The sequence below is a fragment of the Girardinichthys multiradiatus genome, chromosome 8 (genome assembly GCF_021462225.1).
Source record: "Girardinichthys multiradiatus isolate DD_20200921_A chromosome 8, DD_fGirMul_XY1, whole genome shotgun sequence".
NCBI lineage: Eukaryota > Metazoa > Chordata > Actinopteri > Cyprinodontiformes > Goodeidae > Girardinichthys > Girardinichthys multiradiatus.
Window position 1 is genome coordinate 31975971 of NC_061801.1, and position 144179 is coordinate 32120149.

At 38.6% G+C, this 144179-nt stretch overlaps 1 protein-coding gene across 1 annotated transcript; it reads left to right on the forward strand.

Annotated features, from left to right (window-relative positions):
• Positions 1-8067: 8067 nt before the first annotated feature.
• On the forward strand, positions 8068-107693 carry LOC124872946 (ephrin type-A receptor 5). The gene is made up of 19 exons (XM_047373389.1): positions 8068-8362; positions 19178-19242; positions 34511-35231; positions 55840-55995; positions 57075-57413; positions 78586-78710; positions 79666-79755; positions 80754-80823; positions 80931-81033; positions 84370-84437; positions 86587-86712; positions 87200-87385; positions 88523-88584; positions 96663-96730; positions 96826-96967; positions 98971-99120; positions 101212-101405; positions 102560-102724; positions 102894-107693. The coding sequence occupies exons 1-19, from the start codon at positions 8263-8265 to the stop codon at positions 103003-103005; spliced, it is 3042 nt and encodes a 1013-aa protein (XP_047229345.1). The 5' UTR covers positions 8068-8262; the 3' UTR covers positions 103006-107693.
• The last annotated feature ends 36486 nt before the right edge of the window (positions 107694-144179 follow it).

Genomic DNA, 144179 nt, shown 5'->3' on the forward strand with positions numbered 1-144179 from the left:
CAGTTCTGGGTTTTTGGCTTGTGTGAAAGATAAAGAGACAGTGGGATGGAAATGCAAACATGCATGTGTGCGGTGTTCACTAAACTGACCCCAAACAACCTTGTTTTTCCATTTCCCTCCCCTACTGGTATGAGTGGGCAGACAGAAAATCACAGCTGACTGTTAAGCCCCCTGAGGAAGCATCACATCAGACTGCACTGAAATGTTGATTTTTGTGAAATACTTTTAATATACTACTATAAAAGAACACTGCAAGCCCAAACTTACATATTTTTAGTGTGATTCTATGTGATAGATAAACATAAAGTAGTAAATAATTGTGAACTGTAAAATATCAAATGGTTTTAAAACGTTTGTAAAGAAAACCCCCAAAAAAAACACTGTCTTATAACTGGGGTGTCCATTTATATTCATTCTCCTTTACACTGATATAAATAAATAAAATCTAGTACAGCGTCAGTATAGCATGTTTTAAAACTTACCAAAACATTACATTGCAACATTAGCAAACAAACACAATCAGGAAGACCAAGGATCCATCATGCAAAAATAGAAAGAGCATGGCGCAACTGCAAACCTACCCTGACATGGCCATATATCTAATCTAGCAGGGCAAGCAAGCAGAGCATTAATCGGAGAAACAGCTAAGTCCATGGTAATGACTGAGCTTCAGAGATCCACGGCTCAGCTAAGAGAACTTGTTAACAGAACAGCTATTAGTTTTCACTCTACAAATCTGGTTTGATGGAAGAGTGGCAAGATGAAAGTTGTCTTAAAAGAAAGCTCTGAGAAGTCCCAGAGTTCACTACAAACCACTGCAAACATGTCAAAGAAGGTACTCTGGTCTGAGCGGACCAAACCTGCAAAAAACTGATACTTGACACTCTCCTGAACCCACCCTCCCCACTGCAAAACATGGGTGTGGCAGCATCATCTTGTGGAGTTGCAACCGAGTTCTCCATGTTTAGTGATCATTAGCTGGCTTTAGTCAAAAATTTGTTTTTACTAAAACTATGTTCTTATTATTACACTTTTTTTCTTGATGAAAAGATTTCATTAAATCTGTTTCAAAATTTGAAACTATTTAATGGTGGAACCTCTGAATATTGTTGTGATATATAAGCAAAAGGATGGTAAAGAAAGTGCTGTTTTTCACAGGACGTGATTAAATGTATCTCTTTTTATATTTTTTAAAGTCTATGTGCATAACAAAATGATGAGATGCAATATTTAATCCAATATCATATATATTTAAAAAGAAAAGCTTGTAGAAGGAACATTAGTTTTATGTTATCCTAAAAAAATAAAATAATAAATAATAGTAACTGCTTATTGTATTATTATTCAAATACTAATCTGCCAGATATAGATGTATGAGGAAGGGTGTATGGAAAAGGATGGCGCAGACTAACAATAACTGAAATACTCTGATATAGTATATAGAATAAAATATTTAAAAAAACTATGAATGCCCCTAAAATGTTTTTTGTAAAACAAACATTTAAGTTTCAGGTAATAATTCTGCTTGATGATATTAGTTTTTGTGACTCTACATGACCCAGTCAGGATATTAACGTTTTTATATAATATTGTGTAGTTCATTAGTTTACCCATATTCTGTTTTCATATGTGACAAAAATGTGTTGTGTTTCTAATTTCCTGCCTTTTCCTGCACTCATGAAGACCCAATACAATCAAACCTCATAACTAACAATCAGATTGTATTTTAAATACATCTCACCTCATTTTGTCATTTACTAAGACCTACAAGGGCAACAAAATTAATTTCCCTCACAACAAAAGGAGAAAATGTATCACTGAATTCTGATGGTAACAGTGCTTTGAAGGCATATTTTTCTTACACTTTTTATAGAATTAAAATAACGCCTCAATGAGACAACTGTTTCTGGCATATCAGAACCACCTCCACACACACTGTCAGTGCTGATCAGACCCTTACACGTCTACAATATACCACCACCTTTATATTACACCTATAGTTATGGCTATGCATGACCCATAAATCTGAGGTCTATATATTGACAGAAAGGATCATACTACATATGTGAGGATGCAGGAACTGTGGGGCAAAATGAGTGGGTGATTTGTACATCTGTTAGGAACAGACATTGGTGACTGAAAAAGGGATGTCGGAGATACAGACGTTTTCCTCTTACATGCTAAAGTGTATAACAACTCAATACATCTATATATAGATGGGTAAGTCTGTGTCAGTGTGAATGCAGAAGGAACGTGGGAGGTGTTGGTAGGGTTAGCCCCAGGAACAGAACCAAAATATGTTCAAATATACTAATTATACTGTGAAACTGTTACAAAATAACAGCAGAGAGTAAACAGGTGTATAAACCAAACAATAACACTAAATTTTAGGTTGTGTGTTTCTATCCCATTCATTCTGTTTGTTGTTTTGTACCGTCCACCAGGCCCTTACTCTCAATTTTTAGATCAGTTTTCAGACCTTTTATCTGATTTAGTGTTAAATACAGATAAAGTTATTTTAGTGGGGGACTTTAACATTCATGTAGACGCTGAAAGTGATAGCCTAAATATAGCGTGTAATGCTATCTTAGACTCAATTGGCTTTGATCAAAACATTAACAAACCTACCCACCTTTGTCTTCATTCTCTGGACCTTGTGCTGACATATGGCATTGAGTGTAAAGACATAACAATATTCTCTCATAACCCTGTCCTGTCTGACCATTTCTTAATAACCTTTGAGTTTAATTTAACCGAGTACTCCACACCTGAAAGAAAATTTCATTATAGTAGATCATTATCAGGCGATGCTGTAACAACCTTTAAAGAATCTGTTCCACTTTTAATTTCCTCATTATCACTGAAAAGCACAGTGGAGGGCAATAATTCTGTTTCTGCCCCTTCGCAAATTGATTCTTTTGTTCATAGTGTTTCTTCATCATTGCGTGATGCATTAGACAATGCAGCCCCCTTGAAAAAGAAGGTAATCATTAATAGGAGGCTAACTCCTTGGTTTAATTCAGAGCTGCGTACTTTAAAGCACAATGTTAGAAAATTGGAGAGAAAATGGCGCTCTACACACCTAGAGGACTCCTTAATCTGGAAAACTAGCCTACTGTTGTATAAAAAGAGACTTCACCAAGCCAGAACAGTTTATTTCTCATCATTAATAGAACAGAGCAAGAATAATCCTAGGTTTCTCTTTAGTACAGTTGCTAAACGTACACAGTCATAGCTCTGTTGAGCCATCCATTCCCTTAGCTCTCAGCAGTCGTGACTTTATGGGATTCTTCTTAAATAAAATTGATTCTATAAAAAAAAAAATCTTTGACATACTCCTGAAGATGATTACTTCATCCTCAGCAAGTGAGACAACATTGGAAATAACTGCAGAACCTGATTTGTGTTTGGACTGTTTTGATCCTGTGAAGCTTCCTGAGTTATCAGAAATTTTAGCTTCATCTAAACCTTCAACTTGTATGGTAGACCCAATCCCAACCAAATTATTTAAGGAAGTGTTCCCTCTGATTACCAGCCCCATTTTAGATATGATTAATCTATCTTTAGTAAATAGATATGTACCACAGGCTTTTAAGTTAGCTGTAATTAAACCTTTACTTAAGAAACCTTCGCTTGATCGAGATGACTTGAAAAATTACAGGCCTATATCCAATCTTCCATTCTTATCTAAAATTCTTGAGAAAATTGTTGCTAATCAAATGTGTGAGCATTTATACAGCAATGACCTGTTTGAAGAGTTTCAGTCAGGTTTCAGAGCTCATCATAGCACTGAAACAGCTCTGTTGAAAGTCACTAATGATATTCTTATGGCCTCAGACAATGGACTTGTGTCTGTTCTGGTTCTGTTAGATCTCAGTGCTGCATTTGATACAGTCGATCACAAAATTATCTTAGAAAGGCTGGAATATGCTGTAGGGATCAGGGGAACAGCGCTAGGCTGGTTTAAATCTTATCTGTCTGACAGATTCCAGTTTGTTCATGTAAATGATAAATCATCTTTAAACTCCAGGGTTAATTGGGGAGTACCACAGGGCTCAGTACTTGGGCCAATTCTCTTTACTATATATATGCTTCCAATAGCTCAAATTATTAGGCAGCATGGGATAAATTTTCACTGTTACGCTGATGATACTCAGCTTTACTTATCCATAAATCCTGATGAGCCCAACCAGTTAGATAGACTACAAGCATGTCTTGAAGATATAAAAACTTGGATGATGTTAAATTTTTTGCTTCTAAATTCAGACAAGACAGAAGTTGTCATCTTTGGACCGGAGTCTTTAAAAAAGAAACTGCTTAGTCAATCACTTAACCTGGATGGCATTAAATTGACCTCTGATAATAAAGTAAAAAACCTTGGTGTTATTTTTGACCAGGACATGTCATTTAAATCCCATATTAAACAGGTTTCTAGGATTTCCTTCTTTCATCTCCGGAACATTGCCAAAATTAGAAATATTCTATTTAGGAGTGACGCTGAAAAACAAGTCCATGCATTTGTTACTTCAAGGCTGGACTATTGTAATTCATTACTATCAGGATGTCCACAAAATGCAGTTAAAAGCCTTCAGCTGATTCAAAATGCTGCAGCAAGAGTTCTGATGAAAATTAAAAAGAGAGATCATATTTCTCATATTTTAGCTTCCCTTCATTGGCTCCGTTAAATCCAGAATAGAATTTAAAATTCTCCTCCTCACATATAAAGCCCTTAATGATCTAGCTCCATCATACATCAGAGATCTGAGTGTTCCATATGTTCCTAACAGAGCACTTCGTTCTCAGACTGCAGGTTTACTGGTGGTTCCTAGAAGTTCTTCTCTAGAAGTAGAATGGGAGGCACATCCTTTAGTTATCAGGCTCCTCTCCTGTGGAACCAGCTCCCAGTTTTAGTCCGTGAGGCAGACACCCTGTCTACTTTTAAGGCTAGGCTTAAAACTTTCCTTTTTGATAAAGCTTATAGTTAGTGGCTTAGTTTATCCTGAGCTATCTTCCTTATTTTTTACCTCCGTCTTCTTCCCTCCCTGTTGGTTGGAGTAAGGGGGAGTCAGGTTTAGCCTAAACCGGCTCAGTTATGGTTGAGGTGCAAACACACCCTCCATTTCTGCTACCTGTATGACCCCTTCTCTTTTCCAATGGTTATAATCAGTCTGACAGAGGGAGGTATCCCAATCATTGTGGTTTTTAGTATAACAATGACCATCAGTGGGACCCTTTGTGATGTGCCTTGAGACGACATTGTTGTAAATAAGCGCCGCTTAACTAAATAATCTGAACTGAAACTATCTGTGTAGTTATGCTGCTATAGGCTTAGGCTGCTGGAGGACATAATGACCACTTTCACCCTCTTCGCTACATTCTCACACTACTCTCCAATTTTGCATTATTTGCTGTTATTTCAGCTTTTAACTTTGTTCTCTCTTTTCTCTTCCTAGAAGCTACACCTGGACTGGCTCTGTGTCTGCCTGTGACACCTTTCTGGAGAGGGGAATCGTCCGAGCTTCTGCTGCCAACAACTTTATGCTCACCCTCTACCGATGATCCACATAGCCCTGTCTTTTAGTGTTTAACCCTTTCTCTCTCCTAGACATGGAAATTGACTGAGCTTTTACTGTGACTAACTTTATGTGCTCTCTTTCAGACTCTAACCTTGAAAACTGGCTCAGAGTTTATTTGTTCTTTCTTTCTAGGTGAAACGACTAAAGGAGCTACATCCATTAGCATTTACTTTTCCTTCCCATAGAAAGTACTTCTGGATCAGTGCTTCTGTGTTCTTTTTGTGTCTCTGCTCTGTTCTCTCAAACCCCACAGTCTGTCGTGGCAGATGGCCGCTCACACTGAGCCTGGTTCTGCTGGAGGTTTCTTCCTGTTAAAAGGGAGTTTTTCCTCTTCACTGTCGCTACATGCATGCTCAGTATGAGGGATTGCTGCAAAGTCAACGCCAGTGACTGTCCACTGTATCTACATGCTCATCCGGGAGGAGGGAATGCTGCAAGTCACTGACTGGATGCAATCTGCTGGGTTTCCTTAGATAGAAAAACTTTTTATCCAATTTGAATAAAAAGCTAACTCCAACTGCACTGTTCAATTGTTAGGATTAATTGGAATGTATGAACCTGACTGTTGTGAAGTGCCTTGAGACAACATTCATTGTGAATTGGCGCTATATAAATAAAACTGAATTGAATTGAATTTTCCAAAATGAATATACAAAAAAATGTTTTGTTTTTTTTCAGCAATAAAGTTGCCACAGATTTTCATTGAAAGGTACATCTTAACGGTCAATATTAATAGAAAAGCCTGTATTACATATCTAACACATACATTTTGCAACTTCTTCAGTAGCCTGAATATAACAAACAGTTAGTATGACTTTAAAAAAATGGGACAGGACCACAGAACACAAAAATAAAATCTGAAATGTGTGGTGTGCATTTGTTTTTATGTTCTCTAATAAATACTTTGAAGTACCATATTTCTCTGCAATTACAGCTTTGGTGTATTTCTGTTCCAGCTTTGGATATCTAGAAACAAACTTTTTGTCCATTCTTCTTCACAAATTAGCACAATAATTGTCAGATTGTACTGCCATTCTAAACAATGACAATGATTTGATCTAAGCCATTTTATTGTAGCTCTGGAGTAGATTTTTTTCTCATGATTAGCCTGTTTTTTTATCCATTCGCCCATGAACTGACAAGTAGACCTGTCTCTAGTGTAGAAAAGCATTACAGCAAGATGGTGCCACCACCATTTTGGAAATGTATTTGAGGGTAATGCGCTTTATTCAGCCACACTTAGGGGTTTTAAATGTAGGCTAAGACTTATATTTTGGATCAAATCTGTTATATCCTCTATATGGTTGGTGGCAGCCTGCAAACCGGGTCTCTTAGGCTTTCTTTCATGAGTGCCAGATTTGTGAAGTGCGTCATTTATAGATTGACGATTGACAAATTCCCTCACCTGAGCTGTGGATCTCAGCAGCTCCTCCAGAGTTACCATGAGCTTTTTGGTTGCTGTGTGGATCAAAGCTCTCCTTATCTGCTCTGGCTGAATATGTCTTGGTAGGTTTGCAGTTATGCAATACTCTTCATTTGAGATGATGAACAGCGCTCTATGGGGAGCTCAAAACTCTTTTAGAACCTCTACCTGCTTTAAACTTCTCCATAGCTATATACCTGACCTTTCTGATGTGTTCTTCTCCTGTTTGCTCACTGATATTTTCTAACAAACCTCTGAGAACCGCTGCTTTTGTACTGAGATTAAAAACAAACAGATTTAGTCTATTTACCAGTGAGGTACATTTTGCAAGCAATATCTTGCATCGGATTTTACTTAAGGTTGTCAGAGTAAATTATTTTAAATACATGCATTCCATTCTTTTCACTTTATTCAAAGTTATGCATTGATTACTGTTGTTCTATAAGATAAAATCTCAATAAATTAGGTTTGTGGTTGTAAGCAAACCATGAAAAAGATCATGGGTATGAGTACTTTTGCAAGGCGCTGTAAATTGCTTTCCATAGTTTTAACTCAGAATAGTTTTGTACACGGCAATTGAGTTAGATTTATTACAAAATTACCGCAAATATGGATTCAGAATCATTCTTCACAGGAGGTTTTGAACACATCTGCAATGTTGCTTCTTAATCGTAATTGCTTATTAGGTGGGCTAATAAACTAAACCGTAAATTATTTCTGATACAATCTGACAATTCTATCATCAGTTTTATCTGATAATAACCCTTATTGTATTGTTTGCTTTTCCAGAAGGACTCAGCAAATTGTAAAGCTTTTCATCAAAAAGCTCCGTGTTGCTCCTATACATACAATCAGAAGGGAAGTCAGAGATACATTAACTTAATGGAACAAGAAAGTAATGGCCGGAGAACTAAAGAAAAGAGTAAGAACCGACAACAGCAGTCCTACGGCAGCGGGATTCACCTGTGGGTGGTCTGTGATTGGAGAGACCTTGCGCTTTTACTCCGCCCTCCGGCGCGCTGCCCGCCTCCCCCAAACCAGAGCGCAATCCACTCCTCATTACCGTCCTCTGGTCGCAGCAGAACATGAGCTCCAATCTCCGCAACCAAATAATGAACAATACAGATGGTTTTCACACGGTTTCCCGTCTGATCCTGACTGACGCTGTTGTTGTTTAGGGAAGACCTGTCACGTTAACCGGTTTTGATTTATATATATAAATATATATTTTATTTATTTTATTTTATTTTTTTTGGATGCGCCATGCAATCTCGCTGGTGGAGTTGTGGGATTCGGCCGGTGGCATGGACGTGGACTTGGAGTCTGGCAGTGATCGGAGCGTGGTGCATCCCCGCAAATGAAGGTAAAGCGGCACGGACACGCTCTGGGGTTACTGACACCAATCCTGATCTTTAATTGGCTCTGAAAAGTCGGATCGGGTTAAAGGTTTACAGCCTCTCTCAAGTGTTCTTAGCCGTCAAGCTCATGTGTTGATATAACTCTCAGGATGCTTGTCAAAAGAATGGGCTTGTCTAGTATCAATGAAGTTGGTACATTTATGACAGTTGTTCCACAAGCCTCTGATTATGTGTTCCGACACGATAAAAGACCTTTGAACAGAACATGTCCCTGTCAGATAACCACCGTACTTGGACATGGTAGCAGAGGCGCATAAAACAGCAGAAATGTCTGGATCAGTCTTTTACATTTTCCTGGAGCATGTCAACTATTTAGATTACTGCATTACAACAGCCCCAGTGCGCTCATTGTCTTTCCAGAATTTACCTCATCATGATATCATTAAGAAAAGTTTTAAAATAACATTGATTTCTCAGTTTTTTTCTTCCCCGCTTCTTACATGCCGACTTGAGGTGTAGCCTTTGTGTGTTTAAAAACAGAGCTTACCCTGGTAAAAAAAAAAAAAAGTTAAGAGTTTAACCAATAAAATTCTTTTAACAATGTGCATGCATTTTATTTGGGTTTGTTTCAGTCAATATTTCTGAGTAGAAATTATGTAAGTTTAAAAACCATATTTTTAATTTGCTTACTAATCAGCAAAAATAGTTACTGACAAAGAACAGGAATGTGCTTGTTGTTAAAGCATAAAACATTACTGATCTAGTAATAGACTTTTGAAATCTCCTCTAACAAGGTTGTGTAGCTCTGCAATATGTTGTATCACAATCACCAGTGCAATTTCATTGTGTTCACTAAGGCAATCAAGCTTGACTGCTTGGATGCAATATGTCGAAGACCATAATAATTTTGGTTCCATGGGATCAAAATGTGCTTGGAAATAATATATCTGACCAGTTGGATGTATTTTACAGTCTTTTTACCCCCACTTCCGATCTAGATCACAGAGATGCTCTAGGAGAGTAGTGGGGTCTTCATGATGTTGGAAAATAAAAAAAAAAGAAAGTGGGTTAGTTTCAATACATGTAATCATAACAAAATTCAACAATAATATCACAATTTGAAGTTTCCCACCTTCCCAGTGGTATCAAAACTAGAGCTGCAGCAATCAGAATCTGCCTTTTTTTTTTTTTTTTTTGTGATTGACAGGTCTGACATTGAAATTTTGGTTTTGTCCTATTCATTAAGTTCCTCTAAAAAAAGACCTCCCTCTACTTTCAACAGCATGTACTATGATATACTGTTTTGAACTAATTAATTGCATAAAGATTAGGGACATATGATTTGATGCAAAAATGAGGATGATCTCATAATGTCTTCATTTTTTGCTGGATTTAAAACTACCATCTCTGTCAGAAATCCTGCAGCGCATTATTTTCTCTCTGCATCTTAAAGTCCTTAGAAAAAAGAATGGGGATCAGTAGGTGATACCTTAAAAAATAACTGGAAATTGGTGTTGGCCAGCAAAACCCTGATTGGTGCGTCTGTAATGTTAGCCTTTTTCCTAACAGCTAAAATGTGTTTTTCATTGGCAATGAAGCATGCCAAAGCTTTGGCACTAGCATTTTCTCTAAACATGTCAAAGCTGTATATAAACTGAAGTTTTTGCTGCTGCGAAGAAGCTTTCTCAACTACAAGTCTTATCAGAGTTCCTAATCCTAAGTTTATATATTTATTGACATTATACAGCCCATATAAACAAATCTGCCTTAGAAGTTGCACATGATGAATGAGATTGACTCATCTTACATCTTCAGTTGAATTTAATGGTTAAGTATGGTCAAAATAAATTAGCTAATTTTATTAGAATTTAATTTATTGCATTTTTTATTTACAGACTCATTTTAATGGCTATTATTTAACAACCTTTAAAACTACTTTATATGGTTTCATATTTTAATTTATCCCCAAAAATGTTGTTTGTAGCTTTCTAACTGCTGCATTCTGAGATGGACCTAAACTGGACTAGATATATTTTACATTATATGTTATGATCTCAGATATTAAAGGTTCAAATGGAGACACTTAAATTTCAACAATGTTATCAGTGTCCAAACAACACAACGACAATGGGGGAGGCTCATCCTCCAGCCAGAATGGCATGTAGTTCAGTACACAGACATATTTTAATCTTATCTTCTACCTGAAGATTTCTTGTCATAAGGAAAATGCCAACCATCTATATAGATTGCAATAAATCATATTCAGTACATCAGATCATTATTCTACTAAATCAAACGTCATCTAAAAACTATTGTTGGGCAAAATTGACAGAAAACAGACCCTGAAAATACTGCAAGATCCAACCTCGACAATATAGTGCATCCATAAGTCACCATTAACCTGATAAAGAGGTGAGATATGCCTACCAAACAGCTTTTAGAACTTCTTTTTTAATAGCTATCAACAAAGACATGGTGGAGTAATTTAAAATATTGGTTAATTCTTTTGAGGATGTTGAAATAAAAACAACTGTTTTTCAATTTAATTCAACTTTTTGTTCAAGTAAGAGTCAAAAAAAGATAGCTAAATATTTTTTAAAATATATTTGTAAAGACAGTCAATAAGATTGAACTCTAAATGCTGAAAAACTTTATAATGAGTATTTCATATGTTGTTAAATAAATTAAAAGAAAACATTTTTAGTGTTTTCTTTTTGTTTTTGATGACAACTGGCTTATTTGTATATAAAATGAGCAGAACATGGAAGTTAACTCTAAATTACATTGAAACAAATACAAATGATATTGGGTCTGATCTTGAGCAAGAAAAGATTTATGAGCTTTTGACATCAAATATTACTCTTTTTTTTAACAGTTATTAACCTCGAAATTGTGACAGAGGAAATACATTCAAGCAACTATTAACGTTCTCCACTCATTAAAAGGCTGTCATAAAAAGACAGAACTTTAAAAAAAGAAAAACACAACACTGATTCAAGCATTCTAATTTGGCAACATAGGAAGAGAAACAGCCTGCTAAATTTGAAGCTACCAATCACATGCTAACTTTAGTTTGAAAGGACAACGTTATCTGTTTGCCAATTAGTGATGCACAATATTCCAAAATCATGCAATGATTTTTACCTTTCCTAATATCTCTATCATATGCAGCTTGATTTTTAAATGTCCTTAATCTGTAAAATTACAAAAGTTTTAGTGAACTTTAATGCACACTTGCATATCTGCGAAGAAACATAGAAATGTGACAATTGTTAGCAGGGTTTTGCTGGTTGAATGAAGCTACAGTGCCTTGCGAAAGTATTCAGCCCTCTTGAACTTTTCAACCTCTTGCCACATTTCAGGCTTCAAACATAAAGATATTAAATTCTAATTTTTTGTGAAGAATCAACAACAAGTGGGACACAATCGTGAAGTGGAATGAAATTTATTAGATGTGTCAAACTTTTTTAACAAATAAAAAACTGAAAAGTGGGGCGTGCAATATTATTCGGCCCCCTTGCGTTAATACTTTGTAGCGCCACCCTTTGCTGCAATTACAGCTCCAAGTCGCTTGGGGTATGTCTATCAGTTTTGCACATCGAGAGACTGAAATTCTTGCCCATTCTTCCTGGCAAAACAGCTTGAGTTCAGTGAGGTTGGATGGAGAGCGTTCGTGAACAGCAGTCTTCAGCTCTTTCCACAGATTCTCGATTGGATTCAGGTCTGGACTTTGACTTGGCCATTCCAACACCTGGATACGTTTATTTGTGAACCATTCCAATTGTAGATTTGGATTTATGTTTTGGATGATTGTCTTGTTGGAAGATAAATCTCCGTCCCAGTCTCAGGTCTCTTGCAGACTCCAACAGGTTTTCTTCCAGAATGGTCCTGTATTTGGCCCCATCCATCTTCCCATCAATTTTGACCATCTTCCCTGTCCCTGCTGATGAAAAGCAGGCCCAAACCATGATGCTGCCACCACCATGTTTGACAGTGGGGATGGTGTGTTCAGGGTGATGAGCTGTGTTGCTTTTACACCAAACATATTGTTTTGCGTTGTGGCCAAACAGTAAAATTTTGGTTTCATCTGACCAGAGCACCTTCTTCCACATGTTTGGTGTGTTTCCCAGGTGGCTTGTGGCAATCTTTAAACTAGACGTTTTATGGATATCTTTGAGAAATGGCTTTCTTCTTGCCACTCTTCCATAAAGGCCAGATTTGTGCAGTGTACGACTGATTGTTGTCCTATGGACAGACTCTCCCACCTCAGCTGTAGATCTCTGCAGTTCATCCAGAGTGATCATGGACCTCTTGGCTGCATCTCTGATCAGTCTTCTCCTTGTTTGAGATGAAAGTTTAGAGGGACGGCCGGGTCTTGGTAGATTTGCAGTGGTCTGATGCTCCTTCCATTTCAATATGATTGCTTGCACAGTGCTCCTTGGGATGTTTAAAGCTTGGGAAATCTTTTTGTATCCAAATCCGGCTTTAAACTTCTCCACAACAGTATCTTGGACCTGCCTTGTGTGTTCCTTGGTCTTCATGATGCTCTCTGCACTTTAAACAGAACCCTGAGACTATCACAGAGGAGGTGCATTTATACAGAGACTTGATTACACACAGGTGGATTCTATTTATCATCATCAGTCATTTGGGACAACATTGGATCATTCAGAGATCCTCACTGAACTTCTGGAGTGAGTTTGCAGCACTGAAAGTAAAGGGGCCGAATAATATTGCAGGTCCCACTTTTCAGGGTTTTATTTGTTTAAAAAGTTTGACACATCCAATAAATTTCATTCCACTTCACCATTGTGTCCCACTTGTTGTTGATTCTTCACAAAGAATTAGAATTGTATATCTTTATGTTTGAAGCCTGAAATGTGGCAAGAGGTTGAAAAGTTCAAGGGGGCCGAATACTTTCGCAAAGCACTCTATAACATTTTTGTTTTTAAATTTTATGTGATACCATGAAACTGTGGTATTGTTCCAGAACTCTGAGAATTTTATAGCTGCCTATGCCTACCTGTGAACTACTTATGGAAAAATATTGCAAAGTTAGGTAAAAGGGGCTAAGTGTATTGTTTGAGGGCTTTTGTTGGCACAGTGAGCAGGATTTTAATAGCGCCAGATGATGGGTATTGTTCGTAGCTGTTAGACAGCATTACTTTATCCTGGAAATGGGGACATTCATCAGTCTGCATGTTCGTTCTATGATCAATCTATTTGGTCAAAGTTTAGAATCACAAAAGTGACTCCCAGTGAGTGGCCTTTTAAACAGCTTGGAAGGGGGTCTGCCGCGCATCTTTCAGAAGTCCTGCGACATTGTGTTGGTTTATGCCTTTGTTTCTGGATCCCAAGGGTTGAAATTGTTGCACCAGGGGTTCAGGAATTACCTTTTTGTACTTAATAGGATGAGACACAGTTTGTCACCATTCGGAATAATATAAAAATAGTCTTACCAAAAGCATACATGCAGGTAATCACTAAAGGGGTTCGGTGTCCTCAATAATATGAGGTTTAGACTTATAGATTAATCAGCATGCAACAGTAAAAAGAGACCAAAATTCTGTGAAACACATTGACATTTGATATTTTCTCATTGTTTTCTTTGTTGTCTCCAATTATGAACCGTCTTTCTATGTCATCATTTTTACAATTTGGTCTCTTAAAATAGTTTTCATTTTTCACAAAATATTGACTATGTAAAGTAAGAGTCAGACATTAAACACAAATTCTAGATTCAATTGGCTAATATTTGGACTGCGATAGATAATCAAAGAATTGCATGCATAATTGCAGGAAGAGCACAGCCCATAATTAAATCAACCTGTTCTCTCATTTAACTAATTTATTGTAACTGAAGAGGGAAAAAACCCATTAGCCTAATGTACAATCACATGATTTATCTTCTTGGAAATCTTTATTTTGCCAATTTACACATCTTACATTTTTGTCCTAATATCAGCATAACTTTGTCCTGGTATGTAAATTAAGGTACTGCAACAAAATGTATCACCTAGTCAAATAGAATATGTCTCATACACAGGTGTTTTGTCAATAAATTAGAGTATAATTTAAAAGTTAATTTATTTCGCTAATGCAATTCAAATACTGAAACATATAGATTTATTACACAAAGATTGATGTTTTTCATATATTTACTTCTGTCAATTTTTATGATTATGGCCTACAGCTCATACTAACTAAAAATTTGGCTCCTCTGAAAATGTTAATTTTACATAAGACAAATAAAGTCAAGTATGATCAAGGTTCCTTTTGCATAAATTGCTGCATTGATGATTGTGGCATGGTGAAAGATGTTGCAGAAGATCAAATTCATCATAGCAGGATTGAGAGAAGTTTAAATCTGCCTGTATGTGTGTTAAAGAAAGAGCAGATGGGGAGTAGACCCCTTAGCCAAAAACAATCAAAGCCAGCAAGTTAATGTCACAATCTAATTGCAGGATGTATAGAAAGGTAGAAACAGTCTAGGAGCAAGTGTTTAGAAAGAAATGACATATAGTGTGTCTTTACACAGATTACACAGGGAAAATGTGTTAAAAATCATTAAGGTGAAATTGGAACTAATGAGCCCATCCTAAGTGCTCTTACTAATATCAAATTTTAATCTAAGTGTAAAGCTTTAGCATATTCAGAACAGAAAATCCCCTCACTCTTCACTATATTTCAAATCTCTGTCCTTGATGTAATGTTGCTTGAAACTTTAAGTCGCTCTGTGCGTTTAGTACTGATGACTTTTAATAACACAGTCTTGCAGTTGCTTGTCATTGCTGAGCTCCGACTGGTCGGGTTTTATACTTGGAGAGCGGGGGAGAGAGTGAAAGAGGTAACGTATCCCTTATGATCTAGTTCAGTATCACTTAGCTGTTCTTTATGGCCTAATTAGATGTCTAATCGCCTCCTAAGGACATCTTTTATTATTCTCAGCAGAGTTGTGGAGACAGCAAGACGCGGGTGAGGGGGAAGTGTACTTCTTTTACAGTGCTAGCCTTGTCCCCGTGCTTTGTTGTGCTCTCAGGTCTGCAGGTGTTTTATGAATAGCTTTCCTTTTGTTTGCATTCAGGGTTGGCTGTTCTTTTTCACAATGCTTATCACACCATTTATGAACTGTAAAGATTATGCATGTAGATTACAAACCTCAGGTGGTTATAACTGGTCGGCTGTTTCTTTTACTAAACCTTATGCAATAGTGATTGCTCTCATTTTTACGCTTTAGGGAGTTTTAAACAGAATTCGTTATTTACATCAGACTCTAGTGTGAAAGTGATTTGTTTTCAACAGGTGGATTGTCTAATTTTTAACTAAGCAGCCCTATAATGTCGAACTATTTCAATACCATAACTTAAACATTACTGTTTATTAGGACTGCAGCTAATTATTACTTAGGACTAGTACACGTTTTACTGCACTGTGTCAAGGTTGCACCCCATTCAATCTCACCCTGATGCCTACACTACCAGATAAATTGGTAAATTAAAAATACTGATACATTTGAAAATACTTTTTTGGCTTATTTGATGAGCTCAAATTCAAACACTGAAATATTTTCTGTATACCATTAAACCTGACCTGGATTATTCTAAATTTACAGTTATTTGATTAACCTTAATTTTCTTATAATATATAATATTTATTTATTGTTTTTAACACACCTAAATATGTTGACAGTCAGACTATGTACTCGTGGAATCAAGTTTAATAAGTTTTTTTTTGACTAAAGATTTTAATAAAAATCAAGAATTAAATTCTATGGCTATCACAAATCCAGAGATGAAATAAAAGTCAGTGTCAGCTAAAACAGATTATTTTAAAAGTTTTTGTTGGCAGTGGTGGCGGAATATGGAATAAACTCATTTAATTTTGGAGAAGTGTGTAAATAAACAGGCTTATTGCTTATTAAGTATTATTGCTTCTTGCTGTTTTGTTGTTTGTAGAGTTACACTGAAGACCAATATAAATAACCGGGATATTGGCTTGCCATGCTTTTTTTTTGAAAAGGCTAAACACCCTAACAACAATAATGGGTGGCGCTGCTTTCCAAGATGGCATCTTGTGAATGAGAGAAATGAGAGTGATGGCTAAACACGTAAGGGCAGGACGAGTGTGAGGCACCTCAGCTCCAAACTCACCAAAACGTTTTATTAAAAGGACTTTAAAGCAGTATGAGGGGAAATTTCAAGTCTTGAAACTATTAAAAGGCCCATGCCTAAGATCAGGCATGGAAGCTGCTGAACAGATGACAAATTTATTTTAACAAAAATTTGTTTTGTCCAAAAGTGGAGCAAACGTTTCACAAATCACAAGTATTTTAGGTGATCAGTGTAGCTCATCCATATAGTCCTATGCTTAACTCTAAGGTGGTTGAAATGCCAAAAAAGCATTTTTAGTGTTTCCTTTGTGCTTTCACAATTCGTAAACAGTAATTGTTTTTAGTACATGTTTCATAAATCTCACACTGTGTTTTAAAGAATTACCATTCAGTGCAGAAATGATTTAATTAATGTATTTTAGATAATCAGACTCTGTCCAGATTGTTTAATCTGGTCATTCAAAAGACACCACATGAAAAGTTATTGTTTGCCAAAATCAAGGCAATAGATGAACTACATTGTTTCTTACTTTAAAATAGAGTCTCAAAGTTTGATACTGAAATTTTCAAGCTTTGAAGTTGAATTTCCTATCTGGATCCCATGATAACACTTGCACCTACTTTACCAGAAGTACTCGCTTACTGACACTGACTGGATAGCATGTCACTTTAACAAGAAGTATCCTGGTGATCATGAGATCTTGTATGATAAGATCTCACTACACTCCTACAGTTTAGTTTTGAAAAATTCAGTCCAATTTTAAGTAATTAAGATTTTGAACAAGAGCTGAACAGAAACAGTTCAGATTCCTTAAAGGAGGCCTTTTTGTTAAAAAGCAAATTGGACTGCAACTTAAGTGTTGTCTTATTTGCTTATTTACCGCTGCTGCTAGCATGTTTGCAAGCAGAACTGAAAGGTACTTGCTATCCCTTGTTGCATGAAAATGCTGAAATTTAATGGTTGGTGTGTTTAATTATTGTAACTCGCTAGCCTGTACAGAGTTGCTCTGCAGAGCTACTGTGGAAGGACAATTCAGCTTTGCACAGTTTGAACTCAACTACCTGACAGACAATGGGGATGAAACTGCCTCTGAAACTTCATGTAGTTAATTGCATTTAAGCAAAAAAAAAAAATATTTCAGTTGCATGCAACATGTGACTAACACAATTTGACCTGGTCAATTTTTTGTATTTAAAGTCATCGATTACATACATACAATTGTTGCAGCCCCACTCTTTATGAGGTTTTACAATCACACTGGATGTATCTTCAAGTTTTAAACATGACAAAAGGCTTTAAAAAAAGAGTAAAGTCTTGAAGTCACAAATTAAGATGCAGACCCTAAGACAGCTTGCTTATTTTTTCTGTTATTGTCAGTCCTTCCCTGCTTCAATTCATTGCAAGTCTAATAAAATGTGCATTTACATGACAGATGATTGCCTTGAATGTTTATTGTTAGATTACACAAATATTATCAAAGAACAGATAAAGCATATCAAACTCCAAAACATGAGTTGCTTTTATGACACTGTAAGCTGCTGCAAATGGAGACAAACTCAGGAGCCGCCAGAAAAGCCATTCATCATATGTTTGTAATTGATGAGGGGCTAGTTAAACTGCTGCTGAGAGTTTGTCCTGACCCAGCCATCTGGAAAAAAGGCTTCAGGCCTTGTCAAAGTCAGTTAAGTCTTTACACCTGCCTGTTTCTCCCACAGCTAGTGTGTTTACAGCAAGAACTGTCTGCTCGTTAACGTGCACTGAACCATACCCACCAGCCAGCAAAGACAAGTTGCAGCTGGATGACATACTCACTTTGATTTTTGAAGTCCAACAAAGTGCATTTAAAACCTCCCACTATGAGGTCATGATCACCACAGTTAGATCCTAGTTTTTGCCAAAACCTTCGTTAATTTTGCTGCAGAAGAAACATGCAGACTGTGCAGTTAGAGGAAATAATTGACTGTACAGTTGCTGCATGGCCAAGTAGTTGCACTCTACAACTTTTTGGTGGAAAAATGTTTAGCTTTGCTTAAAAGAATAGGAATAGCTGCACATGTTGCTTTTTGTTGTGGACTAATGCACTTTTGTTATTAGGGTTATTTTAAATTCCCTTTAAAATTCCACATGAATTGTTGAATTTTTAGTTCTGGATAGAAATGAAGTTTTGATTGTAAAAACTTTGTAAAAGCATTGCTTTGTAATCAGTGTTTAATCTATTATTATGCTTGCATTTACAACTACCAATACCTTTTTCATCATCCCTTCTCAGTGTGAGCTTAAAATGTATATAAGATGTTGGCATCAAGAGCACTTAACATTCATCCAACCAACCAAATATATTATTACCAAGAAGAGCCTTAATGCACAGCACTAAAAATATACATTGTGCAGCTATGAAATCTGCACAACACTCAGGATCTGTGATTCACCAGCAGCAGCCCTCAATCTTTATAAGATGAATACTTGCAAAAATTGTTTATTTCTTGTTGAAAATCATAAAAAAACAAAAGATACACTGCCAAAAAAATAGAACACATCACAATACATGTCTGCATTGGAAATTATATTAATGTTTCATTTAAAGCTGTATTTTTTCAAATAGTATAAAGATTTATGTGTTTTGGTGTTTTGTTAGTTTTGTAAATCATAAATTTTTTTCAGTACATTCATGACTTGAGTTTGTTTCTCTTTTTCTCTTCTTGACATTAGTGAACCTGCTGGATTCTCGCTCTGTGATGGGAGACCTTGGATGGGTGGCTTATCCAAAGAATGGGGTGAGTCTAATTCTTCCAAAGGGGTTAAGCAGTTTTTTTTTTTAAGTCAGATTTAATTAAATTTAACATTGGCCTTTGTATCTTTAGTAGAAATGCAGAAGACATAAATTATTTTAGGTTTTCACTGAGCATACTAATATTTCTGTAAAAATATATGGGTCCATATATCAAAACATACCCCATACTTCCTATTTCATTATAAAGTTTAAGTGCTTCATTTGCTTTATCGAGGTTAAAGGTCATTTTATTTCTAGAAACCCTCAGTTCATTATTGGGTAAATTGAATTCATGAGTAAGATATTAAAAGTCACCGTGGAATAGATTATTCACAAGCCAGAAGTTGAATATCCATCTCCAAGTATTCCCAAAGTGAAGGCCAATTAGAGAACGACTCACTAAAGAATTGTAAAAATCTAATTTTATATTATAATATAATATGGTGTTTTTAAATAAGGAAGAAATCTTGCTTGAAGAAATAATATTTAGCCTAGAGTTTCAATGTTACCTCAATGATGTTGAATGTTGACCGTTGGTAACAACAAAATTTATATTTATCCCATAAATTCTTGGAAAAACAATATACCAAACCACCAAAGATTTGGCAATTCTTTATTTGGTTTAAAGCAAAATTATTTTGCACTTTTGTTTAACACAAATTAAAAATCTGTCATTGTCGTAGCTTTTACCGGTTTAAAGCAGGACAAGCCATCATACTGATGGTGCTGACTGCAGTGTTTTAACTCCTCTGGATATTCAAATCACGGTTCACTTTGAGGCTGTACACTATGTAGATGGGGAAGATAGTGCTGAAAAAGCAGGCATAGGTGTAATCATAATGATCAAGTGATTATGTTGACTGTGTGTGTCTGTGTATGTTTCTAACATCCAAGCTAGGCAGATAACGCAAGGTAGACAATATATATCTTTTAATAAAATCCTCATTACTTCTTCACACTTATTCATACTTTGAGATGGATATTAGGTTGTTTTCTATTTAATTTGTGTTATAAAATAGAAGTATTAACAAAATAAAAAGCAAGTAGTCTCTGTCAATGTATAAATGGTCTGGCTTTTATCAGCTTCTAAAATTATACACCTAACGTTATAAGTATGCCCCAAAAACCCCAGACAATTACAAAACATGTAAAACCCTAAAATTTAAAAGGGTTGTATTTTCTGACACGTCTCACCAACAGAGTAATTATCCCTGTTTGGTGTGTTAAATAGCACATAATTGCAGTTGGCCAGTGCCGTTTATCTTCAGTGTTTGTATCCCATCTGTAGCCTACTCCCCCTCGACACACAAATGTCCATATTCACACTTTCAGTCTTGGCTGAATAAGTTGTCGAGCAGGCACCAAAACTATTTATCACTTGAAAGCTACTTTAGAGAGTCTGGCAGCTTTAAACTCTTCCTCTGCTTTGGTATGATCTTATCACCAGTGTTTTAAAAATATATCTCCATCAGAGCTCTGCACGTGGAACGCCATGCATGGGAAATGGCTGGTTGTCTGACTGATTAGGCTTGCCAAAACCAAAGCAACAAAAATAATAAATATCAAGATGCAAGGAAAAGTAATTAAATTAGACAAATAAGAATATGACGGCACCTTTTTCTAAAGGGTGACATTGGTGATGATAATACAGCACCCTCCGCATTTATTGGCACCTTTAGTAATGATTTGTAACACAAATAAATTATTCTTTTATTTTAGTTGTATGATCTCACTGTGTGTGGTGGCAAGTCTTGCAGCCATTTCCGAAATTCTAAAGATAAGCAAATCCTTACTTGCAGGACATGTTCTCTTATCTTTCCTATTTTAAATAGTGACTAAGATAAAAAATAAGCCTTAGTGTTGTATCATCATATTTATACACCAGGGAAATAGGAAATCATAAATTATTAATTGAAGGTTTATGTACACTATGTTCAACAAAGAATATATAAAAAAAGAATGGTAAATGGCCTGCACTTGAATAGCGCCTTATCAAGTCAGAGGACTCCAAAGAGCTTTACACTACAATCAGTCAGTCATACACAGATTCACACACTGACAATGGAAGGCTACATTGTTGCCACAGCTGCCCTGCGGCAGAATGACAGAAGTGGGGCTGCCATACAATCGCCACTGAGCCCTCTGACCACCATCAGCAGGCAAGACGGCTGAAATGTTCTGCCCAAGGACACAACAACTGAGACAGACAGAGCAGGGTTTTGAACCGGCATACTGTTGGCACAGCCAGAATAATTGTTGCATTTACTTTTAAAGTATTGTTTGAAGTGGACATTTTTAATTGGTGTGCACTCAACAAATGCACACCAATTAAAGTTTTTTTTTTCTCAAATTTTCTCAAACTTCCTCTTATTTATTACCAGATCCAACCAAGGCATCGGTTTTGCCATTATAGCCACTAGAGTGTTAAACAGGGATTTAAAAACTGATCTTTTTATGAGTGTGATCCTTCCCAACGTTCCCGACAGAGCAAAACAATCCCGTCCAGTACTTGGAACTCAAGCAAGAAGGCTAATGTGACCTGTCTCTTTTTTTCAAGATTTCAAGGTGTGCCATTCTCTTCTTAAGCAGTTTTCTTGGCTTGAAACTTAAAATTGTAGTTTTGTCTAAGAAAGTGACACGTTAAATTTTGTTACCTACCATAAATGTAAAGATAGTTCTGCTGAGATATGGTCTGGACTAGAATCAACACTAAAAAGTTTTTCTCAGACCAACCCTGGCAGCTAAATCTTACTGTAGAAGCCATTCATGCATGTTCCAGACAGACTGTTCAATTTCTGCTTGGTCGCTATGCATCTTTCTTGTCATTCAACCCCAAAACGTTTATGTGCTTTCTTCTGTTTTCCTTTTTTCAAATGTTCCATGGGCATAGATGTGGCACACATTCAATATGCTTAGCTTAAAAACAGAAACAAAGATGAGAACAGAAACCTGCATAAAAAAATAATGTTTTAAATCTAAAGTAAATTTGATGGCAGTGGCAGAAAAAAATCAGGGTGTAGCTTGAAATTGAGGAAAGCATTTTCTCATTTATATAGTAAATGTCATTTTTATATAGATAAAATATAAACATGAATGAAGTTTCTCTTTTTCATTGTTTTAGACTGATGAAAGAAGTCTGATAAATCATCACTAACAGGAGCATGATGCAAATAACCTCCCAGACATGTGATATACCAATTTGAGGGCTGATATGAGATGAGCTGAAAGCAGAGAGAATGGCAAATAGATGGAGAGCTGCCAGACTGTAAGAAAGTGACAGACTGTGTCAGTTGAAGTGTGTGAGCTCAAACTTGGGGCAAGAAAAGCTTTCTTTGACTTTAAAAATTTAAGTCCTGTTTTATTGTAGAGAATGTAAAATTTGCTGACATAGGTCCAAGTTAATGATGGGAAATGTGGAAAAAATGAACTTACCTATTAGTTTGTCCTTAAAAAAGTTTTAAAGATTTGTTAATTGAAGCATCCTTATATCCCCATCAAATGTTTGCCAATATACTATACCTTGGTTTCCTATGGTGCTTCACCATACATATGATATTTTAGCATGTTTAATTGATCTTAAACATATCCAAACATATGAAAAGGTTTTGTGCAATGAGTGTAACTGCTTAAGACATGCCATATATAGAGTAGAACACACATGCACATATATTATGCAAATGCTGTTATGACCCGATAAGAATGTTACCTAATTTCATACTATACTATGTAGACTCTACTGATGAAGACTTACTCATCTCAAGATGAAAAGCTTGGAGTGGCTGACCAGATGAACTGGACCTATTGTCACATCAGTTCAGCTACTAGGGTGCTTTTAGACTGTTCATAGTTTCAGCTTAAGATGGCCATTTTGGTTGTAGAAAGAAAAAGGAAATGATGTTGCAGCAAAAAGAAACATACTCAGTCCTGATGCATTACAACATTGTAAATTTAACTACCTTCATCAAATACACAAATAAAAAAATGTAATGGGACAACATTATAAAATTGTTCTTTCCATTCAAATTAATGGCAGGCACCAATTACTAATACTTTCTTCAAAAAGAATGTTTAGTTCATGTGAGATGGGACTTTTGTTTTGTCAACATGTGTTTTGAGCCTACTTCCACTGCTTTTTGTCCCCACATTGCTTTGCTGGAGATCACATGTAGATTGGTAAGGCTTTAGTTGTAGGACACAAGGTGATTGTTTTTTTATTTTCTAGATCTTCAAACACCATGAAGACATACAAATACTAAAAGATATTATGAACAGAAATAGACTTTCACCTTATAGATTAGATTTGTTGTTAGTTTCATTCCATTACAACCCATCAGTCCAGTAAATCCCCAAACCATTTCACTCTATATCCAAACATCAATAGGTGATGGTTGATGGGTTTGTAAAAGCCCTGCAACAAAGCAGAGTCCAAGAATGTAGGATTGACAAAAGAAGGCTGATGAAATGTGCTTTGTAGGCTTACTTCATATCAGCTTTTCTATTAAACCTTCACTAAAAGGATTCAAAAATATGACAGCTTGCTGTCAGGTGATGGGAGTAGACTAGTTTCAAAAAGTTCTATTCAGAATATATTTGATAACTAAAATTGAGATTCATGTTTAGAAAAACAGGTTACCTCAACATTTCTGTTAGGCCATGATGTCATGTAAATGAGGTCATCTTTACACAAATTTGCTTTAGCTAACATTTAATCCTACTATCACAGAATTATAAGAATTTGTTTCCCAACTCTAAATGCTGGAAGGCAAGGTTCAGAGCCTTTAAATTAGCAAGCTGGAAAACATGGTCAGTCACATTTAATGCACACACACACACATTTCACACTGTTCATAAATGTCTACATACTGCTATATTTTCTATTACTCTTTCATCTATCATGTTTGCATGTACTTTAAGCAGTGTCTGAGCTACCTAACTGATGTCATTGTGAGGTAATCAGTGAATTGTTTAGTCCTGCTTTGTCCATCAGTTTAGCTGCGTGAGACAAGAAAAACAGGCAAAAATTGCTCTAAATTTATTTAATTTGTGCTTCACATGACTGAACAGCTAGTCATAAAGGTCTCTTTCATCCAGCGTCTCTACTGATTCAGTGTGCTTAATTGAGCGGAGATGAGGAAGACAAGGCGAGCATCAAACATGCTGAGCACACTGTAGAAACCAGGCAGAGGTTGGGAACATGTGCAAAATGATGCCCAATGTCACCAACACCGCTGTTGCTGTTGAGAAAATGAAGCTGCTTTTTGAGAATGTTAAGGAGTTTTTATTTTTCAGATGCTGTTTTCATATTCAAGCGGTGTAGGGATACATTGAGCTTAGAAGATGAAGACATACAGGGGTTGGACAATGAAACTGAAACACCTGGTTTTAGACCACAATAATTTATTAGTATGGTGTAGGGCCTCCTTTTGCGGCCAATACAGCATCAATTGGTCTTGGGAATGACATATACAAGTCCTGCACAGTGGTCAGAGGGATTTTAAGCCATTCTTCTTGCAGGATAGTGGCCAGGTCACTACGTCATACTGGTGGAGGAAAAGGTTTCCTGACTCGTTCCTCCAAAACACCCCAAAGTGGCTCAATAATATTTAGATCTGGTGACTGTGCAGGCCATGGGAGATGTTCAACTTCACTTTCATGTTCATCAAACCAATCTTTCACCAGTCTTACTGTGTGTATTGGTGTATTGTCATCCTGATACACAGCACCGCTTTCAGGATACAATGTTTGAACCATTGGATGCACATGGTCCTCAAGAATGGTTCGGTAGTCCTTGGCAGTGACGTGCCCATCTAGCACAAGTATTGGGCCAAGGGAATGCCATGATATGACAGCCCAAACTATCACTGATCCACCCCTATGCTTCACTCTGGGCATGCAACAGTCTGGGTGGTACGCTTCTTTGGGGCTTCTCCACACCGTAACTCTCCCGGATGTGGGGAAATCAGTAAAGGTGGACTCATCAGAGAACAATACATGTTTCACATTGTCCACAGCCCAAGATTTGCGCTCCTTGCACCATTGAAACCGACGTTTGGCATTGGCATGAGTGACCAAAGGTTTGGCTATAGCAGCCCCGCCGTGTATATTGACCCTGTGGAGCTCCCGACGGACAGTTCTGGTGGAAACAGGAGAGTTGAGGTGCACATTTAATTCTGCTGTGATTTGGGCAGCCGTGGTTTTATGTTATTTATATACAATCCAGGTTAGCACCCGAACATCCCTTTCAGACAGCTTCCCCTTGCGTTCACAGTTAATCCTGTTGGATGTGGTTCATCCTTCTTGGTGGTATGCTGACATTACTGTGGCATTACTGTGGCTCTTGATACATCACAAAGACTTGCTGTCTTGGTCACAGATGTGGCAGCAAGACGTGCACCAACAATTTGTCCTCTTTTGAACTCTGGTATTTCACCCATAATGTTGTGTGCATTTCAATATTTTGAGCAACACTGTGCTGTTACCCTGCTAATTGAACCTTCACACTCTGCTCTTACTGGTGCAATGTGCAATCAATGAAGACTGGCTACCAGGCTGGTCCAATTTAGCCATGAAACCTCCCACACTAAAATGACAGGTGTTTCAGTTTCATTGTCCAACCCCTGTACATGACAAGAATTCCTTTTTTGTTGTTTTCACAAATCACAAATTTACAAATCACAAACTCTTAGGAGGACATGCCTTGAAAACAATTATGCCTTGGGACCAGTCTGTATTGCAGATGTTATGCCTAATTTTTTTTATGTCTAATTTTAAGGTGGTTCTAATGCCAATAAAACACATTAAAAATACAGTTTTTAAAAGACTAGAAATTAAGGTTTTTGTCTTTGAGAACACTGTGTGGAGTTATAAGAAATAAAACACACAAGAATATTGAATAGCAGAGATGGACAGGAAATGTAACAATAAGTAGTTAGGGGGAAAAGGGAAAAAAATGTAAGGATTGAAAAAAGAGTAGACGAGACTAAACATGTTGGACAACAAGAAGTCTTCGAAGGGTGGAGGTTGTATCTAAAGAAAAAAAACCTTTCAGTAGTGTTTCTAGGTTAGACCTAAGATCTGATAATTAAAATAGAGAATGGAGGGGACACAAAGGGGAACTCATGATAGACGTGGCTCGAATTAAAAAACCTTTGAACTGACACGAGTAGAAGGAAGAATGAAATGTGGACAAAAATAGAAAAAGGTGGCGAGGTGTTGTCTGCTTAAGGATCCAAAGGAACAGTTCTATTACAGTGTCACGTTGGTCAACGGTAATGGGTGGTAATAATAAGTTGCAGACGGCTTTACAGAATTAGAGCTGGGAGAGCACTCAGCCCAGCCACAGGGGGTCTGCTGATGGAAGCGTCACACAGCCAAACATTTTAAACTAAGAAAAACTCAATGCACACACTAATGAGGCTATGCAGGGATGCCTATAGGGACTGTTGTGTTGGAAAAGGGGGGGAGTAGGAAGTGGAAGGGAAGTAATGTGGAAGGTTAATGGTATGTATTTAAAACGTTTATCACTACTGGCACTTATTTTATTGGCTTTTATAACTTGGTTAAATTAAAGCAGAATTTTACCTTTATTGCATACTACAGCTATTCAAAACTATTTATTCAAAAGTAATTACATGTAATTCAGAAAGAGTAAAAATTACACTACCAAATCCCATACTTTCTGAGTAACCAAGCTTTTATTTTAAATTTTAAAGAAAAACTTTTAGCAAAGCCTTATAAATGTGATAAACTTCTAAGATTAACTGGTGTGTAAAGTCTTTTTTTTCCCCATCAGCACAAAGTTAACTCCATGGGTGGTCTTGACATGTTAGTCGTGTCATGCTGTGTACGAGGCTTTGTGTGTGTGACATCTGAAGACCCTAGCCTCCAGTGGCGATGTCAAAAAATAAGTGATCAAATATATACTGTTGTGTGTACATGTCATTGACTAAATATGCGCTCAACTTTTGTTCAGAATCAGCTTCTTATCACTGGTAACGACGCAGCTTTCCTCTCACTCATTCCAGCAGCTTCACAGTGCTTTAAACAGTGAGTTCAATAGCGAAGCACAAATGCTGGGCTTTGTCCCGCCCATTGGACGCTCAGCGTCTCTGGGGGTCTATGGGGCAGTGGGCTGGCCTCGGCTGGCCCGGACGCTCAGCTTCTGCGTGATGAATGGATGATCTGTCTGAGGCTGAATCCCTTTTTGATTGACAGCAAAATGAGCGAATCATCGATCTTGAAATTGAGCTTCCCCTCCTTGAAAGACCAGCATCTGCCACTGCTAGCCTCCCATAGTATGCAGACTGTTCCTAATGACGAGCAAGGACGTGGTGCATTGTTGTTTTTTGACTAATAGAAAATTTTGCTAATTTTCATATAATCTGTCTGTTTCTACTTATTGTAAAGCAAGTGTGTTACTCATCGAGTTTGTTTTGGGGTTTGCTTACTGTTCATTTCAAGTATGAAAATTTTATTGTAAAGTAGAACCAGACATATGTTAGTTATTAAATACTCTATTGAATACTCCTATTGATCAAATAAACATTTGCCATTCCAAACCTGGTTTGTAATTGCAGCCCGCTACGTAAAAGTCTACATTTTGATCACAGGCTCAACTCTCAAACCCGTGGTATCTCCTTCATTTAAAAAGTGGCAAAATTAATGGGATGAATGCATTAATAACAAACTGTAAATTAACCTTAAATTTGTCTTTAAAAGGAGACCAGGCTTGTCTTTTAATAACTAGAAGTGATCCAAAAGTTTGATCTATTTGATGTATTGAACTTATTTGTGTTAACTGTATTTATTTAAAAGTGAAGAGTCACAATCATGACTGCTGGACATTTCAGTGATATGGAATTTACTTATTATTCTTCTGGTATGACAAAAAAACCCAAAAAACTATTTTATTTATTTTATAAGTTTGTCATGGAAAATGTTTTTAATATGGTAGTACCACTATTATTTAATCATTTGTTCATCTAAGAAATAATAATTATTTGTAAATTTTAATTACTGATATTGTTACTACTGTTTTACATAATCTGCAGTGTGTATTGAACAATGTTGCCATAATAAAGCAATGGTTGCTGATAAAGCATTAAACACAAGCTAGTACTGCCACTGCTATTTAAATCTAGAGGCTGTGCCTTCCCTTTCCCTCTCAGAACTGTGCACACTCGCATCCATGCACATACGCACGTGGACAAAATTGTTGGTACCCCTCGGTTAATGAAAGAAAAACCCACAATGGTCACAGAAATGACTTGAATCTGACAAAGGTAATAATAAATAACAATTCTATGAAAATTAACAAATTAAAGTCAAATATTGCTTTTCAAACATGCTTCAACAGAATTATTTCAAAAAATAAACCCATGAAACAGGCTTGGACAAAAATCATGGTACCCTTAACTTAATATTTTGTTGCACAACCTTTTGAGGCAATCACTGCAATCAAACGATTTCTATTACTGTCAATGAGACTTCTGCACCTCTCAGCAGGTATTTTGGCCCACTACTCCTGAGAAAACTGCTCCAGTTGTCTCAGGTTTGAAGGGTGCCTTTTCCAGATGGCATGTTTCAGCTCCTTCCAAAGATGTTCAATAGGATTTGGGTCAGGGCTCATAGAAGGCCACTTCAGAATAGTCCACTGCTTTCCTCTTAGCCATTCTTGGGTGTTTTTAGCTGTGTGTTTTGGGTCATTATCCGGTTGCAAGACCCATGAACTGCGACTGAGACCAAGCTTTCTGAGACTGGGCAGCACATTTCTCTCTAGAATCCCTTGATAGTCTTGAGATTTCATTATACCCTGCACAGATTCAAGACTCCCTGTGCCAGATGCAGCAAAGCAGCCCCAGAGCATAACAGAGCCTCCTCCATGTTTCACAGTAGGGACAGTATTCCTTTCTTCATTTTCTGTCTGAGAACATAGAGCTGATGTGCCCTGCCAAAAAGTTCAAATTTCCATTGGATATTCTCCCAGAAGCTTTGTGGCTTTTCAACATGTAGTTTGACAAATTCCAGTCTGGCTTTTTTATGATTTGTTTTCAACAATGGTGTTCTCCTTGGTCGTCTGCCATTAAGTCCACTTTGCCTCAAACAACGTTGGATGATGCGATCTGACACTGATGTTCCTTGAGCTTGAAGTTCACTTTTAATCTCTTTAGAAGTTTTTCCGGGCTCTTTTGTTACCATTCGTATTATTTGTTTTGTCATCAATGTTCCTCCTGCAGCCACGTCCAGGGAGTTTGGCAATAGTCCCTTGGATCATACATTTCATAATAACGTGCAACTGTAGTCACAGGAACATGAAGCTGCTTGGAAATGGTCTTAAAACCTTTACCTTTAACATGCTTGTCTATAATTTTCTTTCTAATCTCCTGAGACAACTCTTTCCTTTGTTTCCTCTGGTCCATGTTGAGTGTGGTACACACCATGTCATCAAATAGCACAGTGACTACCTGTAGCCCTATATATAGGCCCACTGACTGATTACAAAAATGTAGACACCTGTGATGCTAATTCATGGACACACCCTGATTTAACATGTCCCTTTGGTCACATTATTTTCAGGGGTACCATCATTTTTGTCCAGGCCTCTTTCATGAGTTTATTTTTTGAAATAATTCTGTTGAAACATGTTTGAAAAGCAATGTCTGACTTTCATTTATTCATTTTCATAGAATTTTTATTCATTATTACCTTTGTCTGAATCAAGTTATTTCTGGGACCATTGTGGGTTTTTATTTCATTAACCGAGGGGTACCAACAATTTTGCCCATGTGTGTATCAGTGCACATATCCCAGTCAGTGTGGTAATTTATTATTTCTGTAAACATAACAATGTAAAACTCCAGGACATTTCCTTTTGACAGTCACTGTCGTCTTTAATACCTTTCTCCAGAGTTGAGTTGACAGGATGTCTGCAACACCAAGTTAAAGGATTTTGTTTACTTTTACAATGTTCTGGAGCCTCTAACCAGTATGGAGAAAGAGATTTATCTAAAACTTTGTCATGCCTGAGTTCAACAGCATACCTTTTTATGATCCAAAACTTATTTCTGCATTCTTTTAAAATATTTATTTGACCCCAATTTGACTTGGAGGCAGGCATGCTTCTCATAAATATTCTAATGTACAATTCCACCAAGTAGGGTAGCCATCATAAAAATGTATCAGGATAGTTAAAACTGGATTTAATTTAATCTGCTTGTTGTACCAATAGCAGTGATTATGTCTACGGGTAATGCCATTTTAAGAATCAGAAATGAATGTTATCTTCCTTTAGTGCACCAAATGCAAACAGAAACAAGTTTTGGGACCACAATAATTATCCTTGTAAAACACAGTGACTGCCTAAAAGTATGCTGTCTTAAAAATTAAATCGGAGTCAAAGATTTTGCTTAGAATTTTAAACTGAGGAAATTCAAGTCACGCAATGAATTGTTTCAGTCTATTTTAAAGCAAATAAGTACACTTTATTGGGTAGTGTGGACTTTATATCTCACCTAAAATAATTAAATTAACATGTATCATATCATGTATATATTTATAACCAAATATCTTAGATACAGCTAGAGTGGAGGTTCTGAAGAGTTTCTGTAGTTATAAAAGTCAAGGATATTCATAGATGCTGAACCTATTTGGCTCTAGGCACAAAATGATACAAGGTCATCTGTTCAATACTCTGCTAGGATGCCAATAATAACTGGTAGCTAAGTAACAGTGTGTGTTGTGTATGTTTTTTAAGCTGTGGTACGCTCCAAGATGGCTGGTGGATCTGTGTGATCTAACCAGTAAGAGGCTTATGTCTGCACTGAGAGTGACCCATACATATAGTTTTCTTTAAGCTCATACCCCTTAATGTTTTACACTTAGTGCTTTCCTTGGAGCTCTGAAATTGTCCAAATTGATCTGTTAAACTGCTAAATTCATTTCACCCTTTCTTTCACCCTGAAAAGTTATTTCTTTGCTATAAGATAAAAAGGCTCTGCAGACATTATAAATGCTATCTTGAAAGCATGTGAATTTAGCAACACAGAAATGTCAAAGTAAATCAATGACCCGTAGTCATTTAGAAATGCTTGAGCAGCTGATTAATCGTAAGCTCAAAACAAAAGACTTAACCAGAGCAGTGCAAGCTGAAAATCAGACAGATGGTGAACAAGACGGAGAGAAAAGACAAAGACAGAAGGTTTCAGATCAGCTACAGCAAGGATTGATTAATATAGACTATTAAGCTATAACACCAGATCATAGTTTCATCCCTCTGGCTATATTACTGTGATATGATGAAGCGCCTGTATTAGCCATGGGAGAGTGCTAGTGATGCAGATAATAGCCACATCCCAAGAGACCCTCAGAGGGAATTAATGCTGCTGTCTGAGGCATACCGGTATGGATGCAGATACACGGGCACACAAGTGAATGCTTGCAGAATAATTTACATTTTTGCACAAATAGGCAGGAATTGACAAACACTCACTTTTGGAGGAATGAATAATAAAATTACAGGGGTACCTTTTTTCTCTGCTAAAGTAATTTTCCACCTTCATGGTAAATTCAGATATATCATTCAACACCATCCATGTGTATGTGTGTGTGTCTACAAGTATGCCAAATTTCATACCTTTACAATAAAATAAGGTAAATGAGTATGTATTTTGAGAATGTATTTTGACATTTGTGAATTTTACACAAGTACTGACGCGTGTGCAAAATTTGGTGAGTTGCTGAATATGAGAATGCCTCCAATATGCCAATTCACTTTATGGAAGAATTATAATAAACATCAAAATACAATTGGCCTGAGCAGCGCTGCTTGGGCCTAATTAACTGTGATGCTCCAAAAATCTTCACTTTCTTATATTTCATAAAAAAAATTAACATTTCTCCAATTTGCAAGCTAATACCTCAAATTATGTTGAAATTATATAGTATGTGCAGTGTCAGTGGGCACAATATCAGTGGAGCATATATTAATATAACACTTCTTTCACTGCAATACATGGTATGCCATTTAAAATGCAAGTGTGATGCATTAACACTTCAGTAACCGATTATTATATTAAATTACTCAGATGAGCTGTTACACATGGTAATGTCCACACATGATTTAGATGATGGTGGCTGAGATGCTAATGCACAAAGAGAGTTATTGAAACATTGTTGTGATGAAAGCGAACTCTTTTCATTGCATTGTTGGCTGGTAGTTTCATGCTTTTATCAGTTTGTTTCAAACTTTTTTGGCTCCCTTTTACATTACAACACATCCCTTTAGAGGTAAGAAGGGATAGATGGATGAACGTGACCTTGGGTCAAGTGCCTGTATGACATTTCTGAACATCTTTTCTCTACATCTCTGTTACCGTATAAAACTTAGTAAAGTTTGGATACCTGAATTCAGGCATGAAGGAATGACTCAAACCTTTACTAAACTCATGACATACAAAGTAAAGCTATTGTCTTGGTGTTTCTTAGCTTGCCATATATCCTGATATATATAAAAAAAAATTGTTTTACCTTAGTTTAAATGTAAAGAAACGAGGCGCATTTTTAATGCCACAAATGTGGATCATGTGTATCATTTATGATCCAACATCGCTGTGTATATTGCACGTGTCAATCTGGAAAATGTTTTCAACAAGATACCTGGTTTTTTCTTGTTATTGTAATTTAAAGAATCCTGTTTAAATTGCTTATTTAATTAAATGTTTAAAGAATCAGTTTTTTATACTCTGTTGCCATAATATAGCCAATGTTGCTGATATTTCATTAAACCTAAACTACTCCTAAATTGTATGTCTATTGGGATGAGACATTTAAAATGTAGTGTACTGTGCTGTGACATCACTTTTTGTGATGTCACAATTTCTTTTTCTGTTTTCTCCTTTTTCCATATTTACGTAATGAAGGTAATTTAGTTTACCATAATTTAGTTTCTGACCCTAAGTGGTCAGAAACAAAAAAAATAAATAAATAAATAAATCCAACTCCCTTGTTATGGCAGCCATCTCAGGCATTTATCATCCTGAGGTAAGGGAATCTTGATCAGTGCAGACAGAGGGTATGCGATGCATGAGATTAAGTAATGTTGTTCCTGGTTGGTGACTACAACGTTTTTAACATTCATGAACACATCTGAGCTGTAGCATCCATGTGTATGGTGTCTCTGATTTGTGGCAACAGAATTTTCCTAAATAAAATAAAAAAGAAAATGTGACAGCTTGGCTTTGTCTGGAAGCCAGACAAAGTATGTGGCAAAATCAGATTCCTAGAAAGAAGAGACTGGAGCGTTATTTACTTAAAGTGAACATATTATGCATTTAAATCCTTCCTTTTCACAATTAAATCATTCAGTTGTGGTCTATATAAAGCAGAACTCCAATACTTTGGTCTGAATTGTTATTGTAGTTCCACAGGCCCCTCTTTACCCCTTTTTTAAAGTGTGTCTGAGGGAAACTTGCTTTGGTGGTGTCCCTTTATAAATAGGAATTTCTCTTGATAAATAGGAATGTCCCCACTGATGTGGGTACATTTTCATGAAAAATAAAATTTAACTAGGCACTTTGAAGAGATTGTGATGCTGAAGGCGGTGTAATGCATTGCGTGGGTTAAGACATCCAACAACCGAACCAAACTTGTCCTCTTGCAGCATCAGCAGTGAGGAAAAAAAAAAAGCCCAGGTACACGAAATTGATCAGCCAGAAGTCCATGACCTTATTTAGGTGTTCCACAGCAAATACTGTGACATAACAGTTCAAAAAACGTAATAGATGATAGAGAAAACTGAACGGACCGAAAAATATGGCCTAAACAGAATATTAAGATATTTATACAGCAGGTGGAGAAACCAAGTTCAACTTTTCTGCACTCCAACAGACTCAAAGCATACAACAAAATTTATTTAAGAGCTTAAAAAAATGGATTTTGCATGATATTTCCTCTTTAAAGCCACATATATTCACAGACCGTTGAAATAGAAAGCAGATACGTAATACTATAAAAGTGCATAACCTTTTGTGCTAACAATGCTGGAGTGAGATGTGTTGGAAAGTCACAAAAGTGTACTTGATTTTTGTTTTCACCATAGAAAATTCATAACACATACAATACAAGATGGTCCTAACATGCTGTACAAAAATATGCAGAGGTTATACAAATTCCATGACCCTGAAAAGACTAAAGCTTGGGGCCCCTTGGCAGAAATTTGGTTGGCTGTAAGGAGTTTTCCTTTGTTCCTCCTAAAACATTCCTTTTCTTTTCCTCAGTGGGAAGAGATTGGAGAAGTGGACGAAGACTATGCCCCCATCCACACCTACCAAGTGTGTCGAGTGATGGAGCAGAACCAGAACAACTGGCTCCACACTAACTGGATCCTGACTGAGGGTGCCCAGCGAGTATACATTGAACTCAAGTTCACACTTAGAGACTGCAACAGCCTGCCTGGCGGAGTCGGGACCTGCAAGGAGACGTTTAACATGTACTACTATGAAACAGACGGTGATGAGGACGACATAGAGGATGGAAAGATGAAGGATGGAGTTAGCATAACAGAAGAGGAAGACAGGGCAATGAAAGAGAGCAGATACATCAAAATTGACACCATTGCAGCTGACGAGAGCTTTACCGAGCTGGACCTGGGGGACCGCGTCATGAAGCTCAACACTGAAGTCCGTGATTTAGGTCCTTTGACCCGGAAAGGTTTCTACTTAGCCTTTCAGGATTTGGGGGCCTGCATTGCTTTAGTATCAGTGCGGGTATTTTACAAACGTTGCCCATTCTTGGTGAAGAGTCTGGCGGAATTTCCTGACACCATCCCGGCCTCGGAGGCATCGCAGCTGGTTGAGGTGGTTGGCCACTGCGTCAATAACTCAGTGCCCTTGTATGAGCCACCACGGATGCACTGCAGCACCGAAGGCGAATGGCTGGTGCCCATTGGGAAGTGTGTTTGCAAACCAGGGTTTGAGGAAATCAGCGGAACTTGCCAAGGTAGATAAAAAAAAAATTATTTATTGTCTAAGTGGTCATTTTACTCAATAACGGGACCCTAAGCCCACTATATATGAAACATTTTGAGTCACTTTTAAAGATTTTCATAAAATTTTTGTTTGTTTTCATCACTGTTCTATCTTTCAGTGTTTTCTTCTGTATATTTTCATGGCTGTCTCCATCCTGTTTTATTTTCATATCCACTGTCATGTTTATTTTTAGTGCTATGTGCTCAAGCGTATGTGCAGATCGGCTTGTTCTTTTAGTAAGTGTGTTCATACTTTGTGTGTTTGAGAGTGTGTGGGTTTCTCCTTTGCTTAGTGCAGGGCATTCCCTTGAGCCCTGCAGCACTTTGCTGTTCTCATAAAGCCGCTTTTCTGCCTTGACTCGTGCCCAAACATTCCCTGCTCCAATCTTAACTGCCATTTCCATGGGCTTCCCTGGCCACTGTTACTTTTTTATTCTTCCAACCTCTTCTTCTCTTTCTTTTAAATTACTCAATTCACTGACTTCCAGTCACTTATATTATGTAACCTGTGGAAGCTTTAAATGCCATGGAGAAATTTATATTCCAGAGAAAAGTTACTACAGCAGTTTAAATTTGTTTGAAATAATAATTGTAATGTGTGATTATCTTTGCACAAAGTCTTGCTATTGAAGCATCAGTTTCAAGTGATGAACTGAATGATGGATCTCAGATTTGCAGCTACAAAATACAACTTTTGGGAGATATTTAGATGTATTATTTTTACAGGTTATCTGATCTGTAGTTTCATTTGCAATTGACATGAATGTTGAAAGGTGCTTGTCAATAATTACAACAGACAGACATTTTGCATGTTGCTTTACAGGAAATGAACATTAAGATGGTTTTACATTACCTGGACACTGCACTATGAACCCAGTTCATCATATTCCTGTTTCTGTGTGAGAACAGGTGTACCACTGAAGGTCATGCTGAAGGGGTTTTCGACAGTTAGCAGTTCATTTTGCCAATCCAGTATTGCTAACTTTGCATATGTACACATAGGGGGAGATGAAACAAAATCCAAAAAAACTGGGGAGTGCAGAAATTAATACACTTATCAATATTGCAGCCTTAAACCATGAATCTTTGATGTATGGGCAATCCAGTGTACAAGTGTACTTGATTGCACCTGGAAAAACCCCTCTTGTCACAGCAACTCCTTAACACTGTGCGTTATCATTAGCCAGGAGACCTCTTATACTGATACCATTTTGGTGCCACTTTGTTAAGTTGTACTGCACCATGTAGAATTCCACAATTTGATTCTGCATGCCTACAGGAACAAAACAACCTTGTATTCATCTGTTAAATTTGCTTGCCAAACCAAAAGGTCTATACCAAAAATGTTTGCGACGCATGGTACCGTTGCACCCCCATAGTGCATATGTTTGGTTTTTAAAGGGGACATATCATGGAAAGTCCACTTTACTTAGACCAATACAATTTGTTGGGTACCTGGAGTTTGTAGGAGTGCAGAAAGGTTAAATTTTAGTCTCTCCATAAATATCATTATATTCAGTTTGGGTCATATTCTTCAATCCGTTCACTTTTCTCTGTGCCCTATTAGGTTTTTTGCACTCTTACCTCACAGTATTTGGTGCAGAACTGCTAAACTAGGTCATGGACTTCTGGCTTACCAAATGCACAAATCCACCATTTTTATTTCTCGCTACGATTTTGTAGTCCAAGCTCAAGTATGCCGAAGCTGCAAGTGGATAAGTCTAAATTTTTAGGTGTTAGATGTAATAACCCACACAATTCATCACACTGTCCCCCAGCATCCGAACCTCTTGAAAGTGTAAACTACGCTCCTTAATGTAGTTACTTGGTATGGATGGAAAGGGTGTAAATACAGTAATACCACCATTGAGATGCATTCATTTGATGGCGTAGTTCTGCAGGTTTGTCCTCTTCATTCTCCTCTCGCTCTGGGTCAGACTCTGGCTCGAACATGTTCGGCTGGATGGACAAGTCTTCCATTTTTGACCTCTTGTAATCAATTTGGGAATAAAAAGTTCCTGCTCCGCTAGATAATTTTACCTGTTATCAATCTACAAAAATGTCTGACCGGGCTGGAGTATAACGCCCTTTGACCTGGAGGGCGGTGGGGTGTGAAGTGCCTCAATAGCATTTAAAGAGGCCGCACCAAAATGAGTTGCTCTCAGAAGAGGGGTAAAAAAGGGGAGCTACAACAAAAATGTATTCAGACCAAAGCATTGCAGTTCCCCTGTATATAGACCACAATTGAATGATTTAAGTGTGAAAATGAAGTCATAAAATTTAAGTAGTATAAGGGGTATGAATAATCTTGATTAGGTTGGTTGTTTAAAAAAAAACACACCCTTGTTTGATTCATCACAGGAAGATCATTAAATTAAGTTTCAGTAGGTTGCTGCCTGGAGTCATGCTGCCTCTAACTGCCGTCAGCCAGGCAACCTTTTCAGATGTATGGGTAACGAGGCTAAGGCTAAAACATCCGTCACCAAGCCAGGGTTGTCCACAGTGCGGCCCAAGGTCCATTTGCGGCCCTTGGAATAATTGTGTGTGGCTCCGACCACAGTTCAAGAATGATACTGTCCAGCAAATGGAGCATATGCAGATGGGAAGTTTTTATGATAAGATAAATTGACAAATGTATGCCCTCTTAAATTGAAAATTTTAGGTAAAACACAAACTATCTGCATTTAATTAGCAGATTTTTTGCTTTAAATTTAAAGAAGGCCCACATACATCCAGCAAATTATGGCCCCTGAGTACAACTTGGCAATCTTGGCCCACAGTGCAAAAAGCTTGGACAACACTGATCTAAGTACTGCTGAGATTTCGATTAAATACTTTTCCACACATTTTAAATAGTGGGCACTGTTTATTCCAGACTGCCACTGTTCCTTTGAATGAGTTTAACTACAGGTCCTTCTCAAAATATTAGCATATTGTGATAAAGTTCATTATTTTCCATAATGTAATGATGAAAATTTAACATTCATATATTTTAGATTCATTGCACACTAACTGAAATATTTCAGGTCTTTTATTGTCTTAATACGGATGATTTTGGCATACAGCTCATGAAAATCCAAAATTCCTATCTCACAAAAGTAGCATATTCCATCCGACCAATAAAAGAAAAGTGTTTTTAATACAAAAAACTTCAACCTTCAAATAATCATGTACAGTTATGCACTCAATACTTGGTCGGGAATCCTTTTGCAGAAATGACTGCTTCAATGCGGCGTGGCATGGAGGCAATCAGCCTGTGGCACTGCTGAGGTCTTATGGAGGCCCAGGATGCTTCGATAGCGGCCTTTAGCTCATCCAGAGTGTTGGGTCTTGAGTCTCTCAACGTTCTCTTCACAATATCCCACAGATTCTCTATGGGGTTCAGGTCAGGAGAGTTGGCAGGCCAATTGAGCACAGTGATACCATGGTCAGTAAACCATTTACCAGTGGTTTTGGCACTGTGAGCAGGTGCCAGGTCGTGCTGAAAAATGAAATCTTCATCTCCATAAAGCTTTTCAGCAGATGGAAGCATGAAGTGCGCCAAAATCTCCTGATAGCTAGCTGCATTGACCCTGCCCTTGATAAAACACAGTGGACCAACACCAGCAGCTGACACGGCACCCCAGACCATCACTGACTGTGGGTACTTGACACTGGACTTCTGGCATTTTGGCATTTCCTTCTCCCCAGTCTTCCTCCAGACTCTGGCACCTTGATTTCCGAATGACATGCAGAATTTCCTTTCATCCGAAAAAAGTACTTTGGACCACTGAGCAACAGTCCAGTGCTGCATCTCTGTAGCCCAGGTCAGGCGCTTCTGCCGCTGTTTCTGGTTCAAAAGTGGCTTGACCTGGGGAATGCGGCACCTGTAGCCCATTTCCTGCACACGCCTGTGCACGGTGGCTCTGGATGTTTCTACTCCAGACTCAGTCCACTGCTTCCGCAGGTCCCCCAAGGTCTGGAATCGGCCCTTCTCCACAATCTTCCTCAGGGTCCGGTCACCTCTTCTCGTTGTTCAGCGTTTTCTGCCACACTTTTTCCTTCCCACAGACTTCCCACTGAGGTGCCTTGATACAGCACTCTGGGAACAGCCTATTCGTTCAGAAATTTCTTTCTGTGTCTTACCCTCTTGCTTGAGGGTGTCAATAGTGGCCTTCTGGACAGCAGTCAGGTCGGCAGTCTTACCCATGATTGGGGTTTTGAGTGATGAACCAGGCTGGGAGTTTTAAAGGCCTCAGGAATCTTTTGCAGGTGTTTAGAGTTAACTCGTTGATTCAGATGATTAGTTTCATAGCTGGTTTAGAGACCCTTTTAATGATATGCTAATTTTGTGAGATAGGAATTTTGGGTTTTCATGAGCTGTATGCCAAAATCATCCGTATTAAGACAATAAAAGACCTGAAATATTTCAGTTAGTGTGCAATGAATCTAAAATATATGAATGTTAAATTTTCATCATTACATTATGGAAAATAATGAACTTTATCACAATATGCTAATATTTTGAGAAGGACCTGTATTTGTGTGAACTTAAGTTTGCAGAAGGACATTTTGAATGAAGATGACCTTCTGCCATATGGTTGCACTTTAGGACTTTTATGTTACTATAATGCACAGCTCTCTGTTTGCTTTACCCCTGTGCTTTAGTTTGCAGTTACGCTCATGCTTGTAGTCGGTGTAAATAGACATGCTACAGCTTTTTATGTGATCACCGTGGCTGTAGGGATGCAAAAATAGTTTTTCCCCAAAAAGGGTTGATTAGGTTTTCTATAGATTAAGGAACCATAGACAGGTTTATGGAATAAAATAAAATTTAAACTTGACACTCTGAATGTGTGCATATTGTTAGTTTCAGCAAAAAAAAAAAGATTGTGGATGTTGTGTGGGATCATGTTGAATTTTGTGGTACAGGACCTTTGGTAATGGTGGCAAGAAAGTGTTCTAGACCATTAGGGTAAATGAGAATCCCATGCTATTCATCATTTAATTACCATATGTACTATGTACTATGCATTATGTTGCCATAGCAACATAATGCATAGTACATATGGCGTCCTCTCTGCAGCAAGCCTCAGTAATGTTTATTTCAAACATTTACATTGGATAAAGCGATGACTGTCTGCAACACCTGTCATTCTTGCTAGTGGTAACATATTCAGTATGTTGTATATTGGAAATGCTGCCACTCCCCATAATATTAAAACAGCCTCCGTGTTTTGGCTTTGTGCAGGATGTGGTATTAAGTAGTCAAACTGCAGTGATTCCCTCACACAGATTTTTCTTCAACACAGTAGTTCCCAAATAAACTGACTCAACAAGGATACCGTCAAAGTCAGTATGTCACAACTATGATCTTTAAAGTGAAGTCAACAAGTATTTGGCATTTATTTCTGTTTTTGCTTTTCTACTTCACCTTACTAGTTTAGATATTCAAGTAAATGTTAGTGCCAGACAAATAACATGAGACAGATAACATGAGTAAATACAAAAAAGTTGTTTTCATTATTAAGAGAGAAACAATAATGAAAACACACCTGGCCAGATGTGAAACAATAATTACCACCCTTGCTAAATAAGTATGACATATTTTCTCATGAGTACGAGACCCTGATCTCGTAATTATGAGAAATTATGAGGTAAAAAAAAACAAAACAAAAAAAACGGGACAATGACACAAAATAAGTAAAAATAACACACTGTTCCATACTTTATATATATTATATTAGGTATAACTGTTTTTCTTCCCTCACTAGAGCAATTTGGCTGTCTTGACATTTTTTTGCCAATTAGTTAAAATGCTGATTATTCAACTCAATGTAAAAAATGTTTTTTCACTGTTAAAGACCTTCTAAGATACTATTTAAAATAGCTCATTAAAACAGTTATTCAGGAACATACGAAATTAAACTTGGTATTTATTAAACTTTTTTTTTTAAATAAAACCAGCAGTAAACAACTGACAGTAAAATGGTAAACACTGTGTTTTGAACTTTGAACTGCTATATCATCACAAATGTAAATGTGCTACTAGTGGTTTGATTAATTATTATTGGAATGTTGGAATTTTGACAGATCTTAGTCAGAATTATAAAATATAGGACACCTCTATTTGGTAATATGTTGCTGCAGTATTTGAACGGATAAAAAAGCTGTGCTTAGCTGGTAGTGCTAGGAGTAGCTAGCCTTTTCAACTGACGACAGCAACTACCTATTTGTTTGTGTGGCATGTAACTACAACGTACTTGGGTTAATTTAATCCCCAGATCCATTTTTCGACTTCTGAGAAAAACTACACATAGCATAACGATCAATACAGTTCTGTTCAATTCAGTCAGTTTGAATAGGAATTTATGTAATTGACTTCTGTTGATTCTGAATCTGTATGACTGGATTAAATTAACCATATATATTTGTTGTTCTAATAAATTAGATATGTTTATTTGGAAAGTTCCTTCAGAGGACATTCGCTATAAATGGACTATATAAACAAACTGAGTTAAATTGATAAAATGTATATAAATGCATTACTGAGTTTTATAGCTGCCAGCTGTGAGCATGATCATAAGTAAACACACTGGGGTTTTGATTTGCCACCAGAAAGCTCTCAGCTGGTGACTTATGTCAAGTCCTTTTTGTAAGCTTGTCTTTGCCTCACCAGCCTCCTAGAGAAGCCAAATGCAGCATTTACACTCTCTCACACAGCGCCCCCTAAGGCACATTTCTGAGATATTTTTCTTTCTTTTCTTTAAAATTCCTGAATATAGGATCCTTCTTCTAAATTACTAATATTCTTAAGATGGGTTATTGAGAGAACATTTTAACACTTGTAAACACTTGTGCAACAATGAACACAAAAAATTGTGAATCCTAGCTTTGGTGGCTGGGTTATGCTTGCTGAAACAATGTTGAATGCAGATGATACAATTGTTGGACCCAACTTGCTGTGAATGACATTTTCTGCTGCTTTTCGTCTTCTTTTTCTTTCTATCTTGGTTGTTCTACACAGCCATTTTATTTCTTTTTAACTTCTCTGTTTTGTCATTTTCCAACACTTTAATTATTTATTAGCTATCTTGCTTGCTCTTTTGTTTCATTATCTTTTTGTATTCTTGTCTTTGCCTCACTTTTTTTCTACCGACTGCCCTTTATCCATTCTTTTCTTACTTTATCTGTTTCTTCCATCTACATTTGTGCATTCTGTCGTACACTTGCCAAAGTCTTGTCTTTTCTCCCACCATTTTAAAGATCTGTCTCTTTTTTTTCCACCAACACAGACACCCAACTGCCTTCTTCTACTCTCAACTACTCAAATCCAGATACAGATGAACAGTTTTTCTGTAAAAAAAAGGATCTGTTTATGGAGACAGTTAGTCCAATTTTCTTTACTGAGCTCATATTTATAGTGGCATTAAAAAAATTGTACAGTATATGATCAATTATCTTTACATGGATGTCTCTGACTAAAGATAGATTCACTGTTTTTTCGCAACTTATTACAAAACTATGCTTGTTTAGAGCATGGTTTTGTGGCTATTTCCATAAGTTCTTGATAAACGTTTTTCCGCATACACCTATCATGGGGGTAACCCCCTGTACAGGTCCTTCTCAAAATATTAGCATATTGTGATAAAGTTCATTATTTTCCATAATGTAATGATGAAAATTTAACATTCATATATTTTAGATTCATTGCACACTAACTGAAATATTTCAGGTCTTTTATTGTCTTAATACGGATGATTTTGGCATACAGCTCATGAAAACCCAAAATTCCTATCTCACAAAATTAGCATATCATTAAAAGGGTCTCTAAACGAGCTATGAACCTAATCATCTGAATCAACGAGTTAACTCTAAACACCTGCAAAAGATTCCTGAGGCCTTTAAAACTCCCAGCCTGGTTCATCGCTCAAAACCCCAATCGTGGGTAAGACTGCCGACCTGACTGCTGTCCAGAAGGCCACCCTCAAGCAAGAGGGTAAGACACAGAAAGAAATTTCTGAACGAATAGGCTGTTCCCAGAGTGCTGTATCAAGGCACCTCAGTGGGAAGTCTGTGGGAAGGAAAAAGTGTGGCAGAAAACGCTGCACAACGAGAAGAGGTGACCGGACCCTGAGGAAGATTGTGGAGAAGGGCCGATTCCAGACCTTGGGGGACCTGCGGAAGCGGTGGACTGAGTCTGGAGTAGAAACATCCAGAGCCACCGTGCACAGGCGTGTGCAGGAAATGGGCTACAGGTGCCGCATTCCCCAGGTCAAGCCACTTTTGAACCAGAAACAGCGGCAGAAGTGCCTGACCTGGGCTACAGAGAAGCAGCACTGGACTGTTGCTCAGTGGTCCAAAGTACTTTTTTCGGATGAAAGCAAATTCTGCATGTCATTCGGAAATCAAGGTGCCAGAGTCTGGAGGAAGACTGGGGAGAAGGAAATGCCAAATGCCAGAAGTCCAGTGTCAAGTATCCACAGTCAGTGATGGTCTGGGGTGCCGTGTCAGCTGCTGGTGTTGGTCCACTGTGTTTTATCAAGGGCAGGGTCAATGCAGCTAGCTATCAGGAGATTTTGGAGCACTTCATGCTTCCATCTGCTGAAAAGCTTTATGGAGATGAAGATTTCATTTTTCAGCACGACCTGGCACCTGCTCACAGTGCCAAAACCACTGGTAAATGGTTTACTGACCATGGTATCACTGTGCTCAATTGGCCCGCCAACTCTCCTGACCTGAACCCCATAGAGTATCTGTGGGATATTGTGAAGAGAACGTTGAGAGACTCAAGACCCAACACTCTGGATGAGCTAAAGGCTGCTATCGAACCATCCTGGGCCTCCATAAGACCTCAGCAGTGCGACAGGCTGATTGCCTCCATGCCACGCCGCATTGAAGCAGTCATTTCTGCCAAAGGATTCCCGACCAAGTATTGAGTGCATAACTGTACATGATTATTTGAAGGTTGATGTTTTTTGTATTAAAAACAATTTTCTTTTATTGGTCGGATGAAATATGCTAATTTTGTGAGATAGGAATTTTGGGTTTTCATGAGCTGTATGCCAAAATCATCCGTATTAAGACAATAAAAGACCTGAAATATTTCAGTTAGTGTGCAATGAATCTAAAATATATGAATGTTAAATTTTCATCATGACATTATGGAAAATAATGAACTTTATCACAATATGCTAATATTTTGAGAAGGACCTGTATATCTTGTACAATTTAACTAAAAAACAAGCTAATCTGTGGAAATTGAAAATACAATAACCTTGTTTCACAAGAGTGCACACAGTCAAATTGATATTTGGTTGAAGCACTTTTGATTCAATTTGAAAGGTTCTTTTCAAAGTTATTCAAATTAGCAGCTTTTGTCACCACCCTGCTTTCAGGGAGAGAAAACAAGGAATCTTTCAGGGCTGATTTCTCAGAAAGTAGTCTGGCCAGTGCAGACATTCATGGTCATATCTTCTTCAATTCTTTTTCGATTCCCACAAGTTTGACATTATTGGGAAGCTTAGACTCCACTCTTTCAGGATTTGCATATAGCTTCCTGTTCCTGTTCCTTGTTACCACGGCCACAAGAAATACCTACCTACCTACCTACCTACCTACCTACAGGGGTTGGACAATGAAACTGAAACACCTGTCATTTTAGTGTGGGAGGTTTCATGGCTAAATTGGACCAGCCTGGTAGCCAGTCTTCATTGATTGCACATTGCACCAGTAAGAGCAGAGTGTGAAGGTTCAATTAGCAGCGTAAGAGCACAGTTTTGCTAAAAATATTGAAATGCACACAACATTATGGGTGACATACCAGAGTTCAAAAGAGGACAAATTGTTGGTGCACGTCTTGCTGGCACATCTGTGACCAAGACAGCAAGTCTTTGTGATGTATCAAGAGCCACGGTATCCAGGGTAATGTCAGCATACCACCAAGAAGGACGAACCACATCCAACAGGATTAACTGTGGACGCAAGAGGAAGCTGTCTGAAAGGGATGTTCAGGTGCTAACCCGGATTGTGTCCAAAAAACATAAAACCACGACTGCCCAAATCAGGGCAGAATTAAATGTGCACCTCAATTCTCCTGTAGTCTCCACAAGAGAGACTGTAGGGAGGTCCATCTTTTTCTTGAAAAAATATTGTTGTTTTCTGTTGCTTTTGTCTAATAACATGCTTTACATAATTTCATTTTAAATATGCTATTATTATGATTACTGTGATTATGATGATTTTTTTTAAAGCACCTAATTCTTTTTGGTGCCCCCTAGGGCACTTGGTGCCGATCGCACAGTGTGCGATGGGCTCCACCATAGCACACCATAACTTACCATACCATACCATGCCATGCCGTATACCAACTTAATTTATAAAGCAGCCACAGCTGAAACAATGTGCTGCACATAACTACATACTAAAAACATATATTAAAAGAAAGAAAAACATTTAAAAATGTAACATAAGATTAACAAAAGTTTTACATAGTAAAATCAGTGTGAACAAATAAGGTTAAACTAAATATCGCTGAGGTTTAAAATAAGGAATAACGTATGTAGCAAAGACTAAAATAAATGTAGAGTTAAGTCACATTTTTGTCATAACAAATGTTGGATTAAAAGCTGATCCAATATTTATGGTTGAATAACCCCGGGCCCCAGTTATTCATTGGATAATGGAATGACAGCACATTAGCTAAGTGAAATAGTGTAAAAAGGGATAAATTACACAATGGATAAGTTGAATAGGGCTTTTAAGGAGTTTGCAGGGATTGCAAGGGGGCTGGATTCAGGTTTTAAACATTAAATAAAGGCTGACCAGAATGGACTAACAGAATAAGGGCTGAATGAACTGAATGCTGTACTTTGAAAACAACAAAAGGGCAGAATGGAATTCTAGTATTGACAGCATTGTGATGTTGAAATTTAGGCTGCAATAAATTTCTGTGACAAAAGAGGACAAGACTTTGACAATGTGGGCAACAAAGACAGTGCAGCATGCGTAGGTAGGGTAAGAAAAGCCATTAGTTTGCAGGTTTACTTGATGAGCAGTTGGTATTATCAGTTAACAAAATTGCTCAATAAAATATGTAAAAAAAAGTCAGATGAAATTATAATTATAATAACCAAATTATAATAACCATAGATATGTGTTAAGAGATATCCATTAAATGTGTCATGGGTAGAGCTGGATGGCCCTCAACAACACTTTGTTTCACTGCAAGGGTTCCCCTGGTGTTTAGCTGTGTTTGCCTGCCTGTCAGATGTCACTGCAACATATGTCAAACTCTATCAGGTCACAGTGCCGGTGCTGCTATCAGAAACTGTCTCAGCGGAGTAGTAATCTGAGGAAGCTTTCTTGCCTCTCTCCATGGGGAATTTTAGGAGAGCTAAGAAGCAGTTCACACCAGCAGTGTAAGGTTTGTGGTTGTTGTGGTAACTGCTGTTACAGTAACATTTGTTATATTGGCATCTGTCACTTCCAAAAGGATTTTTTAAGCTTTAAAAATCATATAAATAATTCTTCTGCCTGACAGTTAAGTTTGCCATATTAATTTTTCTACTTTTTTCCCATAATTACTTTTTGCTATATGTTATGGTAATTTTTACCTAAGATAACATTGGAAAATAAGTTGGAATTTTATTTTATTTTTCCCCAAAAAAAGGAACCCTCAATTTGAACATTTTAACATGAAAAGGATCTTCTAACGTAATTTAAATCTCATAGGTTATACCATGTCATTATTATTTGTGAAAACTGAAGTATGCCCTTAAAACCCCAGATGTGTACAAAAGATGCAAAACTCTAAAACGTATATATATTCTTTAATTTGGCTGTATTTAGTAAGATTCCGCATGTTAAATAAAAATGTGCATGTCGGAAACAACTATCTTGTTAAAATTTAATTGATAGGAGTTTTGAAGCTGAGATGCAGTCATCGATTAAACTTTTGTGCAGTTGGAAACTAAAAAACATCCTTTTTCCAATATGCACATGCATTCAAGCCCGTCTATCATCTTTCTCTTAGCCCCCACTCCATCCTCCCATCATCTGAACCCGGTAATGCTTTCATGACAAGTAAAGTGCTGCCTGCCAGCTTGTTGGGTAAACGGGGATCTCTCATTTTACCCTCCCCCCTTGGTAGACATTGACATCTGCACATTTTTTCTTCCAATACTAAAGACAACCTTATGTGAAGTAATCCGCCTTAGTCTCAATAAACATGACAAATATAACTTAAACCTTCCACAAATCTCCAATACCACACCTTAAAACTGAATTCACAAGATAGTAAATCTGTTCAAAAAGATATACTCAAGAGCTCAAACACAGAGAAGCGTTATTCTGAAGTTTATAATTTATTAATAAAATACTTCAGATTATCCAGCTATTTCCATGAAAGCTTGTTTGTCTCCAGAGTCCAGTTCTGTAGTTATGACTAGTTTGAAATTACAAATTCCTCTAGTGCATTAAGATCACACATGAACTTAAAAACCCCTCTTGAGTTAATATGCACAGTCACCTTTTGCTGCAACTATAGCCACAAATATTTTAAGGAATGTCTCAACCAACTTTGCAAATACAGATGGAAGTTTTACACATTTTTTGTCAGTCAGATTGCATGAAGAGATTTTGTGATTGACCTTATTCAAGAATCTGTCCCCAGTGAAGGAATGCATCCCCACAGCATAATGCTACCGTGTTTGACTGTCAGGATGGTGTGTCATTGCTGATATTTTCTGCTATAGCATATTGCAAAAGAGTTGTGTCAAACCTTAAATAAAACGTCCTAGACTCTAATTATGCTGCTAAATTGTTTTAAATTAGAAAATTATTTAAAACTACTTGACCTCTTTGCCTATGCTTAATGCCTGATTGTGAAGATAAATGGGTACTGAACAATGTCCCACTGTGTTACTCCTCTGGCAGGAAAACCCCTTTGACTTGATTGTGTATTATTATGGTATTATCATCTGTCTTTGTTAGTGTTCACACAGGGACTTGCGCAAATATGTGCACACATTGGCAAAAACACACGAACACATGTAGGGGTCTGCACCTAAACAACAACAATAACGTACATAAAGGTATGAAACCCTCATACATGCACAACCTCAAGAAACACCAGCACACACTTTGTTTATGTTTCTTAAACCAGCAGTTTACTGTGGAACAAACACAGGAAGAGGATATTTACTGTTTCCTCTGCTGGTTTATTATTTCACAATCCTATCAGCTAACAATATAAGCATCGTAGTGAAACACAGCCTTGCCATGTCTTTGGTTGTTCTGTTGAAGTTTACTTTCACATCAGTGTTGCTGATCTAAAATGAAGGTTATGATTGGTTTAAATGTGCAGCAAATTAAATTCAAGCCATTTTTCCTTTTATTTTTTATTTAAATTGAGCAGTTTTACATGACTTGCAGTACTGATACATACCCAAAATATAAAGTGCCTTGCAAAAATAATCATAACCATTTTTTAGCATTTTGTCACAATACAAACACAAACTACAATCCCTTTTTGGGGGGCTTTATGTGAGTGGACAACACAAAGTAGTGCATAAATAATGCATTGCAGTAATGTGTAACTGAAGTATAAAGAAATAAGACATGGTTTTCATTGGTTTTTAAAAAAAAAGAAAAATGAGACTTGCATTTATATTTAATCCTTACTAAAATTCATTTTACCAGTTCCCATCAAATGCCTACTAATTTGAAAAAAGAGTTAACATTTGTTGTAATATAATCTCAATTTAAATACAGCTGTTCTGTGAAGGCTTCCAAGGCCTGTTAGAGAACATTAATGAATAAACAATAGCATGTGTACCTAGGAGAAGGTTAAAGCAGGTTTAGGTCACAGAAGATAAGCTTTGAAAATCTCAGCAAACATTCTTCAATCCATCACCTGACAATGGAACAGGTATGGGACATCTGTAAACCTACCCAGTCATGATTGTCTGCCTAAACTGACAAGGGGATTGTTAATAAGAGAGACCGTAAATTCTGGTGGAGCTGCAGATATCCACAGCTCAGGTTGGAGATCCCATTGCCTGGACAGAAACTTTTCATGGCCTTTATAGTAGAAGAGCAAGAATTAGACTAACTCTGAAAGAAAGCTACAAGTCTAATTTGCCGTTTGCCACAAGCCATTTAGGGAACACAGCGGACAGGTGGAAGAAGTTGGTGTGGTAAGATGAGGCCTGAATTAAACAATTTAGCACACATGCCAAATTATGTGTGACAGAAAACAAATGCTATATATCACCTTTAACATGCCACATTGGGAAGATGGATTTTAATCGGCAAAAGACTAATGATAGAGTTTCGCTTTTCAGGAGGACAATGTCCGTTCTCGTGAAGTCAGAACTTCAAGGGAATGGTTTAGATCAAAGCAGAATCATGTGTTGGAATGGCCACGTCAACATCCAAACCTAAATCCAACTGGTTACTATTAAGAAGACTTTGAAATTGATTATAACAGACACACCCTAATCGAGCTGACTGAGCTTGAACTATCCAGCAAATAGAATGAGCAAAACTTTCACTCTTAGTGTTTAAAGCCAATAGAAACATACCCCAAAAAACTGACAGCTGTAATTGTAGCTAAAATAGGTTTTATAAAGTAAGGACTCAGGGAGGCTGTGTGCAAATCCAAAATGCTTTTTAGATTATTTGTAAAATTAAATTTAAACTGATCCATTGTTCTCCTTCCAATGTACAATTCTGCGCTACTTTTTGTTGATCTAAGCCTATCACATAAAATCCCCCCCAAAAAATACATTGAAGTTTGCAGTTGTAAGGTGACAAAAGGTTTAAGAGGTAATCATATCTTTTTAAGTGTAAATGTAATGTAAATAGTGATTTTATACTGTTACAAATAACGGCACCTGATGTTAACTGACTAGATGAATATTGTTCAGTGAAATTGTATAGACGTCCTCTGGTGTTGAATTCTTAACCCGTTACCCTCCAATCATTTTATACTTTAATTTTGCAGTCTTATCCTCTAGATAAGTGGTAAAGAGTTGGCTATAAGTGGCTCTACTTTAACCAGCTTTGTGGCTTTCATATTGCAATGTGTAAACAGCACTAAGCCAATATTTGCATCCTTAGTGTGCCAATGCTGAGACAAATGCTGAGTTCAAATCCAGTGTTGATGCACACTGGGTGGTCTTTACATTTACCTTTTAATTTTCATATCCCACTGCTCATCCCTAATATGTCTTTCTGACTCAACCCTGATCGCTTCCTTCCTAATCCCCTCAAATGACATCCAGGCATAAAAATAAACATGCTTAGTATGAAATGTTTCCAATTAAACAGGTCGTTTGTTAAGAAGCATCCACGGGCACCGCTGGATCCTTAATTGTCTGGGATGCCAGAGTGTGATGCATATTAATTACGTATTAACCTCACATTCTCAAATGGTACACATACACATACAAATCCATACAGACACATTAGTGTGTATTGCATATTAATTACCTATTAACCTTTGCACCATGCATTAAGAGCTGCGTGGCATCAGAAAGACAGCCTGCCCAAGGGCAACATGCAGACACACTCACGCACACACATTAATAAACCGTGACCAAGCCTAACTACACCACGAGAAATGTATTTGTTTTCAGGTATAAATATGCATCTATTTATTTATTTTTAAAGTAGTTGAATGATTTAGGCTGCTCATCCTAACCTAATATATTTGCTGTTCTTGTGTCTAGAAGTATATTATTGCGAGGCATCTAACACTATTTTTTTGTAACATGAAATAGTCTTAGTTACATGAAAATGAAATGGGCTTGAAACATACATTTGTCATGATTTGTTGTTTTAAAGCATGTCTAAGCAAATATATAATTGCGCAAATCAATAAGTATTTTTACGAATAATACTTGCGAGATATAGGACTGTAAATTGGAATCAATCATTTGATAAAATATAAACCTCATAGTCCAAGTACACATAAACTAAACAGTTACAGGCTTCCATGTTTTTATTCTGGTGTTGACAGCCACACAGTGAACATGAAGCCTATCTTTCAAGTGGGATTGTGTCACAGAGCCACTTAAAGTTGGAAATCAGGCATATTTTTACCGTTTCTGTCTCTTTTACCTAAGGTCTGAGACGGCCTGGAAGCTTGAAGTCAATCCACCGCAGTTATGCCTTAATCTGCTATGTTGCAACATGGGCTGTTGCACCCCACTATTGGCTAACTTTTGTAGGGGTGGTCCAACTCCCTGGGTGGAGTATGGGAAGTAGCATTGTAGATGAACTCTGCAACTAGCTGTCTTTCAGAACTGCTGCAAAAACAAATCAGGGCCAGGACGGATCAGTGTGTCATGAACAATTTTAAATTGGTCACGCTGAGGTGTACAGAGACAGAGCAGATCAGTAAAATTGGAAAAAAGGTCCCATATTCACTCTATGTGTAAGACTAGATCTACCCTGATGTGTACCGTGCTATGCCTCCATGCTTGTGCAATGCTGGCTTGATTTTTTTTTTTTTAAGCCATATCTGGTGGGATATTGACATCTTGGTTTGTTGTTTATCAATGGCCATATGCAGCTCACAGAATGGTGGATTTATGATGGGACTGGTATAAAAACTGGTATGAAAGAGGCTATTCATATTTTGATTATTTTTTTATATTTATTCACCTTATTAGAGCCTACCAAAGATTGGGACTCAGGTCTGAGACTTTGGCTCGAGTCTCACTTAAGTCAGACAAAGACTCAAGACTTGTACTAGCACTTTAAAGACTAGACTAAACTCAGACTTGAGGTTTGGGACCCCAGTCTTTTGTAAAATTGTCAGCCCCTTTTAGAGAATCCTTTTCTTATGTGTTCTACACATGTTCTTTACACCTTGCAAAACTACTAATTTAAGTTGGACTTGACTTGAAAAATGAAAAAAATAACTTTTAAACAGCCTACAGCTTAATTTAATAACCTCTGTTCCTGGCTTTGCCTTCAAATCTTTCAGTGCACAATTAAAAGAAGACAGTCAAATTTCTGCTTGACACATTGTGAATGTGGTCATTTTATCTCATGTCAGTATGACATGTCATATCATGTTGTCACTGATGTCTACTTATCCTGCATAGAAATTAGCTTTAATGCTGTGAAATATCTTAAAATTTACAAGATTTTTTGTGGCATACAATTAAGTTTTTTCCACACTATTTTTCACATTTTAATTAGAAATCTTTTTTTCTTTCATTCTCATAATTATATGGAGTTTGCCTATGTGCAGCATTTGAATCAAACTGGAGCACTAGAACTCTGTTCCCTCTTTTTTTAATGTCGGACCACAAACAAATGCCTCTGTTGGCTTCCACCATTCTAGCTAATCTCTCTCTCAGTCCATCTAGTTAAAAATGCTGATTTAGTTTTTAGGTAAAGTAGGAATAAATAAATGTCAATGCAACTAAAAATACTGCAGTTCTTCTGCTGCTTTAAGTGGTGGAGAGTATGTCATATAAATCTAATGTGAGTGATGAGTAAAAAAAAATAACTTGAGTAGCTGCTGTTGTGAGAGACAGCTGAATGCACTCCTTGCCAGGCTGTTTAAAGGATGAGTATGGTGCATTATAGGATACAAGTAGGTGTGCATTCAAAATGAGAGAAATTAGATTATATACTTTTTTTTTTCGAAAACAAAATCTGTTATATTGACTTAACACTGTATTAAAACAGCATATCCCACAGTATTATGTTTGTATGTACAGTATATGTGGAATAAGTTGACACCGCATTTTTATTGATCAACCTGGGAATCTGAAAATAAAGTCAAGGGGAGTTTCACAATAATAATAAATGTCCCCATTGTTTGAAACCATAAATGGCTGTTTGTTTTATTAGCCCTTCAGAATGTGGATAGTATAAACTTTGACCTTACTGGGACGTACATTTCTTTTCATGAATCAAGGCTGCTCTCAATGAGGAGTGGTGGTGGGGAGGGTGGTTCAATCTCCAGTTAATACCGTAGAGAATGTGTGTGGGTATATTTGTTACCTACTTAGGATATTTTGTGGCATATTGACCTACCTTCTGAACTGGTCATAATTCAGTGATTAATCATTTGTTGCTTTCGAGCCAAGTCAAAGTTAGAGTTAGGTGTAAACCTTCAATATTAGGCAAAAGTCAGGTTTTCCCAAATAAACAGAAGTTAATACAATCTGATAAAGGTTAGAAATACAAACTTGTCTGTGTGTGTGTTAACTGCTTGACAAAGGACTCCTATGCACTAAAAGTGACATAAACATCCTATGGTAATATCAAAGTACATCTAAGACTGCATAAAGTAATAAGTTTAAAATGAATTTTGCAGGTAATTGGTACAGTATTCATTCACTTTTCCCATTTTCCATATCAGTGTTCATTACAGTTTGTTGGTTTTGCCAAATATAAATTTTGTTTTTTGTTATGAAAGGCTTGTTCTCCAGTGTGTTTGTGTGGATGCGTGTGTGTTAGTGAGAGATTTTGAGGTGAGACTTGGAGTGATCCAGGGCAGAGGGAGAATTTTTCAAGACTAATGTTCCATGACAACAGACCAAGGTTCTGTCAAGGTGAATCAGAGCCACTGCTGCCTAACGACTTAACACCCCCCCCCACACACACACACACACGCACACACACACACACACATACACACACTATCCCACCAATCCTCCATTGTCTCCTTTTTTTCTCTTTTTGCCCCACCCCCCCCACCCATGTCTCATTCTTATGAACCTGGCTTCTATCTACTGTCCTATTTCACTTTTACCATTATGTTTTTCCGCGCCTTGTCTTTATCCTGCTGTCTTCAAAGCTGATATCAAATCATGTGAGTGTCGTATGCTTCATAACAGCCACATAATAACAACAATGGTTAAACAGCTATTTAATTATGTGGACAAACAATGAAGCATAGCCCTTTAATTACATACCCTTGCCTCTCTGATACTGCAATGCTGTGAAAAAAATATTTACACCCTCACCGATTTCTTCTGTTTTTGCTTTTTTGTTGCACTCAAATGTTTCAGATTAATAAACAAACTTCAATTTTATACAAAGATAAGCTGAGTAAATACAAAAATACAATAATTTAGGAAGGTGTGAAAAAATGCTGTAAAATATAAATGATTATTGTTTACTTTTATCAATTTACAAAATGCTAAGTGAGCGAACCCAAACATACAAACAAAGTCATTAAGAACTATCTTCAGCGTAAAGAAGAACAAGAATTAGTGGAAGTGATGGTGTGGGCCCCAGAGAGCCCTGATCTCAACATCATGAAGTGTGTCTGGGATTACATGAAGAGACAGAAGGATGTGAGAAAGCCTACATCCACTGAAGATCTGTGGTTAGTTCTCAAAGATGTTTGGAACAATCTACCAGCCAAGTTCCTTCAAAAACTGTGTGCAAGTGTACCTAGAAGAATTAATGCTATTTTGAAGGCAAAGGGTGGTCACATCAAATATTGATTTGATTTAGATTTTTATTCTGTTCATTCACTGCATTTTGTTGATTAATGAAAATAAAAGATTAGCACTTCCATATTTGAAAGCATTCTTTTTTTACAGCATTTTTTCTCACCTGCCTAAAACTTTTGCACAGTACTGTAAGTCATTGACATCATTCAGTCTGGAAAGAGTTACAAAGTCATTTGTAACACCTTTGGATTCTAGTGAACCACAGTGAGAGCCAGTTTAAGTCACTGTTTATGCATAGCAAAAGAAAGGTTTTGAAGTGGCCTAGTCAAAGTCTGGAATTAATTCCAATTGAGATGCTTTGTCAGCACCTTAAACAGGCTGTTCGTGATCAGAGACCCACCAAAGTGGCTGAATTAAAATAGCATATTACACAACACTGAATGTCTTGCTTGAGTTTTAAATAAATATTTATGGACATACTTTTCTTATGTAATTCTTATCAGTAGTTTGGTCTCCTTGTGGCATCGCCAGCTTATATGCATACAGGGTTTGGCATCTGTCTGGGGGAACCTCCGAAATCAGAAAGAAGCTATTAGTCTATTTGATGGATTCTTGGGTGTTACAATTCCAGCTGCTTTGCCCTCCTGCCAACTTGCCGCAATTAGATCAGCCATTGGATATGTGTTTTTTAAGAAAAACACTGTTTACTTGCTTGTTGTTTGACTATTCTGTATGTGCTTCACGCAGGGAACTGTTATTGTGCAGCAGATGTAAGTGCAAACAATTTGACAGGTGTAACTTGTATATTGCTGAACTAAGGCCTTTGAAATAATGTAGGAAAAACAACTGTAAGAGAAATGCCTCACTTTTTTGATGAAGGCAGTATAACGAACAATGCAACAAGACTGTGTGGGTTCACTAGAATAATAATCCCTAGAGAAACATGAGAAGAAATCTGACTTCAAAAGAAACAAAGGTGGAAGTGGAAAATGAGACAAATCCTTGGTTCCTTTTGAGGCTCTACATTTCTTATCTCTAATGAAAAAACTCAAAATTCCAACTAAAAAACTTAACTTAAGGGAGTTAGTTAGGATTTCTGTTTGCAAGACTTCCCCCTCATCTCAGTTTTCCCTCACTCAGCTCCTGATGTTGGACTCTTTCTTTGTTTCAGTGTGCAAAATGGGGTTTTACCGCTCGCAGCTTGAGTCTTCGGCCTGCAGTAAATGTCCACCCCACAGTGTGGCCAGGCAGATGGGTGCCATAACTTGTAGCTGTGAAGATGAATACTATAAGATCAACTCTGACCATGCTAATATGGCCTGCACACGTAAGGATTTAACACATATTTTGTTTCTGCAAATTTACTTGTGAAATGTGACACGGCATGGACTGGTATCAGATTTTCTTGACATGATGACTCTAAGTAAAAATACTATAGATTCACAGTATTTAGACAAACATTTAGACAGAAATGTGTTACATGGTCTAATTACTTTTATTTCAAAAGAAAACTGACAACTATAGCTTCTGCTTCAAGATTAATCGAACATGTAGATAACTACATTTTAAGAATCTACCACAGTTATTTGAAAAACATGAAGGTATCGATAGAATTAAAACTTAGCTATAGTTTTGAGGAGAAAAAAAAGTTTATAATCTATTATTTAATATATTTAGACTTGGTAGCTCTCTCAGAACAGTAGAAAGTGCATTCTGAGAAGTAACTACATAACTGGATTTTTGATACATGGTCTTAAGCAATAACATACAGTAACCACTAGCTAAAGTAGTAGTTAGTAGTAGTTTTCAAGTCCTCAATGTGCAGATTCCTACACTTTTTGTTGTTGTGCTCTTCATATATTAACACAAGGCAAGTAAATTAATTTTAGCTGGGTAATTGGTCAGCCTGCAATCAGTTATAAACTTCCAACTTTCCACACATCAAATGCCAATGTTTTTAACTATCAGAAATATTTAAAAAAATAATAAAACATTTTAAATAACTTAAATAGTCAATTTTGTAAAAACATTGATTGGCATGGTATCTGTTGTTAAACCAGCCAACCAGCAGTGCACTGCCACAAGTTGGGGCAACTTCATACAGCTAGACAAAACATTAGTCGACTTCGGCACACACTGGTTAAAAATTGGCTGTATAAAATTCAACCACACAACATTCTCTGGGTGTAGCTAACAAATTCACATAGAGTAGAACAACAATAGGTATTGGGAGTTTAAAGGTTTATCAGTTTTAAGAGATGTAACTTCCTTATTCCTCAGTATATGTTGCTTACAGAAACCAGCCTGTCCTTTTCTGACGCTCATCTCTATGATCTTTAATCAGATTGCTAACTTACGATACCTTTTGTTTTCTGTGATGATGTAAACTATCTCCATTCTTTTTAGGCCCTCCCTCTGCACCACGGAATGCAATTTCCAATGTCAATGAAACCAGTGTCTTTTTGGAGTGGTCCATTCCAATGGAGACGGGGGGCAGAAAAGATGTCCGCTACAACGTTCTGTGCAGACGTGTTTTACCAGACGGCAGAGGATTGGAGGAGTGCGGCGCCAACGTGCGATTTCTGCCACGCAGACTTGGCCTCTCTAACACCTCAGTGATGGTGGCTGACCTGCAGTCACACACCAATTACAGCTTCCTGTTGGAGGCTATTAATGGTGTGTCAGAGCTTGCCAAAGACCATGCAAAGCAGTATGTGACACTTAATGTGACGACCAATCAGGCAGGTATGTTGCACCTCGTTTCATTTTGCTTGCTGATCATTTTCAGACTAAATCCCACCTTTTACATGTGCAATTTATTTTCCAATTTATTTGGTACAATTACCTTTTCCTTATACATCACACTATTGAAAGATAATTTGTCATAATATCACCTGTTCCCTTAGAATAGAAAATTTTTACTTATTGTCAAGCATTTTTTTGTTTTCTAACTAATCTTCCAACCCAGTTTAGCATGTCTGTTTCCAGGAAGAAATAGCTGAGTGTGAAAACAAACACTCTAGATGATCAATTTATCACATTATTTGTCCAACAGATCTGTCGCTGTATTAATTTTCGCTTATGTACCGTCCATCTTAGCACAAAAAAAATCCCATTGCTTTCAGATATGTCATCAAAAAAGCAGCTTGGTTCCTTCATTTGCAGAGAAACATTACATAAACAAGATTCACAGTAATATGTGACATAATGAATGTTCCTAATTCGCAAGCTGTTGTGTCCATGGGTTTTGTGTGTGGTAGCAGGTGTTATTCTGCTTGCATGCCAGCAGTGATAAATCATTGTGATAAAGCAGTTTGCTAAACATGTTTACTGTAGGTAGGGAAGTACTGAATCAGAAAAAAACTTTATTGACCAACATTGTGTGCACAAACAAGGAATGTGACTTCAGTTTTAGCCTCCTGAGACCCAAGATTTTGTTTGGTTTGTATTTTTTCTTTTCCCAAGCTAAATGGGATTAGTAGGACCTAATATGTTAAATAACTAAACTCTGTCATGATACATGAAGTGGTTTTTGCAAAAAATGATGTCCTCATATGAGGACAGTCTGTTTATCTTTGTATTTAGAATTTATATTTGCAAATTGGAATCAGAAAGTCCAAATTACTATAAATACAAAATTTCAGCTTTCTACAATAAGCATTCTCCAAAAAATTCCCCATATGGGGACATTGGGTCTATCTTCCTGAAGGATATAATTAAGATATGATTGGTTGAAAATTTATAAAACCAGTTTATTTCAGACTGCAACAGTGGAGCATAAAACACAAGAGTAAAAATGTGGTATTTCAGGAAAAAATGGCATAGCTACACAAAGGTATAAGCAGCAGAAGACCTTACAGAACAGCCCTACTGGCTTTTGAGAAACTTTCAAAAGTGTAAACAGGTGGGTGTATCCGGCCCTAACATGGCTTTTCAAACATTTCAGTGCAAACACCTTTAGAACAATCTGTCAATCTAGAACAGTCCTCCTGGCCTTTGAGAAACTTTTAAAAAGTGCAAAGAGGCATGGACCTTAGGCCCTAAATGTGGCTTTATAACACTAAAAGTGCAAAACATCAGCAACAACAGTCTGTCCTTCTAGAACAGATTAACTGTCTTTGGAGAAATTTTCAAAAGTGCAAACAGGTGGGTACATCGGGCCCGAAACAAGGCTTTTCAAACTTTACAGTGTAAAACACCTTTACAGAAAACAATCTTCCCTTCCAGAACAGCCCTATAGGCCTTTGTGAAATTCTGCAAAGCAGTTGCGTTGATTCTGCAAGCAGAGGAACACATTGCATTTAGTACACCGCACACAGGAATTCCCAGGGCAGCCCTGCCCTCTGCAACGCATCGGATTTTTCAGGTCAGCCATCTCTGGGAGATGGGCAGCAGAACATGTTCGGACAGAGGCATGTGGGACTGGGGTGACCCGAGATCCTTTCCTTGACTGTTGAGGGTGTGCGTTCTCTCCCACTGCATCTGCGACATGAGCATCTTTGTTAAGAACCTCATGCTTGTTAAGGAATACCTGAGCCACTACTACGCGAAACTCAAGAAACTTCATGATAGCTTTTCTGGGGGTACCATTTTCCTGACTATCTTGGCGATACAGCAGCCAGCTGTTGACAAGAGCAAGATCGGTGAAGAGCATCAGAACACGAATTGTCCATTTCTTGGTGCGGACACTCATTCTGTAGTAGCTTATCATCCTGTCTGACAGGTCAACCCCACCCATCTTGGTGTTGTACTCTTGCACAATGCTTGGCTGTGTAACAGTCACATATTTTTTGTCCTTCTTCGACCATCGCTGGCAGGTGTCTTCAGGCTGTTCTACATGAGCAGAAGAAAGCATGACAATTGGCTTATTGTCATACCACTTGACTACACAAAGCTGCTCATCTGCCCTTGTGACTGTTGCTGAAGCACCTCTTCCTTGCCGTTTCAGCTTTGGGTCACTTGGCAGCTTCAGCATTGCTTTGGGGACCCGGTTCTCCACCACTGTCCCAGTCACATACACCTGCTTTTTCAGCATGTGATCCACAGCTGGTAAGGTCATGAAGAATCGATCACAATACACTTTTGTACCAGCAGGCAACGTTTCAGACAAACGTTTGATAACCAAGGCTCCTAAACCCAATCCTTCAGAATCTTAAATTTGTGAGCTCAGTGTCTTTGCACCTTGGTAGACCTCAAAGTCCAGCACAATTCCATCCACTGATGCCAGAACAAAGTTCTTTATTCCAACTGGATTGGGCTTTGATAGCACATACGGTCGGAATGGGCATGCTCCAGTGAATGGGATCATCTGCTCATCTATTAAGACACATTCCGGTCGAACCTGAAGATGGCAGCCATTTAGTATGCGATTCACTTGTCAATGTCTCTCTTGTCTCCTGGAACATCGTCGTCAATGACAACTTTCAGATTGCTCCTCAGTTAAAAAAAACGATCATGTGACATTGTCTCACTAATGGCAGGAACTCGCAGAGCATTTGACCAGAACATCCTTGTTTGTGGGTAATGTACACAAGACATCAAGATTGCTGCCCCAAAAAAGTGATAAATCTCATCAACAGAAGTGTTGAGATATCTCCCACTCTTAGCCAGTGACATGGCATTTGTGCAGTCAGCCACCAGTTTCATCAGCTTCGAGTCGATATAGTGCTCCACATAATCCTGTCGCTGCCAATCTGCCCGCTCATTTTTCAGGCTATCATATTCACCCTGAAACTGGATTAAGTTAGGGGTGAAAGGAGCAGATTTCCAACGATCTCTACATCCAGCATTTGGAGATTCATTCCTGGGATAGGATTCATCATGCTGTTGTTTACACTTGTGTTTGCGTGCTTGTGAATGTGGTAGCTCACTCCTATTCTCCCTGTCACTATCGTTACTGTTCTAGTGATTAGTTTCTGCTGCATTAGATGGTGTATAATCATCAGAATCATCTTCTGGTGAATCAGGAGGTGAATAGTCATCTTCAGAATCATCAGGCAATGGGTCAAAATCAGGAATGTATTCAGCAACAGCAGGATCATTCCCTTCACATCTGATAAATCTTCAACCTCAGAGTTGTCTACAATTGCCATGAGCATTTGTTCTGCCCTTGACAATGTAAGTTTCATTGTCAAGACTCCGTAATTTTCTCTGGTCCCCTCCCCGATCTGACCAGTGACAAGTTTAGCCGCATGCTGTCATTCAACCCCTGGCTGTCTAGGTGGTGTCCAGAAAACAATGTGGGTTGCATTGATAACTAGCGAACATTTTGGGAAAAACCTGGTCTGATCCGGAGAGACGGCATCCATCCCACTTTGGATGGAGCAGCTCTTCTTTCTAGGAATCTGGCCGAATTTATTAGTTTTCCAAAACTCCCAGGGTTCAGACCAGGAAGCAGGGTTGTAGTTTAATACTCCTCTCTGCAGCTTCTGTACTGCTACCCACCCATTACCGTATTAAGATAGTGTCTCGCCCACGGCCAAAATTGAATAGATTAAAAAAGAATTTAAAACGAGGAATTCAGGAAAATCTCATAACAATAAACACAACTCAGACTGAAAAGAAAAATAAAACAATTAAATGTGGCCTACTGAACATAAGATCTCTCTCTTCAAAGTCATTGCTAGGTAGTGACCTGATTTGTGACAATCAGATTTATTTATTTTGCCTCAGAAACCTGGCTGCAGCAAGAGGATTATGTTACTATAAATGAGTCAACTCCTACTAATTATTTAAATTTTCACATTCCTCAAAATACTGGGCGAGGAGGAGGAGTTTCAACCATCTTTCAGTCCGATTTATTGAGTAGTCCCAGACCAATCAATAGCTACAACTCTTTTGAATATTTAATCCTTAGTTTTCCTCATCCAAATAGCAAAGCACTAAAACCACTTCTGTTTGTTGTTTTGTACCGTCCACCAGGCCCTTACTCTCAATTTTTAGATCAGTTTTCAGACCTTTTATCTGATTTAGTGTTAAATACAGATAAAGTTATTATAGTGGGGGATTTTAACATTCATGTTGACACTGAAAGTGACAGCCTAAATATAGCGTTTAATGCTATCTTAGATTGAATTGGCTTTGCTCAAAACATTAACAAACCCACCCACCTTTGTCTTCATTCTCTGGACCTTGTGCTGACATATAGCATTGAGTGTAAAGACATAACAATATTCTCTTATAACCCTGTCCTGTCTGACCATGTCTTAATAACCTTTGAGTTTAATTTAACCGAGTACTCCACACCTGAAACAAAATTTTATTATAGTAGATCATTATCAGGCGATGCTGTAACAACCTTTAAAGAATCTGTTCCACTTTTAATTTCCTCATTATCACTGAAAAGCACAGTGGAGGGCAATAATTCTGTTTCTGCCCCTTCGCAAATTGATTCTTTTGTTCATAGTGTTTCTTCATCATTGCGTGATGCATTAGACAATGCAGCCCCCTTGAAAAAGAAGGTAATCATTAATAGGAGGCTAACTCCTTGGTTTAATTCAGAGCTGCATACTTTAAAGCACAATGTTAGAAAATTGGAGAGAAAATGGCGCTCTACACACCTAGAGGACTCCTTAATCTGGAAAACTAGCCTACTGTTGTATAAAAAGAGACTTCACCAAGCCAGAACAGTTTATTTCTCATCATTAATAGAACAGAGCAAGAATAATCCTAGGTTTCTCTTTAGTACAGTTGCTAAACTTACACAGTCATAGCTCTGTTGAGCCATCCATTCCCTTAGCTCTCAGCAGTCGTGACTTTATGGGATTCTTCTTAAATAAAATTGATTCTATTAAAAAGAAAATCTTTGACATACTCCCGAAGATGATTACTTCATCCTCAGCAAGTGAGACAACATTGGAAATAACTGCAGAATCTGATTTGTGTTTGGACTGTTTTGATCCTGTGAAGCTTCCTGCGTTATCAGAAATATTAGCTTCATCTAAACCTTCAACTTGTATGTTTGACCCAATCGAAACCAAATTATTTAAGGAAGTGTTCCCTCTGATTACCAGCCCCATTTTAGATATGATTAATCTATCTTTAGTAAATGGATATGTACCACAGGCTTTTAAGTTAGCTGTAATTAAACCTTTGCTTAAGAAAGCTTCGCTTGATCGAGATGACTTGAAAAATTACAGACCTATATCCAATCTTCCATTCTTATCTAAAATTCTTGAGAAAATAGTTGCTAATCAAATGTGTGAGCATTTACACAGCAATGACCTGTTTGAAGAGTTTCAGTCAGGCTTCAGAGCTCATCATAGCACTGAAACAGCTCTGCTGAAAGTCACTAATGATATTCTTATGGCCTCAGATAATGGACTTGTGTCTGTTCTGGTTATGTTAGATCTCAGTGCTGCATTTGATACAGTCGATCACAAAATTATCTTAGAAAGGCTGGAATATGCTGTAGGGATCAGGGGAACAGCGCTAGGCTGGTTTAAATCTTATCTGTCTGACAGATTCCAGTTTGTTCATGTAAATGATAAATCATCTTTAAACTCCAGGGTTAATTGGGGAGTACCACAGGGCTCAGTACTTGGGCCAATTCTCTTTACTATATATATGCTTCCAATAGGTCAAATTATTAGGCAGCATGGGATAAATTTTCACTGTTACGCTGATGACACTCAGCTTTACTTATCCATAAATCCTGATGAACCCAACCAGTTAGATAGACTACAAGCATGTCTTGAAGATATAAAAATTTGGATGATAAAGTTTTTGCTTCTAAATTCAGACAAGACAGAAGTTGTCGTCTTTGGACCGGAGTCTTTAAAAAAGAAACTGCTTAGTCAATCACTTAAGCTGGATGGCATTAAATTGACCTCCGGTAATAAAGTAAAAAACCTTGGTGTCACTTTTGACCAGGACATGTCATTTAAATCCCATATTAAACAGGTTTCATTGGCTCCCTGTTAAGTCCAGAATAGAATTTAAAATTATCCTCCTCACATATAAAGCCCTTAATGATCTAGCTCCATCATACATCAGAGATCTGAGTGTTCCATATGTTCCTAACAGAGCACTTCGTTCTCAGACTGCAGGTTTACTGGTGGTTCCTAGAGTCTCTAGAAGTAGAATGGGAGGCAGATCCTTTAGTTATCAGGCTCCTCTCTTGTGGAACCAGCTCCCAGTTTTGGTCCGTGAGGCAGACACCCTGTCTACTTTTAAGGCTAGGCTTAAAACTTTCCTTTTTGATAAAGCTTATAGTTAGAGTGGCTTAGGTTATCAGTGAGGGAGCCTTCCTCCCTCCCTGTTGGTTGGAGTAAGGGGGAGTCAGGTTTAGCCGAAACCAGCTCAGTTATGGTTGAGGTGCAAACACACCCTCCATTTCTGCTACCTGTGTGACCCCTTCTCTTTTCCAATGGTTATAATCAGTCTGACAGAAGGAGGTATCCCAATCCTTGTGGTTTTTAGTATAACAATGACCATCAGTGGGACCCTTTGTGGGGTGCCTTGAGACAACATTGTTGTAAATAAGCGCCGTTTAAATAAATAATCTGAACTGAAACTATCTGTGTAGTTATGCTGCTTTAGGCTTAGGCTGCTGGAGGACATAATGACCACTTTCACCCTCTTCGCTACATTCTCACAGTACTCTCCAATTTTGCATTATTTGCTGTTATTTCAGCTTTTAACTTTGTTCTCTCTTTTCTTTGCCTAGAAGCTACACCTGGCCTGGCTCTGTGTCTACTTGTGACACCTTTCTGGAGAGGGGAATCGTCCGAGCTTCTGCTGGCAACAACTTAATGCTCACCCTCTACCGATGATCCACATGGCCCTGTCTTTTAGTGTTTAACCCTTTCTCTCTCCTAGACATGGCAATTGACTGAGCTTAACTGTAACTAATTGTACATGCTCTCTTTCAGACTCTAACCTTGAAAACTGGCTCAGAGTTTATCTGTTCTTTCTTTCTAGGTGAAACAACCAAAGGAGCTACATCCATTAACATTTACTTTTCCTTCCCATAGAACGTACTCCTGGATCAGTGCTTCTTCTCTTTGTGTCTCTGCTCTGTTCTCTCTAACCCCCAGTCGGTCGTTGCATATGGCCGCTCACACTGAGCCTGGTTCTGCTGGAGGTTTCTTCCTGTTAAAAGGGAGTTTATCCTCTCCACTGTCGCTACATGCATGCTCAGTATGAGGGATTGCTGCAAAGTCAATGCCAGTGACTGTCCACTATCTCTACATGCTCATCCGGGAGGAGAGAATGCTGCAAGTCACTGACTGGATGCAATCTGCTGGGTTTCCTTAGACAGAAAAACTTTTTATCCAATTTTAATAAATAACTAACTCTGACTGCACTGTTCAATGATTAGGATTAATTGGAATGTATAGGGGTTGGACAATGAAACTGAAACACCTGTCATTTTAGTGTGGGAGGTTTCATGGCTAAATTGGACCAGCCTGGTAGCCAGTCTTCATTGATTGCACATTGCACCAGTAAGAGCAGAGTGTAAAGGTTCAATTAGCAGGGTAAGAGCACAGTTTTGCTCAAAATATTGAAATGCACACAATATTATGGGTGACATACCAGAGTTCAAAAGAGGACAAATTGTTGTTGCACGTCTTGCTGGCGCATCTGTGACCAAGACAGCAAGTCTTTGTGATGTATCAAGAGCCACAGGATCCAGGGTAATGTCAGCATACCACCAAGAAGGATGAACCACATCCAACAGGATTAACTGTGGACGCAAGAGGAAGCTGTCTGAAAGGGATGTTCGGCTGTTAACCCAGATTGTATCCAAAAAACATAAAACGACGACTGCCAAAATCACGGCAGAATTAAATGTGCACCTCAACTCCTGTTTCCACCAGAACTGTCTGTCGGGAGCTCCACAGGGTCAATATACACGGCCGGGCTGCCATAGCCACACCTTTGGTCACTCATGCCAATGCCAAACGTCGGTTTTAATGGTGCAAGGAGCTCAAATCTTGGGCTGTGGACAATGTGAAACATGTATTGTTCTCTGATGAGTCCACTTCATTTATTTCCCCACATCCGGTAGAGTTACGGTGTGGAGAAGCCCCAAAGAAGCGTCCCACCCAGACTGTTGCATGCCCAGAGTGAAGCATGGGGGTGGATCAGTGATGGCCCAATACTTGTGCTAGATGGGCCATTATTTAGGACCATGTGCATCCAATGGTTCAAACATTGTATACTGAAGGTGGTGCCGTGTATCAGGATGACAATGCACCAATACACACAGCAAGACTGGTGAAAGATTGGTTTGATGAACATGAAAGTGAAGTTGAACATCTCCCATGGCCTGCACAGTCACCAGATCTAAATATTATTGTGCCACTTTGGGGTGTTTTGGAGGAGCGAGTCAGGAAACCTTTTCCTCCACCAGTATCATGCAGTGACCTGGCCACTATCCTGCAAGAAGAATGCCTTAAAATCCATCTGACCACTGTGCAGGACTTTTATATGTCATTCCCAAGACGAATTGATGCCTTATTGGCCGCAAAAGGAGGCCCTACGCCATACTAATAAAATATTGTGGTCTAAAACCAGGTGTTTCAGTTTCATTGTCCAACCCCTGTATGTGTATGCACAGCCATTTTTGATATAAAGAAAAGAAAAAATAGGCAGGTTGTGGTAGTGCATTATGCTTATCCTAAGACAAGCTGAGCACTCAAGCTCTGAGGTGTTTATTATGTTCACGAGAAAGACAACCTGGGGAAAGGACTATTTCTGTGGTAGCTGGTTTTTGTAAATAGCGCTTTGTGGCGCCGACTTCTAAGTAAGAGTCTAAAAAGTTTGTGTCCAGGATGTGTGGGGTCTGCAGAGATGTTAACTGCTCTTTTCCTGACCTTAGACTTGTACAAGTCTTGGATGGAGGGAAGGTCAACACTGATGATCCTCTCTGCAGACCTAATTGTTTGATGTAGTTTGGGACCTCTCCTATTTTGTGGACGAGCGAAACCACACGGTGATGGAAGAATACAGGACAGTATGAATAATAATAACCATGTAGAAGATGACCAGCCCTTCTTGTGGAATTTTGTACTTCTTGAGTTGGTACAGTCTTTGCTGGGCCTTCTTGTAAACAGTGTCTTTGTGTAAGGACCATTTCAGTCCAGCGAAAGGGTGGTTCCAAGCAGAAGTGATCCACAGTAGACACAGTGTGTTGAGGATTGTGAGGGGAGTGAACTGGGGGGTGTTTTCAGAAGTCCGCTGTCATCTCCACAGTCTTGAGCAGGTTAAGGTCCAGGTGGTCCAGACCACACCCGTGGACCAACCGATTCACCCCTTATCTTTATACACACTCCTCATTGTATTGGATCAGACCAATGACAGTGGTTACATCTGTGCACTGAAGAGGTTTTACAGACGGGTCAGTTGAGATGCAGTCACTCATGTACAGGGAGAGAACACACCTGTAGGGGGCACCGGTGCTGATGGTTCTTGTGTGGGACATGATGATCCCCAGCCTCACCTGCTGCTGCAGGTCAGTCAGGAAGCTAGTGATCCACTGACAGGTAGAGGGCAGTACTGTTAGCTGGGTGAGCTTCTGGTGGTTGAAAGCTAAGCTAAGGTCCACAAACAATATCCTGATGTAAGTCCCTGGGTGGTCGAGGTGGTGCAGGAGGAAGTGCAGTCCGAAGTTGACTGCCTTATCTGACATGTTTGCCTGGTAAGCAAATTGCAGGGAGTCCAGCTCCTGTGATCTGAAGGACCTGTGATGTCCTTCAGATGCTTCAACATCAGTCGCTGAAAGGATTTCATGACCACAGACATCAGCAGGACAGCTTTAGAGTCATTGTTGCGTATTTTTGGGGACCGGATGATTGCTGGAAGCAGTAGGGTACTTACTACAGCCCTAAAGACTTGTTGAAGATCTGTGTGAAGATGGGGGGCCAGTTGGTCAGTGGCGTCTTTCAGACAGAAGGGGGAAATACTATCAGGTTAACGGAGCTTTCCTGATCTTCTGACGCTGAAAAAACCTATTTACTTCTTCCTCAGTGATCTTTAGTGGAGACAGGGTGTCAGAGGGGAGAGATGAGGAGGTTGTGGGTGGGAGATAAAGGTAGTCCTTTTGTGTGGGAGTGCGGTGTGGGTGGATGGTTTGGAGGTGTGAATGGCTGTTTTTCAAACCTGCAGAAGAAGCTGTTGAGATCATCAGCCAGTCAAGGCATTATCACAGCATGGGGGTACGGGCTCCTGTAGCTAGTGATGTTGTTAAGGCTCTTCCAAACTGCTGCCGGGCTGTCAGCTGAGAAGCTGCTTTTAGCTTCTCAATGCAGCTTCTCTTAGCTGTGCTGATCTCCTTGGTCTTTTTGTTTCTTGCCTGCTTATACAGGGCCGGTCCTAACTGCTGTAAGCCTCTGCTTTGGTTCGACACAGCTTTCTCAGATGTAAAGTGTATTGTGGTTTATTGTTGTAGGTGCAAAAGGTCTTGTTCTGCACATACGTGTCCTCACAAAAACTGATGTATGATGTCACAGTTTCAGCAAGTCTGTCCAGGTCAGTGGCTAAAACTTAAAAAACACTCCAGTCAGTGCAGTTGAAGCAGTAACACTAACCACAGACTTAGAGGTTTTCAGTTTTTGCCTGTAAGTTGGAATGAGATGAAGCAGACAGTGATCAGAGAATCCTAAAGCTGCTCTGGGAACTGTGCAGTATGCTTCTTTCAGACAGCAGTCTTGCAGCAGTCTGGTGTGTCTCTCGTGAGACACTTTACATGCTATTTGAATATTGGTTGTTCATTTGAGCTGTATGTGTACATTCCTAACCAAATCTCTTGAAACTGTGTTTTGGTAAAGTGACTACACTCAATAGACCACGCTGATGTTGTACAATAGAGGAAAACTTTAAAGTTTAAATCACATAAAAAAAGAGACGCATAACATTTTTTCTTCCTCACTGCCTGGCATTTAGTCAGACTAAAATTTTCTGCATTTTGTCACTGAGCAGTAAACCAAATTAATTTTGGAAGAAGAATGAGCCAAAAATTTTTAGAGGTACTTTTATAACATTTTTAATATTCTTATTCCTTTAAACAAAATGTAACCCCTCTTTCCATAATTCTATGATTGTGAACTTGTGAATATGTTATATCTTTATTTCTTTTTGTTTGAGAGCATCTGGGTGAAACTGCTTCTGCTACTGTGAAGGTCATTTGCTGGGGCTGGTTCTGCAACTATAACAGAATGGACAAAGAGCAAGCCAGGTCTCACAACAACACATCTCACAATAGTTTCCCACAGTTTGTCTGTAAATATTTTCAAACCTCTCTATCCTTTAGAATAAGACCCTTCTTTGGTTGTATATGTAGTCGAGACCTAAAACATGCTTTCTTGTGTGACATCAAATAAATCTAGCTAGAACATTAGAAGGAGACTTGTGGACCATCACAAGTTTGGTTCATCTTTGGGTGCTAATTCCACATGCTAGAAGGTGCCACGTTCTTCTGTTCTAACAATGTCATGCAAATATAAACATGTGAACATTCAGCCATTATAAGTTTCAGAAAGGAGATGGGTTTTCTGGAGATTAACGTGTTTTGATCTTTAATGTAAATGAATCCCTGGACAAAAGCTTAAAACCTTATGAATATGCTTGGGGCTAGGGGATAAGAAGTGGTCATTATCCACAATGAAACAAGTCCTGTACTAAGATGGGATGACAGGGCCAGAGAGAAAGAAGTCATAGACTACAGACTACAAAGCACTGAGGAATATAAACCTTATTTTTTTTAAGACTTGTTCAGGTGTTTAATAAAACTAAAATTGAAATGTTTTGCCCTAATTACATGTTTCATTTAGACGAGAAAGGAAGAAACTTCCAAAACCGGGAACACCATCCCATCTGTGAAGTACAGTGGTGGCAGTATCATGTTCTTCTCAAAATAGATGGCATCATATGGAGAACCGAGACCTTTGGGTCTTCCTATGATAATAAAAAATATTCTACCAAATGCAAAGGAAATGTATATAAACTTCTGATTTTAAAATAGGATTCAAAACTCTCTCATTATTCTGTCATTTATCAAAGATGAATAATTTAGGTAATAACAGGTCTTAAACATTTGTTGGGTAATCAAAATATTGGTTGTCTTTTTTGCAGTCTATGTAAACATCAGATATTAACTATGAGTTATATAATGTTGTAGTGGCTTTAGGACCCCTTTGGAATGAAAAACAGAGCTCATATTTGCTTTGGTAGCACATTATCAACTTTATAGGAGGTATACACTTGTGTAGCTTTCATTATTTCTTTATAGTGATCTGGTTAGCTCACATTGTAATGAAATGAGAGACATGAGAGATTACAGTTCTCCTCTAGGCCTCCATCTGGAGGAAAAGGGAAAGAAAAAAAGCGGTGTTGAAGGATAGGGTTTGCTGTTTTGCTGAACAGATGGCATGCTGGGATTCAAAGAACAGTAGGTAGTATTACTAACAGCCTCAGTAGGAGTAGTAGTGGTTGTAAAAGGGGAGATAGCAGATATGGTATGCGTTGAAGGCGGATGCTAAAATTGTGCAGCTCTTTGGCAATGGGTGGGTTAGGCTTGTCCTGCTAGGTAACCTGATATAGTTCTGAATTGTTTTTAGAAAAGGATGCTCCTTTTATTTAAACTCATTATGTATTAAAATCAGATTAATTATGATTAGAACTGTTTAATCAATTATTAATCTTTAGATTAATAATTAATGACAGCATTTCTCCTAAGCCTTTTATCTGGTTTTTATTTAAACTCAGAAAGTTGTATCATAATGCAAGCTGTACGTTTAATTTTGACGCATTTAACGAATAGAGCAAAGAAGCAAATCAGATTACCAATCAAAGTCAGTCAGGTGAAAATTATCCAATTCTGATTACCAGCTAATGGACTGGTGCATGTCTTCCTTTAAGTCTGACTGTTGATTTTAGGTTTTTTTCATTGATTAATGACATATCCACACTCATGAGTGTTGATAAGTCTTAAGACTCATAATATTGACCACATTGTAATGCACATGGTTGATAAGTCTTAAGACATATTATGAGTAAGTTATTGAACTGCACAAACTGCATTTGCAACAAACTTCGATCTATTTCATAACAACTTCATATGACAGACCATACAAAGTGGCACATACTTGTGGAGTATAAGCAAGATCATATAGGTTTTTCAAAATTGTTAACAAATAAAAATGTGAAAAGTACCATATTTTCCGCACTATAAGGCGCACTTAAAAACCATACATTTTCTCAAAAAATGACAGTGCGCCTTGTAATCCGGAGCGCCTTATATATGGATCAATTGGTTAATTGGTTGATCCATACTGGTTGTACACGGCGCTCTGTCAAAAATGTTTCAGTACGACTGGTAAACTACAAAGCCGCACCGCTTGCAGCATTACGGCTACCGTAGTCAGGGGTGTCGCCGAAGTAATAGCGGTAAACACCTGTACTGTGCTTACTCCTAGTCCAACACCACTTGTGTGTGTATAACGACCCCAAAATTGCACCTTTCAAGAGACACGCTTACAATGCTGAGTTCAAACTCAAGGCTGTCAGCTACGCAGTCGAACATGGGAATAGAGCAGCAGCGAGAGAATTCAACAGTTAACGCTACTATATTGTGAATGTACTAACGTTTGATTTAGTGCATCAAACTGTTTCTTTTACGTGTTTACTGAATCAGGGAAAAGTTCCCTTTCACGTTTTAAGTAACGTTTGATTTCAACTTCATAGACTCCAATGCATTCCTAACGTGCGGTTGGCTCTATTCAATAGAATTCTATGTAGAGGAGACCTTACCATGAGAGTGAATGGAGTTATCAGAACGCTGGTTTGTAGTGTATTAATAAAGTTTGACTGACTGACTTATCTGACTGTTTTGTTGACATTATCTTTAGCACAGCTCCATCTAGTGGATGCATAACGCAACCCCAGTCAAACGTTTGACTGCAGTAGCTTCTATTTTATGCGCCTTATAATCCGGTGCGCCTTATAGTGCGGAAAATGGGTGGGTTTGTATGGTTACATCTTCAACTCCAACTCTACAGTTGTAAGCAAACTGCAGAGAGTCCTGATATGTGCTTGTTTGCTTAATCAGGTGTGCCAACAGAAGTCTCTCCAGGACTTTTATGATGGGGTATAGCTGGGTCCTATGGCTTGCAGTTCATTCAGTTTGTTTGCCAATGATATCAGATGGCCCATTATGATTGATGGAAGAGATATTTTGAACTTCCTCCTTCTCTCTGTCCCTTTTGCCCCTGCTCTGTATCCACAACACCTATTTTCAACTCATCTGGGGAAAAAACACCTTGTTGTTATGGTTATGCATCATAACAAATGTTCAAAAGTAAATAAGAAGTATGAGCAAAAATGCTTCCAGCTGCAAAGCATCCAAAACCAGAGTGAATAATCATCCAAAAACAGGCAATGTTTCAGCCCGAAAAGGGAGTAGAAAGTAACAGAGCTACTCCAACATGCTGCCACCTTGAGTGGCACAATTGTAGAAAACTTGAGGCTGTGGTGGAGGTGCAGTGCAACTCAGAACATACAGAAAGCGCTACAGTGGAATGATTTACATGTGTTTGAGCTATTTTGCAAATAGTGGGCATACATTTTATTTTCTAAGTGTTGGAAGCTGGTAGGGACATACTTCATAAGACTTGCAGCAGTAGTTGTGTGCATTTGCAGAGCATGTTTTTCAGACTTTTATTTTAATAATGTGAGAAAAATTGCTTAGTATTTAATTTCAAGTTCACAATTTTGCCATGCTTAATGTGGGTGCATCACATAAAATTCCAAAAGAAACTGCAGGTGACAAAATAGGAAAGGGATCAAAAGATATGAACACTTCTGGAAGGTTCTGTATAATTGCATCTTTGAAACAAAAAATGTTGCAGCCCCATCAATAAGCATTAATTCCTGCTGTCATTTTGATGACACTACAGTCAGTCCTAGTACATACAGCATTGCACCTGAAGCAATGTTTGTAATGAGCAGTTTTACTCTCTCTGATCTGCCACCCTTTGACTTGAAAGTAATTACCTCGTGAGGACCTTGATCACAGCAGGAAGCAAATTCTGTCTAATTTTTGTTTAGTCTGTGTGAATGTGCTTGTTGACTGTTTTGCCTTTGTGGTAAAAAGCAAGGAAGACAGAACTCCTGATGGACATGGGAGCAAGAAACTCTGACTGCTTGGAAGACATAGAGGGACCTGCTGTTTGATGTGTGCAAAGTGTTGCATGTGATAGGGAAACCATGAAATAGGTGATTTCACAGTATCTATGAAGGCTTGCTGTATAATAAAATGTTGTCGCGAGGAGGTGATCAAGGAATGTGAAAAGTTGGGGAGGGAGGAGAGCGAGAGATGATGAGGTATTGGCAAAGGGGACAAATTGGAGAACTGATGTGGTGGGCTTTGGTAGAAGAAGGAAAGGTCACAAAACAATTGGCAAATAAGGAAAAGGCTTGGGCAAAGAATTTGCTGCATTATTGTTGCTTTTGGAATCTGCTTCCACAGCAAATAGTTTTTAAGTATTAAAATTAGAATTACATAGGAAGAGCATGAATATACCTGCAATGTACTTTTGTCCAAAGTGTCATGTGTCCAGCTTTTAAATAAAATCATAGACATATTACTTAACAAAAGAAGTTCCCTCTTAAAATGTTTGATTTATACAAATGTTTTGATTCAAACAAAAGTTTTTTACTGTAGGGTACTCAGTACGGAGAGGGTACCGTTATTTCATACCAAGGTTTTAAAAAGTTACAGTTTTAGTCAGTTCATTCATTTTTATGTATCTGTGGAGCTCCACAGCTTATGGATAATTGATGCTTTTGTATTTTTATATAAAACCCTTTAGATGTTGTTATACATTTTGTGTTTACATTTTTTTGTGAAAATACCTTGATATTTTGATACCATGGGATTTTTACTCAGTCATCATACAGTAAGAATGTCTTACTGGCCTGTATGTATTTTGCACCCCGGAGAAATGTACCAAACTTATTAGAGCCCATTAAAAAAAAATCTCCACTTGAGAAAAATAGCAAGTATAAAGCATTTATATGGCCCAAAATGGCTTAGGAATGTAAGTGAAGTAATTTTAAATGTCACCCACTCTTCAAAATGTTTGTGTTACATAATTTATCTGTCACAACCCCCACTTGTAATATTATAATTTTAATTATCCTTTATTATGTAAACTAATTATGTAATAGTCTTTCTAAATTTGATTTATCAAGGTACAAAGTATTTATTTTATGTTATTTGTTAATCTTTGTCCATTGATTCATCTTCTATACTGCTTATTCTATAGTGGGTCACGGGGGAGCTGGTGCCTATCTCCAGCAGTCTACGGGCGAGAGGCAGGGTACATGTTAATCTTTGTAAGAGTGGGAAATGTACATCTTCTTGTATATTGCTAAAACTGTTGTTTGCTATTAATCAAATAAATTGCAATGCATACCTTCTGCTTGTTGACAATGCATTTCCCTATGCTGTGGCTGTATGTTTCCTGTTATTATTGGATTACATACAGAATACGAAGAGGAGTTGCTGGAATCCACTGTAAATGATTGGAGACTCTAATTAATCAAAACATTTGTAAGAGGGCAAATAGAAAGTATTTGAAAGTTACTGCTGCGTGTGTGTTTTTTCTACTTTAACATTCCTTGAACTGAATAAATAAATTGTTGAAGACTCAGCAAAGCCTTAAGCCTTTTAGATGAGCGATCATCATATTTTGGCTTGGTTGCAGTTTCAATGGTTCAATTCCGTCATTACTTTGACTTTACTGAGCTTGGGGATAAGGTCAAGGAAAAAAATATACAATTGATACCACTCACAAACACACACACATGTAGTGTCTTGCTATTCTACCCTGGCCCAAACCCTGAACCTAACCTGAACTCAATTCATACCTTAGACCTAAACCTAACCATTAATCCAAATAACCAATTTTTCCTTGTGTGGACCGGGCAAAATGTCCACACAGTGTTCTAAACTTAGAAGTACATTTAATTTATAGCTTTTACAATTTTCTTAACAACTCTTAACATTTGATTAAGAGATGCATTAAATGGTGACCAAGTGTCAGCTACATGCTGCATGTTTGAGATTACCTCAGAAAAGCAGGCGGGGAAAAGGTTAAACCACAATATCTAATAAAGGCATCTCTTTCTTCATCTCTGATTCATTGTGCCCCAATCTCTCTGACATTCTCCAAGAATCATTCTAAAATAATAAACCAGGTCTGTATTGATTTTTGTGATGGTGCAGACAGATAGGAATCTGACAGGGTTATGTTTGTCACTATAATAATGTGCTTATCAAAAGGAGGGTTTGTATTCATTCACTGAAGTGGTCTCTCACCCTTTTCTAACCTTTCTATTTAAGAAAAATATTTATTATCCCTATTAGTCTTAGAACAAAGGGAAATTTTGTATAGTAGCTGCTATTATGACACCATGCCAGCAGCTGAAGCGCATTTGTGTTCTCCTTCACAGTTCTGAAGGTGCTCATTAGCAGATGTAACAGGGAGCGGAAGTGTTTAGGCAAAGAAGTTTCTTCACGCTGTCTTCTCTGTTGCTAAAATAAATGTGTTGCTTGGGCCCTGCCAATGCTTTTTCAGCAGGTCTCCTTCTCATGTTCTCGCTAATATTTTGTTATGTGTTTTTTTTTTCTTTCACCTCATCTTCCATTCCCTCATCATCATTTGCAAAACTCTCCCAATCTTCTCTCACCTTTTTTTTCTTTTCTCCATTTCGTCTCCAAACTCTTATATTAAAACTACTGTTGAGAAGCAGCGATCAGAGATTTGGTGTAAGAATATTTGGTATTACACAGTAACAACTTTGTAATACAGATACTGATTTTAATCCCTTCTAATTTTTAAGCTTTCTGCATATATTGAAACTTGAACTCTTTTCACAATAACATTCTTCTAGTAAAAAAACAGTCCTGACAATTGTTTCTACACAGTGTTGTTGTCAGTGTGACCTGCTAACCTGTAAATAAAAGCCATTTGTTGAATAAGAAAAGATCGGATCCAGTCGATTCTGAACTTTAGCCTATTGCTCCATCCATCTCTTATTAAAATTCAATAGATATTAAGATGGTTGTGTTCCGATTTTTGGTAAAGGTAATAGAGTAAAGCAGGAAAAAGAAAACACATTGGCCATAAAATATATCTATTAGCATTACTGTGATACTTATAGTATGAATCAGCAGTTATTAGAGTATTATTTGTTGCCTGCGACCGTGGTTAAACTTATTTATTCTGCATTGACAATGTCACGTTAGGTTTATTTTTTAAACCTAAAATCTTTTATTCATTAATTAACAGTCCGGAAACCCTCATGTGACATCCTCTTTCAAGCCTTTTGATTTACACAGTATTGAAAACTGCATCTATTTTGGAGGACTTAAACTTTTTGGTGTATTGTTAACCAAAATGCTGCAGGTAAAATAACCCTTCTCTGTCACCACTGAATCCCTGCCTTTATACTATTTACGCAGTGAAAGTGTGTGTGCGTGTGATTTAGTCTCTAGTTTCAGGCTTTTAAGATGTTGCAGATAACACTTCTGTGCAACCATCCACGCAGGATTTAGTTACTGTGTTTGTAGCAATGATTTGTACCCTGTGGAGTTCTGCAGAGGCTATTGAAACCCAAAGGCTGTTTAGCATTTGTGCAGAAGACGGACACTGGCACATGCACACGTACAGACGCACGCGCACACGTTCACACTTGTACGCCATCAAGATGTTGCCTAAAGGGAGCATTTTGCCTGGTTAAAAGCTCTTTATGTGTCAGAGACTCTCCAACTGTCCCTCTGAGAGATGGCCTAACAGCTCAGGTTACAACAGAATGGCTCTGAGATTGATGGAAACTCACACAACTTAGCTGACTTGGCCTCAACGTAGAAAGAATACATTTACTCAAATGTAGTAATTGAAGGTAAAACTTAATGGAAAAATGTAACATTTCATCTAAATTAATTTTTGTTATTTTTTGGCTGTCCTATAATCTTTGTGGGTTGCTAGATTTTAGCTTCAGGGGACCGTCTCACCTGGATTTGAGCAGGTGCTGAATTGACTTTCTGGCCTCATCAAAATGCACCTGGTTAATTGCGAGATATAAAGGGATTACATAATTGGATACAGATGTACACAGCTCGTAAACGTCCTTAAGTGGCAGATCTGTTTTCAGAACCAATATCTCTGCTTAAATTAGAACTCAGTGGACCAAGGAGGAAAAGCTCAAATGATTCTAAATTGCAGGAGATTTGGGGAAGAAAATTGAAGGAAAAACACAAAGCAGATCCGTCCTGTTACTATGAATATTGTAGCTTCACACTGAAGGCATCAAAACTATGAATTAACACATGTGGAATTATATACTGAACAAAAAACTGAAACAACTGAAAATATGTCTTATATTCTAGGTTCTTCAAAGTAGCCACCTTTTGCTTTGATTACTGCTCCGCACACTCTTGGCATTCTGTTGATGAGCTTCAAGAGGTAGTCACCTGAAATGGTTTTCACTTCACAGGTGTGCCCTGTCAGGTTTAATAAGTGGGATTTCAAGCCTTATAAATGGGGTTGGGACCATCAGTTGTGTTGTGCAGGAGGTTCAATACACAGCTGATAGTCCTACTGAATAGACTGTTAGAATTTGTATTATGGCAAGAAAAAAGCAGCTAAGTGAAGAAAATGAGTGGCCATCATTACTTTAAGAAAGGAAGGTCAGTCAATCCTAACAATTGGGAAAACTTTGAAAGTGTCCTCAAGTGCAGTCGCAAAAACCATCAAGCGCTACAAAGAAACTGGCTCACATAAGGACCGCCCCAGGAAAGGAAGACCAAGAGTCACCTCTGCTACGGACGATAAATTCATTCGAGTCACCAGCCTCAGAAATCGCAGGTTAACAGCAGCTCAGATTAGAGAACAGGTCAATGCCACACAGAGTTCTAGCAGCAGACACATCTCTAGAACAACTGTTAAGAGGAGACTGTGTGAATCAGGCCTTCATGGTAAAATAGCTGCTAGGAAACCACTGCTGAGGACAGGCAACAAGCAGAAGAGACTTGTTTGGGCTAAAGAACACAAGGAATGGACATTAGACCAGTGGAAATATTTGCTTTGGTCTGATGAGTCCAAGTTTGAGATCTTTGGTTCCAACCACCGTGTCTTTGTGCGGCGCAGAAGAGGTGAACGGATGGACTCTACATGACTGGTTCCCACCGTGAAGCATGGAGGAGGAGGTGGGATGGTGTGGAGGTGCTTTGCTGGTGACACTGTTGGGGATTTATTCAAAATTGAAGGCATACTGAACCAGCATGGCTACCACAGCATCTTGCAGCGGCATGCTATTCCATCTGGTTTGTGTTTAGTTGGACCATCATTTATTTTTCAACAGGACAATGACCCCAAACACACCTCCAGGCTGTGTAACGGCTATTTGACCAAGAAGGAGAGTGATGGGGTGCTGCGCCAGATGACCTAGACTCCACAGTCACCGGACCTGAACCCAATTGAGATGGTTTGGGGTGAGCTGGACCGCAGAGTGAAGGCAAAAGGGCCAAGTGCTAAGCATCTCTGGGAACTCCTTCATGGCTGTTGGAAAACCATTTCAGGTGACTACCTCTTGAAGCTCATCAACAGAATGCCAAGAGTGTGTGGAGCAGTAATCAAAGCAAAAGGTGGCTACTTTGAAGAAACTAGAATATAAGACATATTTTCAGTTGTTTCACACTTTTTTGTTCAGTATATAATTCCACGTGTTAATTCATAGTTTTGATGCCTATTGCAAGTTTGCTCAATGCTTATTTTTTAAGAATTTTCGAGTTTTTCTCAATAATAGGGCAACCCTGGCCAAAAAAGAACTGGTCATTTTTTGCATTGCCTGTCATCACCCTACTATAGTACCTTACTATAACATTGTTTTTATATGTTTATATTTGCAGCACCCTCCCCAGTTAGTGTAGTGAGGAAAGGCCATACAGGGAAGAGTAGCATCGCCCTTTCTTGGGCAGAGCCTGATCGGCCAAATGGCATCATCCTCGAGTACGAGATCAAATATTTTGAAAAGGTAAGGGTGCACAATTGTATTTATTCCATTGCTTGTCTTGGAGCCTTAGTCTTAAGACTTTTGTTGAGCCTATAAGAGTGAATGATTTTTGCATTGGTGTTATAGCTGTTAAGGCTAGTGATGTAAGTCATATATCAAGAATATTGATTGAAAACATTTTATAAGGCAAATACAAAGTTTTTTGCAAAATTCATGTTTTTTTTTTTTTCTTGGACGTTCTATTTGATGTTTCTTGTGCTTTTTGCTTTGCAGCTGAAGATTTCTGACTATATATGTGCACAATAAATTCCAATTATTGTTTTAAAAACTTCCAAGCATTCCTAGATTTTTTATTAATTTATTTAAAAGGAACTTTGGAAACTGGCATTTGGAAGTGAAAATTATCTTTAGTTCAACAGCTCAAATGAGAAGTAATCCTATTTGGCTTTATTCCAGCTTTATTTGTTTCCCTTATTATACTATGTTTTACCAATACAGCTGTTGAATATATCGTTTTTCCTGTCTAGCTCAGCTTTCTTAAATTATATATCTATTTTTGCACTGGATTAAGGTCAGTACAGCAATTTGATTCTTTCATCCATATCACTGTTTCTCTTGTGCCCTTCCTCTTTTCCCTCTGCCTGGCTCTTTTTTGGAAGGTCAGATTAAAGGTTCACATGAGAACAGAGTGCAGTTTGTGGTCAGTGGTTGGCTAATGGTCTCTGGCTTAATGGAAAGAGCATTTAGTTGTGTTTAAACCTGGTGTGGTTTCAGCTGGAAAACTGATGCTCTCACACAGGGATTTAAACACACCTTACTTTACACTCATGCATTACAGGTTTCTCAAACACATACATGTGCCACAAATCTGAGTGGAGACAAAAATGCATGTGTGCAAATGTGATATGATGCCCAGAAAACTAAGAAATTACAAGTTAATGAATTAGTTATTTTCCGTTTTCTACTCCTGCTACAGGATCAAGACTCCAGTTATACAATAATAAAATCTAAAGAAACAGAGATGGTGGTGGAAGGCCTGAAACCTTCTTCCGTCTACATATTCCAGGTAAAACATAGATGCAAATAATAAAAAAAGGTTGTAATCAATCAGTATGGTAATCTGCATTCATACCACTTGAATTTCTAAATATTTTGTTATGTTAGTACTACATCTTTAATGCATTTTTTGGCACATTGAGAAATTCTATTTTTTTCCCAGTCTCTGTAGTAAAATAACTTAAGATCAGTCAGAATGGATAGAGATGGTCTGTAACCATCTGTTTGTAAGTCTTTTATTGGTTTAAATTTAGATCCGGACTTTGATTTTGGGCCATTCTAACACGAGTATGCTTTGATCTAAAACAGTCCATTGTAATTCTGGCTTTACGTTTAGTGTTGTTAACCTACTGTAAGGTGAAATTCTGCCTCCAACTTGAGTCTTTTGCAGCCTCTAACAGGTTTTCTTCCAGGACTGCCCTGTATTTAGCTGCATTTATCAGCTTTGACCACTTTCCCAGCCTTTGTTGTTTCCAAAGTGTGATGCTACCACCATCATGTTTCATTGTGAGGATGGTGTGTTCAGGGTGTTGATGTTTCACTACACATAGTGTTTTGCCTGCAGGCCAAACATTTTTATCTGACCAGATCAACTTCTTTCACATCTTTGCTGTGTCCCTTACATTGTTTGTGGTAAACAGTAGAAGGGACTAAATGTATCTTTGCCACTCTTTGAAAAAGGCCAGTTTTTTGCAGTGCACAATTAATAGTTGTCTTTTAATCTGATTTTGCACCTAAGCCATGAAATGCTCCTCCAGAGCTCCCATTGCTCTTTTGACAGCTTTTCTTATTGCAGTTGGTCAGCTTGTTAGTTTAGGTTGACAACCAAGTCTTAGTAGGTTTGCTAATATGTCAAAAATGGTTTGAACAATGTTCTGAGAGATGTTCAGAGGTTTGATATTGTTTTAAAAGAATACCACCTGATTTTAAGCACTTACAAAAAGCATACCAAACTTAAATATGGAAATATTTAAAATGATTGAAATAATTTATGATGATGCACCACAGGTACGAGCCAGGACCTCAGCAGGTTATGGTGCATTTAGCCGGCGTTTTGAATTCCAGACGAGCCCTTACTGTGAGTACACCAGAGATGGGAGCATGACAATGCAATCAACAATAGATGCCAGGTGCAGCTTTGTGTGCTTTCTGTGTGTCTAATCTCACATCTTTTTCTTTTGGCAGTAACTGCCACCAGCGAGCGTGCTCAGGCTTCAATAATAGCGGTTGCCGTCACATTGGCTCTGGTTCTGCTGGCGGTGGTTGCTGGATTCCTGCTCAGTGGACGGTAAGGCATAAATAGATATAAAGGACATGAAATAAATTTAAAGTATGTGGGGAAAGTATCGAAATCCATTTACATTAAAAATATTATGAATAAAAATGTATCTAATATAACTATTTAAACATGCAGCATTACACACATTGCCCATCACATTATTTCATTTTTGTTTAATTTAGTGTGCTGATAGCTGTTTGGAAAAACCTGTCTAAGTGGTTTACATTGTTTCTCTTTGCTCTCCTGAGGTAGTTTGATGTACTGGATTCCACCAAGCAGGGCCCAGGCCAGCCCCTGATCTTTTCTGCAGATCTAATGACACTCTGCAAAGCCTTTTTGTTTAAGAGCCTGCAACTCCTTCACCACAATATCTGCAAACACAAGCAGATTCATTGTGTGCTTTAGGGTCAGAGGGGATGAAATTTTAGTAAGAGTTTGGCTGTTTGTTTCTGATGGCTACCAAAACAACAACATTTATTGCCTTAGAACAAAAAATAAACAGATCACTACTATGTGGCCTATTCTGATTTGTAAAAAATCTCAATGACAAAGTTCTGGGATTGGAGCTGGTCAGAGGAGCACTTTTTTTTTTTTTTTTTTTTAAGTATGCAATTAAAGAATGCAGTGTAGAGATTAATCCATGAAAGTCCATAAAAATCTGGAGAAACTGCCCTTTAAAGCTCCTAAATATTAAAGTATGCTCAAACATGATCAGTGCCAAATAGAGGGATCTGTCCTAACTATGACAGAGACGAGTCAGGATGAAGGCTGGATGCATCATTAACCAAAAAGAAAGGCGTGTTCTATCTTTGTGCTTTTTTCTGATGCCTTCAGGTTGGCAGAATCTTACGCCTCTGACAAAAGTTGTTATTCTAGATATTTTCTCCCACCTGCAATTAGACTTTTGAATGCTGTCTTAAATACATCTACAGCAGCTCCCTTATTTTATTGTATTTACTCCTTTTGTGTAATTGCCATTTTGTTTATCATAAATATGTGTTTTGTACACCACAATGTGGTATCTTAAGTGGCTCTTTTTACTTATGTTAATTGATAACTCCTAGAGGCAGGTTTTCACACCAGATTCATCCGGCATTTTATCAACAATAAAGCAAACGTGTGGCTTTGTGCATCGGTTTTTGATGATGCATCCATTATTTGTGATGCCCAAGTGGTACCTCTGTTGTCAATAGTTTGATCACATCCCTTTTTATCTCTTCAATAACATTTCACATGGTTGAATCATCATTGGAGAGGGTTCTTTGAACATTTCTCTTTACACAATGCCATCCTATTTGAGTCCTGGGTCTTCTCTTATGCACCTTTCTCTTAGGTTTGCAGGTTTTCTATAGGATTTAGGTCCAACTTACTATGATAGTCAAAGAAAATCTTTGATTTTGTGTATGGTGAACTATTTCTGTGTTAAATTGGCCAAATGCTTTGGTTTTTTAAGTTTACTGGTTGATTTCAACATATTTTTATTTAAAACGTTCTTGTATTTCAAATAGCCCCTGATGCTATTCATTTTATGAAGGTTCCCTGGACATTTGTAAGAAAATTAACCCCACAGCTTCAAATATCCTTCACCTTACAGAACAGTGGGTATCAGGTGCTTTTCACATTGTTTTCTTTGTTTTATGCGAAATCCCTCTGCGATGTTTGTTGCCATCTTAATATCATCTAACTAAAGCACACAGTGCCAGTTAAAGTCCCAGTAAAGTTTTGCAAACTAAACACATTTACATTTGTGATGGTTGGACAGAAAAGGGCGACAATGGTAGGGGCTCGTTCTGTAACTGATTGGTTGTCGGTTCGAACCCGTCCATCTCAGTCGTTGTGTCCTTGGGCTAGACACTTCATCCTCCTCTCCTGCTGATGGTGGTCAGAGGGCTCAGTGGCAAGGATTGTATGACAGCCTCACTTCTGTCAGTCTGCCCCAGGGCAGCTGTGGCTAGAATGTAGCCTACCACTGAGTGTGTGAATGGGTGGATGACTGATTGTAGTGTAACGTGCTTTGGGGTCCTCAGAAGCGTTATACAAGTGCAGGCCATTTACCATTTTACAGAATGTTTTTTTCTCGCATCATTGCCAAACATATGGATAGCATCAAATGAAGCTTATGAAGAAATTAGCTTTAATAATTTCTCAACATGGATTTTTTCCACACTAAATAAAGTACACAACTCAAACAATGTATTTTTCTGCATTTTATAATGTTAGATTATGTTACTGCATAGTTGATGTTTCTTACACCTTTTCACACATCTTAATAGAAAACTGGACGGCCCTATCTGTATGCACTTGGATGGCTACCTGAGCATTAAGGGTGCTCAACCTCTTTAGTCAACCAGCTAATAGAGCACTCTTCAGCCGACACTGCACAGACAACTCTTCATCAGTATATCCAGCAGACCTTTGCAAGTTTTTCTTGCCTGTCTGACCCATTTGGACAGGATTTCAATGTGTGTACCTTTGTGTTTTATCTCTAATTAAGTGCCAAAAAGTACATAAACTCCTCCATTTAAAAGAGTTGGTTGAGGTTTTTTTAATGCATTGAGGTTGTCATTCAATTAACTTTGCAAATAGAGAAGAGTTATGCCTGTTTATTTTACTTATTTATTTTGTTGACATGTGCAGTGTTTGTATTTGCTTGTAGGATCACGAGAAAAATCCAACACCCCATTTAATCTGGGCTATCTATGATTATCTCTGATGCCATTTGTCTAAATATCAACATACGGGGGAGCTATCTAAGCCCAAACCCACACAGATGTAAACATGCATGAAGCATACAAATTAATTCAGGCTTTGGCTGTTGGGATTGCACAAAAGTTCCTTCTCACATGAACGTTACAGGAGAAGAGCAAGCGGGTACAGAAAAAAAAAACTACTTCTGGGCCACTTGATTAATCTTTTAGCATTATATGACCTTTTATTGGAAAGTAATAAACCATTATCTAGTGAACAAAAAAGTCAGTCTTGGTTTTGTTGAGAGAAGCTTTTTTTGGACTGTGATTTTTATACGAAAACTGCACACTTACGCTTGTGTTCAAAAGCTTTGTGCTTCTCAGCATTTTCAGCAATATTTTTGAGCAGCTAAATAATTTAATTTGGGTTATCTTTCATGGCTATACCATCTAAGTTCTACACTTACATTTTGTACTTTATTCCTTTTATATCTTTTTCCAGGCTGTACAAACAAAATTAAAAATACTGCAACCTTGTTGTTCCTTCTTTTTAAACACAGAGAAAAAATTAGATTATTTATTAACTTGAATTTTAGTGTCTTTTTTTTCAAAAGCTTTACTTGACTATTTGGCATTATTGTGGCTGTTTTCCCATCAGGCGTTGTGGCTACAGCAAAGCAAAGCAGGATCCTGAAGAGGAAAAGATGCACTTTCACAATGGTCACAGTAAGTTTAAATCTGCTTAATATGTAGGTTATGCCAATAATATCAGTGCATGCACAAATCCAAGTTCATCTGAGGTTTATGCTACATGTTCTGCTGCGGATTCAGACAGTGGTCATGTCCCTGTTTATCTCTATAAGCAAAAATGTCCATCAGTGCAATATGTCAGTGTTGTGTGCCAAGAGTTATTTTCTGAATGACATCCATGTTGGTAGAGGACACATAATGCTCTGAAGCATTAATGGTGATGACAGCTCATATATTTGTCGAAATGTTTGGCGTTGTTACCTGCGATCCATCTGTTAGGTCCTGAACAAGCTGTAATGAGTATAACGGCTCCAAGAGAGACCATCAATAAAACCGTATGGGATACAGCCATGCCAATTCTCAACACAGAGAAGTATGTCCGATATATACTTGCAACCTATGCTCAAAATATGATTAAAATAACATTTTATTTTAGATGGGGTTATCTAATTAGGGGAAGGTTTATGAAGAACTGTTGATACAAAGAAAAGAGTACAAAGAAAGAGTAAAATTATGGCAGCAATCGAGGCAGCCTGTGGTATCAGTATTTTGTTGGTGCAGTACCAGCTAATGATTCTCAAGAACAAGACTTCTTGTCCCATTGGCTTAACAGAGTTCAAGTGTTTTCTGTTCTTAAGTTATTAATGACTTAATTAGCCTGTTTGAACATTTAGATGTATCTTTACTTTCTTGCAAGTAAAGTCAACCAAAGTCTGCTTGAAGATGACTGATAATTATAATTTTGTCAACTGTTTAAAGGGATAGTTCTGATTTTTTAAAAGCGAGGTCCTTTTAAAAGGTTCATAGCAGTTAAATATCTTACCTAGAGGCTAAAGCTAACAACTAGTCGGTGATGGCCCAAGACCACAGCAGACTATTTTAATTTAAAACTCCAACCTCAAAAATGTCTTAACCATTTATGCAAACTGTATTTTGAACCTTTTCACCATTCGCATTTGCCAGTTATTTGCCCAGAAGTCAAAGATTAATTTAGCAGGATATGGAGGTAGAAGACAGTGTGACACCAGTTATGTTATTGGGTGAAACGTTGTGAGAACCGAACATGTAAAGCATTTCTAGTTAGAGAAGCTGGCTGATAAAAAATAAAGCAGTGTTAAAAAGAGAAAAGTATTATTGCATTTTAGGTGAATGCCAATTTATTGGTTGCACAGCCTTACTTTTATAACAGAAAGGTACCCAGACCTGAAATGAGGCACATGTTTTGCTCTCAGTATGTGTTTCATACAGAAAGATAATTGGCGGCACACCGCCTCCCAGTTCCATTTCCCGTTTAAATATGCAAAGGCTTTCTTCTACACAACTGTCAAATGTAAACATGACTGACGTTTCGAGGTTCCTACAGTAGCATTTGCATAGACTGCTATGATGTGTTTGAGACTGGAGTTGTTTTAAGATAGATTCTTATGGTCTTGGCTGCTCTCAGGCTAAATGTTAGCTTCAGTTTGTCAGGCAGGCTCCCTGACAAACTGACTTGGGATTATCTGTATGGCAGTTCTGTACTTCTCACAATATATTAACTCCAATAAGGTTTTAGCAGAACTTTACTTTAAAAATCCTGAACCCTTTAATTGTAAACAGATGCTGGAAAGCATCCAGTATAGTAATGTTTTCTGTGACAAGAGAAGAGCTGTAATTTTTTTTTTGAATAGGAATTAGGCCCAAAAATAAATACAACTAGTAATTGTTCTAATAACTATATTAAAAGAAAAGGTGGCAACATCTCTTAATTTGTCAAATGTGTATTCACTCGATGACCCAGCTCACATATCACAACAATAAGAGAGACATACTTATGTAAACATTCTCAAACATTACGTTTCTGTTATGGGATGATAAAGTCAGTCAAATCAGTGTTGTATATGAGTGGAGAATTTATCTATAGTTTTGTAGTTTGCAAAGAAAAGGAAAGTAAGAATCAAAATGGCAGCATACATACTGTACATTCATATACAAGTTGGTGTGCAAGAAAGAACCCAGATGTTCCATACCACTAGTGGTCATAGCAACTTCAGTAAACTCGTTTTTGTTTTTTAAGATATGCTAGGAAGGGAAACAGACACTAAAAAAGTGCTAAATAGAAATTGCATTGTGTTTTTTTCTGCAGTAAAGTTCCCTGGGGTCCGTACTTACATTGACCCCCTTACTTATGAGGATCCCAACCAGGCTGTACATGAATTTGCACAGGAGATTGACGTCTCATGCATCTCTATTGACAGGATCATCGGTGCTGGTGAGTAAAATCAGTGTGCCTTTCTCAGACTGTTTTTACCTTATTGATAGATGGATTCTCATTTTCAAGCTGAAGCTGATCTGGCCAAAATAATAAATCAAATGCATTATATTAATACTGAGTCACTAACTTCACTAAATCACTTTAAAGTTATAAAGAAGAATAAAGCAAGCCAACTATTATGTGTCATGTTTTCCTCTGGCTCATAAACCTGCATGTTGCATTGCAGTCAAATTCACGTTCTATGTTTGGCTGCAAAATCCACCGGTAACCACAAGAATTGAATTTTGATTGCTGTTACTGGAACTACTCATTAGCTTTTTTTTACTTTTATCTAACCAATTGACCAAGTAGTATGCCACATTCCATGTGTATAGGTCAAATAAGGCAACTAATTTGGGATTTATCTGACCTGTTTTGAATTTTTTCTTTGACAGTATTTGCATTTTTGGGGCCAAACAGGAAGTCTCTTCTTCTTTTGCCGCAGGGGAGTTTGGCGAGGTGTGCAGCGGACCCCTGAGACTGCCTGGCAAAAGAGAGATCCAGGTTGCCATTAAGACCTTGAAAGCAGGCTACACAGAGCAGCAGAGACGCGACTTCCTGTGGGAGGCGTCGATCATGGGCCAGTTTAACCATCCAAACATCATCCGCCTGGAGGGGGTCATCACCAAGAGTAAGTCATCTGAATTATTTACAAAGCTATCTTAGAACCCAAGGCTCAATCTGTACAATTCCCAAGTTACAGTTTCCAAAAATAATTCCATTACTTGTCAGACTTTACTCGTTCCTAATTGGTAAATACAGTTAATCTGTGACTAATTCAGATTCAATATAAGGTTTGTGAACCATAGTGACTCTGGAAAAGCTGTAGAGAGCCGCAGCTCAGTTGGAAGAACCTTTTAAAATCTGTTGACAGAAAACTAACACTGCACATTAATGAAATATGGTTGTAGCAGCATCATTCCACTGGGATGCTTTTCTTCAGCATAGTCGGGAAAGTTTGGTAAAGTTGAAGGAAGATGAATGGAGCCAAGTACAGGGAATTCCTAAAGAAACCATTTTATAGGATGCAATATACTTGAGACTTTAGTGGGGGGTTACCGTCCAACAGGACAACGTTAAACAAGCCAGAGCTACAGTATAATAGTTTGGATCAAACCATATTAATGTATTAGAAAAATCCAGTTTAAGTCCTATCGAGTATCTGTGGCAAGACTGGAACACTGATGTTTATGGATGTTTTTCTGCCAAACTGAGATATGTAGCTTGAGCTATTTTGCAAAAAAATAGCAAAGTTTTCAATCTCTTCATGTGTAAAGCTGGTTGAAACATACTCCAAAGACCAAAACCATGGATCCTCTTTACTCCACTGAATTATGCACTATATTGTGTTTCTCTATTCCATAAAAGCCCAAAAACGTACACCGATTCTGAGGTTAAAATGTGACAAAATGCAACATAGTACAAACTGTGTGTTTACTTTTGCCAGACACTGAATGTTCACATATGTAAATCTTTGGTAAAATGTGTCCATGTCTTTACTTTCATTAAATAAAGCAGCAGCTTATAAGTAACTTAATTATAATTACTCTATCTTACTGTTGCCCTACTGTAATACAGAGTTACTACTGTAAAATTTAAATTTTGCATACAACCAGAGAGTAGAGCCCTAACAGAAAGGCTCCAAAACAAAATGTTTTGACAATCTGCTGTTATATTTTATGCTGTTACAACATGTATGGTTTGGCACCACAACTTTATTTCATAAATACATTTTTTTTAAATAAAATGTGTTTTTTAAACCTTTTAGGCAAGCCTGTGATGATCATCACTGAATACATGGAGAACGGATCACTAGACACCTTCCTAAAGGTGGGTGTGGGAAAAGATCAGAATACACAAAGATTAGGTTAATGGGAAAATGAGGATGAATGAAAAACAAGAATTAAGAAAGTTGATTTGGATAATTATTGGAGTTATGTAAGTACCTTGCCATTTGTGTTTTCTGTTATTTCCTTACTTTCTATGATGTGTAGACACAACACTATTTCATTTCATGTGTTCAGAAACCTTTTTTATGACAAAGTGATTTATGGGTCAAAGAAACGTAGCTCAACAAAAAAAAGCTAAATTTATTTAACATTTTCAGAAATTGGATTGGACTGAAAATGAGTGAAAAACAGCTAAGTTAAATAAAAAACAATAAGAAAGTTTGAACAACCTTTAGTAAGCCTAATAAAGTATTGATCAAGTCCATATTAAAACATCACAATCTCTTTATTTGTATGGATATAATATAGATACGCAGAACTTGGCAGTTAAATGACAGCCAGTCTGTTAAACATACTGCACTCTAATTATGAATATTATGTTGTTTTGAAAAAGATTTGAAGCCTTGGATTTGGATCATATGGGAAAACCTTTAGTTTTTTTCCCTATTACTCTTGCTATTTTGATCAGCTTGAAGATTTTCATACTATGTTTGGGGTTTGGATTAGTGAAATCAGGCTACCACATCTATGCTAGTACTAGGTCACGAATTGACAAACTTTATAGAAAATTCACCCCCGAAAATAATCTAATTTTTTTATGTGAAGAAACACTGTGACTATCCAACTGCCAAGTATTCTTTACATTTAAGTAGAAGTGAAGATGTAAATTATATGAATATTTTTAGAATCAGAACAGAATCGGAATATCTTTATTGTCATTGTGAAAAGTGCAACGAAATTGAGAAAAAAGCAATAAATGAACACATATTCATACTGATTGCACTTTTCCCCTTATTGAATCTCCCTTTACTGTGTTGAGTTTAGCATTGGTGTTGGATAGAAACCGTTTTTGAATCTGTTTGTCCTTTCTTTAATTGATCTGTAGTATCTGCCTGATGGTAATACTACAAACAGAGTGTGACCTGTGTGAAAAGTGTTCTTTATGATGTTATGGGCTTTTTGGATACAGCGGGAACTGTGAACTTCTTGTGGGGAGAGGGCAGCCAATGATCTTTAAGACCACAGTCATGACTCTCTGGAGTGCTGTGCTCTGAGTCACTGTACAGCTGGTGTACCACACACAGATACAGTAGGTCATTAAGCTCTCAATACAGAATCAGCAATCTATATGTGATGTGCAGGAAGTGCATTTCTGTTGGGCCTTTTTCAACAGGTCAGAGCTGTTCATGCTCTAGGTCTGGTCCTCCTCGATGTGGATTCTCACGAAGCGGAATTCAGCCACCCTCTCCACACAGTACCTGCTAATGATCAGTGGTGAAATGTCCTTCCTCTTCTTCCTACACTCCACTATTTTTTCCTTGGTCTTGAAAATGTTGAGAAGCAGGTTCTTTTCTGTGCATCACGCTGCCAATGATGAGCCCCACCACTGTGGCTTCATCCGAGAACTTGACAAGGTTGTTGTTGTCATGAGCGGGGTTGCAGTTGTAGTTGTATAAGGTGTAGAGCAGTGGGCTCAACACACAACCCTGTGGAGAGCAGAGGCTGAGGGCCAAAGATGTACCTTTTGGCTGTGATCCGACAGGAAGCTGTGGATCTCCATGCAGGTGGAGTGTTGTTGCACCACCTCAAAGCAGGTAAAGAACCTTTCTCTTTGGGTTTGCTCAGGCTGTGCTCTGGAGACCTTTATTGCCTGACCTGAAGGCATTGTTTCTCTTTGTCAGCAGCTGCAGAATCTCCCTGGTCAAACAGGGCTTCTTGTTGAAGTAGAGCGGGGTGTGTTTCTCAGCAGGAACAGTGTCTATGCAGAACTTTATGCAACACAGAACACTGTTTGTGAACACCTCCAGGTCTGGGTTTTCAAAAATATTTTGATCAATCCTGTCAAAGCAGACCTGCAGCTGTTGCCAGGCATCATCGGACCAAGTTTTAACAGTTTTTGTGTTGTAAGGGCAGTTTTCCTGAGGGGGCCATCAGCAGGAATCAAAAACAGGAATAGGTGGTCAGACTGGGCCAGGTGTGGTTGTGGCACAACCTTGTAACCCAGATTGATGTTATCATAGCTTTTGTCCAGTGTTGGTTCCTCTGTTAGCACACTTTACATACTGGTGGAGTTTGGGGAACACTGCCTTTAAGTCTGCATGACTGAAGTCCCCTAAAGTGCACAACATCAGGATGCTTGCTCTGCTGGTCGCTAATGCTGTTTTAGTAGAAGTCCGACAGCAGAGGTACCATTAGCATCCTGTAGGATGTAAACATCAGTTACCAAGACTACGGTGAACTCTCTCAGGAGATAGATGGGCCTCCATTTAACGGTCACACACTCCTGGTCTGAGTATCCTTGGCCATCTATAGTTAATGTGTTAGTACACCAGCTGTTATTAATCTACACACAGAGCCACACTTCCTCTGCTCTTACCGGACTCCCATGTTCAGTCTTGGCACTGCACAGTGTGTTGTGCGAAATTCAGTTTACCTGAAATAATCTGTTCCCCTTCTGTGACCACTGTGTGCTTGTCTCACACAAGAGGATTCTCCTCACTAGTCTCCTGTCCACTAACCCTAACCCCACACGACTCATACCTAAACCAGGGTTGCCAGATCTGACTGGCAGTTTCCAGGCTTAACCCAACGTAACCCCCCTACCCCGCCAACAAAAACCAGCCCAAATATCAACCTCTGTTTGAACCTCATGTAACATGTGTAATAAAGAACACGTCGGCCTATGCTTTTAAATCAAGAAGCTGTGGTCGGATTTCTGTATTACAATAGTTGCAACACTTCATGGTCATCCTCTAAGGTGTGCCACCCTCCCTCCCACCCTGTATATTTTATGTATTTTCCCCCTTCAGCATGATGCTGCCTCTCAACAAGTCAAAGCTCAACAGTAAAGGCCTTCAGGCCAAAGCACCCCATTATAGCTTAGTTTAACTCCTAATACCATTTGTTGGCGTTTACAACTGACATTTTAAAGTGACACTTGATTAATCAATGGCCATCACTGATTGATATCGTCAAGATCGACACATTCTCTAGATTTCAAAATCAATGAAGCAATGTAAGTTCAAGGGCTCAATTTGTTTTATGTGTAATTTATTTACTTTTCTGCCTCACACTGACAATTATTTTGATAGAATTTTCAAATTTCCAAAACTTTCTAAAAATCCACCAAATGTTGTGAAAAGCAGCCCAAATTTTAGCACCCCGCCCAATACAATTTTCTTCCAGCCCAACATGTTAAAAAAAAGCCTATTTGGGTGAAAATCCAGCCAATCTGGCAACACCGACCTCAACCTAAAGAATTCTGTGGAAACATTATATGGTGAAATACAAGTAGCAACCCCTTGGTGTAACACTGGTGCTGTGTGACCAGGGAAACATATTATTTCAAGGGAATTTAATTTTGCACAACACCGGCTCTCGACACTGCTTTTGCTTCCTCTCACGGCGCTGCCTTCATCTCGTTCGCCCAAGGATGATAATCCACAGAGATCCGGGACACCTGGCTATGTCCACCAGGGTCATGTGTGTGAAGGAAACTCCGCTGTAAAATAAAAATCTATGTTAAGGAGATCACGTCGACTGTGGATTTTGGTTGTGCCAGAGAATAGAAATAGAAGAAACACGCATATAAACAAACATTTAAAGCATTGGCCAGAAAGCCTAGTGCTGCACTGCCATGTCTAACCGCCATCCAGTTTCAAAGTTATATAGCTCTTTTGTTGCACGAAACAGAGAAGGCATTCAAATGTATTGCAATGATGGGTTTTTAGAAAAAAATGCATGCACTCAAATGTTTGTTCAAGAGATGAGCCTTCTGCCAAACATAAAGCAGTACTTTTGCAGTTTTTTGTTAAAGTGATTATGATATTCTTATTTTGATATATTTTAAGTGTAATTAATTTTGATGATTTTGTCTGTGCATGATTTCCCAAAGGAAATGAATAGCACAACCAACAGTTATCACATTTCTCTATCGATGGAACAGCTAAGGAAACTTGATATAATAACATCCAGTGATATTAAATATTCCAAGGAGGTGTGGAGTGGATGTGCTTTGCATACATTTTCAACAAAGTCTACCTATTTTAGCATCTTATCTCACCTTAAATATGTCACAGATCACTTTACCAGAAAATTTGAAAGTCATCTGAGCACTCAACTCCAGAATAGTGTCTGGCCTGTGCAGACTAGATTTCACCGAGAGCAGAAAATGAACTGTAATTAAGAAGCAGGCCGGCAAATCACGGAATACAATGAGCTGTCTCCAGTCTATTCAATGATTACAATACAAAAATTCTCAGGTGGCACAGAGGACTAAATTCTGACTGAAAATGGAACATTTCTGAGGCAGATGGCTAATAGAGCAATGAGCAAAACGAGGTCATCTGATTTTGATGATGTTAGTGCATTAAGAGTAGTTGTGCTTTAGTGGTACTAAATACGATGCTACTAGTGTGACTATATGGAAAAGAAGAATGCTCTGAGATGATATTCAGGGACAGAGCTAAGGTCAGTGGAAGCTGCTGACATGACTGTATGGTGTGCCTTTGGCTGTAAACTTTCATGGCAAGGGGGAAGCAGATGAGATTGGGAACCAGCAGTTGAAGGGGCACAGAAAACCCTGTGAAGTAATTACATGGATGGCTGGTGTACTGAGGCTGGTGTAAATGACAAAGTCAGGAGAAAACCAGGGGCCAAGCCCGGTCCTGGATTAGCTGTCACAGCTTTGGACAATGAACTGTACCCCTCATAACTCACATCTTTGGCTTCACATCTCATTTCGCATGTAAGTAGGATGTTCTGCTGTGGATGGATGGAAAAAGTTGTTGTAGTGAGGAAAACTAAAGTTGGAAACCTGGGAAAAAGGAGTGTTGTGGTACAGCTACATGCCTGCTGTAGAAAAGTGAAGATTGGATGAGAGGAAGGTTGGAAAGTTTACATTTGGATTGGAAAGAGCTGAAGCTTAAACTAACAATGAAAGCTGTCATTGGATGGGGAAACCAAAGCTCCTTTTCAGGCACTCGCTGCCTTCCATTAATCTGGCAGGAACTCAAACTGTCAGCTTTGTCGGAATGAGCATCTCGGTGCTTTTACAAAACAACGTGCGATGACAGTCTTCCTGGGTCAGATCTAGTTTAGCACATGATTAGCCTCTGAGTCCTCAAATGGTACCTTGCAAACTTTCATCCATCATAGTTTTCACTGTGACAAAAGTATAATCACTGCTTTGGTTCTTGACAGCGTTCTGCATTATTGCTGTAAGTGCAATAAAGCCCTAATGAGAAGTAAACCACAAGAAGTCCCATATCACACCACCTGCTTGAGAAATATACATGTTAAAGGTGCTATTTTTAGCCAGCTATTCCCACACATTATTTTATCTGATACCACAACTGTTTGCTTGTTTGGATGACATGAAGAGTTATGGCAAATGGCTTACTGTTGTGAGAAAACTATGATACCCGAAGGGCTTAACGGAGTTGCAGGCACTGCTGCGGCTCAACTTGACAAAGTTCTGACAGTTCTGACACTGTTCCCGGGTGAAGTGCAAATAAATTATTTATTTTCAGGCTAGTAAAAAACATTAAGTGTAATAAACCCCTTTTTACTGTGTCTTTACTTTTGGTCTTAAAAGTGTTGTTGTTCACTCATATCTGTGGAACCAGGATGGTTTCTCCAGATGTACAGTGTCGTAATGTACTGTCTATTCTTTGTCACTAGACTAAAAACACCTGGCATTGAGGATAACAAACAAGTGATTTATGGGAGTCGATTTGCCCCCTTGTTGTTTCAGCATGTTACCATTTCATCCCCTTCTGCTTTTATTTTGAACCCCGAAAAACATTCAATGCCTATACCTTTAAAAATATTTTTAATAATACCAGAAACTTGCACTAAAAATGTTAAAATCTCACTTATAATTCAAATATTATATATCATTTCTCCAAAGATTTTATAATCCACCTAATGTGGATCTGATCCTTACTTGGGCCAGTAATCACAAATAAAATATGAAAGATTATGCAAGTAGATGGTAATTGGAATTTCAAAACATTTCCTTACTGTGGATTATGTGTAGATTATAGGAAGTTCTTCCATATTTGACTGTACAAGACAATCACAAATTTACAAATGTAAAAGTACAAACTGTTGAAAGGGGAAATTACCCATGCCCATTTTTGTGTAATACCGTCTCACTCTTCCTGCAAAAAAGCATTTTTAGTTGACATTGATCTCTGCTGTGGGCTGCACGGTGGCGCAGTTGGTAGCACTGTTGCCTTGCAGCAAGAAGGTCCTGGGTTCGATTCCCGTCCGAGGGTCTTTCTGCATGAAGTTTGCATGTCTAAATTGCCCTTAGGTGTATGAATGAGTGTGTGCATGGTTGTTTGTGTGTTGCCCTGCGATGGACTGGCGACCTGTCCAGGGTGTACCCCGCCTCTCGCCCATAGACTGCTGGAGATAGGCACCAGCTCCCCCGCAACCCACTATGGAATAAGCGGTAGAAATGACTGACTGACTGACTGATCTCTGCTGTAGTATTCATTTTAAAATTCTACCTATGCATTGTTAGGAGAATCAAGCCAATGCATGCAGGTGATTTTCATGTGTATGAAAAGGAGCCATCTGACATGAGCTATTTAATACTCTCTAATTGTCAATTATTATGGGGACATTTTATAAATCATTTTTTATAATTTACTCATAGTCTATTGTAAGGAAATGTGGTTATTAGATAACAAAGGATATTTAATTGTAGTTATTTCAGTTTTTTTCTGATTGGTAGTCTGCCATATTTTAGAGTCAGCTGACTAAAACAGGGATCAGATGGAAATGTCATAAATTAAATAAATAAACTATATCAAATATTGCATCATTTGTGCATATCATTAAATCAAAAATCTGTAGTTGGCTGACAATAAAATTATCTGACAATCAATTTTAAAGTTGGGTATGAAATGTTGGGTATGAGTTTGAAGTAGATTAAAACAAAATAGCAGATTATGGGTGAAATATTGAGTTATGAATTGACAATGGACGGTATTGACTTAGAGTTAAAGTAAGTATTTTGGTACCTTTACTTTCACTAACAGCTGTGCCCTTGAAATGTCCGCACACTGTGTCTTGCATGATAATTTTAGTAACTGGATATGTTCCTGGAAAAACAATGTCAATAGGGCAACACATGTTGCACCTAAATCTCTTTTAATAGGTGTATGTCCCTATAGAAGAGTAAATTGCCAATTTTAAAAGGCTCTGACACAAGGGAATACCTTTACAGAGAATGAGCTTTGGACAAGATGCTGATAAAGCTAAATCCCATTTGAGTGTCTTTTTTCAAACATACCTATCACTGCCACTGCTGCAGGCAGTGATAGGTATAGTGCATAAGTGCATTTTCCATTGGTTTAGTAATTTTCTGAAGCATTTATGTTATACATCTCATATTTGAAGTGGCAAGACTTAAGAGAAATTTAAGAGCCTCATCTGAAGGATAAAAAAAGCTGCCACACACCTGAATAAATGTGCCTTTTACTATTGAAATCTTCCATACAAAAGTTGAGTTGTAAAGGCTAAAGCTGGACTTGCAGAGTTGTGTTTGGTATTGATTCTACACTGTAGGTTAATTAACTTTGTGGTTAGGGCAGCCTTGAAAAAACAAGAGATTATCTTTCAGTAGCATTGCCATCTTGTCTCTGCCGGTTTCTTTCTGTGTTTTTGTTTTACCGACCCAATTTTACAAACTGAAGACCTTTGGACTTAAAGAACAAATTACATGTAATTAGATTCAACCAGATTTCTTCAATGGAGTTTCAGCATTAAGCCACAGAGGTGCACTGTACAAAGAATTCTCATTTGATCGAAACACATTAAAGACATCATAGAAACCTGTAGATCTCTTTTCATTCATTCTTTGCATTTTAACATTGTATGAAAGCAATTGTATGTATTCAATAGTTTTATTGGTATTCACAAAGTCCTGCTATTTTTTAACTTTAGAAAAATGATGGTCAGTTTACGGTTATCCAGCTGGTTGGTATGCTGCGGGGCATCGCATCTGGCATGAGGTAAACAAAGTCCTGAGACACATATATCTTTATTGAACTTGCCAACTATGCACAGTCCTTATTTTTAATTCTAACCATTGTCTTGATCCTTTCAGATACCTGTCAGACATGGGTTATGTTCATCGTGATCTGGCAGCGCGTAATATCCTTGTCAATAGCAACCTTGTGTGTAAAGTGTCTGATTTTGGTTTGTCTCGAGTTCTGGAAGATGATCCAGAGGCAGCATACACCACACGGGTAAGGCTTAACACTATTCTGTGTTAATTGGCTCTAAATATTGATGAATAATAACTTTGTGTAATTTTACTTACATTAAGTTATCTGCACATTTCAGTTGTGATTGAAGATGTCAGTTTTGGGAGTAGGGACTTTTTTCATCGTCTGCAGCTTCTCATCCATTTTTATATCAAACTCATGTGACCGTGGATAGTAACATTGCTGTTCCAGCATCTTCACTGATAGATTAGAACCTTGGTGGTACCTTGGTTATTCTTGACCTTTCAGTTGGTTTTGGAGAACAGCAGTTAGGAATAAAGCTTCTGCAATGGCCCCGACTTCAACACTATTGAAAATCTATAGATAATGCTTAAAAGCCAAGTATATGCCAGAAAACTGTGTGTCTAATTGAGTAAATGTGTGGGTTAGGGAAAATTCACAGTAAATTTCTAAGTTGTATGCTCAATTCTTTTTTTTTTCTATAAATCACTGAAGCTGTATGTCATATCACTCTGCCCTGCAAAGACAACAGTCTAATTGAATATTGTGTGTGTATCTCTAGTGTGAAACTCAAACAAAACAGCTAAAATATGCATGTTTATATTCATACACTCTCACATATGACAACAGCAGGCTTTACATTGAGCTGTGCATCCTTGACTGAGTGTCATCATGCCAGCCAGAGACAGGCGGCCTCCTGCAAGAGGAGGACCAATTAGTACTTGACTCGGTCTCCACAACACTCAGTTAGCACCAAGTCTCTCTGCCTTGGCGACAGATATCCTGTCACTCACTTCTGGCTGCCAGGTCGCATCCCTTCTCAATCTCTTTCTCTCTATCGTGATCAAGCTCCCATTCCCCAACAATGAGAATAACATGATTCACATCCTTGAAATAATCAGACCCCAAGATATCCTGCTGATGCATTCATCAATACTGCATAAAGTTAATTTTGCTACTCATCAGCTGAAAACACATTTTCCTGTGGAACTCAGCAGTGTTCCTGTGAACCTTTTTTTGTCTTTACTAGGGAAGCATTATAATAAAGCTGAGGGAAAATGAGTAGAGCAATGTCAGGACCCCGACAGTTTGGATAGGGAGTTCAAACAAGTGGGTGAAATTTGTCAATAGTGTTCCTTAATCTGTATTCATTAGCATAGGAAGTGTCTCAATTACAGTTTGTTCTTGGTTGCCATCTGAATGTAGCAAAACATTTGATATTTTTTCAATCTGCAGCTGTACTTATCAAATAATTATTTGGAACCACAGGGCATGAAATGCATTTATATAACATTTAAGAATTATTCAAATAAATGTAGAGTAACAGATGGTAGGCAGAGATCACATGATCAAATCTTTGCTTCTTTAAAGCAGGTCTTGAAGTATTTGCCGTGTATTGACAACACCAGCCTCTGTAGCTACAAGTGGTAATTACATGATTAACACTTAAAATACATACAGTGGCCTAAACTGCAAAATATTCACATCCCTTAAAACTTTTGTTTTTTGTTTTAGTCCAACCAAGAACATCTATTTAATTTGGACTTTATGCATCAGACCAACACAAAGTAGTGCATATTTCTGAAGCAGTAGGAAAAGGATTTTTGGTTTTCAAATAATGTGGTGAAAACAGTAGAAATTTGAAAAGTATGCCTTTGTTTTAGGAAAAGAAACACACTAGACTGGTCGGGCATTAAGTTGAATCTGCAAACCCACTAAGACATCGCTGCACATTACAGGGAAAATATTTAATTGCGATATTATTGCTAAAAATGACAAAGATTAATGAACAATTAACCAACATTTGTCTGACTATTGTCTTTTTTACTATTGTACGGTGTCCCCACCACTCGAATTGAGCTTCAGCATCTCATTGAATTCTGAGTCTGTTCTTTCTGTTCCTTGTGTGATGTTCATGAATTCTTATTTAAACATCTTTATAAGATTGTTTTAGTGTAAAACAATTGGGTCTTCAAATCCACAGAGATTATCTATCTATTAAATATCATCTCCTTTTGTTGCAGGGCGGGAAGATTCCTATTCGCTGGACAGCCCCTGAGGCAATTGCATATAGGAAGTTCACCTCCGCTAGCGATGTGTGGAGTTATGGGATTGTCATGTGGGAGGTTATGTCATACGGAGAGAGGCCCTACTGGGATATGTCCAATCAAGACGTAAGTGTCATTTTCAAAAAATGTCTTACAGATACATGATGGGCCTGTAACAATAACTGAGCTGTAGGTGCTTGGATATATTGTGTTTCCTTTTAGACACCACACAGGTAATCACTTCCCAGCCACCCACTCATTTTTACAGGCAACATATGTGCACACAGCCCCTTAGTGACCTTTCCAGACTCCTCCTATTTTTTGGTTATTAGGCTGTCTATCTCAAAGACTAGAGAAGGGTAGGAGAGGAGGGAAGATGAGGATGAGTGGGAAAGGGAGAAGAAGACGTTTGATGTTTAATTGAAAGCGTTATGCAGGATTTTCTCTGATCAGCACAAGAAAGTGCAGGCTCTATCGTTCCCTCTCTAAGCTGTCTCCTTCTGTTTTCCATCCTCTCCCTCTCTCTTTCAATTTCCTGTCCTCTCTTGTCTCTCTAAAATGCAGCCTTTGACTATTCTTGTTTATTGCCGTTTGTCCACCCTCTCCTTCTTTCTCCCTCCTCAGTCTCTGATCTTTGCGCCCTGCTAGTGTAAAGTGTAGACATTCTCCCTCTCAGTCGGCAGTGACGGTTTGATGCAGTGCTTTTTTCTTAAGCTGTAGTTGAAGTGTATGCATATGTGCATGCACTTTCATGCATCCATGCGTACTGGAGTGTTATCATGTAGGTCTTTTGTGTGAACTTACCCAAAGTAAAGGCTGTCATGAACTCAACAAATCAATTCCCTGCAGTGTCTTGCACTGGCAGAGCTCTGCTGAAAACTCCTGCCTGCTCTCTACTGCAGGCTCCAACGGAAAGAGCTGGGGTTTATTTATTATTCATCCAACTCTGTTTCCCTTTAAATAAAAAATTTAAAAAAACTGTGATTCAGTGCGGCATCTTCTTAGTTGCAGAAATGAATATCTGGGCTATGCAGCATTTGGAATAAACAAGTAATCCTTTAATGTTGTGGGACTTTATGCTCAAAGAGGGCTGGTTGCTGCTTCACGGAGGTTAGGGTATGGTCAGATAAAGAGCACAGGAACACCTTTTGAGCAAATATTAAAATTTAAGTTCTTGGATGGTGGAAGTCAAATTCAAAGTAACATTGCCCTGCTGAATATTGTTGCAGTCCAGCTGTGGAAGGGTTAGTGTGTATCCTGTGTCCTCAACATTTATCCTTCAAAGAGGTGTGGATCATTTGGATTACGTAGTACTTGTAAGTGCAAATGTCTACACTAAGTTGCCTCTGTCATAACCTCATTAGTGTTCTGTCTACAGTCATATCTTTTGTTTTCAGACATTAAAAAATGAATTGTTGAATTGCTTTTTTAAAAGAAGTAACTTTTTAAAACAAAATGGTAGGCAAACTTTAAGTTTGTACAAAGACAAATTTCATTTTAAATTTTCTTGCCTGCCTGCAAAGTTTTAAAGGTTTTTTTTTTCTCTCTCTCTTTTTGCCATATAATATTTCTCAACACAGCTTTCTTGTGACTGGTTTTACCATTTATTTTATTTTATGTATTTTGGCATTGTAATGACTGGACAGTTTTTGTAGTTGTCGAGAAGAGAGAAAACAAGAGAAAGCTCTGTAGAGTGGTGTTGAAACAACAGTCCATTTCTTTTATGTTCAAAGGTGTATCAAACAGTTTCTCCAAGTTTTGTTCGCTGACAATTACCTGGAGCTATACTAAACAAGTTATAAACAAGTATTACTTAAACAGGGTAAACATGCTGGCATTAGCCAAGCACTTCAACAATGTGCTCCACATGAACAGATCATCAGCAGGAGCTGTGTTAAATAGCGTGCTGTCAGGACATTATTGTACTTTTTTTAACCCAGCCATTGCTGTCAAGAGAACATTGATAAAGGAAACAGCAGCATGTAACACTGATTAAATGTAGTGTGATACTTTACTGAAGTTCAAAGCAACCATATTTTCAAGCATTTGCATGCGCCATTCATTGAATTAACTTTGATGAAGTAAGAAATTGGGACTCGGTATCAGAAATTAATTAATCTTTAATGGCTCAGATTGGTATCAGTGACACTAAATCCTGATAAGAACATCCTTAATGCTATTTGTATGTGTCTCTCTGTCTCTTGGATTTGCCGGCAGGTTATAAAAGCAGTAGAAGAGAGCTACAGGTTGCCTGGCCCAATGGACTGCCCCGAGGCCCTGTACCACCTGATGATGGACTGCTGGCAGCGGGAACGCAGCAGTCGACCTAAGTTTGATGAGATCGTTTGTCTACTTGACAAGTTTATTCGCAACCCCAGTTCATTAAAAAAGTTGGTCAACTCCTCACACAGGTATGGCAGGACAAGAAGACAACTCTGAAAGATTTCTCTCACAACCACAAATTAGTTTATAACCAAATCTGATAATTTAATTTAATTTAAAATAATTTAATAATAAAAATTTTATCTAATTTAATTAAGAAATTAATGTAATCAGCGTTGATATTCATGTACTTATATAATTTTTCAATTCAATTCAGTTTTATTTATATATCGCCAATTCACAACACATGTTGTCTCAAGGCACTTCACAACAGTCAGGTTCATACATTCCAATTAATCCTAACCATTGAACAGTGCAGTCATAGTTAGCTTTTTATTCAAATTGGATAAAAAGTTTTTCTATCTAAGGAAACCCAGCAGATTGCATCCAGTCAGTGACTTGCAGCATTCCCTCCTCCTGGATGAGCATGTAGAGACAGTGGACAGTCACTGGCGTTGACTTTGCAGCAATCCCTCTATATAAAAACCTTATAGAAGTCTTTCCCACTATCTATGTATAATGCATCTCTGTATAATGGCATAAAGTTGCTTATGAGGGCCACGCAAACACTTTTTCTTTGCAACAATCTAAAGTGGAGTTTTACATGCAATCAAATTGGAGCATGCTTAATAAATTAGTGCCGTATCTAATATAAAATTACATGTGACAGTTGTCAAGAATTAAGGGCTGCCAATAAGCCCAGACCTTTTTCCACACCAGCCTCCCGTTCTTGCTGTAGCATGGAAAATGTTGTTACCTACTGTGAATGTCTCATTTGATAGCATGGGGAGCTCTATTTGTCAGCACCAAGAGTGAGCTGAATGACAAAGACTTTTAAGGGGAAAAGCATTTGCAGCTTTGTGTGATGGTGCATAGCTTGCATTATCTGTAACACCTCACAGGTAACTGTCGGGTCTGATGAGCTAAGCTATGGCCTATAAAATCTATGTGTGCGTCCAGGTTACATCATTTTTAATAATGGTATAAAACACATCCTTTTGTGTACTTGAACCACATGGTGTTTAAAATGATTTATATGAAGAATTCCTCTTTGCTTGGCTGCGATCTATTTTGCACCATAGGGTGACGAGTAGGTCGTGCACTGATTCTGTGCAGAAATGTTGTTTGTAACAGATTAAAATGTTTCTTAAATTGTTTTTTCTGATCTCCATCTATGTACTAGGGTTTCCAACTTGTTAGTGGAGCATGCCAGTATAGAGGGAGACTGCATCAATCGAGGCAAGACTGTCGGAGAATGGCTCGACTCCATCAAGATGGGTCGGTACACTGAGCTCTTCATGGAGGGAGGCTACTCTTCGCTTGAAACAGTTGCTCAAATGACATCAGAGTAAGACCACTTGCATATTTGAAGGAACTGTGATGTTTTGTTTTTGTTTTTTTGGGGGGGGGTATTATATTATAAATGTTTATAAAAATATGAGGACTCGTGTTTTTAATGTTTTTGTTGTCATCAGATCATGTGGTAATCAATCCATCATTTGTTTGCTGTTTCGCAGGGATCTTCGAAGAGTAGGAGTGAACCTTGCTGGACATCAGAAGAAAATTATCACAAGTATTCAGGAGATGAGAGTCCTAATGAACAGCACCAACTCTACTGTAAACATCTGATGCATATGTCCAGGCATGCACACACATCAGACATCCATATGGGCACATGAGTTAAAACTAATATATGGACCTAGCATGTAATCAAAAAACTGTTGGACCTAGAACGGCTTAGCACTTTCTCGAGACAAGGAAATCCTAAGTTCTATGGATCTACACTTGATGATCCCCGTTTTGGTGAGTTTTGTGTGTGGAGCTCGTGAAGATATATTACAGTGCAGAGCTAAAACCAAACTGAACTGAACTGGACTGAATGGTGCTATGCGAAGGACTGAAGGAGGCAAACGAAGCTGCGTGTAAAGGATGTTTTTCATTTGACTTTTCACCAATATTCTGGATTCTCCGGATTGCTACTGTTTGGATTCTCTCAGATCAAACTAGAAACAAAGATTTGGCCATTTTTTGGCTGTACCACATTGAAAGTTTTCATAAAGTGGGCTCAAAATGGAACTTTTTAATCTGTCTCAGGTTCTGTTCAGACCTGGTCTGAACAGAACGCATTCACTAGCCATAGCTTTGGACGTACACTACCTTTTACAAGTCACTGAATTGAAAAGAAAATCTCAGGCAGGGCAAAATCAATAGACTAAGAGCATAATTATTATGAGTGTGAGCTGTTGGTTTAGCATAACAATCTTGGTTGTTTTTCTGTATCTGAAAGGTCTTAATGCTACAAAAGAGTTTTGCTGTATGAATCTTTGACAAATCAGCAAAAGAAAAAGCGATGGATTAAAGATGAGAAACTTTATGATAAAGTCAAAGTAAGACAATTACATAGGCAACAAATGAGCCTTCTTTGGGCATGTGGATACTCTACTAGAAATGTTCTTTTGCCTGAATGTAAAACACTGAAAGAATGTGGCAGTAACCTTTCTGGTCAGAGATTGTAAAACATTTGGCTAACAAGCCTAAAAGTCTTTGAAGACTTATAGTTTCCTTTACAAATCAAGTATTTATCAATATCCAGCCAATAACTGTAATCTTTAATTGGTTTACTTTGAAAATCAGCTAATTCACAGCTGCATGTTTTAATGAAATTGTTACTCAGATACAGCGTTTTTTTGCAAGCTCTAGCCATAACAGCATACATAATTTGCATATCTTCAAACCATATTAGAATTTTTCACAGGCAAACAAGAACTGTTGCTCATTGTTTGCTCAGAAGTACTCTGAAGAAACAGAGAGAAATCTCATTCCTGGTAATATGTGGAGTAACTTATTCCTTTTAGGAGTTTCATGGAAAGTTCTGAAAATGCTCACTGAAATAATTAATATTTTGTGTTTGAACTGCCTGTCATAATCTGTGTGACTTGTTCACAAAGGAGTCTAATGAATCTAATGGGATCTTTATTGGTGTGAAACCTTTACAAGATCCCCATGCAGCCTTCACTAGTCAAGAGTGCATTTAGTGGTCTTTACCAAGCCTTCACTTAGAAACAGTAACCTTCAGGTACCACAGAAAATACTCAGTTATCTCTTCAGTTCACCACGCAGCAGAGTATCTTTTCCACGCTTGTGTGCCACACCGCAGTAAACCTCACTCTGACAGGGCTGCTGTAAAAAACTCAAACAAAAAAAACAACAAAAACAGAAGGCAGTATTGATGAACTTGATAATCATTTACGTATTTGTACTTGTTTCAAAAAATTGTGGACAGTTTGTTTTGTTATTGTGCTTTTTTGTGGACTACTGAGCAGCTCCGCCTACATGTCTTTCATGTAAATAATGTATTATACCTTTAAAGCAGGGATCATTGTTCTTTTTTCTGCCATCATGTGGACAGCTTGACATTGATTCCACATGTCAGAGCAGGTAAACGATGATAGATACTATGAAGCTGCATTTCTGGGTGGGGGCTAACAGCACACTTATGTCCTACCGGGGGTTTCAAAAATGATGTGCAGAAAAAGCAAATTGATTCATTTTTGTTGTAGGTGGTTGTTTTATTTAAAGTTCCAATAGAAGGCAGATGAATTTTTTTACAACGCCTATACTTTTGCTTCTGCAAGCACGTAATAGGTTTACACATGGACTGATGGATTTTTCTTCTGTTGTCTGGTTTAAAAGTAAATGATGTCAGTAATTAGTCAAGCCTGTGCTTTACTTCTTGTCAGTATGGAATAATTTCAGTGTGAGTTATTACTAAAACTTGACCCCTTTGACTACAGTGTCCACATCAGCAAAAAGTATTCTCACTATATCTATGTTTGCAGGTGACTTAATTCTATATTTCCTTGTCCTTTTACTGTAAAGCGTTGGTATAAAGTTAGGCAAAATGAGATATTTCTGTTTAGAGGTGCTTTTACTTGACCATATGAAAGCACACAGCTAGAATGTAAGGTTTTAAAGGGGTGGAGCATGTTTAGCTTTTGAACACTTAAACCCTTGCTCACAGATCAACACGAGTCAAGTGTTGATAGTGGTAAATTGAGGACTTACTGCTGTAAAAGTCTGTTGATTGAATGTAAGAGGGGTTGTTTCACATTTGAAGTTCTGCAAGAGTTGGTAAAAATGGTCCAAGTAAACGTTTAATTACATGAAGCATCTGCATAGTCTCTTTAGTCTGCTTATCAGATGTGTAGCTTTTGTCTTGTAAATTTAATGTCTTTCAATATAGTTTTAATTTATTGGAATCTTTCAAATTAAACAATTTCTTTCTTTTTTTATAACAGCAGTTAAATCTTTTTATTTTGAGAAAATACAAGAAATGCAGTAAACGCACACTCGTAGACTACAGTGGCTATGCAGATTTGTTTACTATAATGCATCTACAAACAGGAGTGTTGAATATCTTAAATCAAAATGTAATCTTTTCAGATGTTGTACAACCACTCTTTCCGGCTTAATTTTCAACTTAAAATTCCACGCGTGGTGCATGAACAATTGATGAGTAATACAGCCTTATAAGTGCCTCGCATCTTCAAAGCACTGTTGTTTCCTCTCATGTCAAACTACTATGTCCTATTTGTGCCCCAACTCTGTAAAATATTCATTCTTTGCCAACAATGTCTACAGGTAATAAGAAGAATGTCAGACAATGTGTATGTTGGAACTAATTTAATTTGCACTTTATGAGAAATTTGTCTTTTTCTTTGAATACAAAGTCTATAGGTGACTTACCTTTTAGTTGTTTTCTTGATTATTTACTTTGTAATCTATTTCCTGATGATTATTATATCACTTCATACTGTCAATGCTTCCTGGACATACAAGTTGACAGCTAAGCACAAAGAGTTGGTAATATTTTTTAAAGAAATTAAAGCTATGGAACTGTTGATATATAGAGCACCATTTTTTTGTGTATAGCATATCACACCTTCATGATACAAGCACAGGGTTTTCCAAAAACCTGTTTAGACTGTATGTGGGTAATGACTTTTTATAAAAGATCATTACCTCAAGTTCCTGATGTCAGCAAACTTCTTCCAGGCATTTTGTCTCCAACATTTTTGAATTATTGCCGCAATGTCACAGGCAAAGCTGAAAAAAGTTTTAAATGGGCATATAGAGCTGCGCTGTTAGGATGATGGGTGTTGATCTGCAAATAAGTTTGTTAGTAATTTCTCTCTGCAATTGAAATATTGTAGTTCTATAGCTGCTGGAAGACAAAAAAAGACACAAATCCAGGAATTGCTTCTGAGTAAGGGTTAAATTCAGTATGATTTAACTGACCTTGTAGGTTTGCAATAGGTAATTATTTACCATAAATGTATCAAACCTAAATTTGGAACCTGAAAATTCCCAAATATAAAGTCTATGATTTCATTTCCATAGGAATAGGAAGCTCTTCTAATTATACAAATATGGGATTGGTGGAGTGCCTGAAAGAAGGTTAAATGTGAGGTGCAACTAGATTATGGTAAATGTGCAGAAGCAATAATTATGACTAATATCAGGAAAAATACATCTGGATACACAGAGACATGGGGATATAACCACAATAAGATTGCACTAACATCTGACTAGTTTTAATACTTGAACATCGTGAAGAAAACAGTGTCCACAAACCTCCAAAATAAAGGAGTGAGGTTACATCAGGGAACAGGGTTATTGTAGTACCAGTAAAAGCATTCTTTCTGTTTTAATGGCTGCATTTGAATTCCTTGCCGGGCGGTCCCGTTTAAAATGAAATTTCTTTCTGCTAAATCTTTATATTAGGATAGTAAATCAAGTTAAATGCTGTGTAAGACGTGCTTCTGCTAGGCAGGATGTTTGAAATATACTGGAACTGGATTGGTATTTTTTAGTGACCAACTTTATCATGGCAACGACTAATGAGGTGGGTGGCTAAGTAGTTTGTACCATGTAAGGAAAGAATGTGGTAAAAAAAAATAGTGTGGGCTAAAGAAACAGACCCACCCACTTCATGTATTGTTCTCAGGAAGTGGAACATGGGTACGTTCTGTGTGGTCATTGGGGGAAAATGTGCAGCTTTCTTTCAAAGTGTACAAAAACAGGTATGTGCTCATGATATCACAGATCATCGATTATATTATGAGTAACTCACGCATTATGGTTTTGAACAACTGAATAACTGTTGTGATTCATTGAAAGCACAGTAAAAAATACTTTGCTGTTGATGTGCTATTGGTTTGTCTTGACAATTGTATTGTGTATTATGTTTGTGTTGATGTTTTTGTAGTGTCCTATCAAATTCTATATTTTTGCAATAAAACTTGGAAGAAAATGAACCTTATGTAATGTAACCATATATGTCTGAAGATGCACTGCCGTTGCTTGTAAGTGGGTGTTTAATTAATTATTGCTTATTCTAATGAGCATAAAATCACCATAGCTGGGACTTGATTGTAAGCATTCACCGTCATGATTTATCTTTTTGACAAAGATAAATCCATTTTCAATACATTCTAGCTAAACTAATAGTACACCTTCAAATGGGAGTTGAGGGGTCTACCACATGTTTTAAAGGGAAATGCTTTCTATATAGCCCGATTAGATGCATGCCATGGCAATTTTATATAGACTACATGGCTCACCATCCAAGCAGTGTTTCAATGAAAGGGCGGCGCACGTATTCCGACGAAACAGCAATTTGTCAGTACAAATGTTCTGTACACTACGGTTGGCTAATGACAATGAAGTTGTTTTCTGAGTCTAAGCCTTGGATTCTGCACTCAACAAAGGGGCATTTTACATGTTTTTTAGGAATGAACTGCATATGAACTTAATAAAGATCTGACCTGCTGTTGATGATTTAAGTCAATTCATATTTCCATTGAAGAACTGTAATAAAAAAGACATAAGCATTGGAAATAGTTTTTTTTTTCTAGTTTGAGTAGTCACTAATCACTTTAGGTGCAGAGCTGACATCACATTTTATATGCTGGAAACGACTAACATTTTAAAACAAAGCATCTTATTAGTGCTTAACGTGGCTAGCTTTACAAATCCTGCAGTTCTTGTGTGGATATTCATGTCTTGACATACCTGTCTCTGCACTTCACATGACTTCATTTAAACAACTCACTGATAATGAAAGTTACTAAAATTAGGTTTTCTTACCTTGATGAGAGTGCGGAGTATCATGCAATCTCTGATTGAAAAAAAGCTCAGATTTTGAGTTTCCAAACTTGATTCGGCCGATCAAGCTGAATGTCATTCAATTACAGTCACCAAACAGTTTCTCTGTGAACCTCTAGTTTTTACACTGCTCAGCAAGTGGACAACCAAAAGTTGCTTGTTCATTTTCTATGAGACTGAGTTGAAGATCTTTACCATATTTAGTGTTTTAAAGTAATGTTGATGACAACAGAAGTCACTGGTTGCAATTGCTCTGCAAGTATGTACTGAATAGCATCACTCTTAATGAAACAATCCCAGAGAAGAGAAGGGTATTGAAGCAGGTGTAAGATTACTAAACCCAAAGTGCTTGAAGAAAAGGCAACTAAAAACATTTCCAAGTCGTACAATTAGACATGGTTTGTTGATTTAGACACCATCTGTCAGGATAACAAGGGAGCTACTTCCATTTTTTTTCTTCCTCTGTTTATAGAAAAACTGGGTAGCAGAGGGATGGCCAATAATGAATAAATGAATATAAAGTTTTTGATTTAGAAAAAAATAAACTCCGGCCAATTTATTGTATTATACTTGATGCTTTCTTTCTTTTATTTCTTTTTGTCATTAATGTAGCCGGCACTTTGGCAGTAGTCCAGCACATAGAAACCAGGGAACAGACAGTTTATTGTTGGGTCAGAGTGATAATGAGTTAAGGAGTTCTGTAAAATGCAGTGTGTTTTTAAATCTGATGATGCAATTCCTGGTAATGTCTGCTGTATGCAGGGAAAATAACTGCCAATGTCAGCAACAATCATCTGGAAATGTTATCTCTTTTGGATGTAACAGCTGACAATGTGATGGCTGTGGCAACAATAAATATTTGACAATGGCTGATTTTGTGGGCTTCAACATTTAATAAAAAGCTTATCCTTATTGAAAAGGATTTAGATTTTTTTATCTACAAAACTGTAAGTGATTATCTACATTCTGTAACCCTTGTACAGAATGTTTTTGTTTTAATCTGTGCTGGCACATTTAATTTATTTTCAGTAATTTAACTCTGACTTTATGAATCTTTGATTTTTGCAGTCACCTTGATATATGTGTGAAGGTGACTTTCAAGCCCAACCAGTATCACAGCAGTTTATATGCAAATAGCAGCCCTCCATTGTTGTTTACACGTGCAAATCTATGTATGTGTGTGATATGTCAAATCAAACCAAGGTGATCACTGGGGGAATCCACTGCCTGTGTGGTTTAAGGTTATTGTTACACCCAGACACAAAATGTGTCAGAAAGTGTGAAATTAGCCATCACACAATCAGCATGGCTATTACCAAAACCTCTGTATCAGCGGCTTGAGGAAAGACCTGCAAGGGATGTGTGCGTGAGGGTTGGGATTGTGTTGGGGCCATATTCCCAGTGGTGCTGACTGGGATTGTTTGGAGATGGGCAAAAAGGTTTGTGACTGTGCTGGCTACAGTCTCTTTCTTGATGCTTCTGTGTCTTTACTAACCTTCCTGTTTGTTCATACTACTCTAATTTTACCAGCTCAATCAGTCTGGCTTTTGTACCCACTTGCTTTCCCACATCTGCATGACATTTAATCTGCAACTTTATTAGGTCTTACTGGCTGTCTCTGAGTTTTTCTCTACATTTTGCTGAAGGCTGTCACAGTGTCTGACTAAAGTCAAGTGTCCCAGGGCACAATAAAGTAATTTTCTCTTGAAAAGGTGTCCGTAGTCGAGGCGTCCCCTGGGTCATTTAGAAATCATTGCAGAGGTGCCTCTTTAATCATTATGAATGACCTTCAGCAGAACCTCAACTGTCACATTAGGTGGGATTGCCTTGCTGTCTGTGAATTTATGAGCTAAAATTGCAGCCTTCCCTTTGGGTTAATCTGCACAATTTGTTGTACATAATTATGTTGCATGTACATCTATATCTATGCTTTCTCCTGTTTGATTTATTGCTGCTAATTATGGTGTAATTGCCTTTTTATAGTGCAGATTGTAGGAGTTGGTGATGAAAAAGGCACCAGGCACTTGAATGGGGATGGGTGGTTATTATGTGAAGGCTCACTAGAATGTACTTTAACTGAAACCTATCTGAAATAAAAGGTGCAATATTCAATGGTTTTGAGGTTTCAATGTTCAAGTCAAACAAACGAAACAAATCTCATCTGGTCCTCACAATTTTTAAACACCATACTACTCAACAAAGTTAAGCCAAAATGTAAGAATATTCTCAAAAGGTTAATTGTAAAGGATGTTTGACTTGCTCGGCTTTCCAGACGGGTTAAGGTCTGAACAGTGACTGTCCTGATGCATCAATTTCATTCTTGTTTTCATATTTCTTGCTGTTCTGCAAACTGATGTTTGTGTGATCACAGTCTAGATGTGTTACCTTTCTTCAGCTACACTTCTTGTACAGTTCTTGTACAAATGGCTTCTCCTTTTACTTTTATGAATCTTGATATTCTGGTGATGCTTGTTGATCTCCAGGTAATGTTAAAGTAGTTTTCAGGTGTGTACTGGGGCTGAGGCTGGTAAATAAGGGAGTTAGACAACAAGGTATACACCAGGTATGTAATCCAGGAATATTAATGTTAAAACATTTATCTGTAATTGTTTAACAGCAAACGTTGGAAACTGGCCATAAAATCTGATTCAAAATCATCTCATTAGGGAGATGAAAGAGTCTTGGAATATGTATTAAGAATTTTCTACCCCTCTCTTAAATTATGTTTTTGTTACATCTCCTTCCTCGCCTCCAGGTTGTCAAAATGTAATTTTTCCAAATCATTCTTCATGCAGATGGGAGCCTAAGGTGTATAGACAGATAAAGCTGCTCCCCTCTGCATCGTAACCACACTCAACAGCTATTAAGCTGTTACTAGAGGTCTGACCTGGACCAAATAAGCTGCTGGTAAATAGCCTTATCCATTCAGCTGCTGATCCGAGAAGCCTGCCATGAGAGGGCTGTGTGATGTCAAGTGGCTGGCAAGGACTCACATTTTAGATGCGTGCAGACACACACACAAAACCTCACCGGGGTAGCCGTCTGGCAGGTCTTTGTATAGCTCCGGCGATAACTCCACATACGCACACACAGACACACTGTTTTTTGTTTTTTTTTCTCCCTTGCCCAAGGTATCTGTCTCCTTCATACAAAGGCATCCAAGGGGACATATTTGTCACCTACCCAGATGTTTTTCCAAGGTTCTTTATTCCAGGCAGTCAATCATATGAGCAGAAACGTTCCTTAATGTGAAATCCCTTCAGTGTAATGTCTGTGTGTGTGCATGTGTGTTCCATCATGTGCATGGAGCATTCATGCGTGTGGAAGGTCATTCAAGGTGATATGAAACCACCCTCAGCCTGAGACACTGGAAGGTAATATACTAATAACCGTTAGGATATTTTGCAAACACTGCACTCACACCACAATTGCTGTTCTGATGACATCTGTCATTGTGACACAAATTGATTTGAAGATACCTTCCTCCTCCCTGACAGCCCATGGGTCATATATTCATGTAGGAAATTTTGACCTATAATTATGATGTAGTAGTTGACTTGCAAGCATGGCAAAGCAACTTATTGGAAATGTCAACATTTAATACATGAAGGAAGTAGTGTTGTTGTAGAATTATTGTTTTTTATGCCTTATCATAGCCTTTTTCTAACCCTAAACAATAGTATCGGATGTCTGACTTGTAAAACAACAAAAACATGCTTTTGCCTAAATACAACAAGAAAGTGATAAACCTGTTAACCTGATGTGTTGTGTTTATAAAATAGTGTCATTTATTGTTTTGGTAAAACATTAAAGACACATTTTAGCTATAATCATGACTGTTGACTAATCTGCAGCTTCCCTGCTGGTACATCAACAATGTATTGTTATTGCTTAGTATGTGTTTTGTTTATGATGTTCCTGTTTGAGCCATAAGATGAAGTGTGTAAAATATAAGTGTTTTTAATTATGGACCAAGTACAGTAGCTCTAAAAAGTTTACATACTCCTGTTAAAATAGCAGTTTTTGGGATGTAAAACAATAAGATGTTGCACCTGTCGCATTTATCCTGTGAAATTCAAGTAAAATCTAACTTTATGTATATTCTTTTATGTAAGACTGTATGTATATGTTTGTGTATGTATGTATGTCATCTATGTATTTGTGTGTGTCAATGTGTGTTTTATATAAGTGTATAGGGATGTGTGTTGGCCTCTGTTTATGTATCTATGTTTATTCATAAGTGTATTACCTATGTGCTTCCAGTGTGAAGTTTCCACAATCAGTGATGATTTGAGTGCCATGTCATCTGTTGGTGTTTGTCCACTGTGTTTTCTTAGGTTCACAGTCAACTTCACAATCTTCCCCAAAATCATACAGCACTTCATGCTTCCTTCTGCTGACAAGTTTAATGGACATGTGGATTTTATATGCCAACAGGACTTGGCCCTTACCCAACCTGCCAAAGGTAACAAGAGCTGGTGATATGACCAGCGTGGTAGTGTGCTCAACTGGCCAGCAAACTTACTTGTCCTGAACCCAATAGAGAGTATAGGGTATTGTCAAGGGGAAGATCAGAGACACAAGACCCAACAATGCAGATGACCTGAAGGCCGCTACCTGGCTGCCTCCATGCCACACTGCAATGATGAAGTAATTCATGCCAAAGGAGGCCCAACCAAGTATTGAGTGCATAGAAATTAATATACTTTTCAGAAGCCTGACATTTCAGTTTAAAATATCCTTTTTTTTATTGACCTTATGTCATCAGTCAGTCATTTTCTACCGCTTATTCCATAGTGGGTCACGGGGGAGCTGGTGCCTATCTCCAGCAGTCTATGGGCGAGAGGCAGGGTACACCCTGGACAGATCGCCAGTCCATCGCAGGGCAACACACAAACAACCAAGCACACACTCATTCATACACCTAAGGGCAATTTAGAGTGACCAATTAACCTAACAGGCATGTCTTTGGACTGTGGGAGGAAGCCGGAGTACCCGGTGAGAACCCACGCATGCACGGGGAGAACATGCAAACTCCATGCAGAAAGAGCCCCAGCCGGGAATCGAACCTAGGACCTTCTTGTTGCAAGGCAACAGTGCTACCAACTGCGCCAAAATTAGGGTTTTCATTATCTGTAAGCCATAATCCTCAAAATTACAAGAAATTAAGGCTTATTTCACTCTGCATAATGAATCTAGTTTTGCTTTCTGAAATCAGACATAGAAGTATTTAACGTTTTAACTTTTTATTGAACGATATCCCCATTTTTTGAGCTGCATTTTTATATTGGTCTCTGTGTGAATATACAGTCATATTCAATAAATTAGAATATTAATTTTGTGGGGCTCGTTCAGATTAAAAGTACCTTTTTAAAATAACAACCTTTTAGCAGGTAATAAACATGCTTTTCATTAAGCCCACATTTCTGTATTAAAAATGTATGTTTCTTGTTGGTCTGGTGTAATATTCTAGTTTTAATAATCAAATGTTTAAGCCTAGATAAAGTGTTTCACACAGTGAATTGAGTTACTAAAATAAATTTACCAATTGATATTCTAATTTATTCAATAGGAATGTATGTATGTGCCCAAAATTATTAACACCACTGATTTAACCAAAATGTTTGTTTTTTGAAAGGAAGTAGGCATCTCTCACAAGACGATAATGAAAGAAACATCAGTTTTTTGGGCATCCACAAACCTATCAGTCTTGCCATGCACGGATAGGTTTGTGGATGCCCAGAGTTTCAGTACAATATAAGAGTAATTGGGAAAGTGAAAACTAAACCTGCTGACTTTACTTTTTGTCATAAAGCTGTTATTAAAAAATCTGACTAAATTCACACTGAGATCTGAGTGTTAATTTCTGCTGTATTTTATGTAACTCATTCACACAAAGTAGCACATTAATATGAATAGGAAGTAAAAGGATAATTCGCAGGGGACTTGGCTTCAGTTCACTATAGGAAGTATAAATGTAATTAAAATAAATTCATAATTTAGGAAAGATGATATAGATCAGAACCAACTGTCATATCATTAACAATCACTGAGTTATGAACAATAAATACAAAACAAATCTAATGTAAGTAATCTGTTTTCAATGCATCATTTCATTATCACGGGATGTTGCAAATGTTGTATATTTACGTTTTAAATAGTATTTTTGTTATGCTTTCTTTGACCAACAAAAAAGGAGATGGTTTTCTAGCTGAAAAAGCTATTTGTTATTCTCAGGGAAATGACTTGATTCTGGTTTAGTTTCCTAACTGTTCCTACACCAGGTACATTTGGAAATGGAGAAGGCAATGGTGACTGGAGAGGCAGTACCCCAAGCCATCCTTTCATCTGGAAGAGCTACTTCAGCAGCAGCTTCCACTACAACCCCTGGTGTGTATGACTGTTCCTGTCCACAGTTTGCACAGCAGGTGATAAATGTCTTCTTTTAACCCTTGTTTTTCACATCTAAATGCTCTCTATGTTGAATTTAAACTTAGAATGAACCTCTAATTTGGTATAGCAAGAAACCTTAACCCAGCACTAACCAGCTCCATGAGAAATCCAAGAAAAACAAGGCAATTAAACATGTTGCAGAAAGAAAAGTGTTACTCATCCATCATGAAAAGGGGTTATAGAAGAACGATGTCTGTCTAATTCACTGGTTTCATGATGTTGTGATTTAGGGTTTGAAAAAACACAGAAAGGCATTTTAACCTTTGAAAATCTTACTCTTGCTTGTGTACGTGAAGTAATAGAGCCTTGTCTGTAAAAATGCATTATTTACTATTTAATTGGGTAATCTATTGATGTGGAAAGTGATATTTTCACAAATCTGCTGAGTTAATTCAATTATTTTTTGTTTAAATTGGCACACTTCCATTTAGTGGAGACTAATTACATTTATTACTGTTCAATAAAAACAGCTAATCGTAATTTAGTTTGACTGAAATCCAATCAAAGGGTTACTGAATGTTTCCAACAATGGAAGAAGTGGAGAACCGAACATTAAGGTAGTTTATTTCAATTATGTTGTGAATTTGCGGTTTTCTTTGGACTGACTGTGAGAATACCCTGGTGTCTGTAAAAAAGGAAGAAAACAACCAATCTGTCTTAATATTCTCCATCCTCAGCATAGACACAGTAATGACTGCAATGCATCATCTGGGTAATTCATATCAATGAAACCATGCACTGAAGGATTTAAGTTTAGTTTGTACTCTGAGATTGTTTCCACATGCATCTTGTTGTGAATTTAGCTCAATTTAAATGCAATGAAAATGTGTGTTCGGAGAATATCTCTTATGTTTGCACAAATGTACATGCAGATTCTGTTCATTTTTAAATTACCCTACTCAGTTGCACATTTCTGTGTACAGTGCTATTGTTCTAAAGTTGAAAATATTCTCACGTTTTAAATGTATGTGCAAGCTTCCATTTGCCTTACACTTGAATTTCCCCACTCCAACAAACAGGAGAAGAGGTGGACAAGTGGGAAAGGGTGGTAGCCGAATGGTTAGAGCAGGGTGCTTGGATTGGGGAAAGGCTGCAGGTTTTCTGGTTTAAATCTCACACACTGTCACTCTGGCTCCCGGAGCAACACTCCCACTGCTCCCTAAGGAATGGATTGAATCCAGAGGACAAATTTCATTGAAATGTACAAGCTGCAAAGACAAATAAAGATGATTCTGATTATTATTAGAATATTACTATTCTAATGTCTTCCGAATTTCAACAGAGATTCATGAAGAATTTCTAAAACAAACGTGACTGTGTAAGTACATGTGTGTATGTTGTGTGTTTATATTATTTTTTTTTAATATAATTTGCTTCAGGTACTTTCATAACCATACATGGTTTGTCTAACTTTATTTACATCCTGTCACATCTCCTAAACCATAACAGTTGTGGTTGCCTTTTGTTCTTTCCACAGGGGGTATCTCCAAATTTTGTCCAAAAATTACCAAGCGATGCAAACTTACACAAGAAAGAATAAGAACATTGTTTTGAAACATGATCTTCTTAAACATTTTAGTATCCTTACTAAATACTTAATTTGATTCAGTTGTTATGTTGGCAATTTTATAAAAAAAAAATATTTTAATAAAATCTTTAGGGATGCAACAGACCCGTAACAATTACAAAATTCAAAAAAGAATTCCCTCAATAAATGTAAATTAAACATTTTATTTTAATCATACTTTAACTATTTTCAATTGTGTTCTCATCTATTCATTGATGCCTTGAGGTCAAGCCACAATGGGTTGCTTTTTGAGATTTTTTTGCCTACTTTAATCACAACGTATGTTTCTATTTGTGATCACTCAAAACAGCCCAGGAGGTGTTTGTTTTATATTTTGTTCTCACTGGTGGAAGGATAATAGACTGTTTAAATTAGTTTAAATAGACATATTTATGGGACTGAAAAAAAGAGGTGATATACAATTTCAAATGATGCATTTATATAAATATATTTAGCAAGATTATTATTCTGCAGAAACAGTATTTCCCACTGCTTGACCTCATTTGGTGCAGTGACTGCTCCAGAATAATGCTGTTACATTTTACTGTGCTGAAAATTCAAATGCAGTTTAGGAAGACACCTACGTAAAAGCACAAACATCAGCATGTGAATGTAAATCCATTAAGCTTTGTGTCTGATTTTCTGAAACTGTATGTCATAATGCATTCAAGTCCATCAATGCCTCTAAATGAAATGGAATCCAAAAAACAGGACAGACTCTGGTGCGTGCTCTCCTGTGCACACATGCACACACCCACAGAGCACCGAATGTTTCTGATAGCTTCTATTATCTAGGTCTTCCTCCTGGCTGCACATCAAACATGGATGAGCTCCAACCATAAAAGGCTGCATTTTCCTTTGATTTAAACAAGGAATAAAAATCGAAAAGGTGAAAAGTCCAAACGATGCATATTTTATCAGCTCACCAACACCAAAGGCAAGACAGAACAAATTTTAACATAGGAACATAACCAAAAATAGACCATTATACAACCGAACGGAGAAGATGCTGCACCAAATTCGCTTACCTCACTTGCCAAATACTTTCCAATTTCTGTTTATGTTAATTAAAAACCAGTCTGTACTTATGGACAGAAAAATAATAAAAAATAAAGCAAAACTGAGCAGAACCTTTAATCGTTTCAGAATATTTGTACATTCTTGTTATGCACCTGTTTTTGTCAAATACATAAATCTGTAGGTTTTGCTGCAACAAATCCCTTATATGTTGTACTTTTTTGCACACCAAAGTGATGGAGTGACTAGATACAGCCTTAAGATCAATAAGCCAGTATCCTGGGCCTTGTTTGTCTTATTTCTTGATAAAGGATACCAGTGCATCTGCAAAAGGAGGCTTTGTCTCAGTGTCCCTATAGTCTTTTCAGTCGCTCAAATCGCAGCAAAAGTTGGGGGCTCTGTAGAATATGTGTGTTCATAGTTGTATCATTCATTGCCTAATTTGTTGGCTCTGTGATATTATACTAAGCACAGACTTCTCACAGTAAGTAGTGGCTGGTGAGCAATTTTAACGCTTGCCTAATACAAACTGAGATCGCTTTAGCCTTCCTTGACACTTAATTCATAAAAGAAGATATAGTTAATGCATAAATGCACTTGGCTATGACATTGATGGTTCCCTCACTGCTTCCCTTTCCTGGCTGAAGAAATGCTTACCCACAGCATGATGCTGCCACCATCGTGCCTCACTCGGGGCATGTTTTGTTTAGGGTGATGTAAAGGGTTCATTTTCCTGAGGCCAACATTTTGGCCTGATGAGCCAGTGCTCGTATTCACAAAGAATCCTAAGACTAAAAGTTGCTCCTAGTGACGTCATTCCAAGAAAAAGCTTAGAATTTCTTCAAAGATCTTTATTTTTATTTTCCCTATGTAAGATTACTCACGAAGCATCTAAGCCTTAAGAGAACTCGTAATGTGGTTAAATGTTAAGGGTAGTGAGGAGGACTTTTAGTTAGCCTAAGAGTATCTAAGGCAGAGAAGATGGCGGAAAGACAGAGAGAACGGAGAGATATTCTCAGCAACAATGACTAACAGTGAATTAATAAAATGCTACCGGCTCAACCGCACAGGGATCCACCTACTAAACAGTCGAGTAATTGAGCACATAAACTTCTATAACAATCATACAATTATTAATACAGAGATAAGATTAACCTTATCATCCCCCTAGGGGGAAATTAAATAGTTTAAGTGGCAGGCTAGATTAAAGGTGCATCTCTAGTATGGTAATATTAGGAAGGAAAATAAATAATGGAAACAAAAATAAATAACCATGAATAAAGAGGGAACAAAATTACAAACAATATAGTACTGAATTATTTAAATATTTATAGACTGTAAAATGCTTTCGAAAAATACGTTTGGAAAAAATTGGAAATAAATATATACACATAAATACAGACTCTAGACGAGATGCAGTACAATAAATTAAGCACTATATACATAGAAGGAAGATGAAAATAAGGTGAAAAAGTATTTGTTCTATTGTACATGATGATGTCAGCAGCCTAAGCCTAAATGGTCTCCTACAACGCTCCATGTCTGTGGAGAAGCTTTATGGTGTGCTGCTATCTCATCTCTAGCTTCTGAATGCAGCAGGTACCAGAGCTGCTCACATTCCATACTGGTGCTGAAAGCAGAGGGAAAGATGCACTGATCTGTTTGAGAAAGCCTGTTTGTTCGCACCGTGATCCCAGGACCAAATCTACCTTTCAACACTCCTCTCTTCTCCACCAGCAGGCTCTGCTCCTCTGTTCAGTTCCATTTTCTCCACCTTTTTTTCTACGTTTTGTTTTGGTCATTTTACCAAACTAAACCTCATAATACAAGGAGATCACAATAAAATGCTGAATTTTAATATTAATATGAAATTAATTAATATCAAATATATGTAGCAGTATGAAAATGACCAGCATGATGAGTAAACATAAAAATAATCAAATCAAAATAATGACGATCATGTAAAATAAGCTACGTTCAAACATTTTAATGCTGTGTGACAATTAATTTCATTTTGCTAAGTAATCATCATTACGTGCACATTTCTGAATCCAGTTTAAATTCTGTCATTGGTTAAATTCTCTCCATTGATTATTCCACACCTCCTCACTAAGATAGGAATTTTTGTCATCTCCTCTATCAGAGTCGCTCTCAGTAGCAAACAGAATCACTCTTAAGCTAGAACTCCTTGCCAAGATCTTTTAGGCTAAGATAGGAGCTCTCCGAGAGGACTCTGAGAATCTTTGAGAATATGGGCCCAGATTTGTAGCATGTTCAGCTAATTGTTCTTCTGTTGACAGATTCTCCCTCCTGGGCTGTGGATCCCTGTAGCTCCTCTAGAGTTAACATGTCTAGCAGTTCTGACATACTGTTACACACATTGCATTGCATCTGTTTGGAGGTATCAGATGTAAGGGTGGTATGTGCATGACTTAGATTTTTGATTTTTGTTTGGATTTTAAAACCATGTATCATTTTCATTTCCCATCAAAATGGTCTGACATTAAACAGTAATACAATTAATTGATGTTTGTGGTTTTAATATGAGAAAATGTAAAAAAGCTCAGGAGGTGTGAATGCTTTTGCAAATAAACATGTTATAAACCGTCACCCTTAAAACATTTGGTACGACCTTTCAAATCCAATTCTTTATTATTTTTTGTTTTATCCCCAGTCTCATTTATCTTCCATCATCACTAGATTAAAATGATCCATCTTTACTGTAAGTCAGTCTTTTCACCCAAACTCAACCAGCCTATTTCTTTATTTAAATTGTTCCATATGTTGATCCACTCCCGTTCCCTCTTTCAGTTCCTCGCCCTCATGCTTCCTTCCTGTCCCCTCTTGTTCCCACTCCCCTTTTTCTCCATCAGCCATCCGGTCTGAATAATGCAGTGGCGGTCTAGCGGCACAACCATTGTCCCTACTTCAGTGTTAATGTTGTGTCCTTGTCATAGTTATTGGGTCACTATCATCCATCAGAGCTAATCATTGTCATTCAGACGTGGAAAAACAAAACATATCCCGGAGAACAAAGGAACTCACATGGAGAGAACAAAGAAGACCAGGGACCAAAGAGCCATGATGTGGTTTATTATGCTCCTGTTAAATCAAATAATGAACTTTGAACAGGACAACACTAGAGGAGCTTTATTTTATTATTAAAACAGACACCACATGTAAAATGTGAAATGTAAGGTATAATATGATTATATCTCCGCTCCTTGGTTTTTGGCCGTTTAACGTAATTAGAAACAAGCAATCTAAAACCTTTGTAATTAAAAGTACTCCCCAATTATTAGTTTTTTGACAAATTGCTGCCTTAAAGTAGAGGTGTAGCGGTACATGTATTCATACCGAAAATATCCAGCACAGCTGTTGGTTCTGTACGCATGTTTACCGAACAAATACTGCCTTTTTTATACACAAGCAGAATGCCTATGTGCAGAACTACGTGCTCAATGCAATGTTGTGTAGGGCAGCTTTAAAACATCATAAAACAGAGAGGACTCCCAGCTATCACTAACCTCTGTTATTTGGGAACATTAAGGTTTACATGCAGCTACGGTGGAGAGAGAATAATAGAATCAACCAAAGCTTTATGTTTGAGTACATATTTTTAAAGCAGGTAAAACAGAAGGTTCTCAAATTCACAACCGACCATACTTTTACTTTTGATTTGTCAAAGTTAGGAACATATTTAAATTTACATGTAATTGTTAATTATTGTATTTTTATTTAGTCAAGTCAAGTCAAGTTTATTTATATAGCGCTTTTCAGCAACAAGGCACTCAAGGCGCTGTACATAAGGAAAAACATAACAATGATACAGAAAATAAAAAAACAGAGGTAATTAAAAAAATAAAGAGAATAGAATGATGGATAAGAAAATGAAAAGAAAATTGGACTGAAAACTTAACTAATAATGTTTAGATAACACATTCAAAAGCCACTCTAAACAAATAAGTTTTTAATCTTGATTTAAAGCAACTTAGGGTTTCGGCGCTTTTACAGTTTTCTGGCAGTTTATTCCAGATTAGTGGAACATATGAACCAAAAGCTGCTTCTCCATGTTTGGTTGTGGTTCTGGATATGCAGAGTAGATTTGAGCCAGAAGACCTGAGAGGTCTGGGTGGTTGATACACTGACAACAAGTCTGTAATGTATTTTGGTGCTAAGCCATTCAGTGATTTATAGATTAACAGAAGTATTTTAAAGTCTATTCTCTGAGCTACAGGGAGCCAGTGTAAGGACTCTAGAACCAGGGGGATGGGCTCCACGTTCTTAGTTCTAGTCCTTTAATCCTGGAGATGTTCTTTAGGTGATAGAAGGCCGACCTTGTAACTGTCTTTATGTGTCTCTGAAGGTTCAGGTCTGAGTCCATCACTACACCCAGGTTTCGAGCCTGACTGGTGGTTTCTAGCTGTATTAACTGAAGCTGTGTGCTAACTTTTAAACGCTCTTCCTTTGGTCCAAAGATTATTATTTCAGTTTTGTTTTGATTCAGCTAAGAAAATTTTGGCACATCCAAGCATTTCTTCTAAGCATTTACTCAGCGCTTGAATGGGTTCCTAGTCACCTGGTGACATCGTAACGTATAGCTTGTGTCGTCTGCATAGTTATGATAACTTCCGTTGTTGTTTATTAAAATCTGAGTTAGGGGGAGCATGTAAACATTGAATAGGAGGGGCCCAAGATGGACCGTTGGGGAACGCCACATGTGATTTTTGTGGTCTCTGATGTAAAGTTACCTACTGACACAAAAGAGTCCCTGTCCTTCAAGTAGGATTTAAGCCAATTGAGTGCTGTTCCAGAAAGGCCGACCCAGTTTTCCAGGTGCTCTAATAAAATGGAGTGATCAACAGTGTCGAATGCTGCACTAAGGTCCAATAATACCAGCACTGTGGTCCTTCCATAGTCTGCATTTATACGGATGTCATTGAACACCTTGACAAGAGCAGTCTCTGTACTGTGGTGAACACGGAAGCCTGACTGGAAGACATCAAAGCGGTTGGTCGTTGTTAGGAAGTTGTTTAACTGCTGAAACACAGCTTTTTCAATAATCTTACTGATGAAGGGGAGGTTTGATATAGGCCTGTAGTTCTGTAGTCGCAGCTTGTCCAAGTTGCTCTTTTTCAATAGAGGTTTGATAATTGCTGTTTTTAGGGCCTGGGGGAAAACACCTGACAAAAGGGATGTGTTTATTTGTGTTAAATCAGATGTTATTACGGGCAAAGCTTTCTTAAGGGAAGCTGTGGGTAAAACATTGAGACAGCAGGAAGAAGAGCTTAGCTACTGTACGATTTCTTCTAAGTTTTTGCAGTTTATTTGGTGAAATTGGAAAATCTTGTCAAAATTAGTTCTAGTTGGAGACAACATTGGTACTGGAGTTGATGTGGATGTGCTGACTGCCCCTCTGATCTTTTGGGTTTTTTCAGTGAAGAAGTTAGCAAATTCGGTTACAGGAAGGTTTGATAACCTGTCGACCGTGGCAAATAATGCACGAGCATTGTTAATGTTTTTGCTGATGATCTTAGAAAACAAAGATTCCCTTGCATTTTTCAGTTCTAGGTTATATCTGTATAGTCTCTCTTTATAGATAATATAGTGAACCTGGAGTCCAGTCTTTCGCCACCTGCGTTCAGCTTTTCAATACACCTTTTTTTTACTTCTGACTGGTGGAGCACTTCTCCACGGAGACATTTTCTTCCCAGAAAGGACTTTCACTTTAATTGAAGCAATTGAATCAATGATGATTTTAGAATGAAAGTTGTCTACCAGCTCATCTACAGTGTTACAGGGCAAAGTGGAGGTAGAAGAGTAAATCTGGTCAAAGGTTTCAGCAGCACCGTCCCTAAAGATGCGTTTTCTTATAATGTCTCTTTGGCAAACTGAACCATTGGAGACGATGCTTTCAAAAATAACAGAAAAGTGGTCAGATAGGGCAACATCAGTTACAGACACCTTGGAAATGTTTAGACCCTTAATTATGATCAAGTCCAAAATATGTCCCTGTTTGTCCGTTTGCTGTTTAACATGTTGAGTCACACCAAAATTTCTGTCATAATGTTAACTGCCGACCTGACCCACATGCAGAGAACAACCAGAGACAGATGAGATTAGTGAATGTTTATTTAAACAAATGATTCTGGGAACGGGAAACAAGACTGGAACCGTCTGGCTGCGGGAGAAGAGCAGAGTTGCAAACTGGACCTCAGAAAATGCACCAGAACTGATTGTGCAGCTTACAGGTAAGCGCAGGGAAACCCGCCGGGGGGAATGGTCATAGATTCAGTGGTGTAAGAGAGAGTGGCTCGCCTTGACTGCCGTGTTCGTTGAGACGGGGCCGACAGAAGGTACTGGGAGGGCGGACAGGATCTGCTTCGCTGGTGGCTCACAGAAGAGTCAGCCTGAATGTTCAATTCGAGTCTCGGTTCAGACCGATTCTTTAAATCTCTGGTCAACTCCGTCGGATCCAGAGGTAAGGCACCTGGAAGTGTCAGGACAGGCAAAATCAGTGCAAGTTTACAGAAAATTTCAGAAATAACTTTCAAAGTACGAGAGTAGATTTCAGGGGAGGCCAGTAGCTGTACCGCAAGGGCAAAACGCTCAGGCAACGAAGTGCAGACGCGGCCTCTTCATATACTGCCCAGTTGATAAGCCTGATGAGCTGCACCTTCTCCAGCACCTCCAGGCAACAGCACCTGGCGGTAAAATGGTTAGCTGCAGGCAGACACACCACGGATTCTGACAATTTCTAAGAGTGTTACATAGATCTATTGCACTTCTATCTTCAGGATTGTCCATGTGAATGTTGAAGTCTCCCACAATAATTAAACAGTCATGATCAACACATATCACAGATAAAAGCTCATTAAAATCACTGAAAGTTTGTTTTGGACTTAGAAGGCCGGTAAATATTCAAGAACATGGTTCAGACCGGGCTCTTTACCTGGAGAGCCAAATATTCAAAAGAGTCAACTTTGCCCAGAAATACTTTTTTACACTTTACATCTTTAAACAAGGTGGTTACCCCTCCACCTGTTCTTTGCTGTCTGCTCTCACAAAGAAAATTGTAATTCGGAGGCGTTGACTCTATCAGAATAGGAGCTTCATTAAATTTATGTAACCATGTTTCTGTTAAAAACATAACATCAAGATCGTGGTCAGTAATGAAGTCATTGATTAAAAATTATTTTCCTGACAGAGATCTAATGTTCAATAAAGCCAGTTTAAATGACTTAGTTGCTGATATTAACTCTGTGTCTGGTTGTACCTGACAATTTATGGCTTCGTTTGATTGTTTATTACTGTCTCTTATTTCTTAGTCAATCAGACAGCTGCAGTTGATCCAGAACGCTGCTGCCCGCGTCCTCACTAGAACTAAGAAAGTGGAGCACATCACCCCGGTTCTAAAGTCCTTACACTGGCTCCCTGTAGTTCAGAGAATAGAGTTTAAAATACTTCTGTTAGTCTATAAATCACTGAATGGCTTAGCACCAAAATACATTACAGACTTGTTGTCAGTGTATCAACCACCCAGACCTCTCAGGTCATCTCACTCAAATCTACTTTGCATACCCAAAACCAGAACCAAACATGGAGAAGCAGCTTTTAGTTCTTATGCTCCACTAATCTGGAATAAACTGCCAGAAAACTGTAAAAGCACCAAAACCCTAAGTTGCTTTAAATCAAGATTAAAAACTTATTTGTTTAGAGTGGCCTTTGACTGTGCCATCTAGGCATGATTAGTTGCGTTTTCAGTCCAATTTTCCTTTCATTTTCTTGTCCATCATTCTATTCTCTTTATTTTATTTTACTTTTTTAAATTACCTCTGTTGTTTGGTTTTATCATTTGATTTGTTTTTCTGTGTCTGTATCTGTGTTTATTTGCTTTGTGATTGTATTGTAATTGTATGTACAGCGCTTTGAGTGTCTCGTTGCTGAAAAGTGCTATATAAATAAACTTACCTTACCTTACCTTTTGGCTTTGTTCTTTCTGTCACATATAAGCGCAGATATTTTACAACTATCTCCTATTAGGGGCCCAAGTTTTTCCTGGACATGCTCATTTCTGATAGAGTTACCACTGGGGCCCAGACTGTATCACAGAGAAGTGATTTGAAGGTCCTGATTAGAAGGAGATAGATTAGGAGGTGGTGGAGGTTTGTGGCATTTGGAAGATGTTGGTCCAGTGGCAGGGCCTCGGCCACGGGGGGTGTTGAATGGAGAAGAGGTCAGAGCCATTTGGGTCCCGATCTTAAGAGCTCCTTTCGTGTTATCAGAATCCAGTACACCAAAAACCAGGGTCAGTGTGGAGATGGGAAAGTTCTGTGCAGTCTGGGTCCTGGCTTGTTCAAACAGAAACCATCTTGCTTGAAGAGTTGTCTTTTTTCCCACAAAATATTGAAGTTGTCGATGAAGTTCACAGATGTAGTAGCACATGTTTTTTTCAACCACTTATTAATCATCAGAAGTCTCGAAAAAATCTAATCTCCACAGAAAATCGGTGCAAAGGGTCCGCTAAGAAACACCTTGATATTGAGACCTCCAACAATATTCAGAAGACGAGTGAAATCCTCCTTCAATCCCTCTGATTTTTTCTTAGCCACATCATTCATGGCTCCATAGTGTATCATAAGGTTTTCTAATGACGGGTGCTTTTCTGTGATTGCAAGAATATTCTCTGAGATATCAAAGACCACGTTACTGGTACCAATCATAACTTCTGTGTTTTTCTTGTTGCAGAAGTTTTTAATCCCATCCACAGCTGTGTTGCCCACTATTAGGGTTCTTGGTCTGGTGGGGCGCTTTTTCTCTGGCATTTTAGGAGAAGACTGTTTAGAATGAAGGTTGTTCTCAAACCTTTTATTGTTCTCAGAAGATGGATCATTTTCCTGACTTTCATTCTGTAGTGGAGCAAATCTGTTTTGAAGGGGAATTATTTCCAGCTGGCTCACTCCTATCAGTTGTTGTGACAGCAGCTCGCTGTCGAAGTCTCCTTATCCCAGGGAAAACGGGGGCATTTCTCTGTAATTCTGGCCATTCTAATTTATTTAATTGCTGAGATCTTCCAGTGAGTCGTCCACCTTGATTTTTTGGGCATGCGCCTAAAACATGCCAGGGGGGTCTGCCGGTACATTTATTCTCAGTGTTCTGATTGCCGGCTGAGTTGTTGAACTGGCTGTCACTGTTTGGGATCACAGGCAGAGTTGAATCATCGTTGTACCCCATATTCACCTCCACATTCACTTCTAGTCGATGGATTTTCATCTCCAAAACAGCCAATTTCTGTAAATGTTTGTCGAAGTCCTCTGTGGTGAAGGGAGGCATTTTGTGCTAATTAGCTGGCGTCAACTTGTCCTTCTTTCGAGTTCAATTATAAAAACATCAAAATCCTTTAGAAAAAAAAAAAGAATTATTATAATAATCCTTGCGAGGCCCTGGTAAGAAGTAGTTTTAGTCCAATATTTCTGTAATTTTGAATGAGGTAAAATGTTAGGAGCAAATGAATGCAAGCAAGCAGGGAGCTTAGGAGAAATGCGTCTGAGCAGGCAGAGACGCGGAAGCATTGTTGGAAAGCATGTTTTGTGATTTTAAATATTCAATTTTTCCTTTGTAAAGTGCTTTCTCTGGTAATGACCTATTTGTTGTGTAATGTATGTCAATAAAGGTTCAGATAAACATCTTCCAGTGAAGGATTCTGTATAAATCTTGAATTGTGCTACTATGGATTAGTTTAAAGAAGCCATAGCTAGTTGACATCTGATGTGGGAGTATCAGACATGTCCTCTTAGAGACCCGGGGCTTTAGAGTATCGGCCTTCTGCATGTGTTTGAGTGCTCCAGATGAATCAATAGAGATGAGAGCTGGCTGGTTTTTTGTTGCCTATTTAATTATCCTCCATTAAACAAACATGATTGTGCCATGAGATCAGTTAGACAGTTGTCCTTCAAAAATACACACACACAGAGAAGTAGTGCACAGCTACTTTTATGTCAACAAGTATTAGAAAACACCACTGAAGGTCAACAAAGATAACAAGCACAAATAATTTTCTAAAACGAGCAAAGATCTTTAATTAACCCTCTTCAATGTTTGAGTGGGGATGACAAAGGACAGAAAAAAATAAGGCCAATTAAGGAAGATGGACTTATTTGATCTTTTGTACTTCTTTACAAATAATAAGTTGTATTGCCTTTAGTTTGGGAAAGGAAAGCTTGAAGCCATTGAACTCTATGGCTTCAAGCAGTGTTTCAGCTCCAGCACCAAAAGGCACGGTCAGCTCTGTGTGTGTGTGTATTACACTGTAATGAACATGTTTTTGTCTAACTGCTTATTTATAACCATGATAATATGAATTTAAAATGTTTGACATGTTCATTCTGTTTATTTTGTGTTGTGATCACACCCATAACAGCAGTCAAACACATGATCAGTGGTTAGTTAAGCATCACCAATGTGATGCATCCTGTTGCTATAACTATTACTAATTATATACATTACACTTATACACAAGTATGAAAGCAAAAGCACCATTGTGCTTGTACATGCTTCTGTACCTGTAGCAGTTTGAACTGGAGGTAAACCACATTGTAAAAATTAAAACAAAGAAAAGACTAGAATTTATTTTTTTTTCATATAAACCCTTTAGCCATCCTATACATATATAAAATGTATTTTATGTGCGGCACTAGCATAATCTCACACTAAAAGGTATTTTAAATCCAAAATTTATTTTGAGTTAATTTATTCAGTTAGTTAAAAAAAAAAAACTCTTAGAAAAAAAAAGTTTACAACAAATAATAAGCACTTATTAGCAACTCTACACAGTCCTACAAATTGAATGTAACCAAATCATGTTTAAACATATACAGTAGTATTCAATGAATTATAATATTATTGAAAAGTTCAGTACCTCAGGTTACTAAGTGAAGCACATTAAAGTCAAATTACACGCATACTGATGTTTTCAAGCCTTTATTCCTGTTAATTATGATGATTTTCCACTTTCAGCTATTGCAAGCATGACATCAGTTCCATGTTTGCATTTGAGTTAATATATTATATCAATAAAAAAACATTTTTAATACAGAAATGTGGACTTATTGAAAAGGTTGTTCAATACCTGCTTAAAGGTGGTGGATAGGGCTGAACGTTAATCTTCACACCACACAGAGTGAGGAACATATAAGGGAGGTAAAATAACAATGTAAAGCTTAACATTAAAGAACTGCAGCAAAGAGAGCGTCTTCAGGTCACCAAGTCTCCATAACAGCCATTTATCTTATGGGTTTTGGACAAACTTAACCAGGGGTTTCAATAATAGTGGACAATGAGGGTAAAATTCATAGCAGGATTTTCCCAAATTAAGTTGTTGAAAAATAATGGAATCTTATTTTTTTCCTGTCTAAAACAAATATGTGTAATGCCTCTAAAACTGCCAACTATAACCTCCTTTGTCTTATTATCTGCAACTTTGTGTCATGTTCACACGTATCAAAAAACACACAGACAAACTCATGGGGTGACAACAATGGCAGCCACACTGCTGGTGAAAAGCCATTTGGAGACTGGAGCTTGGAAAGAGCAGTGTTGCTGCTGTCAGTGTCTGACAAACAGCTGTGAGAAGTGTGTGAGTGTGTCTGCTGGTGTGTGATTAGTGCTTCTTGTCCCTCTCCCTCTCTCTCTTTGTCTCTCTCTTCCTCTCTGGCATGATTATATAACAGCAGTTCTGGTCTATGTTTATAAATGTGTGTGTCTGTGCGAGCATAATATGTGCACGTAGAAAGCAAGTTTGTGTATTGTCTGCCTCGATGTGTATGTCTGACCTAGAAATACCCAGCAGTGTTTCAGAATCAGAATCAGAATCAGAATCAGAAAAGCTTTATTGCCAAGTACGTTTTTGGACATACAAGGAATTTGTTTTGGCGTAGTCGGTGCAATACAGTACAAATTAAACAGTATAAACATATCTACAATATAATATAAATATATGTGCACAGTTTTAAGTGAGTGAGAGTAAATATAGAGCAGTATAAGATGCAAGAGCAATACAACAGTGCAGGTGATCATTGTGCAAGTAAAGCAGTGCAAGTAAAGCAGGAGTCCAAGCTGAGCGTTAATGTAACGCATAGAGTTACAAGTTACAAGTGTCCTGTCAGCAAAAAAAGGGGGGGTGTGGGGGAAAGGGACAGTGTCAGGGTGGTTTCCGGGCTTTGTTAACCAGGCTGGTGGCAGATGGGAAAAAACTGTTCTTGTGGCGTGAGGTTTTGGTCCGGATGGACCGCAGCCTCCTGCCAGAGGGGAGAGTCTCAAAGAGTCTGTGACCGGGGTGGGAGGGATCAGCCAGAATCTTCCCTGCCCGCTTCAGGGTCCTGGAGGTGTACAGTTCCTGGAGCGACAGTAGACTGCAGCCAATCACCTTCTCAGCAGACCGAATGACACGCTGCAGCCTGCCCTTATCCTTGGCTGTAGCAGCGGCGTACCAGATGGTGATGGAGGAGGTGAGGATGGACTCAATGATGGCTGTGTAGAAGTGCACCATCATAGTCTTTGGCAGGTTGAATTTCTTCAGCTGCCGCAGGAAGAACATCCTCTGCTGGGCTTTCTTGATGAGGGAGCTGATGTTTGGCTCCCACTTGAGATCCTGGGAGATGATGGTTCCCAGGAAGCGGAAAGATTCCACAGTGTCAATTGTGGAGTCACAGAGGGTGATGGGGGCAGGTGGGGCTGGGTTCTGCCTGAAGTTCACAACCATCTCCACTGTCTTTAGAGCATTGAGCTCAAGGTTGTTCTGGCTGCACCAGTCCAACAGATGGTCCACCTCCCATCTGTATGCAGACTCATCACCATCAGAGATGAGTCCGATCAGGGTGGTGTCGTCCGCAAACTTCAGAAGCTTGACAGACTGGTGACTGGAGGTGCAGCTGTTGGTGTACAGGGAGAAGAGCAGAGGAGAGAGAACACAGCCTTGGGGGGAACCGGTGCTGATGGTCAGGGAGTCAGAGACGTGCTTCCCCAGCCTCACGCGCTGCTTCCTGTCAGACAGGAAGTCAGTGATCCACCTGCAGGTGGAGTCGGGCACGCTCAGCTGGGAGAGCTTCTCCTGTAGCAGAACTGGGACGATGGTGTTGAAGGCAGAGCTGAAATCCACAAACAGGATCCTGGCATAGGTTCCTGTGGAGTCCAGGTGCCGGAGGATGAAGTGAAGGGCTAGGTTGACTGCATCATCTACAGACCTGTTGGCTCTGTAGGCAAACTGCAGGGGGTCAAGGAGGGGGTCGGTGATAGCTTCATTAGGACACATAAAAAGATTTAGAATGCATAACCTTCAAATTATCAATCCGCTGCCTTCTACTTACTGTGTTTTTTCTTTAGCTTTTCTATTATTTTACTTGGGTTGTCTCTAAAAATGTTTCTTACCTACAATAATTTCCACATTTCTATTAAGTATATTGTGAAATACAAAGTTTTCAAGACAATTTAATTATAGATACTGCACCCTCTAGAACTATTCACAAAGATGTGCAATGAGCCTTAATGTGTTTTTTATTGCATCATAATCTCACACTGAGATTACCTAAAACACAGTTTGTTTATTCAGTGAAGAAAAACATCCCATGTGAAGAAATTATTGTTTTTAAAAGAATCGCTTCCCCTCTAAAAATGTTCTTAAAATGACTATAACTGAATTTACCTTTCAGCCATCCGGGAAGAGCTCAGAGTAGAGACACTGCTCCTCCACATTGAGAGGAGCCAGTTGAGGTGGCTAGGGCATCTATACCAGATGCCTCCTAGATGCCTTCCTCGGGAGGTGTTCTGGGCGCAGGAGGCCTAGTGGTAGACCCAGGACACGCTGGAGGGACTAAGTCTCTCGGCTGGCCTGGGAACACCTTGGTATCCCCCTGGAGGAGCTGGAGGAGGTGTATGAGGAGAGGGAAGTCTGAGTGTCTCTACTAAGTCTGCTGCCGCCACGACCCGGTCCTGGATGAAGCGGAAGATGACGATTTTTCCTCCTGGTGACTATACCTGAAGCATTTTTTAGAATTTATACTTTACCTTTTTGAGTTTGTCCAAGTGTTTAACTTTTAATTAGTTGTGAATGACTTCCTCTGTCTTTGGTCTATAAGTTTAAACATACAAACATATTTCTGTGAGCTTTGCTTTCAACATGGGAAAGACATTAGAACATGCAATTTGAATAAGGCAGATATGTGTTTGTGGCAAAAATAGCTACAAGAAAACATGGCTGTTTCACCATAAATCCTTTAATGTCCGATGTCATATATTTCAGTCACTTATTTTGATCCCTTGCATATTTGCCCTTGTTAATTAGCTGGAGCTGCAACTTGCTTTTTCTGTGTTTAGCCAGATGAATAAAATATGATATAGATGGTTTCAAACCACATGTGGAGCATTAGCTCAGAGTGACCTTTTTTGTTGTTGTGAGAAAACCAAATTTAGACTGACGTACGGATTTTGAATGGTAGGAGAAAGGACTTAGCTTTACCAAAACGAACGAGCACGCAGGAGTTTAAGGAACAACTCCAGCAACTTGATGACCCCGACGTGATTTTGGGAAAAGCAGAGATTCGGATAATACAGAGATCCACCAACGGACATCTGACACCGGGTACCCATCCAATTACAACAGAAAGGTAAGCAGAACCTGTTTAATCAAACTCTGCTTTTGGGATTTTTCGATAGGTCTAAATTATTGGTGTCTTATGTCCAAGTAAGTGGAACGCTCTGCTAAATTTTTTATAACATAAAAAGCACTGAATAATTAACGAGGTCTGTGGAGATAAAACAGAAACCGTATGGATAAAGAGAATATTTCCTGAGTTTGGCAACTCAACATGTTTTTTGACAAAAAAGCGTGATTTTTGCTGGATTAAAGGCCCGGAGTTTGGGCAGCTCCGAATCCTGAATGCGGCTTTAAATAGGGTTTGAGTCCCTTTGAACAGGGTTTGAGTCCCTTTGAGCAGGGTTTGAGTCCCTGAGAGTTTTATGTTTAAAGGAGTCAGAAGCTAAGATCAGGCAAGACACAAGGTTGTGAATGCTGTGTTTTATGCGAGTTCTGCCTCGATAAAACCAGATTACAGATGTAATAATACACAAAGCACATAATGTAAGTCCTGTGAAGCAATAAATTACTGTGAACAGATCAGATGAATCTGTGAGACCAGTAATAGTGAGAGTATGACTGTGAGTTATAAATTACATTTATACCAAGATCAGCATGAGAAACTATGAGCTGAAATAGGATAATTCAGCAGAACTAGTCATAACTGGGCAACAGGTAGTGGAACCCAGCATAAAATAAGGAGTTACACAAAACATAAACACAAAAAAGTACATGAGCTGTTTACAGAAGATATAATCTGTCAACAGACGTTTTCAGGCGGAGTGGTTGAGAGTGTGTAAAGGGAGACGCCCTACAGACAGCAGAACTCCCATTGCAGTTGAATGAATGCAGTTTTTCTGTCTGGCAAACCTCGTGGTGTTAACAAGGACAGATAACTGATTGCTGTTTTTTGTGTGAATGAATGAAAGACTGAGATAAAATTGTGGTGTCTTGAGAATTGATTAGAATATTCTCAACTGGTCCGGAAACTCGGGACATAGCGTGCCATATCTTCCGGTCTGCCACAATTGTGTGAAAGATGGATGGGGAATTTGACAGGGAGACGGATGATTCTGGGTGGGGTGCAGAGGCACCGGTCTGGAAGACATTTAAAGAGCAAGTGTATGTTGTGAGACAGTTGGTGCAGCAAACTCAGGAGGAGAAACAGGCTGAAAAATTGATGAAGAAAATAAACCAGAAGATACAAGAGGAGGTTGAAAAAGATGGTACAGACGAAAAGAGTAAAGAGTGTTGGAAGATGGTTTTGGCTTAACATGAAAAAAGCTAAAACGGAGAGAGAGTTGGCGGGGGAAAAATGTAAAGATAGTGGATGGTTTAAAGGCAAGTGGAAGGATGTAAAAGATAAAGCAGCAAAAAATGAGACTTTCTGGTCTCAGATGGTGTTAATATGGCAGGGAGGAAAACATGCAATGTTTGATAAACCTGACACCACACATACAGAACCACACACTGACAGGAATAAGGAAGTAGCTGACAAGCCACCACCCTATGCACCTCCCACTGCTTCCGCCCAGTCTCCTCCCCCTCCTACATCTCCTCCCACAGGGCTGTACCCTGTACTTGACATCAAAGAAGGGCATGTAACTGTTCGTGGCTTGCCCAGCCCACAGGCTGCTCTCACCGACTGTCCCGCACAAACAGCTCCACAAGAAGAACAAAAGGACTTAATTTCTTTCTTATCTGAATCACAAGACTCTCTGTCTGTAACTGATCCAGCTTGCTCTGAAGCACTCTCTGTTGGCTCTTATACTCGAGTAAGCCCAGATGGGTTTAAGCTAAGAAAAATGCGAGAAATCTTGGATGGTGTAACAATTCCCATCCCAACTTTAACTCCATCTCAGCACCATCCTTCACCCCGTTCACCCTGCACAGATTATTCACCCCAAAGCATGACCATGGCAACATCTGGCCCATTTAAGCAAGTAGGCTCAGTGACTGTTGCTGTGTATGGTGACTGGCGGCCAGATGCCACACTTCCTCATAGATTACTTCCACCACGGACATCTACTCCTTGGGCTTCAGCCACTCCTAGTGTGGAATGTGAGGCCCAGGAAAATGATGAAGCCGTCTCAACCCTGCACGAACCACCAGAAGACACACCTGAGCACAGTGCCCCCCAACCAGAAACTCAAACCAGGCAACCACGCGTCCTCCGTCAAGAGGGGAGCCTGGGTTCTATAAAAAACAGATGCCCCTCCTTCATCAACCTGGGTCCGGGGGTCAGCGTAAATACAAGCCTTTTTCCCTGGGGATCTTACCACACTCTGCGACAGGCTCCCACCCGTAACTGAGGGGGCTTCTGTTTGGTTGCAAACATTACTGCAGGCACCACATTAGCTCTAGGGGATTACCGTGCTATTGCAGCGCGTTGTATGAAACCACACAGCTGTAGAGAGGTTGAAGCGAATGCTCACTCCCTTCTCTTCCCAGACACAGATCATTTCTCACATAGGGGACGCGCTGAGGGAGCTATACCCTGTAACCAGGGGGCGCACCATTCCTAAATTCGAATGGAATCCCAACACTAACCCCAGAGAATATTTGGACCAATGCAAATCCATGTGGCAAACACAAACAGGAACCAATCCAGCCAATGAGGGTTCACAGAGGGATTGGTTCAGAGGCGCTGTGCTGAGAGGCTTACCCACTCAGGTTAAAACTAACATGGAAGACAACCCTGACCTGCCTGGCGCTGACACGGGTACATGGGACCGACACTTGATCCACCATCTATCTAAAATAAGAGAGGAACATAAGAAGGATGAGGAAGAACTTAAAGCGTTGTAGACTCAGTTACTAAAAATGCAGTTAGCTGAAGCAAAACAAAAAGCAGGGGAAAAGAAAAAAGAGAATAAACTACCAAAATAATGTATGAAGGTGCTGTGTCCCAACCACCACAAGCTCCTCCATTTCCTGGCCACCAGGACACGTTTGCACAGGGGCCTACGACCTCTGGTCCTCATCAGGGACATGCTGGTCGCTTCAGGGGACAGGGTGGGCCCAGGGGAAGGGGATTCCAGCGAGGACCACCACGGAGGTGGGGGAATGCTGATGTGTGCTACTACTGTGAAGAGCCAGGCCACTGGTCTCGTGAATGTCCATACAAGAACCCTCAAGGAGAGAATGGATGGCATCGTCCACTTGCAAGACCAGCAGGTCACCCCCGCAGAGGGAGAGGTGGTCCACCACGTGGAGGCCGACAGCAGCAGCCTTCACTCCAATTGCCAGCCTGGGATGAGCCCAGTCTCTGGCCAGACCACCACTGAGGGTCCCCACAGAACCCCCCGGACAGAGGGACTGAGGACCCCTTACTGTCCGTGACGGTGTATGGACAAAGTCTTCCTTTTCTAGTGGACACTGGGGCTACATGCTCAACCATCAAACAAGCCCCTCCCAACACTCTCTCCACAAGGACTACCACTGTCATGGGGTTTTCTGGGGCTAAACAGGTCCTACCTTACACCAAGCCCCTAAGAACTGAAGTAGGAGGGCAAACCTTGAACCACAGTTACTTAGTGTCCGCAGACACACCAGTAAATTTAATGGGCGCAACTATTCTGTGTGGTTCTGATGGACTACAGGTGCACCTCCCTAATGGCACCCAACTTTCTTGTGGCAGCAACACACCCTTTTCACATGGACAGTATTTAATCCAGCCCTTGTCTGATCCTATGGCTGACATTTACTGGGTCTTGCTACACCCAGAAACCACAGCATGCAGAGGTGTTCTCTCTTCCTTCCTTCGGTGGAAATCCTGGATCTCCACTCTGGCACCCTATATTCCTCCCCCTGACCCACCGCATGTTACCCTCTTTTATGACAGAAATAACTGCGAATGTTACCAGGAAAGCTTTGCTGATGAGCTGGAGGGTAAGACGTGGGACATTGTCACCACTGATATTTATGTCGCTCCAGAAGGCGTAGTCGCCTCTGTCAGGTTGACCAAAGAACAGGATGTTCGGTTTAAAATGTGGCCTGATGGCGTTCCGCATGTTTCTTTAGCCCTTCATCCAGGACATGAAGCACGTGAGTTAGGGGGGGTGTTAAAATGCTCCCTCTCCCTACAGGATTGGCACCTTTCTTCCACTCCTAACCTCTCCTATTCACCTTCATGGAACACTTATCACATTCTTAATCATTCCACAGATGTAGGCACCCTGGAACATGTACAGTTAGACAGACATCATGGTAGAAAAAAATCAGATCACCGACTGGCAGCTGCAGTTGTACAAAACATGCCCTCCATAGTCTGGGCAGAAGGTCCCACGGATGTGGGCCTCATACACTGTACTCCCATTACTTTTCAGCTTACTTCTGATCAACCAATCTGGAGGTCCCAATAACCTCATAAACCCGCTGCTGAACTGGGCATTAAGGACACAATTGAGGGTCTGTGGAATGCCGGTGTATTAGAGTCGGCTGACTCCTCCACGTGGAATACACCTATTTTACCAGTTGAGAAAAAAGGAAATGGAGAATGGCACACGATTTGAGGGCCGTTAATGCAGCACTGTCCACTCCTACTGTCCCTGTTCCAAATCCTTATGTTGCTCTCACTAATCTTACTCCTGAACATGCATGGTTTACATGCATTGACCTGGCAAATGCTTTCTTTTACCTGCCTTTAGCTGAAGAATGTAGGGATATTTTTGCTTTCACCTATAGATCACATAGGTACCGATACACTCGTTTGCCACAGGATTTTGCTCTCTCCCCAGGAATCTTTAACCAAGTTCTTAAGGACTCCTTACAGGACTGCCCACTTCCACCGCATACCACACTCATCCAGTATGTTGATGACATTTGTTTGGCCACACCTACTGTAACTGAATGTTTGGAGGCTACTGCTGTTGTTATTTCACATTTAGCCAAGACAGGCTATAAAGTCAGTAAGGCTAAACTTCAAATCTGCAGAAGACAGGTGGACTACCTGGGCCGTGTGGTCTCCCAGCCAGGAACTAGTATGTCACCTGCACACCAATCTGCAGTACTTTCTCATCCCAAACCACTCTTTGTGAAAGACATGTTGTCATTTCTGGGCCTTACAGGTTACAGCAGATCATTTGTCCCCAGCTGCACTGATCTCACAGCTCCCCTTAGAGACCTAGTGAAAAAACAGGGCATGAGAAATCTCACTGCCCCCTTGGAATGGACCAGAGAAGCTGAAGAAGCTTTTATCACTCTCAAAACAAGCTTATCCCAAGCTGCACACTTGGCACACCCTGACTACACGCTGCCATTTTATTTGGATGTTTCTGTAACAGCACACACAGACAATGCGGTGCTGTTTCAGAACAAAGGGGGTACTAGGACTGTCCTTATGTACATAAGTGTAATGCTGGACAACATGGAACAAAGACATCATGAATGCACCAGACATGCAGCAGGGATGGCTAAACTAATCCAGAAAACAGCCCATGTAGTTATGGGACACTCTTCATAATCTCACATCACATGGCGTGGTGGCTTTTGTGAACTCAAAAACATTCACACTATCACCACTGAGACAACAGAGACTGAGCAGGGTGCTGGAAGCTCCTAACATCACATACACACATGAAGGCATAAACATGGCAGACAGAATGATGTCAGGAGAACCACATGTCTGTGCAGAAAAAGTGGAGTTTAATGAAAAAATCAGACCAGACCTACAAAGCACATCTCTGACAGATGCTAGAAATCTGTATACAGATGGTTGCTGTTTCAGACATGACACAGAAGGACTTAAAGCAGCTTATGCAGTGGTGCAGGACTCAGGGTCGGACTTTGTGACAGTGAAAGCGGAAAGACTGACAGACACACAAACAGCACAGAGAGCAGAAGTTTTGGCAGTGATAGCGGCCCTAGAATTAGGACAGAAAATAAACATTTACACAGACTCAGCATATGCCACAGGAGCAGTTCACGTGGAACTAAAGCAATGGTTGAGAACAGGGTTTAGAACAGCAGGACAGAAACCCATCAAGCATGAATAGGAAATGAGAATGTTGGCTGAAGCATTGTTACTACCACAGGAGGTGGCGGTTATTAAATGTAAAGGACATGACAGCAGCAATACCAGAGTAGCACAAGGAAACCAGGCGGCTGATAAAGCAGTGAAGCAGTGCGCTGGGTATCAGCCTAAAAACATATTGTTGTGTTCAGAGGTAGGGTGGACACCAGAACCCACCCTGGAGGAAGTGGGGAAACTACAAAAGGGGGCCTCACCAGAAGAAAGATCACTTTGGAAGGCGAGAGGAGGCAGTGAGGACCAAAATGGACTTTGGAGGAGTCCAGACGGACGTCCAATCCTGCCACCAGGGCTCACTACAGCAGCCTTGGAAGAAGCCCATGGCATGGGTCATGTAGGGACCACACAAATGATAAAAAATCTCGAACACTGGTGGCATCCTTATTTAAAACCAATGGCAGTGCATTGGATAAACTCATGTGAAATTTGCAGACAGTTCAATGCCAAACCTACCCTGAAGCCAGCGCCAGGGAAATTCCCAGTGGACCCTATTGCAGGGAAAGAAATCATCATTGACTACACAGATATGACTGAAAGAGTGAATGGGTTCAGATATCTGTTGGTGTGTGTGGATGCATTTACAGGCTGGCCCGAAGCATGGGCCACAAAGAAAGAAGACAGCAAGTCTGTGGTAAAGTGTTTGATAAATCATTACATTCCCAGAAATGGTTTTCCCGCCAAGATAAAATCAGACAATGGCACCCACTTTAAAAATGAGGAGCTCAGAGAAGTGGAAAGGTTTTCGGGGCTCAAACATTCCTTTGGGACGGTGTATCATCCACAGTCCCAGGGAAAGGTGGAAAGAATGAACCGACCACTCAAAACCAAATTGGCTAAAATCTGTGCACAGACCAAAATGAATTGGGTCACAGCCTTGCCATTAGCCTTGATGTCTGTAAGAAGCTCTGTGAATCAGAGGCATGGTCTGACTCCACATGAACTGCAGACAGGGAGACCATTTCCAGGTCCCCAAATCAGGCTACCTTTTCTAAATGAATGTGAACAGTCTATGTCTCATCGTGATTTTTACAGATCTCTCCACAGTCTTGTTGCAGCGTTCTCCAAACAGATTCCAGAGCCGGCACCACCACATCGGAAGCTGAGTGGGTCCTGCTGAAGGGGATCAAAAGGAAGTGGTCAGAACCCAGGTGGACCGGTCCATTCCAGGTCACAGAAAGAACCTCACATGTGGTGAGACTCAAGGGTAAAGGCGACACCTGGTACCACTGGAGTCAGTGTACAGCAACAGACCCTCCGCAGAGATCCCTCGCTGAGGTCCAGGAAACCTAAGAGAAAACACCGGGAAGGAAGATCAAATTTCTTACACCACTGAAGGGGCACAATAATCCCCAGGTGCGAGAATGGAAGGCTCCAGGTCAGTCTACACCTGGGAGCTGAAGAGGAGAAAGCACAATCAGGAGAAGAGGCGGCAGTGATTGAGTTTCCCTCTCACTGAAAGTGGTAGAGTTTTCCCTCCCACTTGTAAAATACTGAATTAAAAAAACTGAACTAAAACTTTTGTATCTCTATTAATTTCTTTTTTACAGGTATCAAAGATTATATTACTCACAAGTATTACCAGGAATAATCATGGGGAGCCAAAGGGTAGAACCAAAACCCTCTAAGGGTTGGGTCATGGGATGTTTGTGTGTCATATCTTTTTGCATTATTACAGTGATTTTGGGTTTGTTGTATGAACTTCCACTCCAGACATGCTCTGACAGCCACCAAACTGAGCAAATGTTCAAACGCGCAACCAATAAGGGAAAAGCGGACTGGTGTATGGCTAAAAACGAGGGGATAAAGCTCAAGTATGTTTGTGGGGCCACCACCACCTTTTCTTTTGACCTCTGTCTGGTAGTGAATTGCGGGAATGGCGGAACCGGGTGGGAAGGTTATGCCATTTATTTATGCATGGACGAAAGATGGTCTAAGTACTGTAAACAACGAAGGTACTCCTTGCCCAGGCCCCCACCATGTGGCTCTTGGAGCGGGGTGACTACTTGGATGGGCTCTGGATGGACTCCTGATAAAAAAAAAGCAGTACCCGGTAATTTGACAAATATCAGCATCCAGCACGGCACGCTAGGTGGAGCAATTAGCAACGGACATAACCCCCTTATGCTCTCCATGTACGTTAGCTGCACTCAACCCTCTGTAGAGTATTTCACTCTTGCAGTATGGCAGTCAGGAACAGACACATGGGGACCAATAAAAATAAATTTTCAAACACCGTCTGTGCTACAGGACAACACAATTACCGTCCCACTGACAGTTAGGCCAAAAAATAAACCCCAGGTGATGGAACTTGATCATTCCACATTGAAACCTATAGAGATAATCCAAATGGCCACAGGATATACTGAAGATAACCTTTGGCTTCAGTGGATAGCACAAACAGCAAAAGAACAAAGCAAAGCTGAGTGTGTGGCCTGTGCCTCGGCCCGACCACATCTTACCACCGATCCCGCCCCTCTGTATCCAGAGGACACGTGGGGTTACAATTGTATGATACAACTAACTAAGGAAGCCACACCAGCTAACTGCACCACACTAGCCAGCATTTTTCCTCCCATCCCCAATAACACAAAAACAGAACCATTTACCCCTCAAAAAGGGAATGGCACTTATACGTGTTTTAAGTTTACTGCTCAAAACCCTAATATCAATGTGGGACAGATCCCCTTAGATTGGTGTAATAGGACCGCTTCAGGCGGGGGCATTGGACGTTGGGCAAGGTCAGGACTCTACTATTATTGCGGAGATCATAGACTGCTCACTAATATCCCACAAAAGACCGTAGGATTGTGTGCCATGGTTAGGCTACAGGCACCACTGGTCCTGATAGAACCTAATATAACATCTGCTATGACCACTCATGATAAGACCAGGGCGTTAACATGTAGAAGAAGAAGGCACGTCATGAAAAGGAGCGCAGGAACCTTTGACCTGAGTCAGGGCTCCCCCACTTACATCGATGCCATAGGAGTACCTCAGGGAGTGCCAAATGAATATAAAATCGCAGATCAAGTCTCAGCAGGTTTTGAAAATATCCCAATAATTGCAGCCTTTTTTCCAGTGACCCCAAATAAGAATGTTGACCGCATCAACTACATCCATTACAATGTTTTACGTCTAGCTAACCTAACAAGGGATGCAGTAGAAGGCCTGTCTGAAAAATTGGCACCAACCTCCCTCATGGCTGTGCAAACCCGAATGGCATTAGATATGTTGTTAGCAGAAAAAGGGGGCGTCTTTGCAATGTTTGGAGATATGTGTTGCACTTTTATTCCCAACAACACTGCACTGGGTGGTTCAGTGTCAAAGGCTTTAGAGGGACTTAAGACCCTCTCCGCAACCATGCATGAACATTCTGGAATTGATAATCCCCTTGAGGAGTGGATGACGGGCATGTTTGGACACTGGAAGGGTTTGATAATGTCTTTGTTCATTTCTATTGCTGTGTTTGTAGCTATTATGGTGACGTGCGGGTGTTGCTGTGTGCCATGTATCCGTTCTCTGGTGGTAAGATTTATCACCTCCACTATTGAAGGGAAGGCTTCTCAGCATCCCACCATGATGCCACTGCTAGAGGTAGACGGTGATTATGAGGAGCAGGAAGGCATGCTAAAGATTTAAAGTTGCTTAAAATATAATCTGCAGGCATTTTAGGGTGAAGTCTGTTGTAAATATGAATCTGAGAATATTATTTAATATTTAATATTAATATTTTAATATTAATATTTTACCAAATAATATTCCGGTCTGTTAAGGATTGTGCTGTGAATACCAGCCCCATTAAGGCGATGGAATTAGGACAGAATAGAAAGGTGTGAGACGAGTTCTGGCATTATTGAACAGCATAAACTCTGCACACATATGGAATGAATTCACACAATTTCTTAAAATACAAGAATTTATTAACAAAAATAAGTGAACTCAAAGTCAAACATATTTCAATCAACCAACTCTTTACTATGCTAAAACAATCCAACTAAACTACCAAGCAGAATTAAAGAATAATGAAGACTAATGGACTATGTACAATATAAACAAGTTGATTAAAGATGATTAGAAATCAAGACCAAAAAGAGTGATGCAACATTACCATGCAATGTTTATGTTTGAGAACCAAGGATTATCTTGAAGAATCTGGAAGTGAAGTTAAGTTAGTTTTGGAACTAACTTAGAAAATAATCAGCAACCTTTAGACAACCATTCACAATGCAAGATCAGATTAAATATTATTTTAATAAAATAATGTTTTAAATAATGATCTGCTGAATAAAACCAACCTCCTGGATGACTAATTCTCAACGGTGTCTAATTAACTGCCTTTATTTATTAAAATAATATTTGAAGAAATATTATTGAGTATTTTGGAAAAGAGCCAAATCTTTCTGGAGAAATGGGGCTTAATTGTGTTTACTTAGTTATCAACTCTAGCAAATGATGTTCAGGGACTATTATTCACTAGCTTGAAAACTAACAACCTTCCTGTTGACTAGCCTTAATGCTAGCACACGTGTCCTTACCGGCTGACCGTTGGGCTAACAAAGAAGCTAGCTAAAGTGCTAAGCTAGAGATAGCTTAGCGCCAGAATCAACACATACCTTTAAAATACCAGGCTTAAAATGCATAATCGTAACTGTTAATCTGCCCAAACCCAACCTCTGAAACTGTTGAGGGAATGTTGTCCAAGGGCAAAGTTTGAAGAAGATATCCGTCGTGAACAAAGAGTTAGCTTCCCGCTAACTTCCTCAGTTTCTTCCGATCAGAAGGTGCGTTCGTTCTGTGAACAAAGGTTAGCTTCCCGCTAGCCTCCTCAGTTTCTCCCGATCAGAAGGTGACCAGCTGTTCGTTACCGTAAACACGTTTGCAGGCCGTAGTCTTTCCTCCAGACTCGGCTTGTCGAAACAGCTTCTCCACCGGGGCTTCTCTCGAACACCGTTTGCTTCTGTGGGGCCTCGAAGAGAAAATGTAAGCAAGTCTTACACCTTAATTTCCCCATTCATGAATGAAAATACCAGATACACAGACAGTATTTCATTCTACTTAACTTTGCATATGATCGTATGGCTTCCTTGGATCCAGTTGAATTTATGTCTTTTTGCCAGCAAAAGACATTCAGCGCGCTGTGTTTCCCTCCTGACCGGTCCCTCTGGAAGGCTGTATGGAAGAGAAAGACTTGTGGAAAGGTGGGTCTTTTATTTGGATAATGGCGCCACGGGAAGTCTGCAGTTACCCCCTTTCCTGGCTGTGCTGGAAGAAGGTTAATGCACTTTATTTTGAAAAGTTCCAGGAAAGTATGTACCGGAGTTTTAGTGTTGAAACCCATGGCTGTGGTCCCAACAAGTCTTATTGGACTTCAAAAGGGGGTAATGTTGGAAACATTTAAAATACTTAATAGGGTCTGCATTGTTATGCTCAAGTTATGTTTAATGATGTGTGAAATAAAATGTATTGTGTAACTTAGAGGCCTGCCTAACAGGCCTCTGTGTATGTGTGTGTTTGACTTAGATATAATCTGCCCTACAGTGAAGATATATTTGTATGTGTCTGCAGATTTCTGAACATGTCTCTAGGTAAAAAGTCAAAAGTAGAATAACAGGAAATGTGCAAAAGTCGAAAGGTCAGCTGAACACAGGTGCAAAACAACTCTGGATATGGAATCAGACAGTTCACTGACAACTGATGAAGTGTATGTTTTTTCTTTTCAATGTACACGCCTTGCTTTTGAATAAAAACTGCTGTTCTGGGGAGAAAAGATCAGAAGTGTTCGGACGAGGTGGATGTGATTACTTCTCCCTGATCAAGCAATTTGAACTGCGCAGTTTTCGTGATTTCTTTTATTATTTAGTTTTACTAAAACAGTATAGCATGACTTAGCTTTAGCAAAACAAACGAGCACGCAGCAGTTTAAGGAACAACTCCAGCAG

What these genes read in the sequence shown, in the direction of transcription:
- LOC124872946 (XM_047373389.1), top strand. Translation starts at nt 8,263, where the DNA reads ATGCAATCTCGCTGGTGGAGTTGTGGGATTCGGCCGGTGGCATGGACG. An exon ending in GCACTTTCACAATGGTCACA is followed by an intron (nt 84,438 to 86,586) that starts GTAAGTTTAAAT and finishes TTTTTTCTGCAG; the next exon opens with TAAAGTTCCCTGGGGTCCGT. An exon ending in GGAGGGGGTCATCACCAAGA is followed by an intron (nt 87,386 to 88,522) that starts GTAAGTCATCTG and finishes TAAACCTTTTAG; the next exon opens with GCAAGCCTGTGATGATCATC.